This window comes from Phragmites australis, chromosome 11 (genome assembly GCF_958298935.1).
Source record: "Phragmites australis chromosome 11, lpPhrAust1.1, whole genome shotgun sequence".
Taxonomy (NCBI): Eukaryota; Viridiplantae; Streptophyta; class Magnoliopsida; order Poales; family Poaceae; genus Phragmites; species Phragmites australis.
In genome coordinates, this window is record NC_084931.1 from 3,442,800 (window position 1) to 3,583,607 (window position 140,808).

Here is a 140,808-nt window from a genome sequence, read left to right on the forward strand (position 1 = left end):
TTTCTCACAAAATATTTTATTTATACCTATAAAATCTATATAGTGTGAAATCAATTTAAACTATGAATCTAGTTATATAATTTGTATATATTAAATATTTTTATAATTTGATTACATGTTAGTTAAACTACATAAAGTTTAACTTTTTTAAAAAATATATGTCTATTATTTTTGAACGGATGAAGTAGATGTTAGCAACACATTATATCAAATACGCTACCAATTTTATACTATGTGGCCACGAAATTGAAACGGTTCACACAACCCCATGAATATTCAATTGTGATAGACAACTCGCCAGCTAGTTTTCTTACCTTTCCCTGCGGCAACGCCTATGGTTCTAACCTCATGTTAAACCTTAGCAAATTCAGCACGGTCTGAGCTCGAAGCCCCGCCGAAAAAGCCTACTCAGAGAGGCCCAATTATGCTTTATTAGGCGAGCGGCACGACCTAAGCTCGGACCAAAATAATCGGGCCTGATAGCTGATCATGGGAGGTCCTAGGCGTAGATTTTTGATCTGAAAATAATTAGGCTTTTTACGAGGCAATCTACCTCATGTCATATATTATCGTCAACGGTGTTATCAGCCTTACTTAGCTCAAGACTCTACTCGTCCCTCAACGTGTAGGATATCTAACCATGTAAAGAATTTAAGTCTAGGCTTGATTAATCAAAGAGAAATTAAAGTAGTCTTAGAAAGTCTATTAGCTTGAAACAATTTTTTATTTTCTCAAAGAAGAGACACAAATCTCTATAAAAAATTGAACAAAAACTTACGATAACCAAGTTTGAGGCTAGGATTCTACCAAATACTCTCATGAGGATTAAACCCTAGATATTCACGTATATGGGAAAACTTGATCATGTCAACACGATTGGCTAAACTAGCTTGAACAACGATTAGTCAGTCATCGAGCCTGTTAGCCAAGACCCAAACCAAAAAAAAAAAATCCTTAACAATGTTCACTTAAACGACCACCCTAAAGGACAATTGATCACATCCCAACCCGTTTGTCGGTCTACAATATATTTGGAAATTCGGGTTAGTTTGCCACGTGTCTAGATGTGTCACTAGCATCAGAAAACAAAAAAATCCCATATAGGGAGAATGAGATCAGTCACCAACTACAATTGCCCATATATGCAGATTTAACCGGAGTAATTGCCCACTCCTTCAACAACTGCCACCCCTTCGTGAATAAGCTGAGGAGCTATAGGTTAGACGACTGAAAAAAGAAACGTTTTAGTCGATGATTCTATCGGATCTTCATTGGATAGATGCAGTTCTTGTTCCTTTCATACATTTGCGCATTGTTTTTCTTCTTCACCGTGTCACTCATTCCCCCATGCCGCCCGTCACCTCTCGTCTCCGACAGCTCTTCCATTATCAGATATACGCACACCACTGTGATAAACAATATAATCCATTTTCCGCTCCCCATCGATGGCATCACCCACCGTCCTCCACTACCTGCGGCCCACGGCGTTCCCACCGCTCCACCCACCACATGCCTCAGCCATCGGGTCAACATGTCTCTTAACCTCCCTCTAAGCTCTGCATTTATGGAAACCTCACAGTCCTAACACCTAAATTCCAAACCCTAATATTATCATTGATTCTTTATCGACTGTAAGAAGTTCCATTTTTGGTCGACCGATGAAAAGGAAATCTAATAATCTAAAGACCAATCAGCGGTGCCAAAGAAAAAGATAGAAAGCATCCTAACACGAAAGCATCCTAACACAAAAGCCTCAGCATCCTACAGATTTAGGCCACTTGTAAACTAGCTTTATTTGATAGATAGCATCTTTGTTCTCGAGGAATCGACTCGACGCACTAGTCCTCCCTCTTACATTGTAACATTATGATTATACTGACAGACGTAGTGTTGCTACTCTACTAAACAAATCATTTGAGCATTCATACCTGTTTGTTTATCTCATCATAAAATTTGATTACGCGAATCATAAAAAAGTGTTTGTTTATCTCATATAATTAATTTCATACTGTTGACTGTACTCTATTTCTATTGATTAATTAATTCTTTAACATTATTTTTGTTCGTATATGAAATACTCGATATTGCTTTACAAACTCAAATTGTCATGGATGCTATCATATTTTCAGTCATATTAGATGGGACAGACTAGGTCATGTCCAATGCTGTCTAGAAGATATGCTCGTATGCATATAGAGTGTAAGATGCTTGATTATGTGACATGTTAAACTTTCGAAACACACCTTAAATCTACACGTCCTTGAGGTAAAAACAAAAAGGGGGAAACTAACTGGAGTACTTTAAAATAAAAGTAAAGAATGAAGAAAATTCGAACCTGTAAATATTATAAGTCTCATTGAACAAGAGCACAAGAGGGCTATTGAAATGAACCGTTCTTCGGTACTAAACCAAATTCTTCCAAATATTATCAATCACAAGAGTAAGCTGTAAAGACAGAAAGAGAGAGAAAGAGTGATGCTATTTTTCATATGCCAAAAAACAGAGATTCCTTTAGGCGACGAATAGTAGCTATCCGATATCGATCCAACATCTAGAGCTTCATCTTCTACATCTGGTCATCTTCCTCCTCTGCGTGTTAAGCCTCGCCTCGCCTGCCTCGCCCGCATTCGACCATCTCTAGCGGTGATGCCACTAGATCTGCTTCTGCAGTCCCCACTGCGCTAACCTGGGGTATCGAGACACCCCTGACCCACTGGTCGTCTCCCACCGCCCGCCCCCGTACTCGCCTCCTCCGCTGAACCGGTCTACTTTCCGAGGCATCCCTTTAAACCCGGAAAGTATATCGGCGACCCTGAAAACCATCTCTCCGAACCTTTAACCTTACCGGCCATCGTCATCTAATTACCGCTCTTAAATTTCAAGCACCTGAAATATAGAAAAGAGTAGAGAAAAAAGCCAGAAATTTTAAATACTCTATAACGCATTGTTGCAAAGAGCGCAAACAAACAAAAAGAATCGAAGTTCTTTTTTCATGTTCTCGAAATGTGTTGAAACAAGCACCAAAAAGAGTGAAACCAAAAGGGTTGTAAAGTAACAAAACTAAATGCTCTCGTTGAGAGTCGAACTCAAGACCTCCCGCTTACTAAACGGGTGCTCTAACCAACTGAGCTACGAGAGCTACTGTGATGGAAATAAGATTTACTTAATTAATTTAAAACTAACTTGTTCCTTTTAAGCCCAGCCATGCCCGTGTACGGCTGCTGCGAGAACCCAAAATGGACGCCACCGTCATCGCCATCGCCAGCGACGGAGACGACCGCCGCCGCCCCCTCCTCGCCCCCGCCGAAGAGATCCATCCTTATCCCGAATCCCCTCCCCCACAGCATCCACCTCCGTTGGAGGGGACGGCGGCGGCGCAGTTCGAGAAGCAGCGAAAACCACAGCGGTTGGCCTCGCTGGACGTGTTCCGCGGCTTCACCGTCGCCGTGAGTGGAAACCCTATCCGGCTCACTTTACTGCTTCGCTCGGCCGCCCCCGTATTCAGGCGTGTACTCTGATTGCGTTCGCTGTGCGCAGATGATGATACTGGTGGACGACGCGGGCGGGGCGTGGCCGGGGATCAACCACGCGCCGTGGTTCGGGGTGACGGTGGCGGACTTCGTCATGCCCGCCTTCCTCTTCATCATCGGCGTCTCCGCTGCCCTCGTCTTCAAGGTGTACTGAAATGAAGTGCTTACCGTAGTTGTTCGTTAGCTGCCCTCTTGGTGTTTATCATTATCAAACTATGCAACAAGCAAGGCTGTGGAGACTGGAGAATGAGGAAAGTTTCCTGCTGCCGTGTGTTGATGCCACTATATGGGTCTGGGGAATTGATGAACTATCCAATTCACTCAAATCGAATGGAAGTTTAAGAGGATTTGTGGATCTACACGATTGCCAAGGCCAATTAATTCTTGAAACCCTCTGTGATGAACTCAACTGCATACGGTCAACACTTTAGTTGCTAAGAACAAAAACCGCTCTTTGTATCTGTTGTGCTCTGCCCCTCAGATTACAGTTTATTTGTATATCTTCCTTTGGATGGTTGGTGCTCTTTGCGCAATTTAACCGATGCCAACTTTTCTTATAGAATAACCTCTGACAGTTGTAGATGGTGGACTGCAGAAAATGCCAAACAAGACCGAAGCAACTAAGAAGGCTGCAGTTAGGGCTTGCAAGCTTTTCATCTTGGGTGTGATTTTGCAAGGTTATACTTATCCCTTGTTCTTTGCCAACTAACCCTCATTAGCGCATTTTTTGTCATTTCTTTTAGGTTGGAGTTTATCCTTATTATGTTTTTTTTACTTGTAGGAGGATACATTCATGGACGACACAAATTAACATATGGTGTCGATTTGGATCATATTCGATGGCTAGGTGTGTTGCAGGTAATATAAAGCACACATTTTTTTTTAATCTAAGTTGTGTATTTCTGTAGATGAGAGATTAGACTGTAGATGAGGGAGACTTAGAATATTAAAGGAGACTAGATTAATTCTTCTTGCTTGCTTGATTTCCAAGGGGTGTCGGCTGCTCTTGATATATAGAGCCTAGTCGTACAATTCCATAACCTATTCCAACTCTAAATCTATCTCCTATTTGAATACAATTCTTTTATTCCTTTCCTAAATAGAACTGAATCTAATTCGTTCCAATCTTAACTAATTCGGACTCCCTAACTTATCTCAATCTGGACTTGCCTTCTAATTATAGTTTATTTTCTTCCTAATTTATCTAATACTTAATTCTCGCCCATAACATCTCTCCCTTCCTTCGGAGACAACTCGTCCTCGAGCTGTAGGGTGGCGTCCTAACAGCCCCCACATCGACAAAAGGTGTATCCCACACCGTCATCCGTGTGGATGCTAGTAGGAAGGCTGCAAATGGTGTGGCGGCATCGCGGTGGTCGTTTATGATCTGAGAAGAACAACCAGCTTGGCTGCAGACCTTAACTTGCTGTTGTTGTTGTTGGAACATCTCATCGAAGAGATGGTGGGTGGCTTGGTGTCGAGGGTGGTGTCTGTGCTTGAAGCAGCAGCAGCATGCATGACGTGGATGGCGATGATGATAACCACTAGTGGCGATGCGGTAGCAACGTTGGTGTTGTTGTCTCCATTCGGGCATAGCGTCGAACACTTGGCGGGCAGGTCTATGCTGACGATGTTCGCTGTGCTCGACGCAGTCGCAGCAGAGGTGTCACCCGTGATCGGCACATCTTTCACGCCCATGAGCTTCTTGAGTGCCGTCATGCCTTCCATCAGCCCTGTCACTGCGCGCGTTACGTTGGTCAACGCGTCTTCATGTCATTGAAACCCTCCTGAAAGTCCTTGTGCAGCAGATCTTCCTGTGCAGCGAGCAACCCCTTGAACTGCTCTTGTCCAGCACCAGAGGACATGGTCTCTGATACCAATTTTTTTTATCCTAAGATCATAACGAGGATAAACATTTGTCGGGAGGATAGCCGGGCGGCGTCAGCTGCTAGAGATGAGAGATTAGACTATAGATGAGGGTGACTTAGAATATTGGAGGAGACTAGATTAATTCTTCCTGCTTGCTTGATTTGCAAGAGGTATTGGCTACTCTTGATATATAGAACCCAGCTGTACAATTCCATAACCTATTCCGACTCTAACTCTATCTCCTATTCGAATACAACTCTTTTATTCCTTTCCTAAACCGAACTGAATCTAATTCTTTCCAATCTTAAACTAATCCGGACTCCCTAACTTATCTCAATCTAGACTTGACTTCTAATTCTAATTTATTTTCTTCCTAATTTATCTGATACTAAACTCTCACCCGTAACAATTTCATTTCTTTTCTACTTACAAAATGTTTAAATATCTTATTGTTATTATGTTTCTTGCAGAGGATAACTATTGGATACTTTCTAGCAGCAATTTCAGAGATTTGGCTTGTCAACAAAAAATCGGTGGATTCAGCTGTTTCATTTGTGAAGAAATACTTCATGGAGTGGTTAGTCAATATTACTTTGAAAAAGTTTTTTCTGTGATCTTAAAATTCTTCACAAATCATTATTAAGCATTTTGGAAGTATGTACTAGAACTTCCATCCTATTTCTACACTCTGGTTATATCCCCTGGTTCAGTAAAGTGAGCTCTGCCTCTACATAATCTTTTCTGTGATATAGAACAACCTGTTAGTTGCCTGTTCCGAATGCTGTTTTCTTTAGTTGATTAGTTCCTTTATTTGTGTAAGCTTTGAAAATTCTGGCCCTTTTTGTTTGTCATGTCCATTTAACTGCTAGAGGTGTTAAGATAAGTTTTTGCTGTATAGCCACAACCTATAAAAACTTTGTATTTTGGGTGTACTCCATATGATATTAGTTGAGCAGATAACTCAGAATTGTTGTAAACACAAAAATAAACTAATACCAGTACTGATGTTTGTTTATCTTTTGAAGGATCATGGCCATAATGATTGCAGTACTGTATGTTGCCTTGATGTTTGGCCTTTATGTTTCAAATTGGGAATTTGAAGTTCAAACTAGTAATTCAACTGTTTCATCTCCAAGCAACAAAGTTGAAATTAAGATGGTAAGAAGAGATCCTCCCAGTTAGTTTAATTACCTATTCTATTTGAAAACATTGTGTTGTATGCTGCTCTGAAATCATCTCATGTGATATAGTATTATCTGCTTTTGATATAAAATTGTCAAGGCTTTTAAAACACATGATGACTCTATATGTGGTGATATGTTTTCTTTTTAAAAGGGCTGGCTAACCTTTTTTTTGGCCGGGGTGGGAGTGGGGGGGGGGGGGGGGAGTCGAGCCTGGGCGGGTAGCCTCCTCACCGGGAGGACTTACCAACAGAGATGAGCTCGGTTCGCGTTATGCGGTGATATGTTTGAAAAGATGAAACTTACTCAAGCTGCTGCAATGCAGTTATCACTTGTTGGTATATTTTCCACTGAGTATGCTATGACACCATTTGGGTTGACTGATTAATTGTCTCTCTCTGTGCTTATATTTTCAAAGCAAGTTGTTAAGCTTGGCATCATTTTAAGTTTCTAACTTACGCATCCACCATCTTGTTCTTATTGTTTTCTTATTAGAATTTTCCTTTAAAATCTGTTTTTAGGCAATGAAATCCTGGACCTAGGCCGATACCACTTCCTGGTGAAGGCGGCAAAAAAACCTGGGTCAAGAGTTCCCTATCATGGGGAACCAGAAATTCAACTTTGAACTAAAAAAATTAAATGCAAATTAAGGAAATAAGGGCTGGTTTTCTAAATGCCAGTTCCAACCAGCATTTCTTGAACAGCCAGTTACTGGTGGGATTTGAAACCCTAATAAAGAAAAATGTTTTTTAATTCATCCAGTAGCTGCAAGCTTCCATTTATTTTTACTATCAAAGTACTAATCATCATATCTGCTCTGTTGCACTTGTTTTGTTAATTTGCAGATCCAATGTGGAGTTAGTGGTAGTTTTGAACCACCTTGCAATGCAGTTGGCTTCATAGACCGAGTATTGCTCGGTGAAAATCACCTTTACAAGAACCCAGTGTATAAAAGGACTAAGGTCTTGATTCATGAAATGGACTGCTGTTCCCATTTGTTCTTCACTTGAATATCATATAGTTAGTCAAATTTGGTAATTCTGATATCCTAACAATCAGATTGCTTTGTTTATTTCACCCCATAGGAATGCAGTATTAATTCTCCTGATTACGGACCGCTTCCTCCAAATGCACCAGATTGGTGTCTGGCTCCATTTGATCCTGAGGGTTTGTTAAGGTAGTTATATATACCTTTTGTTATCATCAATTGATCCATAAAAGAAGTGCAGCCTACTCTAAAAAATATTTACAACCTATTTAAACCAGATTCAGTCCATTGCCCATCCAACGTTAACCAAATCTCAACTTCTCTATAGATGATCATTCACATCTCTTGCAGGCAAATCAGAACGTAACATCCCTTTTTGTTTTTACAGTACACTGATGGCTGCAGTGACTTGCTTTGTTGGTTTGCATTTTGGACATGTTTTAATTCATTGCAAGGTATACTACTTGAAATGCAGTACTTTTCGAACCATATGCTTATCTGTAGGAACCCCTGAGTATCGAACAAAATGGAACTGTAAAACAAAATGACATTTCCAGACTGACATGCTTCTGCTGCAGATTCATTCACAGCGAATGCTATTATGGCTACTAGCTTCAATGGTGTTGACAGTCTCTGGATTTTTACTGCAATTATTAGGTGGTTATGCATTTTGCAATAACTTGTCATGCAGAAGTTCATGATTTGGATAATTCCTTCCATTTCTGGGTCTGACACGTGTATATGTTGGTTCAAGGCATGCCTTTCAGCAAGCCTTTGTATACAGTGAGCTATATGCTATTAACTGGTGGAGTATCTGGATTTCTGCTGTTGATGCTATACTACATAGTAAGTTTTCTATGGTTTAGTTCCCGCATCACGTTTCTTTGTTGTATTGTGAATGCTCAATCATTTAGATACTGTACCGCAGAATAGCAGTATTCTTTTGATACTACTTTTTTTATAAGAAAAAAATCCTTATTTCCTTATTAATATTGCTTTACTTATGTTAGTATGTACAAAGTCTATGTATTCTCTTCTAACAAACTAGATTATCACAAAAGCAGTGCTTGGTATTACCGAGTGAATTCAGATGCCTTGTTATTATAAAGCCTATGTTTCATGCAGGTTGATGTTGTTCATATTAAGAAGCCATTTATTCTCTTCCAGTGGATGGGCATGAATGCACTTATAGTCTATGTTCTGGCTGCTTGTGAGCTGTTCCCTACGCTTATTCAAGGGTTTTATTGGCGGTCACCTGAGAACAACCTGGTAAATGTCTTCTGTAATGCCACATTTGTGATATATTCTCATGTTATACTAAATAGTTACACATAACCAGTTTTAGTAAGAACGATATTTGTTTCTCAAGACCTGATTATATGGAAAACTTATTTTGCTTCAGGTGGATATGACTGAATTGCTGCTCCAGACCATCTTCCATTCGAAACGTTGGGGCACCTTGGTATTCGTCCTACTGGAGATCATCTTTTGGTGCTTGGCCGCTGGCTTCCTCCACATGAAAGGCATATACTTGAAATTGTAGAACCAATCATCAGCGTCCTGTGATGCCACCTTTCCTTGTAAATATTGGTGTAGCATTTCCACAACCTGTTCATAATACTGGCAAGTAACTGAAGTAAGTACCCCACCATGTCTGGTGCCAACACAAGGATTCTGTGACTAAATAAGTGTGATGTACTGTTGTCGATTTTAGGAGGTTGGCCCCATGATCTCTTCTGCCTCCAAACAACAACTTCCTGCTAGAAGTCGGAAGCCATGTCGTTGTTCTATTTTTCTTGTACCAAAAATTGTGAAGCAGCCTACCGTTGCTGGATACACCTGTTGTTTCTTGTGTGAGATGAGATCAATGGAATCTTATTATTGTGGCATCATCTTACTCTCTCCAATTCCTTACAACTCAGTGAACCAAAGATGGTTGCTGCTGTGATTGGTGACATTTGGTTTCCCTGCAATCAGACCGCCGATTTGCTTGTACTCCGATTGTTCAACAAAGTCCATTATACCATTTGGATTTTTCCTGCTTTTACTCTGATTGTTTGACAGAGTACATTACCCCATTTGGATTTTCCTTTTAGAGTATGCAGGTCCGTTCTCTACTTAATCCGATATAGGCTTTTCTTATACGACAAATCAAGAACAAACAACAAGATGTACATCTGTAAGCTCGCTTTGTTCGCTTAATGTCACATCCATATCAAAAGAAATAGAGAAAGGCTGATACATTTTTCAAAATCAATGGGATGCATATAAGCCTATAACATGATAAGAGATGCCACCGCTCCAACATACCATCCCTAAACAGAGAGGTAAAAATTGTATTGTGTGCAGCTGGTGATTGGTTCAGTCCAGCAAACGCATGGAAGATTCAGACCTCAACCTCTACTGTTGTCGCTTTTGGCCGTTGCCTGCTTCCTCGGTGGCCACATTACAATAACAACTATAGCTTTAAAAATGACAAAGGTGACAATATATATATATATATGGTACTCCCGGAGTATGTACTCTCATATATGTATCTCATCATATATGGAGTATCTCATGTGATAAATAGTATGTATATAGAGTATGTGAGTATATAAGATCATTCAAGTGGTATGAATAGTTTTTTAATGATTTGCATATATTTTTTTGAGTGTATTACATTTTATGTACAAATATGAAGGTATTATAAAAATCTAATAAAATTGATGTACTTCTTTTCTATTTTTTATATAATTCACATTAGAGTATCTTAGAATGAGTATATAAGTATACTCACAGTGACAAAGGAGTATATCCAGTTTATTTATGTGATATATCATAGTAGGGAGTATGTACTCTCAGGAGTACAGACTAGTTTTCCTGTATCTCTCTCTCTATATACACACACTATATGTATATTCTGCAGGTATGCTCACTGTAGTTCATGTATGCGTACATCCCACAAGTTGTAACTCACAGTGTTTCGGGTTGTAACTGGGGGATGTACGCAGTACGAATAACAAGTTGTAACTCACAGTGTTAGTTTCTTATATTGCAATTATGTATTTATGGATGTGAAGTTGTAACTGATCTACCTAACAAGTTGTAACTCACAGTGTTTCGAGTTGCAACTGGGGGATGTGCGCAGTGCGAATAACAAGTTGTAACTCACAGTATTAGCTTCTCGTGTTGCAATTATGCATTTCTAGATGTGAAGTTGTAACTGGTCTACCTAACAAGTTGTAACTCATAGTGTTTCGGGTTGTAACTGGGGGATGTGCGCAGTGCGAATAACAAGTTGTAACTCACAGTGTTAGCTTCTCGTGTTGCAATTATGCATTTCTGGACGTGAAGTTGTAACTGGTCTACCTAATAAGTTATAACTCACAGTGTTTCGGGTTGTAACTGGGGGATGTGCGCAGTGCGAATAGCAACTGCGTATAGGCGCACAATAGCCTCGCCGTATATATATATATATATGTGTGTGTGTGTGTGTGTGTGTGTGTGTGTGTGTGTGTGTGTGTGTGTGTGTGTGTGTGTGTGTGTGTGTGTGTGTGTGTGTGTGTGTGTGTGTGTGTGTGTGTGTGTGTGTTCTACTGATTAGATATGGATCAACCTTAAAATTGAATCGATAGCTCTAACCTAAATATTGTTTGTAGTTACAATTATAACAAAATTCACATCTTAATAGATAATGTTGGCGCCAAGTTCATATAATTGCTAGGAAGGAAAATATTGATGTTCATCGAACATTGTAATCATATCTAACTTCTGTTAAGTTATAAAACTTCATTATTTGTTGTTTGTTCCGCAAGTTGCAAGTGATGGGCACCATATGTAGGGTCTATTTATGGTTGTTGTCATGTGTTGTGTTGTGCAATACAATCTAGTTACTTAGATGAATATTTGCCTGTTCTAATGTGATTTTTTGATGTTACAAAACAAAACAAAAAAATATGCTTCCAACTAAATTTTTTACCTAAATTAGAAATAAATAAGCACTTTTAAAAACTCATTGTGATGTCAAACGGAGCCTTATATGATTGGTTTTTTGTTGCATCATTGCCACATTGCAACATCCCAACATATCTTTTGGGTTGTACTCTAAAAAATGTCTTTTGCATAAACATTTTTGTTTTATAGATACTTCCTTAAAATATCAAACTTTAGATGATTTTGTTTTAACCTTGTAAAATGTGAGTATTCTAAATTAACCTTAGTAAAATTCCATTATTTAAAAACAAATATTTGAAATACCAGATTATTGTAGTTTTTGTGGTGATATAAGACTTTGGAAAAGCAGGAAAATCTATTACTCCTATTTACATCAAACGGTTGGAAAATTATGAGCACATCTTCTATAGGTTGTTGTTGTATGTTTCTCTATTAGAAGTTAGTTAACATTAGGACATATTGTGGTAAGTGTAAAATTGTTTTTTAGTGCGTAAATGGAATTTAGTATGGAGCTTATTTTGAAATAGGAGAATACAAGTTGTACGAATATAGTGGTGCCTAAACAACAAATAAGAAAAAGAAAAAAAAGGTATGCTTTTGACGCATCAAGCTATTTCTCAGTTTAGTTTCCATCTCTCACCTCCAAAATGAGATACAATCCATTCCTCAACCCTTAAAATCGGTGCAATATACGTCCAAGGTTTTTTTTTTATTGGTTGCATCTGGTTTTGGAGTTAAAGGACCAAAATTAAATTATGTGAAAAGTTGAGGGACTATAAATAGAGACTTACAAAAAGAAAAAAGTCCATTTTGGGCCCTCAACTCCTGTGAAAGTCTAATTTCTACCATACACTACAAAACCGTCTAACTTTGGCCCCAACTGTGAAATTCGGTTCAATTTGTACCACAAGCCCGTTTGTGGTGGTATTTGGGTGACATGGCGGCGGTTTTGAGCCACAAGAGCATGGCGTGGAAATTTTTGTTACCTTCTTCTCTCTCTTACCACCAGCCCAACCTGTCATCCCCAACCTCTTTGTCTCTTACCACCCGCCGCAAGGGAGAAGGATGCAAGCAGAGAGAGAAGTTGGAGGATGAAGAAGAGAGGACTATGGTTGACAGGTGGGACCCATTGTTTGTTTTAATTTAATTTTTGCTTTTGTCTAGTGGGTTGATGTGATACCCTAGGATTTTAGACCTCTCTAGAGCATGCTAATGGTCGTTCATACGGTGCTGTGAACACACTGGATGTGCTGCAATGCTAGCATTCGTCTAGTCTAGTCTGTGTTTGTGTTCATTGTGCTACCGGTAGTCGAGAGCTTGCTGTAGCTCATTAGACAGGAAGCCTGAGACCTTTCTGACTCTCAGCTCATTGCTCATGTCATCGATACATACACGCATTCATTCATACATGTACAAATATAGGTCATTTACATTTCTCCAAATACAATAATTATACAAGGTCTTTGATCATTACATGTTTTGCATTTACATGTGTTTCTCATACATACATAGGTCTTTGATCATTACATGTTTTGCATTTACATGTGTTGTCATACATACATACATACATACATACATACATACATACATACATGCATTCATAGATACATATAGAATTACAGAAGGAGTGTTATTTCTGACTGAAGGATCATTTTTATGTGGGAGGCTAAGCATGGTAAATTCCAAGCCAAACAATTTGTTAAATTCCCTATGGCCATTTATTTGTGTTGGGATCGTAATCGCAACACAATAAATATTACTAGTAATAGTGAGTGTGATAATTGTTCATCTCTTGTTATTATATCAGACATGTGGGGTATTTATAGCCATACCTCAACCACCCAATCATCAATATATTTGTGCCCCTTATTCACATAAATATTTCTTTTAACACTAAATAATATCCTAGGATATTCCTGGGATATTACAATCATTGCACACCTACGGTGCCCTATGCAATATAATCCCGACATGTGCCCTGAAGAGGCCCACATCGAGCCCTCCTTTTGGGGCTACTGGCAAGCTCACTTTGGTCATCTTCTGGCCAGGTTCTAGTTGACCCGCAGGCTCCTTCTCGGACGAGCCTTCTCTCTATTATTGAAGGTCTTTGTGTCACCTCCCTTCGTCCTTAGGGCTTCGTTGTACCCTTCGTCCTTCGGGCTGCGTCGCACCCCTTTGTCCTTCGGTCATCGCATCCGGGCTTTGTCGTTTGGACTTTGCTACCGCTTCCTCCCTTCGGTCCTCGCATTCGAGCTTCGCCCTCTGGGCTTCGTTGTACATCCTTGAACCTAAACCCTGTAGATCATAAAGGGAAATATCTCTACCTTGATATTAGCCTTGCCACTTTGCCTTTGGGATTGACTGTTATGCACGAGGTCAACGAACGGGGCCAATGTGATACCATTCCCCCAACAATTTGTGACTATTATTTTTAGCATGTTTGTTTCAACTTTAGATTGTAAGAGATAGCTTTTGGATCATGAATTGTGAAAAGTTGAGGGTTGTTTGGCTACCTGGATTGTGAGAGGGTTGAATGATAGCTTATGTTTTACAATGTCTACAATGCCTTAGCTTTTGTGGTACATATTTCTCATGTTTATTCCTTTGTAACTATTTTAGAAATATGAATCTGCAGGATAAAATAGCAAATAAAACATAATTCACACCGCATTATTTTTTAACCATCAAGTAGCAACTGATACATCAATCATACAAATTATTTTAGTCCATAAATTAGGAAATGTTACATCATTCATATCCTCGCATGAGCAATCTAGTTTCTCATAGCAAACAAAACATCACCAAGGTTATCGCGAATGGTATGCATGTGTCCATCTTCATTTCTTAATCCATTGCCACCACTTCCATGAGATAAAGATCCTTTGATTGTTGGAATGTAGTTTTCATTTTGATCACACATCTTAAAGTCTTGATCACTAATAGCACTATCTTGAATGAAGTTATGAAGAGCCATGCATGCAATTATTATTTTTGTTTGCTTAACCATAGGATAACTTGGTAAATCCAATAATTTTCTCCACTTCATCTTTAAAACACCAAATGATTGCTCGATCACATTGCAGAGAGATGAAATGATTATAATTTTCTTTGTTACCACTAGGTGATGGGCCTTGCCAAAACTCCTTTAACTGGTATTTCTCCCCTTTGTATGGAGCTAGATGACCTGGTCGATTAGGATAGCCCGAGTCAACAAGATAATATTTTCCTAACAAATAACATCCAACATGAGGCATATAGTTTTTACTATGTCATAAATGAGATGATAACAAGACGATATACATCCATACATTGTGGAGGATGTGGAAAATTGTTGCCATATTTAAGTAAAGCATCATTGAACACCCTCATGTCATGTACCGAGCCGAGCCATCCAACAACAATGAAAGTGAACCTCATGTCAAAGTCACATACGACCAACACATTTTGAGTCGAATATCCATAGCATCCCACATGTGCAACCAAATTTGTCGAAGGCGCAATAACAAGTATATGTGCACTACCTATTGCGCCTATGCAGTTATTGTAATGTGGCTCAAAATGAGGATCTTGAATCCTAGCATGCACCGTCTTGAACTCTGGGTCCCTAGGTTTGATAATATCCACTCAAGGAGATTGACACTATCCAACACATGAAGGAATTTCCTACTAATTGTTTCAATTGACCTCTCGAACCGGTTTGCAACTTGGATAAATGACTGTGAAGCCCTAATAGTCCATAAAAATATGCCTAAACATTCAATAGAACTTGTACATCTTATTGACTTCAAGCCATAATTTGACACCAACAAATCATGTAGCCTATCAAAAAGGAGTCTACTCATCCTAAACATGTTATAGCAATCTCTAGGATCATTCAGCAATCTGAGAAAATAGATTCCGTCTTCTCATATTTGTTTAAGAATGTATCATCATAGTACATACCAAAAGTACTTACTATTCCTCCATATTGTTTGAGCACATCCAATTGAATATGTGCTAGCTCTATATTTCATCATCTCCATCACTTTTAATAGAACTCATCTACAAACAAATGCAAAGATAGGTTACACACTAATATGTAGGTTTATGAAGAAATAATTTAGCAAACATATAAGGTCCAAACAAATATTATATAACAGTAGCTAGGTTCATGAAACAGACAAGGTTCAAACAAATATTACATAACAGTCACTAAGTTCATTGAACAAACAAGGTTCAAACAAATACTCCTAATGTTTATTCTCCTCACATCACCTCTTCAACCAATTGAGCCTTGTTTCATTTGAGGATAAAGTATTGAATACATCATGGTGTTCAGCTTTGACAAAAAGCTTGCTAGCCATGAAATGCTCCTCACTTCCTTCTGTTGGCCCAGACTCCACCGCCAAACTCATCACTTGCTTAATGGATTCGGACCTCATTTCACCCTGTAGCACCTTGTTGGTAACAACACTAGAGGATTGCATATTATCCCATATACCTTTCATTATCTTAACCGTAGTCTTCAGGCTACTAGAACTATTTGAAAGTGCATCTAAACCCCCTAAGTGGATTTTGATGGTTGATGACAAACGATTAAGGGATTTGTATGTTCAATGAGTATTTGAATAGGTAAAAGTCTCAATGATGAAAGTTAAACAACACTGGCGATCTCCAAAAATAAAGAAAGAAGACGACACTTGGTTACTTCTATTATTATAGCATTTTATCTTTGAATTGAGTATAGGAATGACATACTATTAAGAGGAATGCAACGTTGAAGGCTTTGCTATGAACTTAGTGCTCAAAGTTAATCCTTAAATGAGAGACACATTTCATGTACACGGATACTTGGGTTTAAAAGTTTTGTTGATATCGGAAGTTCTGATAGGTTATATCGGAAGTTCCGATCTCAGTCGAAATGTTCGATGTGTTTAAATTTCTAGCGCTCGGGAAGTTTTTGTTTGAATGGGAAGTTCCAATGCTTTAGGTCGGAAGTTCTGATGTGAGTCGGAATGTCTGGTGTGTTTAAATTTCTAGCTCTCGGGAAGTTTTCATTTGAATCGAAAATTTGATGCTTTAGGTCGGAAATTCCGATGTGAGTCGGAATGTCCAGAATTTTCTCAAACCTTAAGTTCTCAACTTGGTTTACCATTTCACAAATCGGAAGTTTTGATGTGTTAGATCGGAAGTTCCGATATGTGTATATCTCCAAACTTGGTTTGAGTAGAGCAAGTCAATGTTTTTTTTTTTTGCACTGATCGGAAGTTTCGACCATAAAATCGAAAGTTCCGATGTGGGGCGAGCGAAAAAGTGTATAACGGTTAGTTTTTTAGGGGTACCCTATAAATATTCCCCCTCTCTTTCTCTTTGGGTTGCTAATGCTTTGGCAGAAAAGAGCCTCTCTAGAGCCCCAAAGTTCACCTCTCCTCTCCCATGCTTTGTGCTAAATATTGAGAAAGGGATTTGAGTCATAGATCTAGTGAAAGTGAATTGTTTTCATCTTTGATCACTAGGAATTATCTCCAAGCATTCTTCGTGTGCATTTGTTACTCTTGGAGATTGATCTCCGAGCATTCTTCGAATTGTCACGCTCTCTGTCATGAGCATGCTCCTATCCATTTGTATCGGTTGTAGAGTCATGAATGTAGGATGATTGGTATGGTTTTGTTGGTCATGGTTGTCGATGGCCATTGTTTACATGAGATGATTCCTTTTATATTTACGTTCATGTTGTTTATAGGTTTAAAAATGTTTATTTGGTTAACTATAGATGCTCACACATATGTCTTTAGGTTGCTTATGCATATGAATTTACTTAACCATGTGGCATTTTCTTACTAATAGCTTAATACATAATCCTTAGAGTCAGGCTATTTATATGTGTCCTATATGGATTAAGTCTTGCGAATACTTTCATACCCACGCTGCTTTTTCAGGTACTTCTAGTGAGGAGGAGCTCATTTTTGCCTACTTCACACCCGCTGATGTTGGTGGTGGATTTGAGTAGGCAACTACTCTTGAGTGATGAAGCTTTTGGGGTGAGGCCTAAGGGTATGCTGCTCCACTCTTCTTTTGTTGTCTATAGTTTTGTTTTCGTTGCGTAGTTGATCTAATCTTTTATGTAAATTGTTGTAAATGGTTGAATGTTTAAGAACTTGTAATCTAGTGTTAATTACTCGCTCTTTCTTAAGCTTTGTTGTGATGTCATATGTTGGAAAGGTATGTGTTACGATCTTAAGCACAAAACATATACCGGGACTATCGGGATGTTATTCCGATTAATCATTGAGGTTGTGATTAACCAAATGATCCTCATGATGATTAATTGGAATACTATTTGGACGGTTCCTCACACTCCCCCTCCCTCTTCTCTTTGGGTTGCTGATGCTTTGACAGAAAAGAACCTCTCTAGAGCCCTCAAGTTCACTTCTCCTCTCCCTTTCTTTGTGCTACATCTTTAGAAAGGGATTTGAGTGAGAAATCTAGTGAAAGTGAATTGTTTTCATCTTTGAGCACTAGGATTCAACTCCAAGCATTCTTCGTGCGTATTTGTTACTCTTGGATATTGAGGTCTTCTAGATAGCTAGGAGTCACTCACGAGCCACCGATTCACTTATGGTGCGCTGTGAGAAGTTTGTGAAGGTCGGATTACACCTCCATAAGGGAAGTAATACCAAGTGGAGTCGGAGTGCTTTGTGCAACCTCACGAGGAAAAGGGTTGAAAGAGACCCAGCTCAAGTGCGATCGAGCCTCTCAACGGAAACGTAGGATTCCCTCAATGATCCAAACTTTGGGAATAAATTCATTACGTCTCCCCGCTTTGGTTATTTCTCTCCTCTTATGTGATCTCGAGCAATTCGTTTAATATATTGAGTTAGACTTTGTGCTTGGTAGTTTTACTTCAAATTGAATAACATCTTATCCTATTGTGTCTTGCATTTCATAGTTTAATTCATCGTTGTTCGTAGATTTAGCATCGTTTGAAATCCAAGCAAACTGGAAGTTCCGATCATGAATATAACAAGTTACGGCATGGTCAGAACATTCGATATTTGTTTCCGTTGTGCTGTTCTATTTTATTATTTGAAAAGGCACCTATTCACCCCCTCTAAGCCGTATCTCGATCCTTCACTATTGTTAGTACCACATTGCTTCAATGGATTAGCAACATTTCTAGTGTTGGTGCTACCTTGAGGGCTTGCAACTGCCAATTCTTCGACATCAACTGCATTGTTTGTGTTCCCTCCTACTCCTTCATCAGGAACACAAGAAGAGGAACCATCCACTGCACTATCCTCAAACGTCCTCTCAAGCACCGAGAGACACTTATGAGGTCCATTCTAAAGCTTCCTCCATTCTCCATGATTATGAAAACCAAAGAAGATAATATTAGGTATATAAAAGTGAGTACCTTTGTGTTCTCTTTCCACCAGCTGTCACTTGAGTCCACCGTTCCTTTATTACTATCTCATCCAAGTCTAGTAGCTTTATTGATGGTTAGCCAGAAAGTATACAAACCCTCCAAAGAATCCCATCGACTTTTAAATTGTGTTTTTGAGTGATGATTCCCTGTCCTAGCAAAGAACTTATCATGCAAGTTCTTATATGCTTTGTTTGATAGTACACCAATAGGCCTATTCCCATTATTTATTTCTTACACATAAATTTCTCAAAAGGCCCTGGTGTGATAGGAATCTCAATTTGCCTTATCCCAAACAAAGTCCTCATTTATTTGTCACAAACAATTATGTAACCAGTAAGAATGCAGCAATTGACAGGTATTATGTAACTAGTAAACAAGCTATAACCATTTAATGATGGCTAAAAAGGAACTAAAACTCTCAAGATCACAGGACAGAAGACTTCCCAAATCAACATGAACAGTTGGAGTTGAGATGATCCAAAAAGACATTAATAACTTTAACATTATACAGAGACTCTTGCATCCAGGAGTCTAGTGTAGGCAAATTGACGCTATGCTATAAAGGAGTGAATGGAGTGACAATGAGGGGCATTGTAGACAGAAAAAATCAAGCTATGTAAACAACTTGAAGAAATGGACAAAATAAGACATACAAACACCTAGTTTAGGGGCACACAACTGACAACACACACACACGCTAGATTCACTCAATTCTGACAGCAGTCATGGTTGAACTAGCCAACCATCTTAGGCAGGCATGAGATAGCAACTCAACTGCAATTGGGATTTTGGAGGTGCCAGCCACACAGGTGCAGGTCCGGGAGCTTGCTCCATAACCTGACATTTCATTCATAGTCCCAACAGTTCATCGCTACCAAATCCCAATCGGAAGGAGACAAGCTAGGCAAGTAACCACGACCACTAAACGTGAACCAAATGATGTCAGGTGCGCTGCCATCACCGTGTTTGCAGCAAAGTCAAATCTGAAGAAGGGGATCTGGTAATAGGTCGATCGATTCACCAAACCTGAGCTAGTCTGCAGCTAAAGGTAAATCAGATCATGGAAAAATCCAAAGCAATCAGAACATTGTAGAACAAGATCCGACGATGGGTGGGGATGAGGGGCCATGGATGCAGACCGTAGAGACAGGAGACAGAACGAGGTGATGAGAGAGAGGAAGTTGGAATGGAGTGTACCGGGGAAGGGTAAGCTGGCGATGAGAAGCACGACTATGTCAGCTGCTTGGGTACCTGGGTTCCTTTCGAGGGTGGTCGTCGGAGCCAGAGGCCTCCTATCTTTTGGTCATGATCGCGGGGAAGGAAAGTGAATGAAGGTGGTTCAGTGGCAATTATGGGTAATTTCTATCAACTTTGATGTTTAGGTTCATTTGTCAATCCTACACAATCCAACAGAAGCTAGGGGAACCGAATTGTGGATCGTGGCACAATATGGTCTCAGATCGTGGATTACAAAATCAAGCTGTTTATTTCAGCTTTTGGCTTTCGCTACCAAAATCCAAAAGCAAAAGCGGAAACAAACATGACCTAAATGATAATGGTATTTTAGGAAATCACCAAGAATCCAATAAATAAGCCAAAAATCTAAAATTCAACCTTTGACTTTTCCAAACCTTTAGAAAAGTCCCTAAAATTCTAGAAATGGCAAAACTGAGCCATAGATGCCACGCCAACCACACTAAGGATTTCATTGCAAAACCACAATCTTTGCAAAGGGTCCAAAATACAAAAGCCGCATTTTCAATACAAGAATAATTCATGGATTAATTATTAGCCTCATACCTAGCCTCCATCCCCCAATACAAGAATGCACCACCAAAATTACCAATTTACCCTCATGGACACCTAACCGGTTTATATGTCAAAACCACAATCACCGCAACAATGCCAAGTGACACATAGCAAGCTTAGATGTCATCACCTCCAAAATTACCATATGCAAGTTAGGGAAAATGCAAAATAGAATCTAAATCATGTAGTATAAATAGGCAAGGGGAGGTCATCTTGAAACCCTAATGCCATTTCGGTCAAGGGGGTCAAGGGTGAGCTCATCCCTTCACCAAGATATTTATTTTTCTAAAGCTAGGGAAAATGTTGTTGTCTCTTTGTTTGTAGGGTTCACTAAAGGTATTCTTTTCCTAGATTAGAAAAGTTGGATAGAGTGGATGTTGGACATTCTTAAGAGATAGTAATTTTTTTTAAAGTTGTATTAACACTAGACCGACTTTTAAAAGTTGGTAATGAAAAAGAAAAGTCGTTTCTAGCTAGATGCTTGGATAGTTACTTGTCCTCTTAGTGTAAAAATTTTCAGACTATACAGAGTTTGCTATCAACAGGCCACGGTTTCTGAAGTTTCAGGAGCAAATGCAGTTGATCTAAGTTTTAGAAGAACCTTTGGCCCACAGGAAAATGTAGATTGCACGAGCTTCTTAGTCTGTTCGACTCAGTCCATCTTAATAATGCGGATGATTTTGTTTGGTGGGCTTTAGAAAAATCGGGAAATTTCTCGTCTTCTTCTCTTTATAACCACATAATTTGTTCAGGAGTTAGAGATTTACGTATGTCACGTTAGATATTTAGAATGCTAGTTTACCTTTGAAAATTAAAAATTTCCTTTGGTTACTTTATGGAGATTGAATCTGTCGGTGAATCAGGAACCAGGGGTCCCCGAATTCCGAGGCTAGACTAGCAATCCGCCACGTGGCGCCCTCCCGCGGGAGTCATCTCCGCGAGGTAAAAAAGACTAAGTCCCGGGAGAAGGCGCTCGGGGCCACGATCAGTGGCCCCCGGGTACCTAGGTTCCCCGATGATCTGCGAAGACCAAGTGACCGGGAAGAGAGTGCTCGGGGTCATGAACAGTGGCCCCCGAGCACCCAAGTCCCCCAGCAACTAGAAAAGTCGAATACCGGGAAGGATGTGCTCGGGGCTGCGAACAGTGGCCCCGAGCACCCCGAGTACCCCGAGGACCCAAGGAATGTAGTTTCGGGAGAGAGTGCTCGGGGAGGTAAACAGTGACCCCCGAGCACTCGGTTCTCCGAGGACCAAGAGAGAGCGTTTTCTGGGAGAGAGTGCCCGGGGAGGTGAACAGTGACCCCCGAGCACTCGGTTCCCCGATGGCCCAAGAAGCCCTTCGTCAGTGGCCCCCACTGGGGTCCAGCGATGAGGTGTCAGCCAGTGAAAGGTCCGATACCGCATTTAAGAGCACGCGTGGCCTGTCACCTCCAACTGCTCCCGCCACGCTCGGTGTCAGTCCCTGCCATATTCTAGCAGAAGGGCGTGGAGAAATTTAATGCACGGGTCCCATCCCGCATCATCCGGTGCGCCTCGGGATAGCATCACGAGGCCCGAGGCGTTCCGTCTGCCGCCCTGCTGTGGCAGGCGAACAAGACCGGGCGGGCACGCCGGGCCGCTCTGTGGCTGCCCGGTGGGCCCTCTTCACGACGTCCGTTGCCAGCGCCATCATGACGACTGAAGACCGGGCGCGGGGCACGTTTTCAACCCCCGTCACTTCGCGCAGAGGCCATGATGACTGCCTTTTCATTTATGGCGTCTTGAAACTCGTGCCCTCCCTTTCAGGGTACGCCACCGCCGACGAGTATTTAAGGAGCCGGCGGGCACGGACAAAGATAGGCAAAAGAGAAGCAGAGGCAGATTGAGTCTGAGTTGATACAGAGGAACGCCCGAACTCTCAGACGCTTGCTTAGAGACTGAAGAACATCTTCGTACAAGCATAGAAGCTAAGACCGTCCAAGAACAAGGAGCTCGAAGCTCTAGGATAGACAAACATTCTTGTAACCAGCACATTCCCGAGAGACATTCTCAGGGCATTTATAGCATCCACACAGGAGTAGGGTGTTACGCGCAGTGCGGCCCGAACCTGTCTAAAATCCCTCCAGTGCATTTACTCATTTCTGCATTAGATCATTCCACCCCACCTGCCATCGCATTTACATCCATTTATTTCTCCAGAAAATATATTCAGAATCATCCATCCGGCCGAATCTCTAAAAAGGGTCCCTCAAGATCCCCGTGATAGGAGTTAACCCTCCAACAGAATCCAATCCGAAGATCAATTACAAAAGAAGTGGCCAGGCAGTGAATGGTGCAAGTTCTGTGGATTAGTGGAAACTATCGATCATATCATGTTTGTCTGTCCCATTGCCAGATTCATCTAGTGTATGCTTACAGATGTTTTTAGTTGGTCGCTTCTACCTACTAATATACAAAACTTTACTGAGGTTATCTTAGAAAGAGGAGGGCATAACTCCAGTAGATAGATTTTTTTACTAGGCATTACAGTTTGGACAATTTAGCTTACTAGGAACGATTTTGTTTTCAAGAATTTGTTGTAGCTTTCCCGCAAGCGATGGCTTACAGGATGGTGTCCTTCACGTAGAGGTGGAGGTTGTTGGCAAAGAGGATGAACATCTTCAAGTGGAGGAGATGACATCCAAGATAAAGAATCAACTGCTTTTGTACTCGCCTTGTAATGCTTCCAGTTTTTCGGCTGCCATCGGTTAAAATGATCTAGCTATGTGTAATAGGCATAATCTATAGTGAGTTTATTAGGTCCTATGCAAAACTTTAGTCTGGTATGGACGATGGTTTAGAGTTAGATTTTAGTAGAGTTATAGGAAAGTGTTATGCGAGACACGTTTTGTGAACGTATATATGGTTTTGTTTGGTACAGTTGAAATATGTTTTTTGCTATGTAAAAAACTGTTAATTTTTATAAGAAATTTTTAAGTTCTCACCAGACCAGCTTTTCAAAGAACAACTCTCAACTAGTTTATTAGCATTTAGTTTATTTCATCAAAAGTCAGTTTTTCATCTTTTCAAAAACCAACAATAAAATAACATATTTGTTTCAGTTTATAGCTTCTGAGAAATAGAAGCTAGCAATAAGATATGCCAAACATAACCATAGATATACATTGCTTTGATCTATAAAAAGTAGCTTTAAAATTAGCCGGACCCAGGTAAGTTTTATCGTTCGATGTTATGGTAGTAGTAGAATCCATCAACAAACATTAGTAACAAAGAATTGACAAGGGTAGAGTAGATGTATGTCACGCGGCGTGAGTTTGAAGTGAACTTTTGATGTTAGAATCTAACACCATGTCATATTATGGCTAATTTGCAAATTTTAAATTGAAGAGAACATGTGGCAAATAGTATAGCGAAATCAGTTCGAGGGTGAATCAGGAGTCGGAGCTCTAGCAAACGGGGCATAAGTGCATGTTTGATTCATATCTAAAACTTATCACGATTTGTCACATCTAAAGTTAGTCATATTTGATCAGCTTAGAATATGTTTGGTTCGTAATTATAATTATGGTAAAATTCTATATCTGTTGCTATAGTCTTACACGTAAGTGAGTTAAAAAAGTGTGACAAGATTATCTTAGACATTCCAAAATGTAACGAAGATTTTAATCAACTAATCTTAAATAGATGTGATAAAAAATTATAATAAATGATAACAAGATCAGTATATGTACCAAATATACCCTGAGGTCTCGTTCCGTTAGTGGGAAATGAAAGATGAGATAAGAAAATAGGAGGTGGAATAGATTTAAACCCATATTTAAATAAAGTGAATGAGATATGCAGTGGATAGAGAATGGGATATCAACAGCTCATATCCCACCAATTTAAATCCGATAGGGAGGGTGGGTTACGGGTGGGAAATAACCCCACACCTTTGGTACACGACTATATCCCAATCCCTGACCATATAGATAAAAAAAAATTAAAACATATTTCCCATCTTAAATCCACTGCTTCTTATACATGTACATTTTTCTATCCCATTCAAGTAACTATCCAAACGCCACGTGAGAGTTCAGGCTCATTGGCTTACAAAACTAACCGGCTCGCGAGCCGATTCAGCTTAACAAGCCGAGCAGCTATCGGCAAGATAGAATTTCTTCTCCTGTGCTGCCACTTTCCTTCCACTCTCTACAAATGGCGGGCGGCAGCGGCGAGGCGTCAATGTCGCCGCCGTTCTCCGGCGGCGGCGGGAAGCGCGGGAGGGACCCGGATGAGGACGTGTACGTGGACAACCTCCACTCCCATAAGCGGTACCTCAGCGAGGTCGGTCGCCCACGCCCTTCTCTGTGTTCGTTCTTGATTCGGGTGTTTTTTTGGGTCCGAATCGGGCGGCAAGGAGTCTCCTTTGTGCGATTCCGGGTTGTTTCATGTGTAATTTGATCTCTGTAGGGCGGTATCTCGGTCTCGTTGCGTTGGTCCGTCTCGGTTTGGTGGTTAATTCCTCGAATTGGAGGGTTCATTGGTCAGATTTCGTGGGATCTCGGGCTGTTTCTTTGGGTTTAGAGCTCAATTTTTTGTTGTTCATGCCTGTTTCTTTGTTAATCTTCTATTTTCCTTCGTTTTGTGCTTCTTGGGCCCGAATTCTTGAGCGGTATTAGAACCTAGTTTTGGCCTGAATTGTGTATTGCTCCCTTATTCTTCTCATCCTACTCTGTAAAATGGGTGCTGCTTCGTTCTCCAATTCCTGGGGACTCCTGGGTGATTTGGTGGCTCCAGAGCTGCATTTTTCGGGTGTTAATTGTTCTTTATCCATCTTCTCCTCTCCAATCAGAACTGAACAATTTATTCCATTGTTTTTACTGTCTTGTCATTTCTTCCCTGTTTATCGTTCCTTAATCAGCTAATTGTTGCAGATAATGGCGTCCAGCCTGAATGGATTATCTGTTGGAGATTCACTGCCCGACAACATCATGGAGTCCCCTGCGAGATCAGAGACTGCTTCTTGCGTCAGGTTTTTGTGCACCGATTTCATATGCATTCCTTAGGACACATTATCTATAGATGTTCATGTATGCGTATTCCATCTTGTATTGTCGAAAAGTGGGTTTTAAAAGTGCAAGATGGGAAGACAATATAAGCTTTACTGCCATTCACCCAAATTAGTGGTTAATAGTCTAATGTGTGAAAGGAGTTGAACAATGTTGGTGTTCCATTTAATTTGAGATATAGCATAATCCATCTTCCCCTGGAAAACATGATCCTTCTTTCTTAACTAATTCCATACCACACATTTGTAAACTTGTAGGCACCCCAATTTCCCCGTTGTCCCATTTTTTTTCTTTGGAGAAAGCCTGTTCAACAATTAGGAATTTATGTAACAGGAAATATTAGTGCCAGTTAGAAAATCAGGCTTTTGTTTTGAATACAATTACCAAAGAACAAAGTTTGTTGTCAGATGAAGGCTATAGTGCACTTGCTACTAAATTAAGAATACTCGCCGTTGCAGCAGGGATGCTATTGTCAGGTTTAATTGTCATTTCCATCCCATTTCTGCCTCTTAATTAACTGAAACTTTATGTTTACAATGTAGCCCAAAGCACAACTACAATGTAATAATTTTTAGTTACATGAATAGTTTAATTTTTCATAATCCTTACTAACTTCATGCTGATTTCCATGCAATGATGAAGCGAGTAGGTATAGTTTTGCACTATACACGGTTACAGGCAGTCTTTCGTAGTTTCGTCTCTATGCTCAGTGAGCATTTTAGAGATTCTGGAGATATTCTGATCTCACACATGATTGCTTCAATGGTTACACCCACATGTAAGCAATAATAAGTCGCTGGCATGTTCCAGAACATGTCGAGCTAACATGATATATAACTAAGATTATTACTCAAAGGGCATGTGTGGCTATGAATGTTGATGTCCACAGCACCTCGGTAGTTGGTTAACCATGTGGGAACTGTGGTCAGGGAGCACTTAACATGCAATTGGAAGCATCATCTTGTTTGTGGTGGGCTTTATTTCAGTTGATTCAGTACTTCTACTTCTCAGCAATCACAATTGTACCGCACTTACGGTAATGCATTTCATAATGAATGCTCTTACTTGACTCCTTTCAGGGATGAGATATTATCCCAATACTCACCAATGTCAGAAGACTCGGATGACTACCGGTGCTATGACACTCAATTAAACTCCAACGTGAGTCAAGCCGATCCAATGGTCAGTCCTTCGACTAGTCCAATGTCATCTCCTCACCGTCAGCAGAAACCACAATCTGCTTTGTTACCTTCAAACCCATTCCCTCTCCCCAGCTGCTCCCTCTCATCAGTGGTCTGCTCTCATGCTCGCCGTGGCTCTGACAATGAAGGACGGTTCCCATCCTCGCCGAATGACATGTGCCATGGGGCAGACCTGAGGCGAACAGCACTACTGAGGTCGGTGCAAATGAGGGTGCAGGGACCCCACGCGTACGACCTGACATATGGCAGCAGACACGAACAAGAACATGCACATGATCATGAGGAACATCTAGAGGGTTTGGAAAGGGCAGAAGGGCAGTCTCCTTGCAGGAAATCAATGGATGATGAAGACAGCTACCAGAGGCCTGACCGCGATTTCGGTCGACCAGAGCATGATGAGATAGATTACATCGACCACTGCACATTGGATTATTGTCCAAGTGATCCAAAGTTTAAGCAAGATGATAAGAACCAATGTAAATTTGACACCAGTATGGATAAGAATAGATAGTACAGGGAACGCACTATGCCATTTTCATGTTAATAATTGGGGATTCTAACGCTGCTTATTCTTGTTGTAATCTTGATTGCTGTTTGATCTATTGTTCTCTGTAGTTTGAGCATCTGCGTTCAGAATATTGACATTGTAATATTTGAGTGAAACTAACCTTTGGAATGTTGCCATGCCATCTGATCCTCTCTGCTCGGCCTCAAAATGGTATTTATTGGTACATTGCTCCCTAGCATAATATCACGACGTGCTGGGTTTGTTTTTTTAATCACAGTGGTATATTATGCAGCTCGAGTGCTGAAGGCTTGTCTAGAAGGCAGGAATTTTGCCCTCATAGTAAACAGTTCGATTATTGCGGGAATCAGTAGGAAAAAAATGTGTTTCGAGTGGGTCTGAAGTACACAGTTAGGCGTAGTTGATATCAGGATTGTATACCTTGTGAATTAGTACAATGAGTTAATGATATATAGTTTTAATGATATATAGTTTAACACCAACCGGGATGGGGAATACAGAATGACACTATCAGACACGGTAAACCTCTCGTGTTGCAAGCAAGTAGCGTGACCAATCAAAGTAAGATAACAAGATTGAGTCTTAAACAATAATTGGAGCAAAATAACCCAAAGAAGCTGAATAACCAACTTATTGGATTAAGAAAAAAGTACGTTGTCATCTAGGGATGGACACATAAACATCTTCTGTTTTCGTATGTAAACTGAGTACCAAGTCAATCCCTGTAACCAGAAATGTAAATAACAGAGAAAAGGGATCGCCGTGCAGCTGGTTACAAGTTTCAACACAAAAACCCATCAACTAGTTCTGCCACCACTATACTTTCACTACCACCTCTCACTGATATCATCCCTTTTCTTTTGTTATCCTTCCGTGGCAAGTGGGGTGGTTGCGCTGTCAATGGCAGGTCGGGGCCTGTGGGTCGTCATCACCTTCAAGAAGAGAATGTCGAAAGAATGTTCTTCTTGATGATGAATTCATCAGCTTTGGAAGGACTGATCGACTGTGATATGATGAAATATCGAAATTAGTTTCTAGACTAAGTAATATGATTTATGAATTAAATGGGGTGTGGAACTTTTATTACCCACCTTCTCCAACATGCGTTGCAGCCTCTCAGTTTCCTTCTTAGTATAGTCAGAGCCCTTGTCTATAATCTTCTTCGCAGCGGTCACATAGATCTTTCCATGCCTGGTTTGGGAGCAAAAGAGTTACTACTCATATTTCGACAATGTTATTACAGACATAAATCTGAGAACAGTTGAGTAGCTTATAAACATAGTGACCGTAGAGGTGCAAGTTAGTACTTAGCAGCAGAACCACTGAGCTTAGCAACATCCTCTTCCATTTTAGAGAGGACTTCCTTCCGCTTGTCATCTGCAGCATTGAGGAACTCCTTCACAAGAGGATTCAAGCTTGCCACAATCCCAGCCTACAGAAGCAATGAACATAATGTAGCAGATTATGTATTCATCCAACTTAATTCCAAAGTGCATTTGCTTATGTTTGACCAACCTCTGAACTTAGTTGACCCTTTGAATCCCGGCTGGTGCCACACTTCTCATTGATGAACTTCACAAAGTCATCCAAGTCCCGTCCACCATCATAATCTTCACCAGCTTTGTTTCCCTTAGGGAAGAACTTCAATGTAGGGAAACCAGAAACACCGTACCTGAAAATGTGCACATATTATTTAAATTTCTCCTGTGATTATAGGAAAAACAACATGCATAAACAAAACTTATCAGAAATTTAGATACAGTTTCTGCTAGTTCTAACAGTCCGTCAAGGTACAAGAGCACCACTTCCATGTTTCCTCGTGAAAACAATATAGTATTCCAACATAAGATATTTACTGTTCCATGTTTCCTCAGGGAAACAACATACCATCACAATATAAGATGCAATGACATTAAACTAAAGAGAGGACGCTAATGTATATGGCAACCACTGAAATAGACAGTTCAGAAACCATACTTCTCAGCCAAGTCAGTGTGCTTGTCAGCATCAAGATTGGCAATCACAACACCCTCGTCCTGCTTGAAAACTGAAGCCAGCTTCTCATATACCTAAAAGAAGTACAAAGTTTGTGTTTAGTCCAGCAAAATATGAAGATCCACTGCAAAAATTTGGAAACTTTCAAGCTAATGGCATCTACTAACTGGAGCAAGATGCTTGCAGTGACCACACCTGTAAAAGAAGGGTATTCAATGGAATTAAATTTCATTGAAATAGTGTGATGGAAAGGATTTAGGTGGACAGTAAGTTGATCATAATAACCTACCATGGGGCATAGAACTCAACAAGGACATCTTTGGTTTCATCAAGGACAATTGAGTCAAAGGTCTCTGCAGTCAGGACCACGACACTTGAAGGAACTGCTGCTATCTTTACATTGGTACCTGAAAGATGTATATTAGTTGTTAATCATCAATCCTTCAACAAGTAGTACTGGATAGGACTTCAATCAAAATAAAGATGCGAACATATGCATAAAATAGCCACACAATTAACTAAAGGAACTTTTCCATCATAATAAGGTGCTTATCGAAGATTAAAGTGATAAATTTCCCCCAAAAAAAAAAGATTATGAATGTTACAAACAGCATCCATAAGTTAAAAAAGGCCAAAGGATGGCAGTAAATAGCACAGGTTGTTAATTTCAGTTGATGTTTATTGCTTGAAGTTTAGTGTTCCTGTGGTAAAAAACTCGTAAAATATTCTAGATGATCTGTTTCATAGCCCACTGATTTGGTACAAGCAAGAAGGCAAGGTTGAAAAATGTTCTTAGCAACAGGCGTTAAAGCCTACCTGCTTCAGTATTAACAAATTCTGCAAGGGCTTCCATGGTTCGCTGACCTTCATAACTGCGCAAGAGTAGATTTAAAATTAATTTGTTGCAGTAAAGAAATTCTGGCCAAGTAACAACAAAGAAGTATGTATTCTCACTTCTTTGGCTCCAAAGAACCTTTGGGAAACCATTGAATTGTAGGGTACCCAGAAACTCCATACTTGCTGCACAAACTCTTGTGCTCATCGCAGTCAACCTAGATAGTAGATAGAGAACAACAGAGTCAATTCGCCACGCAAACAAATGTGATTAGAGGTTCAAGACAAATCTCCATAACATAGAAAATTGTGGGATGTAAATGAAGAGAATTGTTTCCATGTAAACATTCAAGCAGGGTGATACATACCAAAATTCAGAAAGAAAAGATATGTACCTTTGCAATTAATACTGATTTAGCCTTCTTGAAACTTGCAGCAAGTTTTTCATACTCGGGGGCAAGCTTCTTGCAGTGGCCGCACCTAAAGAAACAGAAGAAGATGATTAGAAAAAAAGAACCAGACAATAAGCTCATTAAGAAAACAAATGTTCACAGGAAATTTTGCAGATATATGAGTAAAAGCAAAAGTAGACGAGATTTGAAGTAAAAATTCTACAAAGGCTGGCATATATTTTCCTATGCTTCAAACAATTATTACTTATTTGTATCGCTCAATCTGGTTGGCAACACTCTCACTTGCTGGAAGCTTTCCTCAACAAATTGAATTCACACAATGAAATCCCTACAAGAACCACTCAAGTAGAACAAAACTAAAATTTATCTTGAATCCTGACTTATATAGCATAAAAGGCATTTAGATGTTCCGTACGATGCATCATACTCATCAGATTACTTAACCGTTTTAGATCACCTTCAAGTGTATTCTTTACTCACTAATGCAATGAACATCCAAATATTCATTACTTCATGAACGACCAGCTAGGCAGCCACTAAGATCACCCAAACGTAAGATTGACCTTTTTCTTTATACAATCAAGTAGCATGCAAAGAAGCTAAATCAAGACATGTTACAGTCCTAGAAAAAAAGCAGCCAAACAACACAAAACTGTAAATCTACATGACCCAAAGGAAAGATCCAAACTTCCTCAGTGCAACACGGGCTCATATCTACTAGCCAACGTTTGTGATCCCAGTTTGCAAGAACTACTGCTAGTCTGCTACTAAGCTAAGAGATTCAAAGACAAGCATCAAAAGGATCCAGAATTTCCTACTCCACAGTCCACACGGGGACCAAGCAGCAGCAGATCCTTGTGGCGGCTACGGCTAGAGATCCAGACTTCCTAGCACAGCGGCAACCCGATCCGCATCTGCCTCTGACCGACCTCCCTAGAGCATCGAGACTGTTGAATTCCCCAGTTGGCACGGATTTAAGAACGAGTACCGCTATTCGCTGATCCAGCGGACCGACCATGACACATCCCATGAGAAAGATCCCAGCGTTGCGGCTGCCGACTCGAACCAACAACGGATCCAAGCCATGGAAACGCATCGTAACCACACACGCGCGCGCGCGCGCGCACACAGAGAGAGAGAGGAGTGGCGAACCATGGTGCGTAGAACTCGACGAGTGCGGCGCGGTCCTGTCCGACCTCCTTCTCGAAGGTGGACTCCGTCAGGGCCACGACCTCGTCGCCGTCGGCAGCGGCCGGGGAGACGACCGCGGCGAGGAGGAGGAGGAGGCCGAGGATTTTGCGGGAGATCTGAGGGGGCGCCATGTGATGCGACTTTGCGAGCTCGAGCGAAAGAACGAGGAGTGAAGCTGATTAAGTAGGAGAAATTTCAGTATTTGCCACCCAATTCGCGTGCCTCTCTGAAATTGCCATCCAATTCACGTGCCTTTCAGAATATAACACCGGACACGCGAATTTCTTCAGAATACGACATCCGCGCCAACACCTTTAGCGCGGAGGTGCCCTTTTCGCAATTTCGTACCATTATGCCCCTAAGTACTGTTCATTGTCAGCGCCAATACCGTTGGCACGGAGGTTTAGCAGTCCAGCGCTAGCAATACAGAGTCCTAGTGGGTCAACGCCAATGCCGTTGGCGCGGAGGTTTAGCAGTCCAGCGCCAGCAATACAGAGTCCTAGTGGGTCCGCGCCAATGCCGTTGGCGCGGAGGTTTAGCAGTCCAGCGCCAGCAATACAGAGAGTATGCTGCTGGTGCTAGGAGTAGTGGGTCAGCGCCAAAGACTTTGGCGCGTAAAGTACATTTCTCCACGCCATAGTATTTGGCGCTGACAATGAACAGTACTTAGGGGCATAATGGTACGAAATTGCGAAAAGGGCACCTCCGCGTCAAAGGTGTTGGCGCGGATGTCGTATTCTGAAGAAATTCGCGTGTCCGGTGTTATATTCTGAAAGGCACGCGAATTGGATGGCAATTCCAGAGGCACGCGAATTGGGTGGCAAATACTGAAATTTCTCATTAAGTAGTGGCCGTGGGTTGAAATTTAAAAAGGAACAAACTGTGGGGCGGATGAAAGTATGAAACGAATCCTGGGAATTTTTTTTTTCTTAGCAGAGGGGTCCGATTCTACGCCAGCATCACAAATCCAATAAAACTCAAGCTGCCAAATCTCACAAATATAAAAATATAGTTCAAATCAAGGACTTCCATCTCGTTTTAAAAACTGTTTTCATTCACTGTGAAAAGACCAAAATTCGTAAAATTTCATTGAAATTGCAGTCATTTTTTGTTATTACTCTGTAGGCCCTACGTGTTAGTGAAAGAAAATTCTGAAATTAGATATTTTATTTTCCTCTAAAATTGTGTAATTTTGCTAAAATTTTAATCCATGGTTCAAATAGAACAAATTATAGGTTTTTACTGAATAGAGTTTTCTTTTTCAATGTTGTTTCCATTAAAATTGACATCACATAATAACACTACATCCATAGTATCACAAAATCATCACTGACATGTTGAAGTCACCGTCACACCCGCCCGGTTAATGTGACAAGCCAATCAGGATAACCACAATGTAAAAAAAATGAGTCCATATAATATCATAAAGTCATCCATAACTATCTAAAAACAATATATATAGCAGTCTATAGCAAGAGCTACCCATATATATAGGTAGCCCATATAAAATAAAATATTATTATTCTCTCTTGAATTATGTATTTTCTTCTCTAATTTTTTAATACAATATAGACCTCATCTCATTTACTCTTTAACATAACTACTATCACCTACAGTGGATCCTACTCATACGGATCACTTGTCCATATATATTGATGTTATCCGCATTCATTTATTATTGATGTTGTTAAAATTGTTTGAACAGTGACAGGCTCGGTTCATACTAGCATAGGATAGCAGAGTGTTTATGGAGCCAAAAAGAAATCAAACGAAGCGGTTGGTGGCAAAATATGAAGGAAAAAAATAATATAGAAACGCTAGAGGGAGGGCTTGAACCTCCGACCTTGTGGTTAACAGCCACACGCTCTAACCAACTGAGCTACTCCAGCTTCGTGCTAGCTTGCTTAGTAGCCCTATTTATCCCTAAAAATAATTGATAACTACATAAATGATTATTTGAATACAACACAAGAAATCACATGAATTCATGTTAGAATTCCTCCTAAATCACTACAGAACAAAGTTGTTCCACAAGAATTTCATATGATTTGTAGGAGCACAATTCTTTGTTCCAAAGGGCTTCATAAGAAAATTTCACAGAGTCCAAATTCCTTGAAATTCCTCTATTTTTCCTTTGTTCCAAACATACCATATTTACTTTCAATAAAGAAAATGCTAGATATCATGATACACCACAGCTCAAAGACACCGCACTATAGGAGAAGTGCAATAAAAAATGGAGAAATATGATAATTTTCGACCCATTTCAAACAATGGACTCTAGCCAATCTTGCCACCCTATAAACAAAATATGATAATTTTTTACACGGACTAAATGCATCATCGTACGACTTGTTGGCTGACATGGGTGTGCCATGAAGGAACATTACATGCTTACACATACCACTGAAGGAATATCTTGCGCAAAAGTACTATCCCTACCTGACTTTTAAGTCATGTTTTGAACACAAGAAGTTCATAGGGAAGGGCATATAACCCGTGGAAATGAAGCTTTCCACGTTTCAAATGGGCCTTACCATCCATTTAGTTCTTGCAATTGAGCCAAGAATCCTAAAATTGGAATTGAACGCAATTCAATTCGGGCGTTTGGTTTCATGTCCCTGTGAAAATGAATTGGCGCCCCAATTCCATGTAATTTCAAATTTATAGCCGCGAGCAGTTTTCACCTGATTAAAATCGGAAGTAGTTTTCTTCTTCCTCGCCACACGATTTACCATTCCACAGTCCACACAGCTGGAGCGTGCGATACATGGCAATTCCGTTGACCGCGCCACCACGTCAACTCCTCGGTCCCACCCCTCGCTGACGTGTACCCCGCCGCCGTGCGCCCTGACCACGCGAGTCATGTCCACGTGGACCCACCCCATTCGCTGGAACACCCAACATCCTGCGTCCCATTGGTCCACGTCACGCGCTCCGCGTCCCATTGGTCCACGTCAAGCACTCCACGTCCCCACGCGCGCTTCTCCCCCGAAGGGGCACCCGATTCCTTCTAGAAAGTTTTAAACCGCGGAGAGGCCACCGAGGAAGGCGACTCGCCGGCGAGGAGGAGGGAGACGACGAAAGCATCGCCGGACGCCTGTCTCTCGGAGTGTGAGGAGAGAGAGGGGCGCGGGGCGTCTCTCGAGGAGGCGGGTGCGGAATGGCGGCGCAGGGGAGGGGAGGGGCGGCGCGGCTCGCCGCCGCCTTCCTCGTCCTGCTGCATCTCGCGGCGGCGACTGCCGGGTACGGTTTGGGTTCGGATCAGCCGTCGATTCTCGCGGGGTTTCCATCGAGATCTCAATCCTTTTAATTCGGAGGCCGCCCGATTTGGCGTTAAAATGCACACTTTTGTTTGATGACCTGATCCATTTGTCCGGAATTTACGGTCGCTTCTAATGATTACTTTCGTCCATTATGTGTCCTGATCGTATCGGGGCTGAGATCTGTGTGCTCGATTCCGTTCTGTTGGATCAATAACACAATTGGGTTTGGCTGAGATTTTGTTGGTGGCGATGTAGGAAGAGCTACTACGACGTGCTGCAGGTGCCCAAGGGCGCGTCGGAGGATCAGATCAAGAGGTCCTACCGCAAGCTCGCGCTCAAGTACCATCCCGACAAGAACCCTAACAACGAGGAGGCCAACAAGCGCTTCGCCGAGATCAATAACGGTACTGGTCGCCTATTACTATTCGGAATGAATAGTCTATAGATGAGCTGAATTGACTGACTGGGCTGGAAATTGGTGTTCTTGGAGGTGGTTTGTCGCTGATATTTGACAGAGGTGCTGTCTTGCAGCGTACGAGGTGTTGACGGATCAGGAGAAGAGGAAGATCTATGACCGGTACGGCGAGGAGGGGCTGAAGCAGTTCCAAGGCGGGAGAGGCGGCGGTGGCGGGATGAACATTCAGGACATCTTTAGCAGGTGAGGCAAACGCTATCTAGCATCCACTGTTTTGTCGGCTCAATCTTGGCATGTCGAGGAGATAGTAAGGCTCTGAGATAGTTAAGTTAAGACCAACGTATGCAAGCTATTACAAATTCACAATTTATAGGATAGTATGTGGGTTTAGAGAGAATGTGGAAAAATAAGAAAGTACAATGTTTGACTGTTTAACTAGGTGGCAACGATGCGTAATATGCCACTGTTCGCTACTGAAATATCAGCAAAATGCTTGCGTCATCCCCTAGGTTGGTGTGTAGGCTAACATAGGTATCATATTGCATGGATCTCTAGCGTACAGATTATACTGAAATTTTGAACATACCAGGTGCTTTTGTAGGATGAAATTCCAAATATAGGGAGTAATCTGGTTCATATGCTGCCTATACAAAACAGACTTCATGCACTTGAGTTAACTGGCAAAACGGCAGTTCACATTTGAGTTGGAATTTTCCCTGACATGCCTAATTGTCCAAAGAGTATGACACAATCAGGAATTCTATTAAGATTTCGCAGTATCTGTGATAGGCTGCTAGCACACCTTGGTGACACTGTTATCAACAAATGAACACTAGGCTGTTCATCATTTCAATGGATCACGAGTAATATTTGGGAAGACTGGGTGTGTTGGAGAAACAACTGTCTTTCCTGCACATGAACACATGCAGTTGAACTACTGTCCTAACAAGCAACAAACGTCATGTCTAATCCAATATAACTGCATAAGTATTCTCTCAGGTCATAAAGAAGTGTCATCTTGGACATCAACATAGTCCCCCAAATATGATTATGCCCACTATTTCTTTTTAATGTATGTATAAAGATAGCAAACAACAACAACAAAGCCTTTAGCCCCAAGCAAGTTAGTGTGTGCTACAAGATAGCAAAAATATGAAACAATAACAAAGCCTTTAGTCCCAAGCAAGTTAGCGTAGGCTAAAAGATAGCAAAAATATAATGCTTTCAAATTTTCAATTAATAGGAAAAATATACCGATGGTCAAAGTTTAGATGGTTGGACTGCAGCAATCCAACATGACACTTTTTTTTTGGCTGGAGGAGTATAGACACCGTTTTGAAGTCATGGCCAGAAATAACTTGGTTTGATGCCTTTTTGCTGATCAATATTCTTTCTCATATTAGCTTTCACTAGATGCACCTCAATCATCAATCCTTATAATTTCTTTGTTTTCTCCGCATCCCAAATCATTTGCACGTTAGTCTTTCAGTTGTAGTGTTCATTTTGCTGATTTTCCCCAAACTTCTTCAGCTTTTTTGGTGGTGGTGGTGGTGGTGGAATGGAAGAGGAAGAGCAGATCCTAAAAGGTGACGAGGTGATTGTTGAACTCGATGCTTCACTAGAGGACCTGTACATGGGTGGTTCCTTAAAGGTAACATGGTTTCTCTAGCTGGGCGACAGGAAAAGTACGGCTAAATGTTCACCTTGCTTTTGTGTTATTTCTTATCGTGCCAGAATGCCAAATCATGCTTTCAAAAATGTTCCTTCTAAATATTATGCCTGGTATTTGCTAGTAGTCTGTACTATGTTGTGCATAAGGAAAAGTGTATAATTTACTTTGCTATTTTCATGTGTGTGATAGGTTTGGAGAGAGAAAAATGTCATAAAGCCAGCACCAGGAAAAAGGAGTTGCAACTGTAGAAATGAAGTTTACCATCGACAAATTGGTCCAGGAATGTATCAACAGATGACCGAACAGGTATATTTCTAGTTGCACTGTGCATGTTTTGGTTTTTTAATCCATTTATGATTTTGCTATAATGAGAGTGTTTGTTAATTTTTAAGGTCTGCGACCAATGTCCTAATGTGAAGTATGTACGAGAAGGTGATTTTTTGACTGTTGATATCGAGAAGGGAATGCAAGATGGACAGGTATAAAGCAAGTGTTTTATCTGCCTTCCAGTTCTTAACCATGCATGTCACCATATTGCTGTATGTGTCATTTATTCCATATTTTATCAATATTAGCTAGATTATATTTACTGTAGCTTGTGCGAATTTTAAGTACATAGCACATGTTGTCTACATCTAATAATTTACTCAATTAAAATGCTCCACTAAATATCTAGAACAATAAGTTGAAGGTAACCATTTCGTCATGATCACTTGCTTACAATTTGTCAAAAATGGGGATTATTCAGACAAACTGGCTGCTTTATTGCTTGCTAGTGCCGACCAGTGTTGTTTGTGGCCTGCTAAGGTTTGAGTTGCTAGCAGTTCTTGGAACCTTGAACTTATGTAGAATTAGAATGAATTTGTTTCTACAACCTCTGTTGTATGTTTGAGTTACCTAAAAGAGAGTCCTGTGGAAAATATGCAATTAGCGTTACTGATTTGTGACACTACAATGGGCACATACGTGCCTGTTCCTCGCTAAGAGGAAATTTGAAGGTTATCATCAGAATATTTCTTGTAAAGTTTACTGTTGAGACCATTTTTGTTATGTTCTGCCCGAACTGTATATTTCTAAGCACTGGATTCATCAAGGTGTCAGTCTTTATGGGCTGTTGAGTTTATGCTTGCCTGTTTAAGCCTAATGTTCACAGCAATAAGTTGCCACTTTGCAAGAAACATTTAGAAAATCTTTAAGTGGTTTGTTATCAAGATGAATCCGTTACTATCTATAGCCTGTTGGTTCTACTGTACTTTCATTTTTGATTTGGCAGCACCATCTGATTTTTGCAGGAGGTTCTATTTTTTGAGGAAGGCGAGCCTAAGATTGATGGGGAACCTGGTGATTTGAAGGTTTGTTTTGTCCCTATGTCTAGTTGGTTTTAATTTACTATGAGGGTACCACCATATTTACTAATTGTTTCCTTCAATAAAATTAACCTTATGAGCAGTTTAGGATCCGAACAGCACCACACGAACGCTTCAGAAGAGAAGGCAATGACCTGCACACAACAGTTACAATATCCCTGGTACTGCCCCTCTCTTCTCTTGTTCCTGTTCTACATATCGGCAGGAAAAGCTTGGTCATCTCACATGGACCAATTTTTTTTTTCTGACTGATGACTGGATGAGTTCAATCCAAGCCATGTCCGATATCACCATTTGTACTTCTGAAAATGCATAATCCTCTGAACCCAACTTCAGCAAGCCATCCAATAATAGTATAGTTTTCCCTGCAAGACGCATTGTCAGTTTCGCTCTATATGCCCTCTAATCACTTTTTGCTGTTGCAGCTGCAAGCTCTGGTTGGTTTCGAGAAGACCGTCAAGCATCTCGACAACCATCTGGTGGAAATTGGCACCAAGGTAAGTCACAGCCACCCAGCAACAAGATTTTTGTCATCAACAAGTCAGCTCAATTGTATCGGAAATTTGCAGGGTGTCACTAAACCAAAAGAGATCAGGAAGTTCAAAGGTGAAGGCATGCCACTGTACCAAAGCAACAAGAAGGGCGACCTGTACGTAACGTTCGAGGTGTTGTTCCCAAAGACCCTAACTGACGACCAGAAGGCTAAGCTGAAGGATGTTCTTGCGTAGACCTAACTGAAGGATGTTCTGTGCTACAGAGAGTTGTCTGAGGCGGTGCCTCGAGTAAATTCTCCAACTAGCTTGCATAGAAAGGAGCAGCAGTTGCATTTCTGGGTGTCATTTTGCATTGCTGCTCAGTTTTTTTCCCCTCTTTTTTGTCATGTCCTTAACAGCTCAGTGTAGTTGTAGAAAGTGGAACGAACTGTCCCAGAATATTTGTACTTTTGGAACTTAGAATACATTGATTACAGAATTGTAGTAGCTTGTACTGCCGACTCATAACTGTATTTACAGATTACAAAACAGCTTCGGTTGTTTGTTCTATGTGCACAGCAGTAGATTTCAAACTTCGCAAATCTGAAGCAAATTAAGACCTGCAAATAAGGTTTAGATCCATTCAGAAACTCCTGTAGATTTAGATGGGAATTAAAACTTTTGCGACCAACAAACATCTGCTCTAGTGTAGGAATCAAGATTTCATTCCCCGCTTTAATGACAGGCAGTCGATGTTCTATTGCTTCGTGAAAACATTTCACGTTTACCAACCCAGCCAGAATCCATTACATTGCCAGAAATGAAAGCATATGATTGCATTCCTAAATTGCTACCCAGAACCGGTAGTTCCTCCAGGCGTAGATACTGAGAGGGCCACGGCAGACGCCCCACAAACTAGGTTCACTAAAAGCTGCTACGTCATCATTAAGGAAAGCGGATCACAATATGGAGTACTACCGAAACTATCAGCGTCACAGAACATGGAACCAACCCATCGCCACCAAAGATGGTAGCTAAAAGACTGGAACAGCACAGACCAGGAGAAGTGGCTTTCAACATTTACATAGCACACAAACTAACAAAAAAAAAAGGGCGGCAAACTGTGAGGTTGCAAATAACTGCATGACCCACTCCGATGGGATCGAGACGAGCAGGCGGCATGGAATTGATGACTACCAGGAAGCTACAGTGCATCTTTGGATAATCCGCAGGGCCTGCAATTTAGGAAACTTTTTCAATCGCGAGAAATCACCGTAAATATGATCACATCATGGAATATATGGCCCATCACTAAAATCATCATATCAACTGCTTTTGATATATGGCCCATCACCATATCAACTGCTTTTGATCGTGCAAAATCTTCAAGAATTTGCAACATGTTATCAGTACTTAAAGAGAACCTAGCTCTCTCCAAGAAAAGGGAACCTTAGAAGTGAGAACTTGCTATTTGCAGGAAAATAAACAACAATACGGTTAAACATTCTCAGGGTTTAGCTGTAATTCTCTGATTATCAGAGAGATTGCAAATCATTTATAATAATCGAAGTGTTCAACAAGGCCACCTACAAGTCATCTGTTCGGCTAGGTTTCAATAGCTGCCCAATTAATATGATTGTGCATCAAATTATTTTGACATCAATAGTGTCCAATGCTGAGAGACTAAGACATCACCTTGGTATTTACACCACTAACTTAGAATCAAGTGCAGCCGCAACGGTTGCCTCTCCAGGGTCCTGCTTTGGAACATATTGCTCAGTTTCATACAAAGTAAAAAATCCTGAAATTGTGCACCAAGCTTACCTCCATTCCCCATTTGATGTAGTCTGGTGATTCACAAGCCTTGTACTCGTCAACTAGGCTCTCTATTATCTCTCGAGATTCATCAAATTCAGAGAGATCATTGTCCTGCATGAAGAGGTCAAAGCGATCAGCATGTTGCACAAAAGAATGGAAACGTTGCCACAAAAGGTTATACATAGTCTACTCTCTAAAAAGATTATACACAGTACTGGCATTTCATCCAAGAAAATCACATGGCCAACGAATATCTAAGGCAAAGTAATGTTGGTACAGTATATAGTTTGTTATACATAAACTGCTAGATTAGTGTTTCAGTTGCTTGGTGTCAGACATGCTTCTGAACTTGACAAAGGGAACAACAATTGCAGGGCATAAACTACCAGCAGACTTAAGTTAACAGTTAAACATATGTATAAATCTCAAACGTCAGATAACTCAACACTACTTCGAAACTAGCAAATTTAAAATTGGCAGAAATGTGTTCTTACCGCAAACATTGGGAACTTCCTGTAGTTGTCAAGAAAAGCTTGCTTTTTCCTTAGCTTTTCATATTGTCCCAGGCATTTGCTGAACAAGTGGCGAATACTAGTATGATTCGCTAACATCAAACCACTAACCTGTAGCACAGCCTTAGTTATTTGGAGAAAAGAAACTGTGAGAGAGGGAGGGATAGAAGAAGAGAGATCATTTTTACCCTGTGAGTTGTTTGAACATATGGGGATTTTCTTGACAAGGCAACCTGTTGCAGTTGAAATGCTGATTAATTAAAATGCCAGAAAATCAAGCTAAAATTATTCTAGTCGTGTGATAACCTGAATGCTTGCAGGTGCCCAATCTATGAAGTTAACAAGCTTCCTTTCGCGTATCCTTTGCAGGCTCTCATGGACCTAAATCCACACAAAGACCAGATATAAGCACGGAATGAACAAAAAATTCCACAAGATTCGAAAGGATTAAAAAAATCCTAAGCCAAAAAGATCATTTCGCTCCAGCTAAAAGTTATTAACAAATATGATGTAGCAATGCTAGTGTGTATAACAAGCCATTTACAAAATGGAGTGTGAGTTCATGTTATTTTTCAGCCAATACAGACTACATAAAAGCGTTTAAGGAGGAAGGTGGATACACCTGTGCTTATTGTTTAGCATGTTGACCAAACGACACATGTGAGATCATTTCATATGTTTCACGCAACTTGCTATATCAATATAGACAGAGACTGTCATAAATGCATGGAGTAATATTTCGATGTTTTATTGTGAATTCTTGATTTGGGATTTGACCAACTTACTTACCAAAATATAAGTGTGACTCCTGAGTATGCTTCAGTATTTGAGAAGCCTTATTTCATTATTCAATTTGACCTAGATAAAACCACATTGCACTACAAAATTCATTTGACAACTATGTACCTGTGTAGGGTCGACCTCTCCTTGAATGATATTAAGTATGGAAATGTATTTAGCCTGGCTGGCTTCCTTTGTTCGGGCATATGATGACACCATTATATTCTTTGTCTGCAATATACCATAGGTAAAGGTTCAAACTTCATAAAGACAAGAGAGTTAAGCACCCATCCGAGCGAGATAAGTAATACCTGCAGAAGTCTTCTCATAACATCCAGTACCGTCGTTTTGCGTATCATATTAACCTGCCACAGAGCAGATAATTAAATCAAGAACTGAATTGTTTAGCAATTGTCAACCAAAACAAACACCAACACAACTAGATTCCCAAGTTCTTTTGTTGCAACTAATGTCCCAAATTACAATCAACCAAAAGTAACTACAAAATCAGTAAAAGGCTATAAATGTGACATCAAACATGCCACATGAACCAATATAACTGAGGAAGTGGTCATCAAATTACCTGGCGTTCAACGGTCAATGGAGTATAACCTGTCATTAGAAAATGACACCTTGGAGTAGGGATCAAGGAGGCAAGAAGGCCAACCAGATCATTGTTCATATATCCAGGATACCTCAAAGTAGTTGTGCTAGCTGACATAACCGTGGAGACCAAAGAGTTTGTTTGCGCAAAAGTAGGATTTGATAAATGAAGACGCTCTACTGCAATCCTATTAAGAGCCGTATTGTCAAGAACAACCACACAATCAGCATTCAGTGTCAGCCGCTTCAGAGTTAAAAGTGAGTTGTAAGGTTGGACAACAACATCACTTGTTTCCATCTGATTTGGAAAAACACTATATGTCTGCACAAGCTTTTTGCTGTACCGATCATTTAGTGTCTCCAACAGATAAGAACCCATACCTGAATAAACAAGGACAATAGGGACCAAATTAGACAAGTGATAGCAGAGTAACCATGTCAACTTTTTATGATTACAAGGCACATAACTCATATGATAGGCACAATGAAAAACTTTGATTACAGTACGCAAGCATTTACATAGAAGTGAGTGTGAATCAAAATGCAAAGAAAGAAAATCAAAATATGAGAGCCAGTTAAACAACCTGAACCAGTTCCACCAGCGATAGAGTGACAAAGAACGAAACCCTCAAGGCTATCGCTTCCATCTGCTTCTCTATCGACCATGTCCATGATATCATCAACAACTTGTTCACCCTATGAGAATATTAAAAAGCATTTAAGTATTTATTTGTGAAACACGAAAGGGTGCAATTAGCCTAATGAAAAGTTGACATAAAAGTCTACAAAGCCTACAATTTTAGTTCATCCACTGAAAAACCTTTAGTAACTCTACCTGATGGTACCCGCTAGCCCAGTTGTTTCCAGCACCACCACCATGCTCAGCGACAAATACATTCTCATGGTTGTACAGGTTCCTGTACTCGCTGTTTTGTATTCCATTGATCACTCTCGGCTCTAGATCCACCAAAAGAGCCCTGGGTATGTAGTGCTGGTCATCGGCCTGGTAAAAGAAGACGTCCTTCCTGTCACCACCCTGCAGACAAACTTTAGAAATTAGAGCTGGCTCTTTGTTTGACCCAGCCACCAACATATCCTAGATTGGAAACGTCAGATATTGCATCCATTTTAGACGGTAATAGAAGTGTTGTGGTGGAAGCTTTTACAAGATGCACATTTAGGTTGCAGGTGCACTTGACAGTATAATGAAGCACATGATAAAAGGGTAGAATACGGATCTAACTATTTATTCAATTTCTCGTATGCAGTCCTCGTTTACTTCAATGGAATCAAACACTATACATCTGTGGGCATCACATCCCTGTCCAATATAAAGCCACTTAAAAACTAAACCCTGAAAGATTATCACGTTCTGTTCATGAACCACACAAACTAATCGAGAAATAAGAACTTGTTTACACTTTAAGTCAAGCTAAATCCAGAGCTAAACAGCCAAGCGCAATTGAATTCGGCCAAATTCACTCTTAGATTTCTCCGCAAAGAAAAAACACTCTTAGATTCAGGATGGCCTATTAAATCATACTAATACGAACCCTACAGCGGAGGCCCCGAGATCAGCCACCTGGCCTCAACTCAGAAACCCTGAGTCCTAATAAATCCCGCGCCATGCTCACGAACAGCACAGATCAGACCACCCGCGGAGCTGACCCCGAACAGCCTCCCGCAGGAATGGCCGTCGCCCGAAATACCACAGCCAGCGCGCGAGGACCATTCGAACTCGAACGGATCAAGCAGGCAGAGAGAGGGGGAGAGGGGCGGGCGACCTGGGTGGCGAAGTCCTCGAGGAGGCCGTCCTTGCCGATGCCGTGCTCGAGGCAGAGCTGCTTCCAGAACTCCATCCCGATCTGGTTCCCGCATTGCCCCACCTGGATCGTTATGATCTCGCGCGGCATCTTCCTCGCCCCTCCTCCGGCGGCGGCGGCGGCGGCGGCACAGCTAGGGAGGGAGCTCGGCCGGCAGAGGCGGCGTCCTAGGGTTTTGGGTTTGCTTGGTTTGGACGCGAGTGCAGACCAACCGCTAGCGAGTGTGGTGGGGGTGGGAGCGGGGAGGGGAGGAGAGGGGAACGGAGGGGAGGGGAGGCAACTGACGAGGCGCGAGACGGAGGGGAAGCGGATATGTATGGAAGAGCCGGAGATTTTGGAGCAAGGGAATTGGCGCAATTTTCGAAATTTCAGGGGTTTTAGGGCAAGTATATTGGTACATGTCAGCAGTTTTATAGATCGATTTATGTAATGTCATGTAGGATTTTTTTTTACTGATTTGGAAGAGAGAGAAAAAGGAGAGAAGTTGTTTCCTAAGGCAACCGCCAACCGGCTCGCAAACGGAAATTTCGCTCAATGAGGTGGTCGCTGGAGCGTTGTACGTCCTATCGTTGCCGTGAAAGCCGATTTTATCGAAAAAAAGAACCGGAACACAAAGAATAAGTTAAGATAAAATAGGATTTATAGAAGATCACATCTCTTATTTGATTCATACATAGATTAAGGAATATTAAATTACTATAAGATAACTAAAAAGACAAACTATTGTATGTATTGTTTGTTAAAACATCCTAAGATTACGTATGAGTGTATAAAACGGGCTATTAGACAACACCAATATACTTGCCCTTACGGGAACCCAAGCTAAAGGGAAAAAAGTGCACTCCTGCTATACATACTTAGATTCACTGAGACCCAGTTTGGAAGCTTTGTAATCTTTTCTATTTGTAAATGGTTACCAACTGCATTTTTCTTACAAGAAAAGACATTTACTATCTTTGAAATATCACGAAATAATATATTCACTGGTGGGATCGTGAGATCAGCTGCAGTCTTCTTTGGATGGAGATCGGACGGATGTCATTCACTGTTTTCACCGATTTGATAGTTTGCACCAAAAATTTCCTCATAAAATATTTAGGTAAATGATGAAATTCTTTGTCAATGGTTGAGCTGCAAAGGTAGAAAAAATACACAAAAACAAACAAGGACTCATTTTCCATGCACAAGTAGAAAAGAACACACAAATATCAGTACTGTTACAGACATCTCTCAATCACATGACAAGTTCCAAATGTTTCGAGTTGAAAACTACAAGAAATCAGCTAGAAGGACTGCCCTCGCTCTCGCCGTCAGGCAACCTAAGCGCTAAAGACTCGACGAAGGCAGGGATCAGAGGCCCGATGCTTTGAATAATATTTGCTACCTCCTCTACAGAACACTTGAACCTCTCCCTCACCACTAATGTGTCGAGATTGGGGTTATAGCTCTTGAGAAGACCAAGCATTTTCTCGCCGCTAATGGAAGTCGACTGGTGCGTGCGGTCAAGGGTCTAATCCCTCTGCTTCTGAAGCGCTGTAACCGCAGTGTCCCGATCAGTTTCTGCTTTCTTCAAAGCACCCCTGAGTTCTTTAGCGATGTATCCTTCTTCTTTATAATTTTTATTGCCTCATCGACAACCTCGAGTTTGATCTTCAAGTTGGCTTCGAGGGCTAGGAGAGCAAATGAAAACAATTCAGCATCGGTGGTTTAATGTTTGAATGATAACACTAATGATCTACAGTTAAACTAATCATTGATCCTCTATTGGCTAGCGGCAAGCACGACATCCTTCTCCTCGAGGGCCCTCTGACAATCAGTATGGTTGATTGTCAAATACTGAGCTTTGGCGACTGCTACTTGGGCGCTTGCAGCCTTGATGTGAGCTTCTATCATTGCCCAAGGGTCAATAGTTGGTGCAGTTGAAAGGATCGAATGGCCCAAGAGGGGGGTGAATTGGGCGCTAATTAAAACTTCTACCGCTTAAACAAATAAACACTTTAGCCTAGATAAAAGAGAATGTGACTACGTGATTTAAACTAGGATAAGGCAACTAAACAAGCAAGATAACCAAGAGAGAGAACTTTAAAGAAGGACTCGCAATAGCAAAGATACTCAAAGTAAAATACGGGAAAGTAAATAGTTGGAGAAGAGAACACCGATTTTTTCCCGAGGTTTCAAGAAGTTGACACTTCCCCCCTAGTCCTCGTTGGAGCATCCACTAAGAATGTAGCTCCCCCTTGAGTCACCAAGACTCAAGTGCTCCCTCTTGATAACCTATTCTCCATCTCCAGATTGGCGGGCATCAAACCAAGTACATCATCTCTTCCCGGGGCTCCCACAAGTCCTCCAATAGCTCACCGAGAAAACCTTCGATCACCAAGACCGTCTAGGTGTTGCCAACCACCAAGAGTAATAAACCTCAAGCTTCACTTGACAAAGACCAAGCCTAGACAACAGCTAGATGCACACTTGTTACTCTTCAAGCACTTAAAGAAGTCCCTAATCTTCAACTAAGAACTTAGAATTAACACAAGTGCTCTCTCTTACTTCTAAATAACACATCAAGTGTATGAGCTGCTACAGGGTCGCAAGAGATGCTGAGAGGTCCAAATGAGTGGGTATTTATAGGCTAATGATCAAGAATTAGTTGTTGCCTAACAACCTAGAATTTTTCTTAACGCCGGAAGTTCCGGTGTGAATAACTCACTTCACATCGGAATATCCGGTGCTAATACCCCTGACAAAATAGCCGTTAACTGTTCCATTAGCCGTTAAAGCTCCGGGGTTTAATCCGGACTTACGCCGGATTATCCGGCGCATGGAAACGGGCCAGATGATAGTTTGCAACCTCTCTGTATAAATTCATCCGGTGAATACTCTTTTCTACGCCGGACCATCCGGCGTGTAGACTTAATCCGAGACTTCACTGCGAATATTTCTCCGGTGATCTCACCACTCGAACGCCGGACTATCTGGCGTGGTCTTCAATAAATTTTCAAGTCAGAACTCTTAGAAAATTGCTCCGGTGAGATCACTCTTTCTACAGAGGATCATCCGGTGAGTTAAATTTTCGCTGAATTTATCTAATTCAAAGCCGTCTTGAGTTCTAACTACTTGGATACTGAACCAAAAGCTTTTATGGCCAACCTAGCAATAGAAAGTCACAAGTGTGCATCAACTATGTCTAGACTCACCTAAGTCAAGCTACAACTCTTAACCCCTCTTTATAGTACGGTCAAAAGACTAAAAAGAAATAGAACCTATACTACTCTAAGTGTCCTTCATCTCCTTGTGACACTTAGAACTAGAAGATCCTTATCCTTCATGTACCGGTCCTTTGATCGTCCATATAAGCTCTTTAAAGGGCAAGAGTATCAAGACATCATTGTCAATTATGTTTTTCTTTTTCTTTTATACTGTTCAAAGCGCATACGTTAGTCACGATGATACGGTTGTCATTAATCACCGAAACTCTTACCTCTTACCTAGGGGCCTAGATGCTACAGCAGTCACCAGGGCCTTGGCGACGTTGAGCTTCAAGCTTGGTTCAGGTGCATTCACGGGAGGTTGACCTACTCGAGAAGGTGAAGGCGGTGCAACAGAGGAAGCTGGAGCCAACTGACCGGCCAAACCACTTGTCGTTTGTTCCTTCGATTCCTTCATATGTGGCGACTTGCAATCGACATGTTCAAGAATGGAAAGGAAAGCCGCAAGTCAAGACAAATACTCGAGTCAAACCTTTTGGCGACCGAAATGATCAAAAGGATTTTCTACTTCTTCCTCTTGATTGACATTTTCTTCTTCATCATACCGCCAGCTTGGATCGGTTGTGATGAAGGGATCTCCTGGGGGCCCGATGAAGCCAGAGTAATCATTGCCTGCAAAGAAACCCGTCCACAATGATTCATCATCATTCTGGACTTACTAAACGAGTGCTCAGAAGAATGACCAACATAAGGAGGGCAACTTGATACGAGTTACCTCTCATACCAAGTCATCAGGTGCGGCAGTTACTCGAGGAGGCGATTAAGAAGGAGCTCCAGTTGTTTCCGGTAAAAAGGCTACCCACACAGACCGGATGTTAATTGGTTAGTGTTCGATAACTGGAGTAGCAACTAGATAAGTGATCACCTGATAACTCGATGTCAGTACCAACTTATTTCTTCTTAGAGTGTGCTTGAAGGGTGGTAGATCAAATGGCGAGGACGATCTCCTAGATCGAGGAGACCCTTCGACTTCTCGATTGGTCGACACTTTTCCCTTGTCCTTAACTTCTTCTGCAACAATGTTGGTTGCGGGATGAAGGCCTTGCTTATCACTAGCGCCGAAGGAAAAGGTATCCTCGAGAACAAGGACCCTGGTTGTGGGGATGTTGATTTCTTGGTGAAGACTGGAACCTAAAATCATGAAGACAAATCATGTCAAACAAGTAATGATCAGTACCACTTCTTCAATCATAAAGATTCTCACTGGTGGTCAAGGATTTATGAGGAAATAGGGATGAATAGAGCATGTTGCGCCTCTTCAGCAAATAGCTTTCTCAATCGAGCAGCAGTATCTTGTAGAGACAAGGCTGAAAATAAAGAAAAAAGAGTCACTCAAAAGAGCTCGACTACAACAACAGAAGCAACAAAATGCTATATAAATCTTACATCCGACCGCATCTCGGAAACTATAATCATCTCCAGCATAGTCCCAGACAAAATGATCATGCGCTTTCAAAGGACTCAACCTCCGACTAATGAAGTCTTTGGCTACATACCACCCGGTTAAACCACTCTACCTAAGTTCATTGATCCTCTTGATGTAATGGGTAGTGTGGTCGGACTCGCGATGCTTCTTCGACTGGGGTAGGGGTGGATGCCCTTATAGACTAAGGGAGAATTGACTGGGTCGGATTGGAGACGTAAAATCAATATTTTTTTTCAATCTTTCTGCCAGGAGGAGGTTAGCAAAACTGGGATATAGAAATTCTTTATTCCATTCCGCAGTTAGAAACCACAGCCTCCGACATATTTGTTCTCAGTATTCCTTTTCAATGGTAAAAATACTGTAACAAATTCAAGCTCAGCACGATATCAAGGAAGGCTTCACAAAGGTGGACGAATACGCTAAGCATGGTAATCGAATTGGGATTCAGGTGATGGAGCTCTATTTGGTAACAATCGAGTATGATGAGAAGAAACTTGTAATGGGAACATTAAAACCACATTGGAAAAAAGGTTCAAACACCATAATCTCATGATCAATTGACAAGAGGGGAATTGCTCACCCAATGCCAGCCTCCAGTTGGCCAACTCTTGAGGAGGAACGATTCCTTCAGCTTCAAGTTCCTGAAGCTTCGATCGTCGAGATTGACCAAACATCTGTCAGGAGCCTCATTTCGTCCAATTGCTTGGGAGAGGTGTCAACTGCCTTCGCGTCAGACTTTTTCTCAAGCGAAGAAGGAGAAGTGGTGTTCGCAGAGGAATTGGAAGCTATGGAGTTAAGTTTCTGTGCGGCAGCACACGCTTGGATGAAGAAAGATGAAAGCTTGTGAGGGAAGACTGATGGCAAGAGGATGAAAAAATGGTTACAATCTAGGTTTGTACAGATAAATAGCCATAGCTTACTGTCTCTTTGGTAACCACCCCCTTCACTATGGCTCCTCATTTGGCATGAAAAGTGGAGTGATGGCATTGTGCAAATCTTTGTATGCCCATCCACGCGCATTAAATGCGTCTACACCCAACGGTTCAAATTTTGAAGTTTTTCCTTTTTTAACTCTACTTAGAGTTAGGTATCGATAAGTAGAATTTCCAAGCATTTTTTGAGTCTCAAGTGCGAACAACGGTAGGACGCTCAACCGAACTGTGTTTCCATTCAACGCTTGGAACGAGACATTTTCTAGCTCAATTCTTTTGACTGCAAGCTTGATTCACCTTACTCGACCAATCACAGACTTGGTAGTACTCGAGTGGACGCTTGTGGAAACCTTTCCTTCTGAACAGAGTTAGATGGCTACTGTCAAATATCTAACTATAGGATATATGCGCATAATGAGTACACTGTATACGGACAAGGTACACCATACACATGCTTAACAACTCCAGATATTACGGACCCAAATCTACAGGACCCAATACACTTAAAGATTTGGAGGATATATACTAGGAAGGTCTCAATCGTGTTAAGTGACTCAAGTACGACTAGCATCCAGATTGGATTCATTTGCTTTGCCTGTTTGACAAGACGAAGGACTCTCTATCAACTACGATCGGGACTAAGGTGATACTAGAACCCCTTTATAAAGTGGGGATTCTAACCTCTGAAAAAAAGACTTTGGAACCACGAGATAATTTACACCTACGCAACTCGATGCAAGCAAGATCAAGACCCTAGCAATCGGAGATACTCGACGACTTCAAACTTAGATTAGTCTAGATTCAACCCCCCATTGTAATAGATCTAGTCACATTGCACATACTCAAGACAATCAATATACAGCAACATCCACACATTATGTAAGGTATTACTCTAACCGTAAACCCAAACCTGTATACATCGTGTGTTTTATTTCCTACTCAATCCCTGATCTCAAAAATACCACAATTTAACTACGAACATATTATCAGTACTAATCTTCGACACATTTCATCTAGGATAAGCTTGGTATTAGAATGCATGGCGCCTCATTTTCACTGGAATCGAATGAAGCGGTCGTGATTAGCGGATGGATCCAACGGCGCCACCTAGTCCCACGAGATGTGCCTCATCTACCACCGCAAGGGGCTCTGCATGCCGCTTGTGCTCCAGGAGCTCGTCAAGCGCCGCAGCCTGCCCGGCATCTCCCCCGAGGTCGATTCCTCCGTCGAGGTTCCATCTCCTTCTCACAGGTCTCCAATCTCCCCACCGAGCACACCGCCCAGTCGAGCTTGATGGCATAGATGAAATTTCCTGTTTTTTCAAACAAGCTGAGCTAGTCTCGGCACTTACAGCTTACAGGACAACCAACAAAGAACGAAGGCAACAGGGACCACCCCACTCGCAAAAGACCCCAACATAAATTTGAACTGCAAAATATGTGGAAGGATTTCTGATGCTGATGAACTTCCTCTCCTCAAATTTGTAGGCCTCAAGAGGTTAGCTTAGCTACAACACCCCCTCATTGATCTACAGTTGCCCAGTCTCATTTCTGGGAAGAGAACAGGCTCGTGATGAAACTGAGGACCTTCAGGAGCGGTTGGGGTGGCTGGTTCGGCTTGCTGTCCTGCACTCCTCTAGGCTGCAACTGGTTCATTTACAGAATGAGAAACACCTGAATTAACCTGTTATGAAACAGAGAGCATCGCTTGCAGTTGTTCAGATTCGAGGACAGGGAATTCGGATTAACTGGTTCATTTGCAGACATGAAGGCATTGGTGTATTATTACCTTGGCTGATTTGAAGAGTTCATCCAGGACCTCGGACAAGGTTGGGTGTGCGTGAACAGCAAACTTGATGTCCTGCACAGGGGAAAATGATTATGTGTTGGTTCAAGCTAACTGGCTAGCTATATGATGCTGGTTAATATATATTCTGAGTTGATAGGATAAACTGCCAGGTATACTCACTTGCACACAAGTTCCTAGGGCGATGGCATTGGATGCCTCATGGATGAGGTCAGCAGCATGCAAACCCAAAATGTGAACCCCAAGAATTTCACCTGTGTCACGCCGGTAAATCAACTGCAGAGAGGAGCATACATTGTCAAATTCAGTTAACACGCAAAATTGTGGAACCCAAGTGCAATTTTAGGAGGAAACAAAAAAGAATGGCACAGGAACACAGAATTACCTTAGCAAGCCCATCTGCTCCATTTTCTGCCAAAGCTTTTGTGTTAGCCTTAAAGCTGGTCTTAACAACATTTATTTCAAATCCTTCTTTGTCAGCCTTTTCTCTGGCTTGTGGCTGCAAAAGTTTCAAAAACATTGTGTCAAGAAAATCTTAAAATTTGATCCATTTTCATCTTCTGAGAAACAGCGATCGAATATCAATTGCAGTAAAATTAGCAAACTAGTTCCATTAAGCAAGCAATGTACAAATATTCAGCTCATGAATCTCGTGCTTTATGTGCCGCAAGGCTGCATGGGCCGGCCATGCTGGCCTGCATACATAGGTATTCCAACAATAAGAACCTTGACTTACCTCTGTCAGCCCAACCATACTAATCTCTGGATGAGTGAAACAAGCAGCCGGGATGCTTAAATGATTTAGCACGTGGTCCCTTCCAGAGATTTGCTCAACAACTACATTTGAATAGGAATTCAACATCATACAACTATAGCAATAAGGTTGCTTCGAGCAACAACAGAAGAACATGAATCGAAAATTCCCTAGTACCTGAGATTCCTTGTGCACTGGCAGCATGGGCAAGCATGAGTTTACCATTGGCATCTCCAATACAATATAAATCCGGTACCTGTATAGCATTGCAAGTCAAATTCACAAAGAAGCCTTGGAGAGATACTTGTTCTCCATAAAGTTAGTATCGCAATTAATTTTGCAGCATACCACATTGCCATCTGCATCCATGACTTGCATCCGTTCATCAACAGGTACAAAACCACGTTGTGTGACAACATTGATCTGAAGTGAAGGTAAATAAGCTTTGTTGATCTTATATTCACAATATAGCAAATAGAATCAACTTCCAGGTACCCACATTTTCCAAGCCAAGTCCTTTGGTGAATGGCGCTCTTCCTGTGGCTATAAGGGCTGCATCCACCTAAACACACAAATTTCCAATATCCACTGTAAGCCATTCTAGCTAGCTTACAATTAATCGAATAACAAATTGGAAAGCTAGCTAAAATGTGTACAGGGTGCACTGCAATCAGAACAACACTGCACTGACTTATCACGCTGTTGTTTCTAATGACTCTTTGTAAGCACATATTTACCAAGTGTAAAACATTTAAGTGGAACCTTAATAGGTTCTGTACGTATTATTGGTACCAAAATATTTGAACAACTTGATTATAATGCTAAGTAACAGGCATAACTGTTACAACATTCGGTTCTGAACCAAGTACTTGGTAGGTATGGGGCCTATAAGAAGCATTCATTCAGTTAAGCCATGCAGCTCAGGACAACAGAGGTCACAAAAGAGTATGTGTTGTACCATAGAAAAGAGATGGCTGGCAAAACTACAGTTGTGAAATCATCTAGAAGAACAAAACAAAGGAGCCGAAGATATTAGAAATGTAACTTACCTCGAGGGTTTCTTTGTGCTCCTTTGTCTTTGCATCAATTAGCTCAATGAGCACAGGTTTTCCATCCTTTGCTGGAGTAATCTGGAGACAGATGCATAGACCATTCAACATACAGATTATTCAACTATGTCAAAAGAGTCCACTATACTGAAAAAGCTAGAGTGGAAAGTGAAATTAACCTTGCTTGCAAAAACACCAGTGTGATAGTCAATTTTCCGGGGATTGATAAGAACTCTCTGGGCTAATTTTGCAATTTCAGGATCAAAACCAGGCATCAGCTGGTCAAGAGCTTCAACAAAAGTAACCTGCCCAGATGTAAATTCAGGTCACACTTTACCTGACACCAACCAAATTCAATAGATAACAGTAGGTGATATGTTAGATCCTAGAGTTCCAGTTAATTTAATTCCTTGAGCATTTACTTAAGTATAAAATGGTAGAATAATCATATTTTTCATCACAGCCAAATAATTAGAGAAGCTAATATGCAAACCACGGAATCAGATAGCATAACAGCAGATATTAAAGAACACGAACACGCTGGGCACCTTTCATAATTTTTCTGGTGCTGTGACCTGTGGGGCCATGGTTCTAGAAGGAAAATGTGACCTAGCAAATATCTTCATGTCCCCAAATACACTTAGAGCAAGAACTTCTCATGTACCTCACTTCCTAGAGCTGTGTATACATCACTGAACTCAAGTCCAATGTAACCACTTCCAACAATAGCGATCCAGTCTGGAACTGACTCCAGTTTTAGTGCATGATCACTGGTAAATACAGTTTTCCCTGCATAAAACCACCCAGCAAACTTTTGTGAGAACAAACAGTACAAGGAGAGTACAACAAGAAATGACAACCAATACACTGCGCTTGCAACAAAGAATGCACCTGATTGTGCCATCACTAATGTGATAATTGAGTTTCTCTAGGCTTGCTTGTGATGTAAAAAAGATAGTACCAGTGACTATTGAAAGGTCACAACTCACAACAACCACATATCTTCCGACATGTACTCATGATATTTCTTAGTTGAACAACTGGAAAATCTCTAGAAACAGGCATATCCATATCGATATTAAAAAAATAGCACCTTATGCTTGCATTTATTGTCCCTGGTGATTCCAGATTCAACCTAATAAATGAATGTGGCGGGATTCAGTGCTACAATGAATATAACATTTGATAGTGATGACAGACAAAATGGCTAGACTTGAACTAAACTAACTGACAAGCAAAACAGCATTGTATGTAACTCTGAGAGAGGAATGCTTGCATCAATATTAGTTGCCAGAAAATTCTGAAGCATAGTAGTGCCTAAAAGTCACAAGGTCATCGCACTACACTTTATGAGAATATCTATCATATGACTGTTTCCCTTCTCAGTATGGATACTGAAGTTAACAGAACTGAAATTTTCAAAATTGATCTAATGGCAATCTCCAGCATGCACTGTTAATTTCTAAAGAAATCAGGGCTTTCAAATAGAACTCAAATAGAAGCATGATCCATCCAAAGAAACACGAGAAGTAGTTACCATCAATTTCAATGCCTTTGGGAACAAAAGGAACTGACCCAGTGGCAATTATGATGTTCCTAGCAGTGATTTCTTTATCTGGAAAACCAACTTTTCCATATCGTACCTTTTGCTTTCCCTGATCAGGTCATCAATGGAAACAAGTATGTTACTACACATATATTGTATAACTATAAAGAGCTCATTCCTGTGTCTGCAGATATCTTAGCACGCATATTTTCTATGAAGGACATAATTGCTTTCATACACTTTACCCGAAATATTAAGGTTGTTACATTTCTGATCAGAGCAAGCAGTCTAATTTTATTGGATACCTAACTAGTGCTCAATGATCTGTGATTTCCCTTAAGTACATGCACATTAAGCAAAAAGCGGCATAATTGAGAAAACCAAATGCAGGAACAAACACAATTCTTAACAGTTTGAGAGCCATTTATAGGATATGCGGCTAAATGTTCAGCATGAATAATTGCACCAAGTGTTGTCTGGGTTGTACAACAACAGCATAGTTTTAGATAGAAACACATGCAAGTCCAAATTATGAACCTAATTTCTTGTCAAAAGAACATGAATGTAATCTCATGTGCATAACTTTTGGTTCCACACCAATCAAGTTAAGGATAATAGATGGCTTACCACAATTGTGCCAACACCTGTCAGTATGTCCACTCCCAGAGCATTCATTGAGTTAGTCAAGTTGCTTCGGATTTTGGAGGCAAGATTGTTTGCATGATCGGCAACAGCTTGTCTGTCATATCCTGGAGATGAAACCTATTACAAGCAAGCATGCCCAGCAATTCAGCATTAAGCAGGACAAAAGAAATGACATGTCCAAATAAAAACTATTAATGTCCACAGGTAATGGTTGAAATCGTCCATGCCTTCTAAGGACAAGTGGGTTCCTTGATTCAAATGTTGAATTTTGGAAAAAGCTCATCTAATGAAGAGTGGCATAAAAAAACTCAACCAACCTAGGAGGAACTAGGTGGCATTATAAATAAGAAGAAATAGGCACCCAAATTCGCATCAAAGATGACTTGAACCTGGGTGGTCTAGGTGTACATCCACACCCTCAACCAATTGAGCTAGGCCCAGTTCCTAAGAGAGGCATAAAGATAAAGCAAATTCAAAGGCCACCATAGAGTTAATCTATACAAGTAATTCAACAGTTGTTGTTAAGTTTTTACGTTTCTGGAGGTAATAGTGACCAGACAACCTGGATCTTGCACTATATTTCTTCCTTTGTCTAGTATATCTTTTGTTAACCTCTTCAAAAGGACCTCTAAATGCTTGCGAGTAATTCAGCATTTGTTGTTAAGTTTTTACATTTCTGGAGGTAAATAGTGACCAGACAACCTGGATCTTGCACTATATTTCTTCCCTTTGTCTAGTATATACCTTTTATTGGCCTATTCAAAAGGACCCCTAAAAGCACCTAGAAAGATTGAACTCCTAAAGAAGAAATTAGAATGGACAAATCAATAATAGTACCAATTGAGACTAATATGTATGCAGTTAGTTTTTAGAATGGATAAAAGGACTCCTAAAAGCACCAAAGTAAAGCTTTTCGTCAATCTTACACCATACATATCAACCAGTTTGAACCATCAAATAAAAAACTAGCGTACATTAACTCATCTGATCATATTACCTGTAGACCCAAAGACTTCATATGATGTTCATCGTGAAGCTCCCGCATCCGACCACTGACAGCAAGGAGTGCTTTCGATGGGACACAACCTCTGTTTACACAAGTCCCACCCACAACATCACCCTCAATAATGGCAGTTTTCAAACCCTGCACAAGTAGCAGAGTGAAAATTTCAAATATAGCAGCAGTGGCAATAGCAGCAATGGAGAATTAGCAGCTCTTTCAGAATTCTTCTGTGCTTCTATATGACAGAAAAAAATGGGCATAAAAAAAGGAGTATACTGTTGGTCTTGGATCTATCACTGAATATACAGTGGCACCAAGTGCACCTAGAGTCAGCTGGTGCAGCAAACAAATTTGGAATGGTTTAGGGGAAAAGGCGTAGGTTGCAAATTACTTGCCCCATGAGCCGCCACCAAAATTAACGAATACTTCAAGTAACTGCTAACAAGAAAGAGTTTACGCCTGTACACGCCTGGGACTTCACCACCCTACGCCAAAAAGTTAACAGATCATGGCGGCACTTCATCACCTCTCAGTTCTAAAATCTTCAGCAAATGCATGAACAGTTGTCAGTTGATTCAAGCAAGTTTCCAACTCCAGCACCAAACTGCCAGTAGCGGACTCACGTTTTACCATTTGTGATCAGCACTAACGCAGCTAATCGCAAACCGACTTCGCAGCTCCATTATACCGAGGCTACTCGTTACTAGCTTACTAGCCACCCGCATCCCAAGTTCTCAAGAGATCACGACTCACGAGAACACAGTGCGGATGCTACATCGAATAGTATTACATAAACCGCTCTGACCTCCTCGACGGCGTGCAGCGCGGCGCCGTGCCCCCCGACGCCCGCGCCGATGATGACGAGGTCGTAGTCGAACCCGCCGCTCCCCGCCACCGCGCCATTCGACGCCGCCGCTGCCCTCGCCACCGCCCGCCTCGCTGGCTCCTGCGAGATCCGCAGCGAGGGGCACGCGAGGGCCTCGCCCCGGAGCCAGCAGACCCGGATCCTGCCGGGCCGCCGCGCCGCCCCGGATCTGGCACCACTGCCGCCGGTGGTGATCACCGAGGCGGACATGGGCACGGCCGCGGTGGACTGCATCGCAACGGAATGCGAAAAGAGGCTTAGGGTCTGCGCGGCGAGGGAGGCGTGTAGGTCGAGGATGAGGGAAGCGTGGGCGGAGGCGGTGAGGAGGGGTTTGTGCGAGAGCGGCGGAGAATTCGAAGTGGGCGGAGGGAAGGAGAAGCAGACGCTGCGGGGATGGGGCCCACACGTCAGTGTTAGAAACTGCATACACGCGTGCGGGTGGCGGGGAGGGTGATGATGGGCGCCAGGTGAGCAGAAAACGAGGTTGACGTGGCCATCCTGCCTATTAAATTCACCGAGTACTCATTTCTCCGTTTTTAAATTTTCAGATAAAACATATCATTTAGAGTTAGAAAACCTATATAGAGGAAAATAATTTTAAATTGTGAACTTGGTGATATAATTTTTATATACTAGATATTCTTATAATTTGATTAAATATTAGTTAAAATATATAAAATTTAACTTTCTTATAAAAAAATGTGTTTACTATTTCTGAACGGAGGGAGTAAGTATAAGTGATATGCACGCACATCACACTTCTGTTCACACACATGAGTGCATCTTAGTACGCGTATAAACAAGATTAAAAGTATAACCTCGCGTAGAAGAGATATGCGCTTTGACCACTAAACGTATGTAACAAAAATGGTCCTATTAGATTATGATTGTGATTTTGGTGATTAATGATAATATAGTCAATAGGACTAATATGTTTGTCAAGTATATGTTTTAGCATATCTTATTGATGCAATACATAAAGAAGTCACCGAAGTCGAGATAAAGTTTGACTGAATTGGAAAAAGTCACAGAGAATTTGTTCACTGGAATGTCCAGTGCAGAAGGGTTGTACACGACAGAGCATTGTGCCCAGAGACTGATAGCCTCACCGGATAGTCCGGTGAATATGACATGAGACCATTGGAGTGTTTCTGACAAGAGAGAAGTTTGAGGACTTCACCAGATAGTCCGGTGATCTGTACTAGGTAACATCGGAGTATTTCCTGCAGAGAAGAATACAAGTGCAGAAAACTGAAGATCAATCCACCGGATGACCCAGTGCTTGGTTTGTTCACACCGTATTATAGCACCGTAATATTTTTTGCAAAGGCGACTGCAAGTGTTGAAGAATGAAGAAACCTACTGAAAGGTCTGGTGCTCTAAAGATCAATGCACCGGAGCATTTCTTGTAGAGAATAAGTGGTGCTATCTAGCTTAAGTTAACCCAATAGAAGGTCTGGTGATAGAGTTGAAGATCTCACCTGACTATCCGGTGTTCACAGGGACTTAAATGGAGTTCCAACGACTAATTTCTAAGGTTGTACTCACCGGATGATCCGAGGTTAGTACTATTGTTATCATCAGATCATCTGATGTTAACATCTTTTTTGAGCCGTTGTGAAAACGGTTAGTTGACAGGTTTAAGACTATAAATATTCTTTCACTCAGTCATTTGAAGGTGTGGCATATGCTGGAGTCCAGAAAAACACATAGACACTTGAGAAGACATCCAAACCATCAAAGTGCTTAAAGTGATCATCCAAAGTAATTAAGCACAAAATTAATGAGTGATTAGTGCTTATAGGTCTGGAAATAGTGATATCTGCCTAGAGAGTGGATCAAGGAGTGATCCTAACTTATACCAAGTGATACGTCAGCGTCTTGGAGTCTTGGTGACTCACCGACAACTTGAGTCGAAGTTACTCAAGCTTGTTGAACATTCAACTTGGTGTGCAGCGGCGCCATGACACGTGTGCAGAGACACGGAGATCCTTGTCTTAATAGCCCAAGCTCTGAAATGATCACAACGGTAAGTTACTGGAAGAGAGGCTAGTGGTGAGACTTTGTCTTGGTGACTTAAAAGTTGTGACCGTGTGACGACCGAAAGCATATTCTTGTTAGAGCTCCAACATAGATTAGAGGTGACGTTTATGCTATCGATACTACAAGATAAAAAACCCTTGTGTCGAGTTTGCTCTTTATATTTTATTTACATTTCTGTATTTACATGCATGCAATCTACTTTTGTATATTTATCTTTTTTAGAGTAGTTTGATAGGATTGTCTATAAGTTGTAAAACTCTTTTGAGCGGTAGAATAGACACAATAGATAAATCTAAAACATATTTAGATAGAATTTGATATATGTTTCTCTTGTGAAGCTTTTAGAGCTAATTAGAATAGCTTTTAAGTGTCCTAATTCACCCTTTCTCTTAGGACATCATTGATCCTTACAACGTATCCACATATGCTACTATTCCTTTCGAGATTCGATTAAAAAAATACAAGCACTTGTACTGAGTCTAAAACTTGAACTCAGATAGATAAATTCCATCATAAGATTTCTAACCAATTGACCTACGCTCAATTCACGAGTACTCATCATTTCTTCGTGTTAGATTGACACAAGACAATCTCTATCTCCATTTATCAAAGCTCAAAGGGGTTAAGACCCGATTTATCATGCATCAATTTCTTCGTGTGGACTATGATTATCCCGTTCAGTGGAACTGTTTTTTAGCAATTTAGGGTATGTTTAATTTTATGGATGAGTTTCTGTTGAGCCACGTCATATATATAGAATGAGAAAAAGCATCATGAACAGAGTTATTTTATTAAAAAGAATAGTATTTAGTTGGTTATATCTGTTTGAACAGGTTGAACTAAGTTTATGTTAGGTCTACCAAATCTGATACTACATGAGCGTATGTATGCATTGAGATTATTATTGGTTGCTCGTATAAAGATGATTTTGTAACACTAGTAAATGAGCTTGTCTGCATAAGTAGATGCAGGAGCTTGCATCCGTTAGGCTGCAGAGTGAAGCTCGAATCGAGTTTCACTCCTAAATCAGACTGAAGACGTATATTTGCATCCGACTGGGCAGTCTAGAACATTGGGCGTGACAAGCAAACACGCTTATCCTTAAGACCATACACATCCACTCGACTAGGCTGGGGCAAATTTGGACAACCTTTGGTTCCCCGGATCTTTCCCATCCTAGCTTGGTGGATACTTAGAATCTCGAAAAGAAAGATATTTAGTTGTCAGCATCCACTGTTACAGTGTGGGCCGATAGGTTCAAATATATAGCATCATCTTAGCCTAGAAGTAAAGCTCGATTCGAGATTCACTCCACAGACTCAGCTACATCTGCTCATACAGGTAGATCCACTTATCAGTGTCATAAAACTATTTTTCATGCGAGTAACCAATAATAATATCATCTCTTGTATATGTTCATGCAGCTTCATATTCAGTCAATCAAACAAAAACTCAGTTTAACATATCTAGATTGATATAATCAACCAAATACTTTTCTTTTCAACAAATCTGACTCCGTCCAACCTGCTTATATGATGCAGCTCTACAAAATCTTTCGTGGGGGAACCAATACACCCTTAAATGTTGTGGCTAACCGATTTTCTTTTAATCTAGGTTGCAAACCAAAGATATTTGTGGGTTTAAATTTATACAATAATTGTGCGAGGAACAAAAGTTGTATAGCGAAATTTATCTTAACATGATTTCGCTTCTCAAACTAACTACACAAAATTTTGTGTTTACTTATTTACAATAGCTTATACATAATTAGGTTACAACACAACAACGGTAAATTGACCCTAAACAAATCCACGGTAAACGGAATTTAGCAATGGGACCCAAGCATGCCTCCGTCAAAGTATACTTCTGACACAACAATCATGAAAAAAAAGTTTGTTGCATGCCAATTATAGTAAATTAATTTGCTACAGGTGTTATTTCTTTTCCTTAACTTTTTGTAGAACTGTATTATAGAGAACTCTATGCATTTTTTTTTGCTAAAGAAGATGTTGAGATGTCTCTCTACATGCTAATCACGGATAGTTTGCTAGTTTTAAAGTTTATCCATTTAAATTAGAGCCAACTGTGGACAAGCCTAGTGGTATGCTGTATGGAAATGTTTGTATCGCTGTCACTTTGTGATGATTATGATTTATGAATGACGGTATCTAAAGTGGAAACCGAAAACCTTTTCAGTTTATATAGAGTAAATCCCATAAATTTATAGATAATTTGATAAAACTATCATAAAATTACAGATTTATGGAATTGTATTACAAACTACAATTTTTGTGCAAAACTACAACTACATATTTAAAGAGTTGTAATGCAAAACTATATATTTCAAAAATGTATCGTAAAACTACATATTTAGTGTGCCAAGTATTATAAAACTATAGATTCCACATGGCTAAAATATGCAGTTTTACGATATATTGACACGCTACACACTAAATATGTAATTTTATGATACACTTTTTAAATATGTTGTTTTATGATATATTGCCATATTAAATCTGTAGATTTGAGATACAACTTCTTAAGTTGTATTTACGAAATTTACTCAAATTTATAACAAATTGCATTTTTTTTAAGATAGACTGAATTTGAACTTCAAGATCTTTTCATAGCTAGAGTAAATTGATAATTGCTGCTTCAATTTTGTTTTCAAAAAGTTCATGTTAACAGTGGCCGGTGGGCGTGCTTCATCGTTGTAATCGAAGAAAAGGAAAAATATTGCACGAGGAATCAGAGTGCTAGTGCGATACTGCTGTTTCCTTGTGTACTCAAGTCGTGTAAACGAAGCAAAGGTTCCAGTCACGCACTCACGCCCGTAAATATCCCAAGCTACCGGGCCCATCGTTTTCCTTCTCATTTCCCCATTTTTTGGCTAGCGAAAAGCATAGGAAAAACTCAGGGAGCAAAAGGGGAAGCGCGAAGCCGAAAGCCGCGAAGCGAGAGGGAGCGCGAGCGAGCTCGCGAGCTCTTCAATGGTGGTTAGGGTTTCTACGCCCGCCTCCCCACGCTTCTAGCCGCCGCCCGGCTCCAGAAGATGTCGATTTCACCCTGGAAGCCCGGGGGGTTGCCTGTGATGGAGGAGCAGGCCCGCCGGAGCGGCGCGGACCCGGGCGTGGCGGTGCACGCGATGATGCAGGTGAGCTCCCCCGCTTGTCCGGCTCCGGTAGAAGCTTCTGGAAGCTTTGGTGGTAAGCGAGGCCTGTCAATCCACTTGCCGCTTTTTCTAGGCCTGCCCCGCGCTTTCTTCGTTTAGCGGTTTGTGCGCGCGCTCTCGTGGAAGTTTCCGTTTGATGCGCAGTTCGAGGCCCCGGAAAGTTCTAGAAGTCCGCGTGCCCTGGGTTGTATGGTTGCTGCTGCGGTACCGGGAATTTTGATGTTTCGTTCAATGTTCGGGACGGGAAGAGCGGTTGGCGTATGGTTTGAGGATTTCCGATTGCATTGTGTGGTGCAGAGCGACTAGCTCGGGAGGTAGAGGAGAAGGTTTCATTAGGTTTTGTGCGAACTTGCTTTGACAAGCTATGATCCCTTGCTAATCAGCATGTCCAGATGAGAGTTAGCAACTCTGTTATTGGAGTACTAGAGTTATTTTCACTTGCTCCACTGCATTTATGTAATTGCAGTCAGTTCCCTCATGCAGATTCCACAGAGAGTTTGGAAATAGGCTTGGCCAATAGTAATGTGCAGAACATTTTAGTTCCATTTCGAACTTCAGAAATTTTGTTGATTGTAAAACAAGGATTCACACAATCCTATTGCTTCTGTCAAAATGTTCGCCTGATGGTACTAACAATGCACCTTTTTTTAATACTCTGTTTTAGGATAGAAGACCTTGAGCTTCTTGCCTCAGGGACCATGTGATGTAGATCTGCTTGTTGTTGAATTACCAGCTTTTGCTAATTTGTATTTATCAATAGCAATAGATCACTAAACAGGTTAGAATAAGGAATTCAGACCAACCTGCTGCCACTGCAAGAAGATTGTGTTGATCCGTTGTTTACTGTGTTACTGCATGCTAATTGTCTCAGTTATATGTGCCACAAACCTATGGAAAACCTCGTTTCAGCTAAAAATCACCAGTAGCTGAGGTGTTGCTAACCGTCAAGTGTAAATTTGTAATTTCTTATCTCTACATTTATATTTCTTCTTACCCTTTTCTATTTGGTAGGAGGTAGTTAATTATAGTAGTATCCAAAGGTCTTGAGAATATGACTGTGCTATATATGTTTCCAGATGATTGCTCGATCATTCCCTGTCAGTTGCGGGTTCTCGAGAAACTCCATAGACTTCTTAGTATTGCTATCTATGTTATCCTTCACCTCATATAAGGGAGATAATTTACTTCATCACTCTTGCGCAAGATGCTTTGCTTTTAACTACTTACTGCATCTGTGCATTTTGTGATGTTTTGAAACAATTGTTCCAGCGTGTCAAAGTGTACCGTTTAACCGATGATGGGAAGTGGGATGATCAGGGAACCGGCCATGTAACCATTGACTGTATTGAGGTATGGGCTGACTATTCTTGGGTGCTCCTGTCAACTCGTATCTCCTCTCGTGACCCTTCTGTAAAATGAGAACTGCAACGGTATTTGTTAAATTTAGTCTCTGTTGATACTCTAATTTTAATTTCTACAATCATGTGATGATGTAAAAATTGCTTTCTCACACATGTAATTGGATTTGATTTCTCCTTTGATAACCTCTTTTTTCCCATTTGACTGATATATTCAGATTCTGCTAGGGTCTTTATGGCATGGTCATCATTCTTTATTTTTTTTATTTGGCCCAAATATATCGAAATTAATTACTTTTGCTTTATGTATTTTATTTATGGGCCATCGTATTTGCTCCATGGAAGCTTATACTGTTACATGCAGGCATGATTTCAAATGCTTCTCATGCCATTCCTGTGATGGGGTTTGGTTTGTGTATTGTTCTTTGTGTTAGCTATTAGAAAAATGAAAAGAACTTTATGAAGAAAAAAGTAAGAGATGAAGCAAATTGTTCTTTATGTTAGCCATTACAAAAATGAAAAGAACTTTACGAAGAAAAAAGTAAGAGATGAATCCATGTGCTGGGATGATTGTGCACAATTGATAACTAGTCATAGCACATGGTACCACGATTTTTTTTGTTTTGTTTTGTGTGGCACTATTTTTTACTCCCTGAGATTGTCATTTGGTGTTTACCTTTTCAATCTGTGTCTGACTTAGGGGTCAAAAGAAATTGCTCTGACTGTTGTGGATGAAAAGGATAATGACACACTACTGCTTCACAACATTACTTCGGATGATATCTACAGGAAACAAGAAGGTAAACTGGTGTGCTATCCTTTTTAGAGTGGCCATTTTTTCATTGTCCTAATACAACTATTTAACTCATTTTTTGTTGGTAGCAACAATCATCTCGTGGAAGGATCCTGAAAAAGCACTAGATTTAGCGCTGAGCTTTCAAGAAGCTGAAGGATGCTCATACATATGGTGATTCAGTGATGAATGAATGTTGTTATTGCCATGCCCCTTCGTCTGCTTATTCATGCCTTTACATTATAATAACTTTATGCAGGCAGAGCATGCGTACCATACAGCAAAACCTACAATCTAACGTCCTTGGCTGTAAGTTTGCATATATATATATTTCTCTCGTCGCTCTAGTGTGCTCTTTTAATTACTTTGCCATGTCCTGCAGCTCAAGGCAGCCCATGTCCAGCATCTGAGTCCCTAGAAGCTTCTAGAGGTTCACTTTCTCATGGTAGGACAGGTAGGTAACTACTTATTCCTGCCTGTCCCTGCATGCCGGTGTACACGAATGCTCTGTACTTGTAAATTTTGGATCAAAGTAATATTTACAATTGTCTGGTTATGTTAGAGTGTGGCATCATTTGAAGTTGAGCATATACCCTCTCTGCTGCATCATTTGGATTTAGTAATGATTTCTAGGACCTGGTTTTGCCATTGCGATTTAACAATCCAGATTAGTTTGCTTAGTTTTTTATTAATTTGTTTAATCGTATTTATTAAATTGTTTGATGGTGTTGATCACATCAAGAACAATGCCCATATGTTCAAATCTGAAAATTTCAACTCTTATATTCACTTTTGATCCGCTGACAACTGACGCTTACGGTTCTCAAATTCTTATACACACACACACTATTAATCTATTCTGCAGGTATGCTCACTGTAGTTCATATCTGCGCACACCCCCAGTTACATCCAAAAAATAGTAGAGTTACAATCCGCGAGACAGGGAGTCACAACCAAACGTAAAAAAAAAATTGAGTTGCAATTGCGTTATAGATGAACGTAACTCCTAACGAATTCCTTGCCTAATGATGTACAACCTAAGGAACACAATTGTAATCGTAGTACAATCTAAAACGTAACTCTGGTCCTTATATATGTATATTAATTGTAACTGATTGTAACTCGTTAGCTTCTCGTGTTGCAATTATGTACTTCTGGACGCACGGGTGTAATTAGTCTACCCAGCGGATTGTAATTGACAGTTTTTTGAGTTGTAATTGGGGGTGCACATAGTGGTAAACTATAGCGCGTCTAGTCGTAAACTATAGTGCTCTGTTTGGCATTGTGATGGCTTTTCAAAAGCATTTACTTGTTCCCAATTTTTTATCCAGTTGTTAGTTGTTGAACGTATCTTTTCTTGATTTGTAACAGAAAAAATCCTGCTAGTACTTCCATTCCCCTAACTAACTAGATTCCGCAGCCCACCACAGGATAACACAACACCACAACTATTAGGGTAAACACCATCGGGAGGATAGCTAGGCGACATCGGCTGCTAGGGGATGGATTAGACTATAGATTGGGGAGACTTAGAACTATAAGAAAGACATAGGAGAAGGGGACTGGGAACTAAATTGATTTCTCTTGCTTGATTGATTCCTTAATCACGGCTTGCTAGCTGGCCTACAAAGTCCTAATTCAAATCCAACTCTAACTTATCTCTGACTCTTATATGATTTAAACTAACATATCTCTAATCTCATCTCTATTTGAATTTGATTCAACTAACAAACCAATCTAACTAATCTTATCTCTAACCAATATGATCTTGCGTTACTGTATCTTGGCGCTACAGTACTACACGTGAACAGTATTTCGAGCGCCTAACAACAACCACAAACTGGACCATAGTATTATATTACATTTATATAAAATGTAATCGCACCATTCTCATCTTTGTTCCTTAAGTCTGTGGTTGTCTGGTGTATACAGATTTGGTAGCAATGTCATGATCAATAATCACTTTACCTGCAGATGAGTCCTTAGTTTCTGTTAATGATGAATTGAAGGATCTTCCTCCTCTTGAGTTGTCCAGTCTTCCTTCGATTTTAAAGGTGTGAGTCGTCATCATTTCTGTTTTCATGTAAATTCATGTAATTTCTTACTTATGGGGGGCATGTTTGGATAGGGGGACTTGGGTTAAAATCCCTAGGATCTAGTTCAAATTTGAACTAATCCCAAAAGTTTGTAGAGCAACATCCTCTTCCAAAAACACTTAGTGTTTTCATGATGCTGAATCTCAATATATCTTTTTGGTTGCCACAGGAGTAAGTTTGAGCATAATGTTTTCACTCGACTGTTGTGCTGCATTAATGATTGCTACATTTAGAGAATTTGGTGTCAACTGATCCTGTGGCTGAAGGTCAACCTCCTCATTAATCTGAACACAATCCCGCCACTTTTCTTTCATCTTTTTTCCCCTTCATTTTTGAGGGAAGAGTTGGGTGGACAAAATGGAGTTTTTACCCTTTTGTTTTTGTTTAGGTGGGGGATTGGGTGACTAACAATATTTCGCTTAAACATCATATATCTTGCAAGTAGATATTCGGGGCTCTAGTGTGGAAAACTTTGGAAATTGGGAGAGTCTTCATATAATTTCAAGAGTCATCTTGGTCAATATGCCTGGACAGTTATTTTTCTTTGTTGAATGAATTATAATACATTTTACATTACATATTGATTGTTGAAATGTTGTTAACCAAATGCCCAGACTGTATTGGAGTGCGGAATGAAGGATCAGATGCGTGTCGCAGAGTTAATATCAGAAGATGTAAGCCATGAATTCATTTCTATGGTGGCATGGTGTTCTATTCTGCATATTTATCTCCCTGCAAATAGGTGTATATAACGTCTCCAATAGTGTATAACGCAAGCTTTGAGTGTTTTTTTAGCAGATTGCAGTAAGCATCGATATACTGGTGGAACATGCTTGGGTATACTTGCAAGAATATGATGTTAACCTATAAATTTTGCAGTAAATAACATTTTATTTTAGGAGTTAGGACTACCAAGTGTTATGCTTGTATCACCTTGGTGTAAGGACTCAATGTAGAAGATGAATTGATTATGCAATGAACTGATCTAATGAAATCCTGAAATGTATTCTCATTGAAGTGCCATTACATGTTATATGTCATAGCAGCCCTTACCGGACACCTTTTTTCTTTTTCTTTTTTTGACTGGTGGGAGTAGCAATAAATGAAATACTTTACCTCTTTCTCAAAGAGGAATTGTTAATGAGAATATGAAATAACTTCAGCACATTGCAGTTTATCAAAATAAGTTACTGGACTGTTATACTATTGTATTAGGTTCTGGTCAGTTTTCCTTGAGCAGTTGATAATGGCCATATAAAAAGTATACATGGAGCTTACTACCTAGATAGTTACAGATAGTGAGCACACGCTTGGATTTGTGAGCTTTGATGTATTTATATGATAGATTGAAAAGTTTGAAATTTAGAGCCGTGATATATTTTGTATGCATACCTTGGTGTTTTGAACTTTTGTATTTTTTCCTCCAATATGTGCAGCATGAATTTTTCCCCAAACTAAAGAACCTTTTCAGAATGTGCGAGGGTTTAAGAAGCATGGATGGTCTCCACATGATCTTCAGACTAGTCAAGGGAATCAGTATGTAAATACCTATCAAGCATGATCATAGTTTATTTTAGATTGCTATTTACATATTTCTCGTTTTGCAGTATTGTTGAACAATTCTGCAATATTTCACAAGATTTTCTCTGATGATTTTATCCTTGACATAATAGGGGCTCTTGAGTGTAAGCACTGTACATCTCATTTGAACTCTACCTCTGTAACTTTACGAAATTGTTCTATGTCATTTTAGCTGAAATTTCGACACTGACATACCTGTAGAATTGCATACATTGTTCTTTATTATTGATTTCTAATGCGAGCAGATGATCCGGAGGTTCGCAATGTGCAGAGTCATCGTGCTTTCCTGCAGGAGCATGTAGTTTTCAAGGAGGTAATGGAGTACTTATGCATATTAGCTTGGTTGAGATATAATTCTTATTTATGTGAAGCTTTGTTTCTTGCATAGGCCATACCCATTAGAAATGCTTCTGTGGTCTCAAAGATTCATCAAACATACAGAATAGGCTATATAAAGGTCAGTGATACCCTGCACCGCTTCGCCCCTCCCTACTTTGAGTGTTCATTTGTTTTCTGGCCATTTTTTGTGCTCAACCATTTCAACTGGAGTGCTTGCTACTTACAGGATGTTATATTACCGAGAGTATTGGATGATGCTACTATGGCAAGCCTTAACGCAATTATTCGTGCGAACAACTCTGTTGTTAGTGTTTCAACACTTCTAAGTTCAACATGCTTTAAATCAAAATTTCTTTTGTCATTTTGAATTATATAATCCTTCTGTAGGTTGTGTGTTTACTAAATGATGATGCTTCTTTTATCCAAGATCTGTTTGCTAAGATGAGATCTTCAAATATCTCTGCTGAATCAAAAAGCAAACTGGTGAGACTACAATTTCGCTCTATTGTCTCCCCCCACCCCCACTATATTTAGACATCCTCTTCTCCTCTATCAGATTCTGGAATTATTTGTAAGTCATTATAATAATTTATTTAGCACATTATAATATTTAATTTTCAGAAGAGATATCCATCTGCCATTGTTGAACTTCTGCGAAAGGAAAAAGTTTATCATTGCAAATTGCTTCCAAGCATGAGCACTAGGAGGGAACCAGAAAAACTTAACAAAAATTGATTGGTGCCCAGGGGTCCTGCTGTCCCCATTAGCGAAGATACGATTAATCACATGTTGCGATGAATCATGAGTTCAGTAAACCTGCATAAATTCAATTTCAGACTCATCTTTAATATCGAGATTAAAAAAAAAGTGGTACTGCTAGTATATGATGAGCAATGCCAGATTTACTGTTTGTCTATTTCGTATCTTGACATCTTGGATGAATTTGACATTGAATTTTTGCAGGTTTACTGACTTTATGTGTACTGCATACATGACTTTTTTACGAACTTTTGAAACATTGCAACACTGAATTTGCTAACGGGGACACATGAACCCCTGGATACAAAATCCGCACTCTGTTGGTTCATCCAGTATTGATGCAAGACTATCATGGCTTAGAATTTGACCCATGCTAAACATTAGCTCTCATCATTTGAGAGGCGATAGGATTTTGGTCTATGAGTCGCATAGACATGAATGTGGTTATTATGTACTTTGTAGGATGCATATTGTTGCCTCTTTGGGTCACTTTATTTCTTTTATGGGAACAGTAAGGGAGAGCCCTACTGAATATGTATTAATAAAGTAGAAACTGTATGGACCAAATTTCTATAAAGATGCACAGTTTCAAGGGAATTAGCAGGATGAACCTAACACTTATCTGAAATAAAATTAGCAAGGAAGAGAAAGAAGGGTAAAAATAATCCTTTACATTGGTATTGTTAGGAATATAGAGTTCTTATCCATTACGTATATGTTAGGTTAGTAGAGTCCTTATCCTGTACTTCTCATGTACTCTATATATTGCCCGTAGGGGCTACTATTGAATACAAGTTGTTATTCCTAATATGGAATTAGAGTTACGGTTTTCTTCCTCCAGGGTGCGGCAACTCGCCCTTAATTTTTTTGTCCTGTTTAGATCTACCGGTCTCTCTCTTCTCATCGCGGTTGGTCTGATTCCTGGCCGGATCTGGCTCCACCTCTCCCGTCGGTTTTCCTCTGGCTGCTTCGCCTTCTGCCGTAGCTTTCTCTGTCCTGTGCCTGCTGGTGGTGGTGCACTGCCGATAGCTGGCTTCCCTGTGCCCGCTGGACGCCCACGACCACCGGCTTCCTCGACGCATCTGCTCCACGTCCCGTGCTCGCGCTACCAAACTTCCACGCTCCCACGCTCGCTGGCACTGCCGGCCTCCTGTGTGCCTATGCCCGCTCCCCGTCCGATCTGTGACGTCCTCTGGCCTCGCCTCGGCATGTCGCCTGCCTTCTCCGTGGTTGCCGACTGCTCCGTCTCCGCTGGCCAACTCCGTCGTCGCCGACGGCCTTCCGCGCCCACCGGGTCCGACATCGAGGAGAAGCTCAAGCGCCTTGTCTCTCAGCTCGGCAAGTTGTGCGAGGTGTTTGACGCCCTCAAGAACCAGATTGTCGACCTCGTCTCCACCGCGCATCCCACACAATCCGTCAGGAGGTCCCTGCTCCATAAGCACGATAGTATCCGGAATTGCCTGAGGCAGTTGTATGCCAAGGACATCACTACTAATGACAAGCAGGAGCTTGATGAGGCTCTTTAGAGGGAGGTTTTGATGGGATGCTGCGGTGCTGGCGCAAGAGGAGTTTCTTGGGCCACACATGGGCCGATCCAGTTTGATGAGCTTCATTTAGGCCTGGTTGTGGTATTTGGGCTGTTGATCTCCTGCTGCACGTCCTGCTACTGCACACTTTGGTACTACTTCCACTGCTGCTATTGTGCTAGTCGTTGTGTGGTGCTACTGGTGTGATATGCTTGTATTATTGGTGCATCACTATGTAGCTTATGTCTCCACTGTTGCCTGCTAGTGGCTTAGTCTCATATTAGAGTATTTGCAATTTCATTGCATCCACATCCAAGTCCGCTTGTCTTTCTTTGAGTTTGTCTATGCCTTGCGAGTCCACATATTCCTTCGTCACTTATTCGATTTCTTTTCCGTCATTATTGATGCAACTTAGCCATCTAAATATTTTCGTAGCTTTAGTGACAATTTCATTTGTTGTCTCGCTACTTGTCATTGCTTTGTTCATAATTCTTGATCTAGGACGTTCTTGTGTCATCTAGGTCTTTTCGTAGCCGTAGTGACAACTTCCTTGTCGTCTTGCTACTTATCGTTGCTTTGTTACGATTCTTGATCAAGGGCATTCTTTTGTTGTCATCATCACCAGTCATGTGCTTCGTTTAGCACTTCTTTGGCTTGATTCAACATGATTACAAGACTCCACTCTACGACGACTGTGAAGAGGCTGTTTTTTTTTTCTCTTGAACGCGCAAGAGAGCTATGTGTCATTTCATTAAAGAAGAAGAGAGAAACAAAATACAAAGAGCACAGTACAAAACACCACCCAACCCACACCCACACGAGGAAAGAACATATGTGCCATGACAAATACGGAAGAAAATGACCAACTAAATGAACTGAGGACCCCCTGAAAACTACCCAGCTAGCAAATACCAAAGGTCTCGAGCCCTGGCAGCGATCCAAAGTGAGCTCTCATCAGCCACCGTGCGCACCACCAAGCTCACACTCGGAGTTTCACCATTGAAGACATAGTCGTTGCGATGTTTCCACAACTCCCAAGCCACCAGAATTATGAGTGAATTAAGGCCTTTTCTGAATTGCTTGTCGACCTTCTGGCTTGCACAGTACCACCAAGTGGAGAAAAAAGCTGTGTCCAGCTGTGGAGCAATACAACACAAACTTTAGGAGGATTGTGAACCATACCTCTCTTGCAAAAGCGCAGGAGATCAGAATGTGCCGAATGGTTTCATCAGCTTGATCGCAAAGAGGACACAAGGCCAGCTGTGGCAGACCTCGCTTCGCAAGCCGATCTGCTGTCCAGCACCTATTGAGAATTGCGAGCTATAAGAAAAATTTGCACCGTAGAGGCGCCCAAGTCTTCCAAATGCGTTTCCAAGGGACGAACTTAATGGACCCGACAAAGAGAGCATTATAAGCTGATTTACTTGTGTAGACACCTCACTTTGACAATTTCCAATAATGATGATCTTGTACCCCTTGCTGTAACATGACACCTTCCAATAAATCCCAAAGGTGAATGTATTCAGTAATTACTGTGGTGGTGAGGGCTCCTTTGATATCCGCCACCCACCGGCGACCCTCCAAAGCTTGACTCACTGTCCTTTGATTAAGTGCTCGTCGGGGAACAAGTAAAATGAGATTAGGAGCCACTTCCGAAATTGTACTGCCCTGCAGGCACCTTCCAGTCCAAAATTTTGTATCCCTTCCATCGCCAACTACAGTCACCTTGGCCATGTTGAATAGAGCCACCTATTTCAAATGCAACGCGTATGCAATAGTAGAGTCCTTATCCGTTACGTATATGTTAGGTTAGTAGAGTCTTTATCCATCACGTATATGTTAGGTTAGTAGAGTCCTTATCCTGTACTCCTCATGTACTCTATATATTGCCCCCAGGGGCTACTATTAAATACAAGTTGCTATTCCTGATAGGTATAATCTAGCATTTGTGATATGTTTTTGGGGGCTGTGCATGCATGTGCAAATGTTTATTATGGTTATGCTGTCTACATTGACAACATCTTGTTCTTTGTAGGTCCTGTTTTTGCATGAGTTTTGCACTCTCAGTAAAAGTTTGCAGGCTGTTCAACAATTACGGCTGTCTAGGTTAGTATTTTGATAACATACTTTTTTCTTTACCCTTATGATTTTTCTTTCTTCGTTTGGTGGGAATTATACTTTATATGCTGGTGTCCCGCTTCATTTCACTCCCTTGTGCAGATTGGTTTTCACTTATTATTATACAGTTTTTTCTTCTCAGGTGAAGTTTGTTGCCATATTCTGTAAGTGGAAGTGTGGAACATGTGAACAGTTTGGAGTAGCTATTATTTTTTCCTTTGTCAATCAGATCGGTTGTTACCTGTTGATAGTATCATTGAAGACATTTCCATTACTTGCCCTGCAGGTCTCTTGAGGCTTGAAATTCAAAATTTCCCTATATTTTATGTATCTAGTGTTCCCTTTAGATCGCGCTCGATTTATTCTGGTCATGACATTTTGAGGTTTGGTTTGCTCATGTGTGATCAATTTTGCGGTATCACATTTTCTCATTTCCTTTGACATGTTATCCTTTCATAGTGATGGTTCTGAGAGGTTAGACAATGCTGCCAAGTTGGGGGAATGTTTCGTTTTGTATGTTGCTTAGTTTGCTAATGAATTAATTTGCAAGCACTCTTTGCTCTTCATTTGATTGTAAGTTATGTTTATGATGGGGTAGGCATGGTCTAATAACAAAGCCATTTCCAGGACTAAGCGAAAGGCAGGATCAGTATTTCATCTATTTCAGTCATGACTGCAGGAGGCTATATGTCGCGGCCTCTTGCATTTTCCATAAGAAGACAATTTTATTCGGAAAGACAGGAAAAGTAGGCTATTACTTTGGAAATTGCACAAAAATCATGTGTAGCCAACCCACTTTTATTTCGAGTATACAGAAACATAAGTTCATAAATGGATATATAACATTTGCGAATCAAATAAGGAACTGTTTGATGCTGTAGGGTTCTACTGTCCATTTTTCATGCTACTCCTGTGGCACAAATTTGCCCTTCAGTTGCATTATGGCATGCCTACACCGTTCTTTGAATTGTATTCAATGTCTGCTAGCCATATTGTGTTCACGAGGGGAACTCATTTACCTCTAATTAGTGTTGTTCTCATTACTTTATGTCGTTTAATGTGTCATTGACCTGTTCAAACTCAGAATGCGGGCAACTTTTCAATTACACAGCATTTAAGTACGATTTCTTTTAATTTGGATTGTCAGAAACTCTGTTCTAGCAGTTTAACCATAATTTTTCTCTCTTGTTTAGGGATCTTGTTAGTGAAGGTGTGTTTGACATCATTTCTGATGTGTTACAGAGTCGGGATAAAGTACTCGTCCCAGCTGGGTAACCTATGAAGCAGTGAATGAATTCATTATTCTTCTTTGGTTAATCCTATTTATTTTGTCCCTCTAACTGCACTATTTGTTTTGGCAAATGCAGGACAAGCATCCTTATGCATTTTCTTAATCAGGATCCTAACTTAGTTAGAACATATATTGCTCGTCATGAAGAAACTTTTCAAGAAGGCAGTTCTCTTCTCAAGATTCTGGTAAGTCACACCCTTTGTTTTTTTAAGTCTCCTTAATAGCATTTGCATGTGTGTTTGGTCCAACTAGCGGGTTACATTTCTTAGAAGACATCCGTTCTTACGGATGTTTGCACATTTTGGTAGTTATATTCGGTCCGGTTATCATTTTTTTTTGCTATCTTAATTTTTGTTGGGCCATGTGGAGTGTGAATTATGGGCCTCCTTTCCTGTTTGTTGCAGACATTGTAAAAAACTTCATGGTTTGACAGTTGACACGGTGATGTACATCTGAATCAGTTTACAATAGTCTCATGCAAGGTTTATTTTAGTGGTAGTCATGACTAGAAGCTATGTGTTTACCCCATGTTGCTTCTGTTATGTTTCTCGGTAGTTGAACTATTGATTTATGAATTTAAGTTACCAATGTTTGAGGTATTTTTCTAAACTGCAGGCATTGTTCTGTTACTTTTCCAAATAATGTTTAGTAACATTGACATTTGTCATCACTGCCTCATCTAGCATAGTTACTCATGGTTCCTCAAATTCAGGTTCAAGGCGTAATTGACTCTGGTGAGGAAATGCACTGTCAGTATTGTGAAATTCTAAGGAATCTGATGGATTCTTGTGTTGCGGATACATCTACCAAATGTGTAAGATGCATTATCTTATACATAAACGTTTGTTGTTCTTTTGATGTAAACTGTAATGACTGGACGATAAGTTTTTTTGGACTAAGGACATTAGGCACCCATAGGATAACGAAAATCGTCTAGAATAACAAAATAGTATATTTACCATATTTCTGCTTCTGTAATTTCTGATGGCTAGTTTTTTATCCTCATTTTGATTTGCTTTTGGATGTACATAAGCAGCATGGTTTTGTGATCACTTCAAAATATTGAAGTTTGGACTGCTGGTGTTCAATAAGATTGAATTGGTGTGAAGATCTTCTTTTTCTTCTGTTGCAGAAAGAAGCTGTTATTCAGGCTTTTTATGACAAACATCTTCATAAATTGATTGATGTAATTGCATCGTCTTCCCCTCCAAAGGGCATTACCGGATCAGCATCTGGTTCAGTTGGTGTTGGCACAATGGTCGAAGAGCATTCTGCTAAGCCTGAAATATTGTTGAACATTTGTGAGCTTTTATGCTTCTGTGTACTTCATCACCCCTACAAGATGAAGTAATGCTCCATCCAAATATTCTCTTTTCCCTGTTTTCTTATACAATTGTTCTGTTTGAGTTTTCATGTTACCATCTTTTGTTCCTTTGCTAAAAGGCAGCCCTCAATCTTGCAGGCTCAACTTTTTTACAAGCAATTCAATGGAGAAAATCCTTACTTTAACCCGTCGGAGAGAGAAGATTTTGGTTGTGGCAGCTGTCCGATTTATGAGGACTGTTATTGGCAGAAAGGTAAGAAAATTACTTTGCTCCATGAAGGAGGTAGCATTGCAACATTGAAGGTTCAGTTACATTATCTGGAAATATATAACAAAATTGATTTTTTTTGGTCTTCAGCTGCACTTTAAACTGATTGGTCCTTCTTGACCACATATTTTCGGAAACATATAGGCATATTGCTGCAGGTTTGTATGTAGACGCGGTCATACAAAATTTCCATGATGTCATTGGATGAGGGATGGACAGATCAGATTTGGATTTAGGCTTACATGGCTGATAGCTTTTTCGAATAAAATTTATCTACGAGGGTTCCCACCTTCTAAAGACCATCCAAATTTGATCCATCTATTCTTCATCCCACAATCCCCATGCAACTTAATTGCACTTTGAGATAGGTTTGCACAGGGCATTCAGAAAGCACAAAAAGCACGCACCTAGGCACTCAGGCGCAGCACCTTAGCTGAGGTGCGTGCCTTTGGGCTCAAGGCACAAGGTGGCATGGCTTATGAGTGCACGCCTTGCAGCCAAACCGTGGCCATCTCTTACATTTATTGCAACGCAACCAAACTTCGTCCATCACCTGAAAATGCCAAATGCATGGGAGGGAGGGGAGCTCTGCTTTGAGGAGTTGGGAGGAGGGAATGCGGAGACTTCTGTAGTATAGGGTTAGCAGTGTGAAATAGGGAGAGAGCAAGGGAGACAGGGAGAGAGATGAAGGGGGAGCTTGACTTGGTGAGGAACATATTCTGGGACAGAGGAGTGAGGGATGGGCTTGGCTTAGGGTTATAGGACTTAAGGGACGATAAGTGAGAAGGATGGAGATTTGGGTTGGCAATTGTACCTTAATACTCCCGCCATCACTAAATTTTGGTCGCTTTCGACTTTCACATTCTTCAATGCAATATTTAACCATTGGGTTTTATAAGCATCTAGTAAAAATAATGAAAAGTACATATAACTAAGTATATTCTAAGATGAATCCAGTGACATTATTTTCATGTGTTCAATTATATACTCATGTATTGCGAACCGAGCAATAATTCGGTTGGTAGAGCCTCTAGTTGAAAGGACACCCACTCGGGTGCCTGCAGATTGAGTGAGTACCTCCCTAAAGGGTTCGATACTCATGTATTGCGAACCGAGCAATAATTCGGTTGGTAGAGCCTCTAGTTGAAAGGACACCCACTCGGGTGCCTGCAGATTGAGTGAGTACCTCCCTAAAGGGTTCGATACTCCCCTCTCTTAAGACAAAGCCAGGGGATGTCTTCTGGTCGAGTTTTTTTATACTCATATATTATAGACCAAAGTTTTTTTTTGATGAACTACAGTAGGGGAGACCCCAATTGTTCTGTATATTAGTATATGAAAATGTTTGTGTACAAGAGTAAAAGTACAACTCAACTCAACTAATCATTATCTTCGAGCCATCTTAAAAATGAACGATGATCTGAATTTTGGAAAAATTTGCCATTTCGCTTTTTCCATATTTTCCATGCTGCCATTAGGAAGATCTCCATGAGAAAAAAAGATAGAGTAGAATCACCTTTTGCCTGAGCAATCATTTGGAAGAAGCTGAGTGAGTGGCCCCATTGTATGTTGAAATAAATCCAGCATCGTCTGTTGTATGGACAATCAAATAATTGATGAAATGCTGTTTCTTCGGCATGCCCATTACAGAGAATGCAGTTGTAATTATTGTTGTTGACCAGGAAACCTTTCCCCGTAGATGTTTCAAGAAGTAACTGTCCATAAACAACAGCAGACAGAGTTTCAAAAGTTTCACCGCATGGATCCTGCAGTGACCTATATTCAATGACAGGGGTAGCGCCGTATATAGAATATACTCATCCTCATGCTAGGGAAATAATCATGTCACGTCTTGGCGCCTAGCGTTTCTATGGCACACACCTTTTTTGCACTTATCTCCTCAGGTGGCTTAAGGATGTTGCACCTGATGTGCGGCTTTTGCCTTGGGTTTCGCTGAATATGTCCCCTACTTAAAAATGGTTTCTGAAATTGTATCTTGTTATATGTTTTGCATATGGCGCACACCTCATCACTAACTGTAGAGCGTCTTGGAGGCAAAGGTGGACCATGGCTTCCCCTTCTCAATTGAAATTGAAATTACTATAAGTTGATATTAATCAAGTGTGAGATCGATACGTTTCCTCCTGCAAAGATCGGAAGCACAATTACTTGGATTAGCTCTCTCTTGCAAACTTACAGACCTCCACCACTGCCTATCACCAATTCAGCACAGAGTGTGCAAACACACACCAAAAAGAAAAGAAGACAATAAAGCAGCTTCACAAACATAGGAAATCAGAGGTGGTGATTGAACGAGAGCGCACGACAGAGAGAGAGTGAGAGGGAGTGCTTGGTTTTGTGTAAATCGAAAGTACTGAGTCTACATTCTGTCATCATATTTATATACATGAGTACGAGGTACATGATGGTGCAACGAACAAACCAACAAGATAAGCTTGGTAAGTTAGAGATACAACAACCGACCTTATCCTATCTAGCTGGAGGTGTCAAGCACGGAGACGGGGCTGGCCTTGCGACCCAAGAATCATGTTTGTTTACAGTGATTACTGTTTCTGCTACTTGTCTTTTAGTGAAGACAAGTTTGTTTTAATGGTATCCAATATGAGAATTCAGCCTTGAGCAGCAGTTACCATGGCTGGGAATCAATGAATCATACATGCTGTTTTGTGACAAAATAAACTGTGTTTTACACCTGTAACACAAATTATTAGTAAACTGTCATGCCTGCCAGGTGGTCAGCAAGCATATTCTAATTGCAATGTAATTAATTTACCATTTCGTTTTATATTTGAACTTGAGTTGACAAAATCGGCTGTGTTCTGTAGGATGAGTTTCTTATTAGCCATATTATCAAGTTCAACTTGTTGAAACCAATTATTGAGGCATTTGTTGAAAATGGCGATAGATACAACGTGCTACACTCGGGGATCCTTGAACTGTTGGAATACATAAGAAAGGTATGTACTGGAGCTATTTGCTTATCTGGCAATTACGATTCAGTGTGCTCTGTCATTTGATGCGTTTTTGTGTACAGGAAAATCTTGAGTTCCTTATTGAATATGTTGCTGAGTCCTTTTGGGACCAACTTGTGAGGTTCGAACATTTGGGGAGCATTCAGGCCTTCAAACTTAAGTATCAACAGGTTGAGAACTGAAACCTTCTCTCTTCTTGCATTACATTGTCACTGTCAACCACTTTAGAAGTTTACAAAGCTATTTGAAGGATGATGATAATTATTTTCTTTTCCTTAATAGAAACCCTTTTGTATCCTCAATTGTGGCTTAGTATACTATGCACTACAGGGTTGGGCAATGATTGTTTGTTCATGTTACTGTTAGATCATGGGGAGTGCTGAAACAAATCAAAGTACTAGTGTGGTTGACATGAGGAATAAGGCAGAAGAAAGAGGTGTTGATAAGGAAGAGGAAGATTATTTTAATAAAGACAGGTTTGTCCGTTTATTTTCCTCATTTGCTGCCTATTTTATGCTAGTGGGTCCAATGGAGTTCCGAATTCCATTGTTAACTAACATGAAATTTCTATTTTTTTTACTAAAGCGAAGGAGAAGATTCTGATACTCAGGCAAAGTGTGCACAGAAGCAATCTATCCCATCGAGGTATCTCTATCTTCTGCAACTGGAGATGCATGTCCAGCTCACTCTTGTATCTAAGATTTATTTGCTAGCTTTTGCTCGTTTACATTGATGATAACTTGTCAAGTGTTCCTTTCACTGGACTCATTTGCCCGGTATCTCGCTGATATTTTGGCTTTTCAGGCTTAAATCTGGTGGGCTTGTGGATTATAATGACGGTGATGATGATAAATATTTCAATCCACCTCCCAAAAAGCTTGTCAAAGCTGATGACGATGATGAGGTCCTAAATATGCCCATGGTGAGGAGCAGTCCAGAGGATGGCAGACATACAGATGGGAAGGCTTGCAAGAAGCCAAAGCTAGAAGTTAGAGTTAGCTGTGCCAAGATTGTTGCTGCAGTTAATGTGACAGGTAGACCTGATTTGGAAGATAAGGTCCCCCTCTTGCCTTCGTCAAGCATGAAAAGTTCTGAAGGCAATGACGGTTTAGGGGTTGGAAGCCCAGGCTCTCAGAATCAACATGCCCCAGAAAATTTGGATTCTGTGCATCAAACTAGAGAGAGCTGCAACGACGCTGCAGGGAGTTTGTCTCCCAAGATGGCTGTAACTACAACAAAATCAACTGATTCAGAGTCTTATTCAGTGTGATGAAGCTTTTCTTTTCTTTCACAATTGGCTTCAACCCTACTGTCGTTCCTTACGATGAAAAGGAGTGGCATCACATTCTGCTTTGGAGAAGGCTGAATCCATAATGTCCAAATTTCCAGCCCGCAAGCATGATCGGAGTTGAGATAGTTTTGGCCACAGTTGTACATCTTGACTGCGACTTTGGTTCACTTGTGAACATATACCACTTTTGCAACTGGAAGAATCAGAAGTGGAGAATGAACTTTTGGTGCGGCATTATAGAAAGAAAGGTCTTACTATTTTTGTTGACTTAGCCTAGTAAGACCAATGTAGACTCTCACAGGGCACAGGGGCACAAAATTGGTGCCCTCTGGCCGAATCTTTCTCTGGAATGATTGACTAAGCTGGTGCTCTTGTAAAACAGCTTGGAAAGATTAGTTTTGACCTTGCTAGCGTCGTGGCAGCCTGTGCCGTCATACCAAAATCCCACAGGCACTGTAATTTGTTGATGCGTGGATCTGGCACGGGCAAATCCAACTGGTGATACAAGTTTAGCTTCCCATCTCGCAATACGGTGGCGCGTAGTTTCTTTTGCAGTACTGTCACCGCACCTTCCATGGTCGGAAATCGTAAATCGTAGGGTTTTTTTTCTGCTTCGTATGTTTGCGCAATGTTTTCTTCTGTGATGTGATACTGGACTGGTCTCTGCGCCTTCCATGGTCAGATTGTCTCCGTGTTTTGGCGTCGACGAAAGCTGCCTTCGGCAATGCTCCAACATCGAATCATGTCACGCATAGAGTAAGAGTGACAGGGCATGGATAACTCTGCAAGTCTGGAATTATTGCTAGAACTAGGCACCATCACTTGTTACATTGTCCCAAGTTACGACGATTATTATTACTGATCTCAAGGTCAAGAGGCGCCTCGCCGTCGCCGTCCGGGGGCGGCGTGACGGGATCAGAGGTGGTTGAAGATGAGGCCGCCGTGAGCGGCGAAGAAGGGCGCGAAGACGAGGGACTCCACGGCCATGAGCTTGATGAGGATGTTTAGGGACGGGCCGGAGGTGTCCTTGAGCGGGTCGCCGATGGTGTCGCCGATCACCGCCGCCTTGTGCGCCTCCGACCCCTTGGGGCCCAGCGACCTCGCCTCCTCCGACGCTCCGGCCTGCACGAAACAAGCAAACCATCCAGGGCCTGGACTCGGGGCTCCGAACAGACTGAAAATGGCGCTCGACTGGACGCAGAGATGATACCTCGATGTACTTCTTTGCGTTGTCCCATGCACCGCCGCTGTTGGAAGCAGAAATGGCAACCTGGACGCCGGAGACGAGTGCGCCGGCAAGTAGCCCGGCTAGCGTCTCGACCCCGAAGAGCGTGCCGGTGACGAGCGGGCTGAGCATGACGAGCGCGCCGGGCGCCATCATCTTCTTGAGTGAGGCGTCGGTGGAGATCCTGACGCAGGTGGCGTAGTCCGGCGCCACGCGGCCCTCGGCGAGGCCCGGGATGGTGTCGAACTGCCGCCTCACCTCCTCCACCATCCGCAGCGCTGCGCTGCCCACGCTCCGCATCGTCATCGCCGAGAACCAGTAGGGGAGCATGCCCCCCACGAGAAGCCCCACGAACACGCGCGGGCTCAGCACGTCCACCGTCGTGATCCCGGCGCGGCTCACGTAGGCCCCGAACAGCGCCAGCGACACCAGCGCCGCCGACCCGATGGCGAACCCCTTGCCGATGGCGGCCGTGGTGTTGCCCGCGGCGTCGAGCGCGTCGGTCCTCTCGCGGACCTGGCGAGGCATGCCGGCCATCTCGGCGATGCCGCCGGCGTTGTCGCTGATGGGTCCGTAGGCGTCGATGGCGAGGCCTGTGGCGATGGTGCTCAGCATCCCGAGCGCGGCCAGCGCAATGCCGTACATGGCCGCCAGCCGGAAGCCGGCGTAGATGGCCGCCGCGATGGCCAGGATGGGCACGATCACCGACTTGTACCCCACCGCCAGCCCGAAGATCACGTTCGTCGCCGCGCCGGTCCGGCACGACCGCGCCACCGCCTGCACCGGACTGTAAGCGTTGCTCGTGAAGTACTCAGTGACGTAGCCGATGACAAGGCCAGCCCACAGACCGGCCGACACGCAGATGAACAGGTGCCTGCATTTGCAAATTTCAATGAAGTATAAATTTATGAAGAATTTGTCTATACACGTTTGCTCGTTTGTAGGAAATTTCAAAAAATTCTACACATATCCTAAATCCTAATTTGGCACACGTACCAGTTCTTGACGAGCTTCTTGTTGCCGAAGTCGAAGAGGGTGAACCTGGCCGGCAGGGCCAGGATGGTGACGACAGCGATGCCGCCGGTCATGAGCACGGTGGAGATGAGGATCTGCCGCTTGAGCGCCGGCCCGACCTCGTCGATGCCCTTTACTTGGGCGACGTCGGTGGCGATGAGCGTGGTGACCGCGCACACGACGATGCCCACGGCGCTGATGAGCAGCGGGTACATCATCGCCGCGAAGTTGTGCTCCGTCCCGAACGACGAGATGGACGCCACGAACAGCGCCGCGCACGACGACTCCGCGTATGACCCGAACAGGTCGGACCCCATCCCGGCGATGTCGCCAACGTTGTCCCCCACATTGTCGGCGATCACCTTCGTCACACATATGATACGTGTGTAAGATATAGAAACCTCACAGATTAGTAACTACGATTTCACTGACAGTGATGGATCCAGAATTATAGATAAGGGTAGTCCAACTTAATATAATTTAACATGTCAATCGTGTTATGGTACTGGAGTTATAGTAAAATTCAAATACTGGTGCAAATCTTTGGGTAATCCATAGCCCACCGTGCCACCCAGCTAGATATGCCACTGTAATTTATCCCAGCCTCCACAATTTTGTTAAGTGTGTTAAGTAGCTCCAATTCTCAAGTGTGTGCTCATATAGTTATATGATGGTATCAGCATGTATTCTTCTGGTGCGAGCGATCAGTAACATCTTTATTTAATTTGGAAGACAATCTAGACTCTGGATTGGTGCACCATCATAGCCTGCTCTTGGCGACTATCTGACTATCTTACGATCTTTTTCCCTTTTCGCTGTTTTGGTTGTCTTTTTTTTCTCTTTCTTTGGGCCGAGTGAATCTAGGATATGCAGAAACTAGAATTAAACTTATATATATATATATATATATATATATATGATATAATGATAAAATTAATATAGCTCTCTTTATAAAAAAAAAACTCTAGTGTGTTTGAGTGTAGCTAGAACTTTGAGTCGTATTTTTTGGGCCGACCCAAACACGACATAGTCAGGTCTAGCCGAAGCACGACATGACTGAGTATAGATGGGTCGAGCCGAGCTAGCACGATTCATGAGCTATGCTAGGTTTTGATATGAGGCCGGATAAACGGTTCAGCCTAACACGAAAAATGAGTCATGCTTGAACAAACCTTGGCACGAAAAAGGCCTGAGGACGACGCTGCAGAGTGAGAGAAACAACATTGAACACACACAGAGCACGAGAACACAGATCTCATCTCATCTCACCTGCGCTCATCTCTCTCACCTGCTCTCATCTCTCTCATCGATGGCTCCCTGCTCCTCTCATCTCTCTCACACCGAACACACACAGATCTCATCTGCTCTCTCTCTCATCTCTCTCACACCGAACACACACAACACGAAAGCACAGAGCAGCAGCCGCATCTTCGGGACAGATCAGTCGGCGTGGAGCCGCTTGCATCGATTTCTTCTTTGGTGTTTTTTTCCATGCTTGCATCGATTTCTTCTTTGATGCTTTTTTCCGCACTGTGCAGAGCTCGCCCCCACGGTGCCGCTGGATGTGGGTAGGTCCTGGGCACGCCGGTCAAAGAAGAAGGCTCATGGGCCCGCGAGATCCGCCGCAACGGTTGTGATTTCGAGGATGCCACGGCCGCAGCCGGCAGGGAGAGGGAGAGGGCGCACACGTGCCGGTCCCGTGCCAGCCGGTCGGGCCGTGCTTGGGCCTCGTCGGAGGCGAGTCGTGCCAGCCCGGAGGGCCCGAAGCCCGAAGGGGTAAACAAAGGGAAAAAATATATGAAGTGAACGATGATCGATTGCTTTTAGATACGTGCTAGGCATTGATTTTGTCTATGCTATGCTTCCGTAATTTTAAGCGAGTGTTAAGTAGTTAAGTACCGTGTACCCGTATGTATGTGAGTGTGCGGCCATTTCCATTCCAATCTCTGGAGTAGGGATGGCAATGAATAAGGATTACTCGTGTGCTCACGGATAAGAAATTCGACAGGTACGAGTTTAGGTTTCAACGTTTGTCCGCAGGTACGGGTACGGGTTTGATCATAAACCTGATAGACAAAAGTTCACGAGTAAGAAAAATACATACCTATATCCGTAAATCTGCTCCAATCATCTTAGCTGTGGATCCAAGTTATTATTAGGTATATAAACCCGTTCTAATTACTCATAAATCCGCTCTAATTACTCACAACCCTGCTCTAATTATTCTAGCAGGCGGGTATACGGGTGCACCTGCGGGTATGAGATATCCGTGGGTGATAGGCACGGGTAACGGGCGTGGCACGGGTTTAGTAGTGTACTCACGGTTACGGGTTCTGGACATCGTCTACCCCTCCAGAGTGAATGGTGAACAAATGCTTTGAGATACGTGCGGGACATCAATTTGGACCTTGCATGCAGAGAGCGTGACAGTGACGTACGTACCGCGGGGTTGCGTGGATCGTCCTCGGGGATGTTGCGCTCGACCTTGCCGACGAGGTCCGCGCCGACGTCCGCGGCCTTGGTGTAGATGCCGCCGCCGACGCGGCTGAAGAGGGCGACCGAGGATCCGCCGAGGCCGTAGCCGGTGATGGACTCGTAGAGCCCGCGCCAGTCGTCGCCGTAGTAGAGTCCGAAGAGGTTGACGGTGGCGTAGAGCACGAGCAGCGCGCTGGAGGCGAGGAGGAACCCCATGGCGGCGCCGGATCGGAACGCGACGGCAAAGGCGTGCCCCACGCCGCGGCGCGCCTCGAGCGCCGTGCGCGCGTTTGCGAACGTCGCCACGCGCATGCCGAGGTACCCGGACAGCACGGAGGTGAGCGCGCCGAGCAGGAACGCCACCGCGCTGAACGCAGCGTTCGCCACCGCGGGGCGGCACTCCCGCGCCGGGTCGTACGCGCACGGCTCCGGCCGCGCGCTGAACCGCCGCACCGAGCCCAGGAACAGGAAGATCACCCCCGCGAACGCAGCCGTGAACACGGCGAGGTACTTGTACTCCGTGAGCAGGAACGACGTCGCGCCGATGGAGATGGCCCGCTGGATCTCGGCGCACCGGGCCTCCACTCCCCGGTAGTCGACGCTGTCCTCCTCGTCATCCTCGCTTCCTCTTTCCCCACCCTTGCCTCCGGCAGCGCCGCCGTCGCCGGCGTGCGAAGGGACGGGGACCCTGGCCACCACGTACCATTGGAGCACCGCGAACGCGATGCCGATCAACGCTGCCACCGGGATGAGCGCCTCAACCGCCGCGGTGCCGAGGACAGCCATCGTTGCACGAGTCAAGCTCTCAAGCTTTGCACTTGAGCTCCAAAGGAGGGAACGGGTGATTCTTGGGATGATGATGTGATGAACAAACTAAGCTCTTGTATAAAAGAAGTGGTGGCGAGCATTTGTGATCACACACCTCACTTTCACTCTTATTACAACCTAGTTCTCGGGGTAGGGTATTTGGAGGGTGAGTATGGTAATATCCATACTTCCGTGGGTTCCAATGAAAATTGGTCATGTTTGGGAGCCTCTGCCATGTTCAACTCGACCGATTGTTGAACGCTGTTAACAGCTGGGTATTTTGGGGCCACACTGTACAGTTCATGTTCCTTGGCGTGTTAACATTTTTGTTGTTGATGCAACTTATTTTGTCATTGCCTCTTGCTTTTCCAAAAGTAGGCAAAGGTGACTCCGAAACACCGTGGTCTAGAATTGTCCGTTGTGAGTTCAAACAGTTATGCTTGACGCCAGTGACGGACACAACAAAGCCATGAGGGGGGAGGGGGGGGGGACTAATCTTCCTCATCCTCCTCCACCTTATTTTCATCTTCTTCTACTTCTCTTGCAAAAATGGAGGGGGGCTTAGCGGCTATAAAGGAGTGGCAGCTGGTAGGAGGGTTTGAGCTCCTCTCCATGAAGATCTGCGTTGTTTGATGCAATGAAAGATGCATGAACGTGGGCTCCGCCATAAAACCCTAGGTGAGCGAGGATGAGGTCATGAGAGAAAAGGTGCTGGCATCTCGAAAGAAGCCCCGAATGCGACAAAAAAACCTCACCTAAATGCATTGTGAGGATTAGGTTTTCTTTCATCAGACGGCTCGCAGTTTGTACCTTTAATAATTCATCCACGTTTTTTCACCTTTTATAACAGAAACACGGTGGACTACTTGTTTATGTGCTATTTCTTTTTTCAAAAACTTCTAAATTTCATGAGTTTTTCCATTAGTTCATGTATATTTGTAACATATTTGAGTTTCTTAAGCTGATGATGACTCCTCTCTACTCGTCATGCTATCGTTGAGATACACCTCCCAATTTCTTTAAAAGTAGCTAACAGAAATAAAATAGAACCGTTTATAATTTACTATCATTAATTTTACCGGCACACAATTCCATATATGATGCACAAACATGAGTTTTCTAGTTACTTTTTGGATGAGTGAGGAAGATGCATAAGGGAAAATGCGGACATGTCGGGGTCAATACTTGAGATGTCTTGGAACCTTTTCCTATTCGCTCTATCTCTAGCTTGTTACAAAGTTACAAACTAGTCCTTAGGTAACCTAGTTAGAAGGTGAGTATCACAATATCCGCATTTCCACGGGTCCAAACGAGAAATGAGTCGTGTTTTGTGTGTAGAGTGCATGCTGCTTGGCCTGTTAAGAATTTTTGTTGTCTATGCAACTTATTTTGTCACTGCCTCCTTCCTTTTCCAAAGTAAACAAAAGTGGCAATAAAATATTGCAGTTTAGAGTTTTCTACTGCAAGTTCAAACTAACATATCTGACGCAATCACATATGATGCATGACCATGAGCTGTCTCGTTAAGCCTTGGACGGCCAGGGGATGCGATCATGAGGAACGGACGATCTCTCTAAAGATGCCCCAAATGCGACAAAAAAAAAAAAAATCCTCACTCACACTCATTCTAAGTCTTATACCTCGCACGATTCATCCACATTTATTTTTAAGGATATTTCCTTATACCGCCGTGAACTTCGCCGAATATGAATATATCATCGATTGTGTCAATGATATGCGGATTTGAGATCCATATACCATAGATGTAGGTAATGACATATCTAGTACGATAATATTTACGAGTGGTAGGGTTTTAGATTTAGGGCACGATAATATCTAGGATGATAATGTTTACTAGTGGCATGTAAAGATTTATCTCTTTATTTTTCACTTTTAATAAAAACAACACGTACGGATGATTACTTGTTTAATTGCTATTTTTTTCCTTAAATATCTTTGCCCTTAATTTTGTTGAAAATTTGAATCTTTAACCATTGACCCTTCTCTCCTCTTGTCACGCTGATCTAGTCGGTAAATCTCCTATTCATCATAAGTAGCAAAAAGCAGCTACGAACACATAGCAGTCTAGAATCCATTGGCAATTTAACCCATATGGTGCATGAACATGAGTTATCTCCTTAACTTTTGCATAAGCAAGGATGATACTGATAAGGAAAAGTGTTGACTTGTTGATAAAATAACTTCCAATGAATATCTTAGACAATCTTACGCTACGTGAAAAAGTATATTAGTGACGGGTGATAATTGTTGTTGGAGGAACATAGACAATCTTACGCTACGTGAAAAAGTATATTAGTGACGGGTGATAATTGTTGTTGGAGGAACATAGACCAGCATAAGGATAATGGTTGAAGATTGCTATTAAAGTTCCCTCCAGAGCCTTCGGTCTCCGGACCCTCAATAGGAGGCCCGACTTTCAGAGGCTGCAGGCCCCTTTGGACCGCCTCTCCGGTACATACGTGGCCTTCCCAAAGCTCGAAGCTACAGCAAGTCCCTCCAAAGCCTTCGGCTTTCGGACTCTCAGCAAGAGGCCTGGTTCCCAGAGGCTGCGGACCCCTTTGGGCCACCTCTCCGGTGCTTGTGCAGCCTTCAAAAGCCTAAAGATGCAGCAGGTCTCTGGAGATAAAATCAAGGAAGAAAGGACACCCCTTGCAACCGACTGACACGAGGTGACAAACGATTAATGCCGTGCAAGTGGTGCTTATCCTGACACCCCAATGCGATGAAAGTCGTCCTGACACCCCCGATAGAGCAGCGTCGGACCACAATTGGCGATCGGCTCACCCCTCAGGGCAGTCAACACAATAATTAGCATGATAGATATTTATCTTCTATGTAGGGTAAAAAATAGTTATCTGGGATAAGACCCAATAATTCGGTCAGGTCCTAAATATTTATACATCATGATAACTTGTACACTAAGCTACGTACCACCGTATAAATAGGGGGTCACGGTCATCTGAGCAGGGACGGGTCACAAGGAGAATGTTCAACACAACACAAAGGGCAATACATAGGACACAGAGGTGCACAGACACAAAGTCATACTGTGATACTCCCCCTACACCGATTCATTTTTCTACTATTAATATATTTGTATATATTTATGGTGTTCCTTACTCTCAAACTTTGTCTCTAAACTTGCGTCTCCTCCTTAGAAGAAACTCTCGCCGTACTTGTTGGGGCAAGACGTATCTTGCTCCAACAGCGTGACGTCTGTAGGGACTCAAACACAGAAGTGCTAAAGAGAGGTAGGAATAAAAAAAAACCACCAAAGCGCTAGCTCTAGTCGTCATATCCACCGTTGCAACCATGCAACTATATGCCTGGCTATCTTAGCCATGCACACCGCATGCACCCTCCAGCCCTGCTGCTGTATGGGACGGCGTTCTTCCGGCCTTGACCAACCCAGAACCTTGGGTCGGTACAAAAACTCTAGACGGCGTGGAGGCCTTCCAACCTCTGCATGGTGAAGACCTCGCCGCACCAGGAGAGGTCGCGGCCGAGGCCGCAGCCAAGCAGGTCGCTTTCCAGTAGTTCTGGGCGGTCGAACCTAGGGGTGTTCCCACCTGAGCTTGGTCCCAAAGTATCTCATTCGACAGCACCCAGGATGCCCCGGTCAAGCCAACATCTTCGGAGAATTTGTCCACCCAGCGTCCTCCTCGGGCCCCTCAAGGGCGAAAGAGGGTTCCGAGGAGGCGCAGAGCTCCATAGTGCGCAGACCCTGCCAGCGCCCCCAACACAGCCCTCGTGACTCCAACTGCCCGTAGGGAACCCCAAGTCCACCTCGTCTAGGGAGGCATAGTCGGAGCCACTCCGGCTCCGAAAGCCGGTTCACCGGATGGCCTCGACGATCTCCCTAAAGGAAAGGAGGCCCTAGGGAAACCGCGGGCTCCATGGCACGTGACCCCCGGCAGTGACCTCAACGTCAACCACAAGCTCCTATACCTGCACGGACTGGGGTGCGGTCACAACACCGACGACCGTCGAACCCTCATGACCTTCCGGGAGGAATACCTCAGAAGACAAGCAGGATACATGACCGCAGAGGGAATCGGCGAAGGACGACACAAGGGTCAGAAGCCTGGGAAAAGCTCTCGGGCAAATCCCTGGCCCTCCGACCCCGCTCCGTCGCCACCAACTCCGCCACAGACGGTGCAATATACCAGCGATGAGGACTGAGTCGGAGAACACTGTCGCTAAGCTCCAGACGAATTACCTCTGGAGCCCGACAACAGCTAAGGGCCAAGGGGTCGAGGACCACCCCCCCCAACTAGCCTTCAGCTTCGCCTCTGACACATCATCGCCAGGCTCCGGATGGATTACCTCCTGAGCTGGGCAATGACTAAGGGCCGAGGGGGTCGAGGACCACCTCTCCCGAGTAGCCTTCGGCTTCGCCTCCGACACACCGTCTCCAGGCTCTAGACAGATTGCCTCTAGAGCCGGGCAACGGCTAAGGGCCACGAGGGTTGAGGACCACATCTCCCGACTAGCCTTCAGCTTTGCCTCTGACACGCTGTCTCCATGCTCTGAATGGATTACCTCTGGAGCCGGGCAACAGCTAAGGGCCGTGGGGGTCGAGGACCACCTATCCCGACTAGCCTTCGGTTTCACCTCTGACACGCCGTCGCTAGGCTCCAGACGGATTACCTCCGGAGTTGGTCAGTGGCTAAGGGTCGAGGGGGTCGAGGACCACCTCTCCCGGCCTAGCCATAAGATTCGAGGCCTTCAAGTCTCATAATAGAGGCCTTATTATGGCAAAGGTACACCTACTATTACCTACCGATAGTTTACCTAGTTGGTCTATCTTCCATACAGTAAGATCAACACAAGTTGGAGGTCTCCAACTTTACTGCTAGAAGTTTTTATAACAGATAGCCACTAAGTAGAAATGGTAAATCTAGATTATGTCCATGTTTAGCAGTAAGCAGTAGAACTTAAGTTACATCTTCATTTGGCATGAGTTATGAATAGTCGTCTGACCTAATTATGTCTTATACTACAATTAGCTGCTTATTGCCAACAGTAGACTGCAAAACTTAACTAGTACATAACCATGCAAATGCCTACACTCCTGCAAACACAGCATGCCTAAGTCACCTGGAAGGCAAGACTGCCTATGTGTCATGGAAGGTATTGTGTAGCCTCGGCAGTGTAGTTGCCACATATCAAGGGACTTCCTTGATAGACAGTGTTGTGGTGCCACCCGAAGGACTTCTTTGGGAGGCGTGACGAGCCCACGTACCGCAGACGCAACATTCATAGATCACCTGTAAGGCAAGATTGTCTAGGTTTCTTGGAAGGTATCACGTAGTCTCGGTAGACGTGAGGCTCACACACCTACAGCTGCCCCGCATGCCTAGGTCACCCAAAAGGTAGATTTTGCTAAGGTGTTCCTGGAGGCATTGCATAGCCTCGATAGTGTCGAAGCCACGCCCCGAGGGATATTCTCGGTGGCGGAGATACAATGCTCTAAGGAATGCTGTCGCAAGGAATCCTTGTTGCACGACATGCCTACACACCGCGGGCACATCAAGCCTAGGTTTTCTGGAAGGCGTTGCATAGCCTCGATAGTGTGTAGATGCCGGTTACCAAGGGACTTCCTTGGTAATGTAGTTGCGGCGCCCCCGAAGGATTTCTTCGGGAGGCGTGACATGCCCGCACACCTGTAAGCATTGCTTGCCTAAACCTAAGGTCACTTGAAAATGTTTTCTGGAGGGTAGGCTTTGCCCTGGCAGGCAGTGGAGCCCACACACCTGTAGTAGTGCAGCATACCTAGGTCACCTAAAAGGCAGATTATGCCAAGATGTCCTGGGAGGTATTGCATAGCCTAGGTAGTGTGGACGCCGCATATCAAGGGATGACCTTGATGTGAGGATGCGGTGCTCTGAGGAATGCTGTCGCAAAAAATCCTCGTTGCACGACATGCTTATACACCGTGAGCGCAGCATGCCTAGGTCACCGCGAAGGTACAAGCTTAGGTTTTCTGGTAGGTATTGCATAGCTTCGGTCGTATAAATGCCACACACCAGGGCACACCCTTGGTGGACAGTGTTGCGGTGCACCCGGGGCATTTTCTCGGGAGCACGACAAGCCTACACACCACGAGCATAGTATGCCTAGGTCACTTAGAAGGCAAGACTGCCTATATTTTTTGGAAGGTATTGCGTAGCTCTGATAGTGCGTAGGGCCTTCGGCATTAATACATGCCGAAGGGGAAACAAAACCTTCGTAAAAAATGGAGTGTCTTCCAAAACCTCCGCTAGACGGAGAGTCTTCCACAAAACCTCCGATAAAAATGGAGAGACTTACAAATCCTCCGATGAAAACGAAGAGTCCTACAAAACCTCTAAGAAAAATGGAGAGACTTACAGAACCTTCGGCAAAAATGGAGAGTCATATAAAACCTCCAGTAAAAAATGGGGAGTCCTACAAAACCTCCGGAAAAAAATAGAGAGTCTTACAAAACCTTCGATAAAAATAGAGAGACTTCCAAAAACCTCCACGAGACGAAGCATCTTACAAAATCTCCGCCAAAACAGAGAGACTTTCAAAACCTCCGGCAAAACGGAGAGTCCTACAAAACCTCTGCCAAAATGGAGAGACTTTCAAAACTTCCACAAGACGGAGAGTCTTACAAAACCTCCGCTAAAACGGAGAGACTTCCAAAACCTCCGCAAGACAGAGAGTCTTACAAAACCTCCACAAGACGAAGAGCCTTGCAAAAACCTCCACAAGACGGAGAGTCTTTAAAAACCCCCCTAATGGGGATGTCTTCCAAAAACCTCCGCCAGACACAGAGGTTCTAAAAAACCTATCAGATAAAATCCCCCAACATCTTGAAGGAAAACGCCTCCGTGCCAAGGGGTGCGAAACCCACTAGCCTCCGAGAGGCACAGCCAACAGACAAAAGGAGTATAAATCCCCCTCCCCGCAGGAAGAGGTATGGCCCACGTGACTCAAACACGTATGGTAAAAGGTAAAATCATTACCCTACAGTCTCATCTAAGACACGATTCATATGTCATTTATGAAGACTATGCTAATATTAAGTAAAAGCCCACTCTGTGTGGCATGGAAAATAGTATAAAATCCCCAACTGTTCATTGCAGAGGAAGCAGCTTTCGGCACGCCGTCGCCAGGCTCCGGATGGATTACCTCTGGAGCCGGGCAACAGCTAAGGGCCGAGGTGGTCGAGGACCACCTATCCCATCTAGCCTTCGGCCTCGCCTTCGACACGCCGTCGCTAGGTTCCGGATGGATTACCTCCGGAGTAGGGCAGTGACTAAGTGCCGAGGTGGTCGAGGATCACCTCTCTGTCTAGCCTTTGGCTTCGCCTACGACACACCGTCGCAAGGCTCTGGATGGATTACTTCCGAAGCCAGGCAGCGGGGCCGAGGGGGTCGAAGACCACCTCTCCTGTCTAGCCTTTGGCTTCCCTCCGACACATTGTTGCCAGGCTCCTGACGGATTACGTCTGGAGCCGGGCAGCGGCTAAGGGCCGACGGGGTCGAGGACCATCTCTCCCGTCTAGCCTTCGGCTTTGCCTCCGACACGCTGTCGCCAGGCTCCGGACGGATTACCTCTGGAGCCGGGCAGCGGATGAGGGCCGAGGGGGTCGAGGACCGCCTCTCCTGTCTAGCCTTCGCCTTCATCTCTGATACACCATCGCCAGGCTCCGGACGGATTACCTCCGAAGCCGGACAACAGCTAAGGGCCGAGGTGGTCAAGGACCACCTCTCCTGTCTAGCCTTCGACTTCGCCTCTGACACGCCGTTGCCAGGCTCCGGATGGATTACCTCCGGAGACGGGTAGTGGCTAAGGGCAGAGGGGGTCGAGGACCACCTCTCCTGTGTAGCCCTTGGCTTCGCCTCCGACACGCCGCCGCTAGGCTCCGGGCGGATTACCTCCGGAGCCGGGCAGTGGCTGAGGGCTGACGAGGTCGAGGACCACCTCTCCCATCTAGCCTTCGGCCTCGCCTCCGACACGCCGTCGCCAGGCTTTGGATGGGTTGCCTTCGGAGCCGGGCAATGGCTAAGAACCCGAAGGGTCACGGACAATCTTCAGAGCTTATCCCCAAAGGTTCCAGATGGAGTTCGCCGTGTCAAAAATTTGGAACAAATTTGGAAGAAGGCCCTACCAACACCGAATCCGAGGAGTACGCGATGGCCGAGAATGACAAGGTCCCCACTGCTTCACCCGGCCCTCCTTAGTTACCCTACATGTCTACCGCTACCAGATTTCCGAGGCCACCTCTCCCCAGGAAGGAACGAAGCCGGCCATGATCTATGCGAAGTCTCGGTACCTCGGTCATCCAAAAAACCAGCCATTGACTACAAAGGGGACGAAGAAGCGCGGCACGAAGGCACGAAGGCACACAGACATGCGATCACATGTTCGAAGGATCCCCTTACACTTCGGCCCAAAAAGAGATACAATCGCCCCCAAAGATCCAAATTATATTATTAACAACTCGTGCATCCGGAGGATGCGTACAAAGAAGCAACAGTACAAAAGGCCGCTACGGAGGAGATAGACCCTGAAAGAGTAAACCAGGTGGAGAAAGAGTACAAGGTGGCAAAAGGCAACTATGACCCGCAGTAGAGGCATAGTCGAACGGCAAGACAGGGATGTCCCACGGCTTCCAGAAGCTCCCTCGAAGGCCGCCTTCACCTCCTACGGTCCTGGCAAGGGCCGCACATGGAGCGGCGTATGCACCTCATCTGTGGCCTGCCGTCGCAGAAGCTAATGCAGTAGTCGGCCCCCCGATCTGTCGAAAGACGAAGAAGAAGCCGAAGGAGCCATCGTCAGGGCCTCCTCCCCCTTCTTCCCATCCTCCTCCCTCATCGCCGAAGCCACCGACTTCTCCGCAGATGCCTGCTCTTCCTCATCGCTCTCCCTCCGCAGGAGTTCCCCGTCGAAAATATTGATGATCTCGACAGGCGCGATCTCCTGAACCAGGGGTTGAGCAGGAGCGGCAAGCAGCTGTCCACCCCTCAGGGATGGAAGCAAGATGGCCACCAGCACCACCGCCGGCAGCCGAGACGGCCCAGCCCTAGTAGAAGCAGTCGAGATCATCGACATCTCCGAAGAGGATAAGGAGGAAGAATATACCATATTCAAAGTTAAGGTTAAGTGCTCGCTCGTGGGGCAGTGGTAAATCCAGTCGGATGACCTCACCTTTATATCGAGGCCAAGCAGCCACGTACGCCCAGGAGATGAAGCGGAACCAACGTGGCATCGCTCCATGGCGTCCCCCATTATTCACTAGGGCCCCGTGGCCATATCTCGGTCATTCCACCGACACGTGGCAACATCCCACGACAACGTCTCGTTTTCTCGCACGAACGTCCCATCACATTAATGAACTAGACTCCTTTCGACGCATGCCAAGGGCGTGGGCACAAGACCCTAAACGAACCCACCCATTATCCAGTAAAATTGCGCCAGTGACACATCCCTTCCTACCGTCCTCAAACAGGCAAACGTAGGGAGTCCCACGATCCCACATGCATACGGTTATCTTCCATTAACTTCGAAGCAGTTGTGTAGCGATTAATAAAATATCTGCAAGTCCCATGCATAAGACCTTCTACAACTCCAACAAGTGGGAGGGACCTCATACCCCTCATGACCCAGTTGTAGACCTCAGCAAGATTAGTTGTCATTATCCCATACCTTATCCCACCATTATCGTACATCAAAACCCATTTTTCTTTTAGCTCATTTTGTATCCAATGTGAAAAGTTCTTGATAGCTGACCCTGACCTCCTTACTATCTGAGGAGTATCTGTTGGGAGAGGTCCAAGAGTAATTGGTTCATCACCTGTGGTTGCTAGCTCAGTTGTCTGCTTTATGGTTAGTTCATCTAGTCTTGCCCATAGGGTATTGAACTTTCTCTGCTGGTTCTGACTGCACAATTTCTTGAAAAGCTTCATCAAGTCCTTGTTTTTGAATTGTTTGTAAAAGTTTGCATCCATATACCGCATGCACCACCTGCTCTTCAAGTCGAGCCACTTTGCTTTAACACACTATCGAACACTCCCATATTGCATATCAAGCAAAGCCTGTAACAACCTCTCATGTCTATCATGAATTAAACAAACATCTGGCCGGTCTACAACGATAGCATGCTTTACCCGCTCAAGAAATCAATACCAGCTATCCCCGTTCTCACTCTCCATGAAGGCATATCCAAGTGGCAGGACTTGGTTGTTCCTATTGACCCCAATTGCAGACAATATCTGTTCTTTATACTTCCCAGTGCAGAACGTCCTGTCCAGGTAAATGATGGGTCAACAGTGCCTAAATGCTTTGATGGTTGCCGCAAATACAAAGAAAGCACGCTGCAATACTCGTTTTCCGCTATACTTCACATCAGTAGAGGGGTAATGCTTGATGTCATAGTAACTTTCAGAGTTTCTTGCACATATTATGGCTAATTGACGCGGTAGATTGTGATATGAATCTTCATATGTCCCAAACCTCATCTCAATAGCCTTCTGTTTCGCCCTCCATGCCTTCACGTAGTTTATTGTATACTAGAATCTTTGCTCAATAGCACGGATTATTGATCGTGGCTCATACTTTAGGTTGTCCACAATCTCCCCATACATAACATTGGCAACAAAAGCAGATGACAGGTACCAGTAGGAGAACTCTATTTACTCAATGTGATAATTATGCTCCCTGACTATTCAGCACTGCTAGTAGTTAACCCACTTCCCCCTGAATGCGTGCACCTGCCAAGGACAATCAGGCATCAAACACTTCATGTCGTACTCCCTTTTATTCGACTTCACAACCATGAACTGCCTCCGAAGAGACAACGACCAAAATTTAACTGCATCAATAGCAAACTCCTTAGTAGGGTATATAGCACCCTGAGACACCCCGTTCTCATGATACTCCCATGGTTTCCGATTAACCTCACTAACCACTAGCTTCGAAAATTCCTGATTCCTCCACTTTGCAGGAACATGAGCATTTAACTCCTCGTCGGATGAATCCTCATCGGCAACGGCTTCCTCCAGCTCTTGATCCTCCATCTCCATCTCTTCAATTATGCTAGGGATGTGCTCCCCCTCATCTGCTACACCCCTCGGTTGCATCTCACACATATCCCCAACATCTTGTTTGTCCTTGATATTTACTACGTCTGATTTATCTACCACTGTCTAACTTGTTCTCGCTACTGCTTCTGCAGAGTTTATCTCTATTGGATCCTTCTGGTACGTCTCAGCTAACAAAAACAGAGGGAGCCCACGGTCACATGATATATCTACATACTGTCTACAAGTAGATATCGTATTGATTGGGACGAGCTCGCCAAAGTAGCCCTGATTAGCACAGCTCTCAGCTTAAGATCATGTTGCTGGGGATCCAGTTGAAAATAACGTATTAGCCACTTGCACACGCCCACTATAGTCATCTCATTGGCTCTACTAAATCCCTTAATGACATGCTGAAACCAAGAGATATCTACAACGCTAGGATCATAACTAATTTGACCTTCACCATAATATATCTGAAAATATAATTTATCTGCTATCCCTGAAAACATCCGAAAATATATCCAATGTTAAGACCGAAAAACTATATTTCTGATTATCAAAACTATAACAAAATCACCGACATCGATTATCGCCTAACAATAGATTTCTTTAATATTGCCCATAAGCAAACCTAATTAAACTAATTAATCATCCGTCTACTTAATAAATTTTTTAATTACATATAATTATTACTTACATCATTATTTTGTACAATCTAGATATTCGAAACTATCATACTATAAATACTACTATATATCTAATGGCTATCCTACAACGTTGTAATTAATATTTACAATATACTACAAAATACAATATTTTCTACATTTCTAAATCTTAGGTCATATCTAATATAGCTATTGTTATACCGCTAAACCTAAATCTAGTGGTACTTTACTTACTAATAAAAACATGAGTATAAAAAAATTAACGGAGAACACGCTTCAAAATTCGCAGATCGAAAATAGTAAAGCTTCGCCACACTGCTTTCCTCTCTTACTCTCCTCCTCCTTTCTCTTTTTTTAGAATAAAATAAGAATTTTTCCTCATTGTTGAGGTTTATATAGAGAAGAGAAGGGAGCGGAGCCAGCTCACTAACCACCCCTGAGAGATCGACAAGAGACCTAACCGTCCTCTCAGGATGGTAGGATGGCGGGCGTGGGGATCCTCCCTACCCGCCTTTAAGAGGGTGGTTAGCCCCATCCACTCTTTCAGAGGGCGGTAAGAGTAGCCATCCTTACCGTCATCTGAAATTGCTATAGCTTTTTCATAGAACGGTACGTCTATTTTTAAAAATATTACCGCGAAGTCTATTTATTTAAATATTTAATAAAAATATAAAAATAAAAAAAACTCGCTGGGACTCAAGACTAACCCCCTCCTCTCCCCTACTCACCCAACCCACTCTGGTCTTCCTCGATTTCTCCTCCCGGCGACTCCGCCGCCGCCGGTGGCCTCGACCGCCGCCTCGCGCTGAGTGGAGATCTATCCGGACTTCTTGGATCAATTGATTCCTCTGTTGGTAAGGAAGCCCTAACCTAGCTTTCTTGGACGGATTGTTCATTTTGCTCTGCGCTGTCTTTTCTCCGTGGTGAGCGCTCAAGTCCAAATCTTTCGTCTCCTCCAATCCGTCCTGTTTGTTGCTCTGCGTGGTGGGAGAGTGCTAATAGCAGTCGGTTTCTTTCAAGAAGTTTTTGCGACGTCTACTGAATGGTCTCTTGTTTGGTGGTGTTCTGTAGCTCAAGCCCCCTGACCCTGAGGCAGTGATGAAAACATCTCTTTTCAGAAGCAAGAACTGTCCAAAAGTTCCGGATTGACCCAGGCTCTATACATTATACGCCCACGCTTAGATCCTCCTAGGACTAGCTTTCGTGTTCTTACACAACTATAATTGAAAATTTGAAATGATGGCATAATTGTGCTGCTTGTTTACTCGATCGGTTCGTTCGGGTGTTATATTGCTTTGTACATTATTGCTGTCAGTGGATGAAATGTCTTGTATATGTTTCAGTGATAGCGCTTGGTTATGGCCCTAGAGTGCGATTCTTTATACTCCACGTATTATTGTAGAAGGCGTGTCGGTAGAGCCGGTTGATGCGAATGTTGGAAAATCCTCCGCTGCTAGTTGGGGTCAGGGCAGCCATCCATTATCCTTTGTCTGCTGTTCTGCTGTTCTGCTGCCCCTTTTGGAACACTACAATATATTCTAATTTATTTTGCAGCAATATAGTTCTGTTTCAAATGCGAAACATGTCAAATCAGAAGTATGGTGCAAGGCAACAATAATTGTAATTAGAGGATTGATAGGTTCCAGAATTGTTGTGATTCCAAAAGTTAGTTTCTGTAAGCTGTCCATAGGAGAAGAGCTTTAATCTTTGGACTATAAACCTAAGCAGGAATAGAATGCCTTTCTTATCTCTTCTTCACAATCTCTGGCATCAAATCCTTGTAATGATGGCAGCGCATGAGCCCCCAACTGGCTGGACAAGGGCAAGCATGCTCCACCTACATCTTGAGTATCTCCCAAAATCCACTATCAAAGTCTGTGCTCCATAATTATGTTGTGAAATACAAATGATAGTTAACATTGTTTTATTCTTTAAGTGTTTGTTCTCTATTCGTTTTATCTGTGACTGAGTGAGAACAGTGCATGTACAGCTATATGTCTTTCATTTAAATAATGAATGCAGTTTTACTGTGAAATGCATTAATGAGCATGCATCTTTTATTCCAGCTGAATGTTATTGAGCCACTAAAGGTTGATATCTTGCATAAATTGGACTTTTGGCAGGTAATCAGCCATGGTTTTTCTTGAGACAGAGATGTCATGGAATGTGCTGATCTCACCTAGCGAGTTGAGTCCCAAGGGTCTCCTGCTCCGCAAGTCTATCATTGTTCGTCTTCTGGAGGACGTAACAAACAGGAAGGCTTCCAAGGAGCATGGCTACTACATTGCCGTCAATCAGCTGAAGGCAATATCTGAAGGGAAAGTGCGTGAGCTTACTGGAGACATTCTGTTCCCAGTCACATTCACTTGCATCGCACAAAAGCCTATGAAGGGTGAGATCATGGTTGGCTACGTGGATAGAATCCTGAAGCACGGCGTGTTCCTCAAATCTGGACCAGTCGAAAGCATCTTTCTGTCCGAGAAGTCAATGAGTGACTACAAGTACATTGGTGGGGAGAACCCAATGTTCATGAACGACCACTCGAAGCTGGAGAAGGACACTGCTGTGCGTTTCAAGGTCATGGGATTCCGCTGGATGGAAGCTGATCGCCAGTTCCAGCTCCTTGCTACGCTGGCTGGTGACTTTCTCGGGCCACTGTAAACTGCTTCGACAGGTTAAATGCGGTTCCGCTGTACATTGCTCGTTAGATGGATGGATGGGTCTGAAATGTGTTGGACTCAACTTGCAGTGAATAGTTTATGGCTGATGTATTTCTGCTGATGCCAGTGACATTTGGCTCCACGTTTAACATGTCACTATGGTGTGATGAACTATGTTTTCCATGGCTGTGCACCTTTCTACTTGTTTGCAAGTACATGTTTCATGGTGTTCTTTGATTTGGTTAGTGTTGAATTTGCATCATAGATTTGCATGACGTGGTTGTTTCCCTTTTCTGGTCATTGGGAAGATTGTATTCCTCTCTTTGATGTGGTTTTCCGATTGTTATCTTCCCTCCAGTCGTTATAAATATTTTTGCTGCGCCTGTCTAAATGCATTCTGGAGTTCACAAGAATCACAACTGGATCATTGTGATCTTCATATTCAGGCGGCTTGAAAATTGAAAAACATGAAATCACCACAGGATGCATGAACACATTCTTACAGGGCAGATGATGTGTTAAATGTTACATCTGCATATCTGCATGAAGAATCAGTAGTTCAGGACTCATAAGAGCATCTTCAAGCTTGTATTTCCTTCCTAGGCGAACATCAAATATCCGTGAAAAGGCTTCTTTTGCTGAGCATGCTCTTGTATCTTGCTTGAAGCATACACTGCTAAGATATTCAGTGTGAAAAACAGATCATGTTCCAGTTGCAAGCGTAAGACACCGGCATCCGATAGCTGAGCTGCCGACCAGGCTACAGAGGCTTTGAAGAACAATAACAGCATCTATTTATTGAAACGCTCAAAGCAGTATAAACATCACTCATACAGCAAACAAAGATATGGTGGAGCGAGCCTGGAAATAAGTAGAGCATTACATGTCCTTCAACAAGTCATTTATCTATTATTACAATAAAACTGCATGGTTCAATATGTTTCAGCTAGCTGATAGTAGCATATGTTCTTCAAAGGTAAATCCCCTGCTGTTACAATAACACATGAAGGTCTTTTGACGATGAGATCAGCCGTTGCTGCTAGCTGACTTGACGACCGTGACAGGGCAGGTTGCGTTGTTCACAACATAGTCGCTGACGCTTCCCAGGAGCACCCTGCAGGCAGATATCAAAAGATCAGCACTGGTGTGGGTAAAGATAACATGCTCACAAGAACAGTTTGGGAACAGCTTGGTGCAACCTCTTGAGCTTGCCAAGGCCCCTGCTTCCTATGACCAAGCAGCTCATGGGGATGTCATTGATAGCTTGGCATAGCTTCTCACGAGGATCACCCCACAGGACTTTCACAACCACCATAACCTGTTTGTCAAAAGAAAGTCAAAACCTGGTGGAGCAAATATTAAGAAAATGGCAGATAATACAATGAAGGCTTGGAGTGATCACCTCCTTCTCCTTGGCTACAGTGTTGAGGAGGTCCAATGTTTCAGCATCAGGCTTCGCCCCATATTTCTTCGCAATAGTAAGGTCAGAGAATTCCGAGAGAGGAATCAACGCTGTCATATTTAACAAATCAAAGCAATGAGGATATTAAGTAGTCAGCCAATCCCATTGCCAAAAGGAAAAACAAAGATGGACTAGGGCCTAGTTCTGCAAGTAAAAACACAGCATGTTTCACAAATAGTGAGCCAAAATTGTCAGGTATGTCACTAATGGTCAAGTCACTCCATGAACATAAACAACTAACCACATTATATATGTTGCTGTATTCATAATGTTCAATGCACAGTTTGCAACATTTATGACATCTATCTCCATGCTACGGAACATCAACGGAGGTATATTATGGCATATGAAGGTTAATTCTCTAGGCTACTGAAACCGTCACTGGAGCTTAAACAGGAATAATTAGCAAGCAAGAAGTAAAGATTCTGAATTTCAATTTCCATTATCGGAAGACATAAAGTTGCTGGAACAACTAACTTATTCTTGCATCATCTCTTAAAGAAATTGCAATGTCCAATGGGAGCCTAATTCCCAAAGAACAGCGAAGTGAATGACCCTGACCCATCAGCAATCACAAATGCTTATAACAACAGACTACCACCCAAAAGTTCAGATGAGCAATTGGTTAATTTAACTATCAATTTGACTGCACAAATGTCATCGATTAAATCCGCCACATGCAGCGGTAGTCAATGCACAATTCACTGATGGCTAGTTAGAGAGAAAAACAAGTAAATCGATGAAGAAATCGGTGCCAACTTGTTAGACACGATCCGTCCTAGACTCCTAGACACAGCAGTTTCCCCACTATCTTTCAGCTTCCCCCCTTTTATCCCAATTCCGCTTCTCTCCCCAGAGAATTTCGAGTCCTAACCCCATATCTGAAATGAGTCTCCTACTTTCTCTAGGAGTCTAGGACGGATTGTGTCTAACAAGTTGGCGCCGATTCCTTCATTGATTTACTTGTTTTTCTCTCTAACTAGCCATCAGTGAATTGCACATTGACTACCGCTGCATGCGGCGGATTTAATCAATGACATTTGTGCAGTCAAATTGATAGTTAAATTAACCAATTGCCATCTGGACTTTTGGGTGGTAGTCTGCTGTTATAAGCATTTGTAATTGCTGGTCATTCACTTCGCTGTTCTTTGGGAATTAGGCTCCCATTAAACATTGCAATTTCTTTAGAGATGATGCAAGAATAAGTTAGTTGTTTCCAGCAACTTTATATCTTCTGATAATGGAAATTGAAATTCAGAATCTTTACTTCTTGCTTGCTAATTATTTCTCTGAGAAACACAAGAAAGACAGTGGCTGTCAGCCTGTCGCAGCAAACCAGGTCCAAGAAGCGACAAGGCACAGGCAGCGAGCAGAGTGACCGGCAAGACGGTACTCCAACCACTCATCTTGCGCAAGCCATGGCAGGGATCGTCGAACAGCATGCAATCTTACTATTTGCGGGTTAGAAGTTACTTGCGTAAATCGATCGAAGTGTTTGGGGGCAGCGAGAAAAGATCAAGAACAGCAAGCAAGCAAGGGGAGTAGGAGAATCGAGATGGAGACGGCAGCAAGCACGTACGGGAGCCGGTGGATTCCCAGAGGATGGCCTCGCTCTGCTCGTAGTCGGGTTCCTTGAGCACGTGCAGCAGCAGGAGCTGGTCGCCGGCGCGCAGCAGGTTGGCCGCCGCCCACCGCAGCGCCGCCCGGCTCCCCTCCGAGAAGTCCATCGCCAGCCCCACCCACCTCTCTCCCTCAACGCCCGCCATGCTCCTCTCCTCCTCCCTCTCCTGCAAGTTCTTAGACTTCTTGGATGGTGGTGGTGGTCTGCTGGAGATGGTGGTGGCTACGTGAGAGGCGGTGATGCTGGGCTGTCGGCACTAACTTGATGCCTCAAGGACAAGTGCCAGGGATGTGATCGCATCCATCCACATGGGGCTTTGTGGCAAATGACAATGATGCATGCAGCATTGTTTCGAATTTTTTAATAATATTCTCTTATTAAAAAATTATAAAAATATAATTTAAAATTATAAAATTACAGATAGAGGTGCCAATCCGTATTTGATTGCTGACGAGCCACCTATTAGTAATTAGAGTGCCAACATTCTATTTGGTATACTACCGACACACCAAGAGCCGATAAGACTCGTTGGCAATCTATGTACCAATAGGTCCTGCCCATCAGAGTGCAACTTGTCGCACTCCATGTGCCAATAGGTTTTGTCGGTTTTGGTGTGTCGATAAGCTCTCACCCGCCTGTGATGCCAAATGGGACATTAACACTTCGATCGCAGATAGTTGGCTAGTCGGTAATTGGAGTATCGACCAGCACCTATATATGCAATTTTTTCTATTTTGTTTTTTTTTCAATTTTTAATAAAATATTATTATATAAAAGATTCCCCTTTGTTCCGGTCTTGTACGATTCCGTTTTGGGTTTGGTTCTTGCCTTATCTACTCAACCATTAATGCAGATACAGCATTTTGTTGTGGTCTGTCAATGGTTGTCATCTCTGATGATCTTTTTACTGGCATACAATTAGACAAAAAGAAATTGAAATCCTTTTAAAGGTCAACTGCATTATATTATACCATTCGCGGAGTAGTTGCTGAAACCTTTTACATGTCCTCTGCAATTTGCAGAGTCTACGGAAAACGACGGTTAACCAATTTGAAAATGCAAATCATCGCGCAAGTTGTTTGACTTGTATTTAGAACGAAGAAAAATCAGTTCGTGAAGTTGTTTAGCGCGTACTGTATTCAGAAGGACAGAAAGGAGAGCGGAGATGTTTGCAGCACCACGGCACTACCAAGGCAGACACCAGTCCACAACGCCATGTCTCTAGAATCCTAGAACGACAGCCAGCCAATCAGCCATGGACCCATGACAGGGAATCAGGGATAGCTCAAAGTATTTGATTCCTCACCTAATGATCACCAAATTGACCCAATGGAAAATCAGATGGTGATAAAAACATGCCCTACTATTTTTCTTCTTCTTCTGGATGGTACAAAAGCAGCTGGAGTATTTCACAAGGCAAGCACCAAAATTAGCTACAGCAGCATCTGGGATCAAATCATTCTACTTCCTATTGTTGTTCACTCATTTCATAGGCTTGAAAGGGCTGGATAGCCCTTCACAGGCCCTACTAATGACATGGCTTCTTGTAATGCCTCCAGCAGATGCTCTGGATGATCCTCGATACGCACATGACCAAACTGCGCCGGTATCTTGCGTAGAGTTCGTCCAACAATCTGCGATGTAGCAGGAAGAGCTATGAGAAAAGCATCATATGTGGCAACATATACAAGCGCAAGTGACTATGCTAACCATGAGTTTCAGTTTGAACCGAGTCAATTGCAAAACAGATCCATAAATAGAAAAGTAGAGGTCAAATTATCAACAAGTCATTGCTTGAAAACCATGGAAGTAACTAATTGCTGATTGTTTGTATATCCATGACAGAATCCATTCTTTATTCATGCTAGTAGGTATTGCGGAAAGCGGCAACGTGCATCCAATGATGTAGAGACCAGGATATGTTTTATTCCATTATGCATTATCTAAAAAATGCTAGCAAGTATTTTCTGATTCCTATAAAAAGGGCAAAACGCAATGTCATTAGTTCAAACCTTGCGAGCGTACCCGCCATAAGCTATCCCTCCGATAAAAGCTTGCTGAGAACTGGTCATTTCAGAGGCTGCTGTCCCTGAATTTCCTATTAGATAAAGAGGTCTTTCAGAAGGGCATTTTTTCTTCTCAGGAGAGAAGCATCATTTGAATCGAAGTATATTTCTTTCTGGTAGAAAATTCAGAAGCAACTGGAGCTATATATCTAGTGATCATAGCTGTAGTAAGTATTTTTTTGAACAAACAATTGAACAAGAAAAGGAATGTAAGGAACAAATTACCAGGAAAAGTCGTAGGGTGGAAAAGGCCAGCCTTCTTTAAGGAATCTATAGTGTATGAGTTGGTGCCGCCGGCCAACTGATAGAAACCTTCAAAACCATAGTACCAGCAAATACATCGAAAATATAAGGATAATAAAGCCACAAAAGGCAACAATATTCCAATGGTTGCTTCGTTTACCACGAGGTCTATCTGATATTGAAGCCATATGAACAGCAAAAGAAACTGCTTCCCTTGTTGCACCTCTACCAATGTCGCCACTCATAGGCCGGCCGTCTAACTGATCATACCAAAAATACTAATTTAAATAAGCCCATAATAAAAGCATGGAATGTTTAGAGGATTACCAGCAGTAGCATAATCATATTCATGACTAGGGTCCTACCAGGCTACCACATCAAGAGGATTGGAAAAGTGATGATAGCATTTACAGCATCTAACAATATAGAAGATCCACAACTCCATATAAAAACGCGTATAGTTTGAATGAAGCACGTATCGCAAGGAACATATAAGTTTTTTAAAATAGATAATGAACTAGCTATATCTGACAATATACAAACATTTGGAAAGTAGCAACTGGATAATACGTTCTGTTGGAAATAACCTGCCAAAGATTATACCCTTGAAGATGGGATTCCATTATTGTGTATATCGCATTCATGAAATCAACTGTTGATTTGCCAATATCAGGCAGGCTAACCTGAAAGGTGTGGTCTTTCACATCAATCATGGTGGGAAAACAAAGGAAATCCTTCTTAATAAAAGGGAACATGGTGACATTTTCAGCATTTATATGCATCACGAAACCAAGAGCGAAACTTACTGCTACCAGCTTCACATTATTGATAGACTCACTCAAGCTGTTCCAGAGGGTATTGAACATGTCAGTTCCCCTACAGTGGTGGAAATATATCAGATAAAGTGCCCTCTAAGTAATGGTGAAAAGGCAAACATCACTCAATCTACGTGATCTCCAGGGAAAGGGAAACATACTTTCCAGTGGTATGTATCTCTATTGCATCAACATCATTCCTTTTCAACAGTTCAGCAGTTGTAGTAGGATCTCGAACATAGGACACAGCTCCTGAAATGGTTTCAAGCAAAGCTTGCAGCTTCTATAAGATACACAAAGGTGCAGGAGGGATCAGATTTAACATACTGTGAAGTTACATATGCATGTCGTGAAGGCTATTTGCAAAAAAAGGTATTGCTAGCCTACTCTGATTATGACAAAAGAGCAAGAATGGAAGAAAGAAGAAAGACAGTGCTCACTTATTCTGTCATAAGGGCAAACTGGCAAGCATCGGCCGCATCCGTAGCACCGCTCTGTAATTACACCACTCTACGCAAGGCAGAGCTTATGTCATAAAAAAATGAAGCTCATGAAGTGAATTAACAGAAGCATAAGAAAATAACCAAACTAATTGATACCTCAAGTTTACCACGTAAGGGATCAGATTGAGAGTGCTCTTCTCCAACCATGATACTCTCTAGTGATATTGCATCAGCAGGACAAACTTTCTCACATGGCCTCGAGCAATCCGGTGGGCAATCCTCAGGATCAAATTCTAGAGGACAAACAAGTTTCCTTAGATGTGAAAAGGTTCAGTAGTTAACAGGTCCATCCTAAGCACGGGGCAAATACTGCTAGTGAAAGCAGGAAACTAATTGCAATTCTCAAATGATAATAATCAAAACAAGGCAATAATTTTGAAGTGAAACGAATGATAATTTAATAAGTTTAACTAGAAAGTATAATTGATAATATTATAAACAGCATGTTCTTACCAGCTTTACGGAAATGAAGATCTCTGCAATCATCATTAACACTAACCATCACCCATGGCCTTTGAACTTCTGGTACAATTGAGGCCGCTACATCAATTCCCTCATTCACTGCACCAACCACAGATGCATCTGCTGCACAATCGATGCAATCCACTGTATGCACAAAATTGTCCATGTTTCGTAAGTGTATACCTTCAATTTTTGTATGGTATATTGGTGAAATTACTGTAGGAGTGCAGAGTAAATATAACTGTTTTACCTAATAGAAATATGTTTCCATCACAAACATTTGTTCTTTGTCTAACCATTCTATGAATTCAGCCTTTCTCAGTGCATTTCATATAAACATTGTGTGAACCACTTGGCTGAACTATTCACTAATTTTACTTCCATGAAGCCTTGAAGTCGTCATGCATTTACAGAAGTTCCTCCAGTCACTTCATCAGAAGATAATATGCATACGTTTAGCTTATCATGTACTTCTCTTCCATTTTGGTGTGTAATTTGTGCTGTATTCCTATCTTGACCATCTTTCACAAAAAGGGGAAAAAAGGAATAAATGCGCAGCTGGAGATACCAAACAGTCATCTAATCGCAAGAGTGTTGTATTGATCAATCACCCCCTCCCCCCCCCCCCCAATAATAATAATAATAATAAGAAATAAAAGTTTGTCCTTGTGTTCCATTATGTCAGATTTTTGTGTCCGTTTGTTCAATAAAATGTTAAACTACACGTAATTCAAAGGTCAATTCTTGAATGACTGAAGAAAAGAACATGTAACATACTATTCACATTGTTAGATGTTGATCCAAAATGCTACATATACACACCAAAGGATTGTTTTCAGTTCAATCAACAAGTGTACCTCCAGCAAGCGTGTACACAAGGGAGAGATTCCTGACATCTGCAGCATCCTGCATAGGCAAAGCGCATGCAAGTAACATGAGAATCACACCGCACGCAGTCAGAAATTCTTCTCTAGTCGACATACACATCACCGCCACTGCTACTCTCATTGCACTAACACTTCAAATTAGTGTCCCCTGAAGACACCAACTAAACCAACGCAATCAGCCTCCATTGGTTAAAGCCAATTCACTTTTCTTTCCAAGCTAAGAACTCTGACTCATGTCATCGGTTGGAGATGAAGCACTCACTGTTCTTCAACCCCAGTTTACCCTAGCGCGCTCAGTCCTGGTCCCTGGAGCCCAACCTATCGAAGGGTGCAGCAGCCGAGTGGCGAGGGTAGGATACCTCGAAGCTGGCGCCGCAGATGAGCTTGACCCAGTCGCCGCGCCGGAGGGCCCCGACCTGCGGCGGGTGGTCGCTAACGAGGCTGCTCCGGCGGGCGGCGGATACGACGGAGGCCGCGGCCCGCACGGCGGCGCGGGAGGCGAGGAGAGGCGGCGGCGGCACCGGCACGGCAGCCATGGCTTCTCGCGCGTGCGGAGAAATATCTTCCTCACCTGGTCCGTTCCGTTTCCCTCGCGCGGCGCCTGAACAAACGGTTCAGCGGGGCTCTCAGGTCCGTCCATCACGAGATCAACGGATGCGACTGGGAGACGCAATTTTTAGACCGTTGATTTTTACGATTGGGAATTTCCTTTATCTAGATGCAGCGCAGGCCGGTCCTTTATTCTTATTACTCTAATCAACTAAAATATATCATACCAGCACAAATAAAACTTATTCAAAAAATAAATAGCTTTGTTCAACAATTTTTGACGGTTAGACTAATTCAGCATCGAGAAAAATATTCACTCAAAAAACTAGATGGACGTGTGATAAAGACGTACTCGCGAGTGTGTATATGGTATGTGTGCGCACGTAATGGTGTGTACGTTTACGCCACCTTATAATCAGAAAAAGCTTAAAGGGCAGCAATTTCAAATTAAATAGTTTGGTTCTTGCATAGTTTTTGTTAGGGTAATACTTCGTTTACAACCTTGTGATTTTATAAGGTGTAGAAATAAAATACATCGAAAGCAGTAAACCGCGAGCGTAACAATATTTAGAAGGAAAATTAGACTACATGGCAAATCCGGGGCTCAATGTTTGGAGTGGCGAATTACTAAACTTTAATTTCCACTTAGTTGCCGTAAGGCTTGGATTGGCAAAGCAGTAGATTGTGATAATATCGCTTGCATGCACAATCAATGTTAAATACCTTAGTGCTTTGCTCGGAATTATTTTTCCTAAACCAAGATTCAAATTAAAGAACATGTTATACTAAGTGTCCCGGATAACAAAATTTGCCAAACTTTTATTCGATTTGCCAAACAAACCGAGAATATATAGCTCTCGTAACTACTGCTTTTCCATAATGATTTAAAAGAATAAACAAAACACCGCGCAACACAACATAGCAACGGCAAACCAGTCCAAGCAAATTGAACAAACGCGTTTTAGCTTAAACTCGCTCAACCAGACAGACATACATGTGCGTCGAATTAAAATATCAACCGATAAACGCGTACGGGAATAACACAATTTGTGCCGGTCAATTACACTCCTATGCACACCTGATTGAGCCAAGCACATGCCAAGACCTTTGGTCTAGGGTACACTTAATTATCTCATTGTCCGGTCCATTCAAATATTAATTAATTAACCAATCTAATTACATGCCTAGCTCACTACCTAAGACTCTATATGCTTCAGCTTCATCTCAAATATAGTATTTATAGGTTAATATAAAATAGTTTAAATATTTATTTTTTATTTAGTATGTAAATAAGATGACTCGTCTAAATATCCAGTGTAATCTTAGCTCCAGCTCTATACATTTTTAGAGCTAGGGATATTCTGCTTAAGAATTTTTAGAGCTAGAATCCTACCAAATAAGCTATAACTAACATCTGATTTCTCAACTATCGTCTTATACACATGAAATGCGTTAATGATGATTAACTACTCCACACATACATCTATCTATCTCTCCAGGGGTCTTCGCAGAAATTGCCCAATTTGCACATGCTAACCACTAATCTTGCACCGCGAATCACGGTGCCGATCAACGGCGGCGTCCTGGACACGTATCAGGTGGATACGCGATTGCGGAAATATGTCGTGAGGAGGAGGGAGAACATGGCTGCAAATCAAGCCCCCAAATCATGGAGATTTACATGTGCTGTGCATTGGATTACTCTAATTAATTGGAGCGTTTGTGCCTATCATGATCAGCTCCCTACAGGGGGACATGCTGGCTCCTAACTTATATATATATATATATATATACATATATGTATATATATATATCTATATATAGTGCACCACTATACATGCATGATGCAGCAAACTTTTCTCCACACATGACGCAGGAGACTTTTCTTTGCTGCACTTTTGCTGAGGTGGCAGCTTGGCAGGGGGTGGTGGAGTATGTAGGGCCCATGACACATCACACATGCATGCCAGGAGGCAACTAGCAAGCTTGGAAATCATGCATGCATTGATCATTGATGCATGGGGGTAGAGAGGAGGATACAGGGTGTTCTGATGAGGAAAATAAAAGGGAAGTGAAGGGAGAGATGCAGAAAGACTAATGGTTGGTGGTGAGAGAGAGAGAGAGAGAGAGAGATATTTCATGTGGTGGCATGTGGCCTCGAGTTAGGAGAACATGCCCTCACCTTCAAGCAATGCATGATCTAGCTGCTGCTACTAGTTATGTTGCATGCAAGCAGCATTGATCACTACAAAAGTTTATTCTTTGCCTTTAGTCATGCCAATGCATGCTACCTAATTCCCACACATATCCCCCTTCCAGCCTAGCTCGAAGCATCTATATAAACAACCCTTGCCCCTCTCTCTCTGACGTCTTATTAGCCACTAGCATTATCTTTCTCTCTCTCTCTCTAACGTTGGATACATACATCTCTCTCTCATTATCTCATTGTTGCAGCTTGCAAGTTGCTAGCCATTGCAATTTGCAACAAAGATTCACCATGGCTGCTCACACCGGCAGCCGTTGCAACCCTTCGACGTCGACAACGAGGAGAGCGAGGCCGCTGGTGTCCTCCGCCGTGGCTCCCCGAAGGCCCTCGCCGACGAAGCCGACCAATAATGTGGCCGGGGACAGCAAGGCGAGGACCAGGCGCCGCGACATGGAAGTGAGGAGGAAGATGGAGGCGCTGAGGCGACTCGTGCCGAGTGGCGACGGCGACGGCGACGAGGTCGACGAGCTTCTCCTCCGCGCCGCCGGATACATCGCGCGGCTGCAGGCGCAGGTGACGGTGATGCAGCTCATGGTCGACGTGCTAGAGCACGCATAAGGAGGATTAAGCATTGATCAGTACTCTCCATCAGGCTTGAGAGGCACATGTATACAGTACATCTCGTTGGGAAAAAAAAAACACGTATACGTACAGGGCACACCATACACACATGATGTATACTTTTGTTATGGACTTGGGTTCATTGGTTTTCGTTCGTTGTTTGATGATTTATTTAGGGGGTCAATTTTATACATGTGGCATTCGGATTCATCCGTTTATTGTGTATGTAAATACGTGTACTACTGTGCACATACGTTACGGTTGTATACATTGTTTTTAAACGGGTTGTATACATTGTTTTTAAACGTAAAATTGGCAGGAGATCCGCCAATCTTTGTAGTAATATAGCAGGAGTCACTACTGCAGGAACATGTTTTACTGTCGGCTCTAAAATCCATTTACTAGCGATTTTAGAGCTAACAGTAGCTAACAGACAGTGATAGTTCTCGATTATTACTGTCGGTCTGGGAGACCAGTAGTGAAGTGGGTTATCACTACTAGCTGGTAGTTTGGTAGTGATATCAAAGCCTTCAGCCGGTAGTGTTTGGCCTCTCCTCTCTCTCCTCTCTTTCCTCTCTTTGTCCTCCCTTCGTCTCTGTCCTCCCTCTCTCTCCTCGATCTCTCCATCTCTCTCTCTCCCTCTCAATGTATTTGCATAGAATGAGACACATATTTAATATAAATCAATAATTAATAAAGACACCTTCATTAATTCATAGTAATTGATGTCGTTCATTAATACATAATATAATGGTATTCATTAATATTTTGTCATTTATTGAAATATAATAAGTTGCAAGCCCCTTGGGACTTTCTGCTTGTCGCATACTCTCTATTAGAAGATATGGTGTTATCTGAAGGTCTCTCACGCGTCGATGACATGATGGATTTATGAAACTCACCGTTTGGGTTGATAACATGTTCCATGAAGAACCCAACGATTTGTTCTTTAAGGGTATATATTTCTGTAGGTTTTAACGCACTTGTGCGTAGTTTGGAGTGCTGTATTTGAAGAATTGAAAGAATTAGTCCTTAAACACGTATAGAAATTAAAAAGAAGGCATCAATATGTAATTTCATACCTCAAGATGATTGAACGTGACAGCGTCTCCATCAGGGCTGAATAAAGTAAAAACATAAAACCCATAGAGATTATTGCCGGATGACTACATCATACACTTCAAGAGAAAATGATTCGTCAGTGAAATGAATTGAACCTTTTTATTTAGTAGGAAATACAATACATGAATATTCCCCGCGTTCTAGAAAATCGATTTTTACATCGTATTGCTTCCTGAATGGAAAGTAGATAACACTATTTTTTGTAGTATCTTATATATGACCTGTACGTGAATATGAATACCAATTAAACTTAGATTCAATCGACGAGAAGAAATGATTTGTCAGTGGAATGAATTGAACCTTTTTATTTAGTAGGAAATGCAAGACACGAATATTCCCTGTGTACCAGAAAATCGGTTTTTACATCGTATTGCTTTCTAAATGGAAAGTAGATAACACTCTTTTTGTAATATCTTATGTATGACCTGTACGTGAATATGAATACCAATTAAACTTAGATTCAATCAACAAGAAGATTAAATGATCGAATTTACCTATATAGCATATCGATGAGGTCTTAATAAGTCGTCTTATCTCTCTATTATGAGTCCAAGACAATGATCTTGGTCAAGTCTGGATGGATGACAATGAGAATTCAATGAAAATTGCAGGAATATATGACACCATAAAAAATTAGTACTATTATCGAGTTGCCCATAAAAGCATAACACCTTGGCACACAAACATGTACTCAAAGTTGTATAGTAAGAGTATAAATTTCTTGTGCTGGTGGTGAAGCAGCCACTTCAATATATAGTTCTCGGTGAAGTTTGGACTCTCCCTTACTAGTTTCTTATTAACAAGTTCAGGATCGATAAATCCTACTTTATTATCTAATTCTTATCTGTATGTGCGGATATCCGGTCTACGAAAGAGAGAAGTTAGACATGCAATTTTAAGGTACAAGATCATATAATGGGAATTATATACATAAGTCACTTACAGAGTCCACGCTCTTATTATAGCCACGTCGAGAGCATCTTCCTTATATAGTTCATACAAGTACAAGAATTTCACCTAGAAGAAGATGTTCCATTGAGGAAATATTCATCTTTGTATCTTACGTAAAACACCTAAAAACCCTGCCTGAACTGCTCTAAGTATCACTGATGTAATCGGTGCATTTGAGTTGTAAGGTTTCTTTCTATATCTGATTTGACCAAATATTTTTTCAACCCAAACCGCTCCCACAGTAAGCCGTGCTAGTTTCTGTACTGTTATTCTTGAATCAACCACGAAGTCTGCAATACTTGGAGCACCCTTAATGATTGAACCTGGTTTGCTCTTAGCCCACTTCTTGCTGATGCATTCATAGTCAGTTGGTGGCTTACTTGAAGCCACCCCCGATTGTTTAACTTTAGCTATATTCATAAAAAAATTCATGCTTTCTTCAGGCACAACCGGCTTCGGTTGAGGTTCTAGAGGATGGAAATGAGCCATTATATTGGTGTCCACAATCTTTTTTGTTTCCTCTGGAGTAAGTGAATAGACATCCTTGGGCTCTGTCAACTATTTAGATGGCACCAATTTTTGAGATGATGTTGTTTGCTTGGATGCTGTGGAACCTAATCGTATTTTCTGAGATGATGGTCGGCTTCTTGATGGTGCTGGCTTCTTAAGTGGTGGACTTCTTCGAGGTGATGGCTGGGGAGGTGGACTTCTTCTAGGACATGGCTGAGGAGAGGGACATCTACAAGGCAACGATGGCCCAGGGTGTAGTGGAGAGCAGAGGTTCTTGAGAGTTGTCCCTAGTGAAAATACTATGTAGACCTTCCCTCACGTGATGAATAAGTGATAATTCTCTTCTATAGTGTTCGCCCCCTCCTCTATGGGGTAGTCCACCTCATGACGGAAATTGTCAACTACCTCGTCTACTTCAACCACATCGTAGCCCTTCGGTATCGAACGTCCGTGCAAAAGGTCATGGGCGTCGCGAGGATAAGCCACGCCGAAAGCTACCTTGATGGTAATGTTCTTAGCACCAATGTGTAGTTTGCACGGTGTCTGTGCTGTGATGTGGTCCACGGGATAAGTGATGGAGTCAGTTCTCAGAACTCCCATGGACGCACAACTACTCCAACAACCACCAAGGCTGAAGCGTGCAACATTAGGAGATGCTGCTGGTCGTTCCTATTCGTTCCCAATGACGCCCTATTCACGCATGAGGGCTTGCTGTACTGCTTGTGCTATTTTCATCTTTATGTTTCCACTCATGTTGTAGCACTTGTTCAAGCATTTTCATCATCCTACCTTGTTCTGCCTCTCGTTCTTCATCTTGCTCAGAGTCTGAAGAGCTGGACATCCCATTAATGCTCTTCTGTAGCTCCCTAATTAGTGCCTCTGCCTCCCGCAGACGCTTGCATGTGTGCTGGAGCTCATCCAAAGCCTCATCCATGTCCTCGTGCAGTGTCATAGCCAGTAGCACCTGCTCACGAACCACACCACTCTCCTTGTGCGTGGTTGACTTCACCTTGATGTCCCTGCTCCCACGTTCTTGACGGGGAAAGTAGTCATAGGAGGTCCCCCTCAAGGAGCTCCTGTTGCTCTCATAGACGTGAGCCAGTGCCTGTCTTGCTGCGTCTCGGATTCCTGCTTCGAAACTTGCCTGGACTACCACTACCTTGTGGATTCCCGTGATCTCATAGTTGTCGTTGCCTTTTGGGGAACTGTAGATGCACACCTCGACAGTCCACTCCTTGCGTCTTGGACGAGGCTGATAAAGTCCGTGGTACACGTGCGCCTTGGTGTACCCTAGTCGTTGCAACATCTCCACCAGCATCATTGGCGCCTTTCCTGCTTCCAAGCCCTTAGAGTGGTACAACTTTTTGCCTTCATGCTGAGGAACGATGATAACACGGCTAGGTCCAGCTGAAGTATTAGGTGCAAAGGTGGCAAGGGCACGGGGACGAATATAGCCGTTGGTGGCCTTGCGAGCAGTCTGCCTGGTGCGGGCCATCTACAGGTTGAAAAGATGAGAGTATTAGTAAAACATTTTAAATAAAATGATAGAAAGAAGCACAAGGGTAAACAAAATTTTTGCAAATATAGTTTTTATGAATTAAACTCTTAACATGCGATCATTTCTATCTAGGCTTGCGTCATACAATCGATATGGCTCTGATACCACTTCTGTCACACCCGGTTTTAAGATCAGACTGAATGTAAACTACATGTATGCCATGATCAAGTTACATACACGTAGTGACGTCATAAGTGAGTAGCAGATGCAATATCCATTATTACAACATACTTTATTACATCAATGACCCCAAGGGTCTAAAAGCATATTACATAGCAGCGGAAAATTAAACTCAGCACGAAACCCAAACTCCACAGGAAGTCGACCGAAAAGCCGCCTGCCTAGAACTCAGCTCCACCTTCAGGAAAGTCCTCATAGTCTTCATCTTCTGAGCCGCGACATGATTATGGAGAAGAGAGCAAGCGTGAGTATATAGAATACTCAGCAAGTGTGAGAAAAACTATGATATGGGGGTCAAAAATCAAGATAGGCTTAACTCAAAAGGTTTATTGGCATAAATGCTATTTTATTTGTAAACATTTGTAAAGGCAAACTACTCCTATGTGAATAATTTCTCTAAGGCAAGCGCAAAGGTTCCCACCACCTTACTCCACAACCGAGGTTCCAACCACCTCTAAACAAAGCTAACCGGGATCACAGTTCCCACCACTGTGATCCACCAATTCCAACCCAAGACCAACCTGAAGAACCACCCGGCTAATCATGTGAGGAGTCCATGCCGCTCATGACCGTGAGCATGGCTGATATATCAGTTTTCACTCTGGAGAGGTCGTACTCTTTACCCACAAGACGTGTCCTTCTTTTTGCCCGTGTCAATCAAACACTTACACACTTTCGAGGTGTGCGGCCAGGATTCCACTGCAAAGCCTTTCCAATGCCTCTCTCAGCATGTGATGACCCGTTGAGGTTTCACCGCCATACATAAGTGGAGTACACCCTCCACCCTAGAAGCCCCCTCTTGCGCCTTACGGTTCTAGGAAGTACACCCTTCTGTCCCCGTACCACCAAGTGATCTTCATAATACTGAGAGAAAAGCGAATTACTGGGCTAGGCCCGTCGCATACCAGGCATGTGGTTGTACTGTTTTCATGGGTGGTCGCTCTACGAATCGGTCCTTAATATGGTCTGAGCAAGACCGCCATCAACCCATCAACAGGGTAATAACCAAATATCCGAAAGCTCACAATTCTGCTGGAATACATCCACAGGCCAACCAGCATGCCAACTTGCCCAGACCCTACTATCTTAGGCTAAGCACTTTTACCAAGGTTCATCAATATCAACATAATTCGAGTATACTACCCATGAGTAAGCATCACTAAGCACATTCTACCCAACATGAAAAAACCATCTACGGTTACAAGGAAGATTGAGGAAAAACTACTAAACCCTAACAATAGGATATCATGTTGATGAGCATGCAATTTGTAAATCAAAACTTTATAAAAGTAGGCGCAAAATGTTCAAGGACACTTGCCTTCTCCGATGAGTTGCTCAAAATCTCTGAAGTCTTGATCCTGGATATTCTCGAATGCTTCCGGAACAAATTCCTCTACAAGCGAGCAAACAAGCACCACTAAGAATAGACACTAAACAAATCAAACACATAAAACGAACACTGAAACAAGCTAGGGCATAAAAACAGGAAGATTTGGGCGCAAGAACCGCCCAAATCGGAGCAACGAAGCAAAAACTATGGCCAGACGAAATTCTATACGACTAAAAATGATAAAAACTATTTTCTAGAATTAAACCTAATTTTTTAAAAGGCCTAAAACATTTATTTATAATTTTGCAGAATTATTTTATAGCATAGAAATGATTTTAACAATTTTATGGTATTTATTTGCATTTTTCTGGAAATAAACTAATTTTTATATGCATAAAAACAAATTTAAAGCATTTATCCTAAGATAATTCATTTCTAAACATTATCATAATTAATCTATATTTTTTAAACCACTCTCCAAATTATAAATTTATTCTAATGTTTTTTAATAATTTTTAGACTAAAAAAACATTAAATAATCACTTACAAAATTAAAAATAGAGCTAAAAAATTTATAAATATTTATCTAAACTATTTTCTGGAATTTTTCTATTAAAGAAAACCTATTTTCAGAATATTCGGATTATCGTGAATTATTTTCTAACGGGAAAATTGAATTACTGCGCAATCGTTGACGTCATCTGCTGACTAGGCCGCTGACTGGGCTAAAAAGCGCTAACTGGGCTAGCCACGTCGGACACGAATGCATACGTGGCTGCTGACTAGGCTAGGCTGACTCGGCGCGAAATTCATTAAATCGGAGCCGTTGATCTCGGATCGGACGACTGAGATTAACCAACGCGAAGGGGTACGCTACTTCTAATCTACACCGTAGAACGATGATCCAATGGTTGAGAGGGGCGCCTACCTCTTCTTCGGCATGACGGCGACGGTGATGACGGCTCGGGGCGACGGAGGATGGCCAGAGACGGCGGAGATGGCGATGCAGTGGTCGAACGACGTCGACGAGCAGCGGAAGAGGAAGCAGAGGGTGCGGCGACTCTATTTGACTGCTTATCGGGCGTTGGAGAAGACTAGGAAGGCTCGGCGATGGCAGGGCTTCAACGGTGAGCTTCAGCGGCCTTGGGAGCTGAGAGCGAAGGTCGGAGCTTGACGGCGAACAGTCGAAGATGTCGACGCGTGGATGGAGAGCACTGACGAAGGCTTGGACCGCATCGGGAAAGCTCTGTGCGACTCGGCGATAGCGGTGGGGTAGAGGTTCGGCGACGGTGCTAGGGCTCACGGTTTGAGGAAACTCAACGAGGATTGCGAAATTGGGCGCGGTGGAGTGCGAGGATGCTCGGCCGAGGGACCAATTGAGGTTTTATGGAGAGGAGAGGGATAATTGAAACGATTGACGACATTGAAGCAGGCGGGTGGAAATTGGCCTCGATTTCCTATTCTCCAATCGATTTCCTTCGCCACAATGATCTTGCCTTGATGGAGGGTCGATGGTTTTCTTTTTGCAGCATTACTCATCAATGAATCGGTTTTGAAAGCGTGCGGACTCGCAGAAATTAGACGGGTGGGTGGCAGAGGAGGAGGAAGTGGCAGGGAAGAGGAAGCAGTTGACAGCCGAGCCCCACACAACAGAGAGAGACAGAGAGAGGGAGAGATTAAGGAGGGGAGGAGAAGATCGGGCGTCACACTCTGCTTGAGATCTCTTTTGACTCTTGTATCTGTTGACGGTGTATAGGAATCCATATTTCCATCCCATCACACCAATGCTTCGTGTGCGACCACCATGCTTCTTGTTTCCCAGGACCAAGGTGAGCTCATCCCTATCACTATCAGGCTTGAAAGAGCCTTGTGCAGACTGCGTGTGGGCTTTCGCAAGCTTTTTTTGTAAGAGTTTACTCCACTTCTTGATCTTTAGAGGTCGTAAAGTATAAGCTTTCATCAGATGAGTAAGAAGCACCCCTCCTAAGAAGGTTGATCGTTTGCTCCAGCCCTCTATCTCAGGCATGACACCTCTCTCTTGTAGTTCACCTAGCTATTATTGGCACTACTGTTCTATCCTCACGTACCCACGATTGCCCACTTTGTAGGGGTAGACGTTCTTCTTCGAGTTTGCTTTGTTCACCACACTCAACCTATGTGCTTCTTCCGATAACTTGTACTCCATAAAGGCTAGCCAATGATCTTCCAGTTGCGGTCATTTGTTGAAATCTGGTATTGTACCTTTCTGCACATAGGTTCTATTCAGTGTGCCCTTCCAATCCTTAAATGAAAGCTCCATAATCATTTGCGCCTTACGCTTAACTACATCTATATCTGTCTCTGCAAAGAACTCGAATCTCTCTATTATTTTGGGCCACAAGATGTCGTTCTTGATTGAATCAGGAACTACGTGCGGATCACCTCGTTCGCCAGTCCATAATCTGTAACTGATAGGCACGTGATCCTTAATAGCTATCCCACATACTGACTTGTATGGCCTTAGAACTCTCTTTGGTGCAGTTGGCTCCTTTGCTGATGAGACCTCCGTGATTACAAATCATCTCGTAGGAATCTTCGAGGGACCTCGGGCATGATGCCGCTCCTAGGATTGCTCGTTGTGGTGACCCTCTAGAGCATCAAGCATCCGCGCATAAGCGAAATAATTATTGAGAACCTATACGATAATATGTAGAACAAATGCATTCATCTACTTATGAATTACCTCATCACCTCCACATACGTCTGTTTGGTCTAAGTTGAGGTAGTGGCTCAGGCTACATTCTTCAATGTTTGACGGTGGTACTATATCTCCTTCTGGCACCTAGGTCGGATCAGCAGTCGGTGGTGCCATCCCTTTCTAAGAGTATTCTACATATAGAGAGCTGAGGAAGAAGGGACATAGAGATAAAGCCAACGAGGGAGGGAGAGAGGCTGTCGAAAGAGTGAGATAACAATGAAGGTGTCTTAGATAGAATACATACATATACAATATTGTAATTGAGTACATTATGATCACATATAACAAAAAAAGTCACATCTTACGTAGCAAAATATACACAAATATGCACAAAGGTACTAATAAGTGACACATTAATCTTACAAGTCATATCATATTACATAGCAAAATAATTATGATTACAACCAGAATTAGGATTACAATATCTTTACACGTGAAATTAAATTTCTAAAGGTAGTTAATTTTAGCTTGACTTGAATGACTTGACTGTTGTATACCGTAACAGCTTCATGTTTAGACCTGCATTCTTAATAACATGATCCTTTGAATCCATTAACTTGTACGTAACATTCCTCCCAATTAAAGAACACTCCACTTTATTGATCATGATGAACAACATACTATATCATAGCATTTTAAAGAATATAAAAAATGATATATTACAAACTACGATAAAAAAATATTACAGAAAAAAAAGATTAAGTGAAATGTCTCTCACACATGCACTTGGATCACTAGTTACTGACATGAGTAAAGCACGTTGCACAGGGGGTACTTGCTCGTTCCATTAAAACTCACAACACATTTATGCAGCCCCTCAAATTGATCGTGCCATGCTAAATATATTGTAAGAAAATGCTCAACTTCTCAACCAAATAGAAGCGAATATTTTAACATCACAGGTCAGTGTTTTGTTTCTTGTATGTCGACGCATCTGTTATATGCCGGAAAATTCACTTCAAGGCATTATTTTTATTAAAAAAATCTATATCTTCTACAAATCCTAAGAGTTGTTGCTATCAATAAAAGTGCACCGTACTGCTCATGGCAACTTCTCATTGAAAAACAAACAAACAAACATTCCGTCTTCTGTTTTTATGCATGCAGGGAGTACTTTTTCGTGAGAAATTGTGATGAGCATTAGGAAGATTTAGCTGTGGAGTAATTTTCAACTCAACATTATAATCCCTTTCAGGCTCAGAACAACATTGATCTTTTCCATCACACAAGGAGGAACATCAACGGTCTTCAACAAAGGTAGATTTACTACATTTTAGACACATAAATTGACTCAAATTTCTTACATGTTAAAACATGTTTGTACCAATGCTATCTCTTATTTGATGCTCATGCTCTCCTTGATAAACAGCATGAGCCAAATGCTCAGAATAATGAGCAAGATGCCTCCATTGCCTGTTTCGATGGATGAAAAGCTAGCTAGTTACATACTACCTGGCGCTCCTATGGTAAATTTCGTTTGCTTTGGCCATAGAGACGTGCCTATAATCTGCACGCTAGAGATGCGTTGATTGTTAGTTTAGCTACCGAAGTTAAGATACGGATCCAAAAATGCACTTTGGCCTTGATTAATATGTGGCTGCCTAGAATAAGGGATGTCACACTGACTAGTTCCTCACATCAAAATCATTTATAGCAACGACTTGACTTTCCACGTGGTCCTGCCATTACCAAATCATACTCGCTGCGTAGTTGGTGAGACTGAAATTGCTAGTTTGTTAACTCAATAGTATCATGTGAACGATCCTAGAATGAATACTACTTAAAAAAAAACAAATGAAGGAAACATAAAATTAATGATAAATCGTAATATGACCTATTACTTATATCAAATTATAAGTGACGGGTTACAACTTGATTCATCACTTATAAGTGGTGCAAGTTGACCCGTTACTGATATCAGATCATAAATGACGGGTCACAATTTGACCCGTCACTTATAACTGGTCTAAGGTGACCTATCACTTATAACTGATAATAAGTGACGGGTCACCTTAAACACTCATAAGTGACGGGTCATATACTCGCCACTTATGACTTGACATCAGTGACGGGTCATGTTAATGATAATAGTCATAGATACTTAGTTCATTAATATTCTTTATTCTTTTATTTATTTATTATTTTTTATCACCTTAGCAGCATTAGAATAGGAAAATATATATAATTTCTGCTTAAGTTTGATGTAAAGGGTGACAGCTATAGACACAAATGCGTGTTCCGAAAATGGTGCAGAAACTTCCGAGGACGAGAACTCAATCTTTCAAGCCGTTTTTGGCCTCAAAAAATTTGCCGAATCCAATAAGATCAGGGAGAAACGGATGTAACTTTTTCTGTAGATATCCGTAGAGTAAAAAAATTTGAAATCGGAGTTCGTATGCAAAAGTTATGCCTATTTTACCAGAGACACTCCGGAACACCTATCAAATTACGATCATTTGCATGGGATATTCATAAATTCATAAAATATCAATACAATTTTATAGTTAAATTATAACCAGTCACTATCAAATTTTATATGTAAATATTAATATAAATTTTATATGTAAAATAAAAAAATCAATTATTAGGCACTTATAATCTTCATAAGTGATGTGTCACGGTTATGACCCGTCACTTATGACCTTCTAACTGAGAAGTTAAAAAGATAAAATATCTGATGTCCATCACAAACACGCGATAGCTGAGGTGGTATCGCGCGGGAGGTGGCGGGTTCGATTCCCGCTTGACGCAAAGACAAAAAATAGTGTTGGAAAAATAAAAGTGACCCGTGGTCAGTGGTGATAGGCTTGTGTTGGGATGGTTTGGGTGAAAAATATATTTTTTAACTTTTTTCTATTAAAAAATATAAAAAACGTAAATCTGTCATAAGTGACGGTTCATAACTGTGACCCGTCATGACGCGTCACTTATGACCTTAATAAATAACGGATCAAGTTTTGACCGTCTTACCCATTACTTATGACTAGTCATCAGTGACGTGTTCGGGATGCGTCCCCTATGACGATTATGATCCGGTACTTTTGAGCGAAGACCCGCCACTTATGACTAGTCATCAGTGACATGTTCGGGGTGCGTCACCCATGACGATTATGATCCGGTACTTTTGAGCTTTTTTTCACGTAGTGCAAATCAAATAACAGAAAAGCATCAAAGTTAGGCCACATGCTTGCAAGGTAGTATCGAAACAAATTTTTGAACCAAATAGTCGTAGGAAATCTATATATACCTCGAAATAAGTCCAACACAATGAGCAGTATATCAGAAACTGATAAACATGAAGAAAACTTATGGGCCTACAATATCCTGGTGTACAGTGATAAAAAGCTAAAACTGACATCTACTGTAAATGGGGACTATAGAAAATAAGAACGCAATGCTGTCAGACATCGATGATGCAACAAAGCAGTTTACACTCAACACACACGTGTATGCTTCAAAAAACTGGTGGCCGAGCTTTAATGGAAACAACAATATTCAAATCGTAAACCATGCCAGCAATACTAAGTATGAAAACATGGGGTAAGCATAATGTAGTACTCCTAAATTAAGCATCTAACTGCATACAGAGAAGGACCAACAAATTCAGGGGGAGATCTAACTGCATTTCATTAGAGAGTCAAATATGCACTAAGTTGATGGATGTTTCTCCACGAAGATGTACATCAAATTATGCACATATATCCGAATAAAAAAAAAGAAGAGATACAACTGAAAATGGTCAAAGCCATGTGGTATGCATGAGTTCTTGCCCCCAGGTCCCCAAAAATTTATGACTAACCAAGGAAGCTTTTATCTACCAAATATAATGGTATAAAGTGACCAGAGATAGGTTGCCATCATTGATTTTGCTTCAGCTATGACGTACTGCAAGTCTGGAACATATATGGTAATGTACTTACTGGTCACAGCAAAATTAGATTCCTATCTGGCAGGCTGACTAACACTCTAATATCATTTCCAGCCCCATATTAGTACACATCTTATATGGCATAATTTACTTGGAAATATTTCAGTTTTCCACCACTATCACCTGTATGTGGATCTATGGTACAAGTGACTGGTATATCTAAAATTACGCCACAAGGACAAAGAACATATAATGAATCAGTGTAGGTGTTTTCACCACGAAGAGCAAAGGAAGCATCACTGAAGGAGGGATGAAGGAGGGGTGGGGATTTACCTTTGCCTCCGAGACGGGGATGGTGGGGCTCTAGGGATAGCGGCGTCTGGGATGGGACATCGACGTCGAGGACGGGGACGGCGACGGTGTCCTCCGGGATGGGGATGACGGGGCTCTGGGGTGACGGCATCGGGGATTGGGACGGTGGCCTCCAGGATGGGGACACTGGGGCTTTGAGGGAGGTGACATCGGGATGGGGACACCGGGGCTCTGGGGATGGCGACGTCGAGGATGGGGATGACGGCCAATCGGCGGCGGCAGGAAGGGGAAGAGAAGGGCTGGTGAAAGTTTTCGAAGTGTTGGGGTGAGGTTTAGAGGCACCGCAATATTTTTATAGGGTGATGGATTCACTGCTGGCTCAAGAGGGAACCGACAGTAAAAGTAAATTCACTACCGGATCAAGGAGTGCACCGGCAGTGAAAAGTGGCTTAACTGTCGACTCAAAGATGGAACCAGCAGTGAAGATGGCTTCACTGCTGGCTCATGAGGTCCACTAATAGTGAAACCCCTTTTAGTGCCGTCTAAAGAGGGATGTCACGTCCTAAAATCTGTAATTGTGTGTTTTAATCCTAAAACATGCAATTTCAGCTTCATGTTCCAGTTTGGGTCACTGAAGCACCTCACTTTGAATCAATGAGGTGGGAGAAGGAAAAACTAAGAGAAATAAAAGAGCTAGAAGCAAGTCTGGACTTTCCTCTAGGTAAATGGGGCCTACTTGGGTGGAAAATATCTCTCTATAGGTGGGCAACAACACTCTCTCTCCCCCTAAAAAGCTTGCCTATACGTACTACTCACCCACTCCACCAGATAAGGCTTTTTGAGGAAGCAAGTTGGAGTTGGCTGTCTCTCACTCTCTCTCTTAGGCTCCTTTTTTCCCCTTTTGGATCCCTACCTCTGGGAGCAAGATCAAGATACGTATGTGGTACTCACGTGACCACCAGCTCAAGGACTACTCGTCCATCCAATTCATTTTCAGTTTCCCCGAAGGAATTCGAGCTGGTTCTGAACTTGTTTGGTGTTCTTTGGGTGAAGCAAGGAAGCAGCAGTTTTTCCACTCTTCTCCAAGCCATTTTCCGTCATTTCCTCCTTCAACTGGCGGTCACCAATCTCAGCAAAGGACCTTGGGTGAGTCTGCTAGGCTCCCATGGCAAGTATGCTCATTTTTGGTTGGATAGATCTTGAATCTGGAACTAGGGTTGCAAAGTTCTTCAGTCTGGGAACAAATGAGGATTTATGTGGATTTGAGTTAGGAATCATGTTGCTAGACAGTTGAGCAAAGTCTAGACCCTGTACACCCTTCTAGGCATTTTTACCTTTGATTTAGAGAGACTCCCAGGTTAATTTAGCCTAATTTTTCCTTTCGTAATAGCTGCTATTCTGGAGCTGCACGAAGCTGATTTTTACTGTAGCGCCCAAGTACTGTTCACCCGAGCACCCCGGTTACTGTTCACCGAGCACCCCGGGGTACTGTTCACCCGAGCACTGTTCCCCGAACACCCACCGTTCACCCGAGCACCCGGGGTACTGTTCATCCAAGCACTCTTCACCCCGAGCACCCGAGCACGGTTCACCCCGAGCACCCGAGCACGGTTCACCCCCGAGGACTCCCGGGTACTGTTCACCAAGCACCCCCGGTTACTGTTCACCCGAGCTCCCCCCGGGTACCATTCACCCCCGGGGGTACTGTTCACCCGAGCACTCCCGGGTACTGTTTATCCCGAGTACCCCGCGAGTACTGTTCATCCCGTGCACCCCGAGCACGGTTTATCAGGCTTTCCTGATAGCTGATAGCTTGTAAAATTCGTAGTTAATTCGTACGAACTCCAAACTTTATGAGACCACTTGGAAAATTCTGGTTTGGATAGTGTGATCTGGGAAAAAATATTGTCATGTATTGTGGAGCATATTTTTCTTATATGGTCGCATTTCATACATGCTCATTACATTGCACGCGTTGCTCTCTATAGTGAACGCCGATCCGTCGATCCCGGAGGCCGTGGGCGATCGTGAGGCGTCCCACCTTTCTGATCCAGGGCAGCAAGGCAAGCATCGTTCATATTGCACCGTGTCTACTTGAAAACTTAATATGTTATCTACGCTTATGTATACATTGCATGTGTCGGGTACTGAGTTGGGTAGAACCTATGCCGATGCATTATCCCATTTCGGTCACGTGTCATGTGTTGTTCCTAGGAGCCTAGTGGTGTCATCGAGGTCTAATTTTAGTTCGCTATGCTTAGTGGTACTTAGGCTTTCCGGTAGAAGTCGATGACGGCGTCCACCGTTGTCGCGAGCCTAGGACTTATTACTTGTTTACACTTATGGTTGTGTTGATGATGAGTCGGTTTGGTGAGTGGTGAGTTGAGACGAGGTGTGGGCGGTGTTAGGGGTGTCATCTGCTCACGAGGAGTCCTCAGGCAGTTCGGGGAGGGAACCCGGACACCGTAGACCGTTTGCACCGGTTAAGCACCGATCATCGGTGTAGTCGGCTTTAGCACATACCTTACTCACCACATGCTGATATAATGGTAGGCGAGCTGATTACCTTCGCAGACGTGGTCATGTGGGCCTCGTCATAGACGGTGTGAGTCCGGTTTGAGTCCGGGCTTTTAGCGGTATTAGTTTGCTCGGGGAGTAGTTCTAATACCGCCGTGCCGAGCTATGGTTGATCCACATGGTTGGGCCTGGTTGGGAAAGGTTGTCACGGGTACCCCCTTGTGCGCATCTTAGCGGGTGGCACAAGCCGTATGGTCCCTGTGTCGTGTGGGTCCAGGAGTATCCCCTGCAGGGTGTATAATCAGTTCGAACTGCCGCGCTCTCGGTCATGAGCATCGCTATCGCTTATCTCCACCGAGCGACCATGTTTTGGTTGTAGAGTTTCGATGTGGGTTGTGGCATGGTTGGACTGGGGTGGTTTGGTCGGTATGTGGTTGGTGGTTTGGTGGGAATGGTTTGCTTTTATACACTTGTTGTTCATATATCTGTTCTGATCAGTTGGTTGGCGGGGTTTGAGTCGGTGGTTGGTTAAGTCAGTTGCTTACACCTAGAGTCTAGGTTGCTTACCGCTTAATGAACTTAAACATGTCTTAATCCTTGCTACAGCTTTAAATGCATGATCCTTGGAGTCGAGAATATATATACTCATACTGTGTAAGTCTTGCTAGTACCTTCGTACTAAGGGGTGCTGCCCTTAAGTTGTTTTCAGGTCCGCAGGTTGGCGAGGAAGAGGCGGTGTTCGGCTACTTTGTGCCTGCCGATCAGAGTGGCGGGCAGGAGTAGCACCTTCTACTCCGAACTCCGGCGCTTGTGGTATGGAGCCTAAGGGCATACGGCTCCATATTCTTTTGTTGTATAGGTTTATCTTCCGCTGCGTAGTTGTTGTTGTTCCTCTTTTGTTGTAAATTGTGGAAGCGGTTGCATGTTTAATAATGGTAATCCAGTTTAATTATTTGCTCTCTATTAAACTGTGTTGTGATATTTGAGTTGGAAGGCATGTGTTCCGATCGTAGGCACAAAACACGTGCCGGGACTACCGGAATGGTATTCTGGTTAATCGTCGAGGTTATGATTATGAATAATGATCCTCCTGATGATTAATTAGAATACTATTTGGACGGTTCCTCACAAGGGAGCAAAATTTTTTTGTGGTGCATGCACGAGCGTCGAACCCACAACCTTTGCGCCCGAGTCCGAACAAACATATCGCTAAGCTACTCAAGTGTATTCAACTAAGTTGTACTAAATAGCATATTGACATATTAAAAGGTATAATTAATAAAAATTAACATATCCTTTAATTAATACAAACTAAAGTAGTCCTTAATTAGTACATTTTACAGCACCTCCTTAATTAGAACAAATTACATCACGTCATTAATTAATACAAATTAAAGCATGTCACAAGAATTACGGGAAACCCTAGGGTACCAGGATATGGTAACTATCAATTATTCATCGTCACATTTCATGCTTCGCATACGAGGAATATGAACAACTACAAGAAATAAGACACATCCCACTTCCTTTACCTCATAATCCAGAGGAAACATCCAATATTCAGAAGTTAAAAAGTAAGTAATACACTCATATTTAATTTACTAAATTATTCATAAGTTCAGCAATTAAAAGATAGAGTTAACCAAATAACAAGTTAAAGCATAGTCATCCGCTACATTCACTTGCCTTCACCAGTGATGAAGTCGAGCACTAGCTGCGACCCGAAGCGGCACCACCTGAATAAGTGCACAAAATAGCACCAAAATGTCGCAACAATAAAATAAAAAGGATGTGATGGCTCTTACGTCCGAAAACCCCACATATAAGGTGATAACAAAAATGATGGAGAAACATCTACTGCTTGACTAGCACCACGATGGGCGAGATCCTCCTCTAGTTAGGTCGAGGACCAAAGAACCGAAGTAAAAGCCCGAGGTAAAGTATTTCGGTCAACAAAACAGTTTATCAATTGCTCCTAATCCGCTCATCCCAGCTCCATCGGAATGATATCGACAAGACCTGCGACCTTCATTTTAGGCTTATGGTTGAATTCGACACTGATTAGGCCTCAACTTCAAAATGTAATTGCTGCAGGATAAACGAATTATCTAATCACCAACATGACGATGAGATTGACCACTCTCAACTATCCACAAGCATCTAAGAACTAATTAGAATGTACCCTTCCTGTGAAAATCAACGATTGAGGACGAATTTCGACAAATCTCGGAGAAAAACCCATTCTTCTTCTTCCTTCTCCTTTCTTCTTCCTCTTCCTTCTTCTCCTCTTCTTGCTCTCCTTCCTTCTCCTTCTTCTTCTTCTTACTTCTTCTTTCTCTATCTTTCCTTTTCTTTTTCCTTTTTCTTCTTCTTTCTTCACCTTCTCTCTCTCCGTTGGCTACAGCCCCCGCCTCTGGCCTTGGCTGGTCGTCGTACACTAGCAGCGCCCACGTGATGGCCCGTGGCGTGGATGGTGGCTAGGTGTGGCGCACGATGGACGTGCACAGCTAGCGGCTGGCAGGGCGGTGCCTACGACAGCTATGTGGCTGGCGAGCTGCGGGCGATGCCAAGTAGCTAGGGTTTGAGGTAAAGGCGATCAGATGAGAAATTGGGAGGGATCAGGTTGAGGACCGATCCCGCCTGACTTATCCCTTTTTCTATTTTTTTCTACTATCCAATGGTCCAAATTTATTGGGCTTGCTATGGCTTCACCGAGTGTCTAAATGGGACGTTAGATAGCAAAATAGAATAATTTTGATGTGGTATATATGTATTCTCTAGATCATGAGCTACTCATCTATCCAATTCATTTTTATTTTCATGGAAGAATCAGGTAGTTCTTGAAGTTCTCGAGCTTTTTGGAGCAAAAATGGAGTTTTGAACAAATTTGAGCTATAGAGTTGTGTTGCTAGTTGATGAGTGAGTTCTAGGACCCTTGGACTATCCCTAACATGTTCCCTTAAGGCTTGGAGAAGATTGCAATTCGAATCGACCAAAAATCCACTCGAGAACAACTTTTCTGGACTGACCCGGATACTCCAGCCTCACCCGGATAATCCGGGTTCAGCAGAAATCGTCCGTCGAATTGTGTTCAAAATTTGTTAGGGTTTAGGGTGCAAGATAGGTTTAGAATCCTTTGGATAGGGTATATACACGTTTGTGTAGCACAGATTTATAAAATGAGTCGAATCGACCGAGGGAAAATTTGTGGAAAAACCTAAGTATGCCTAACCCGGATAATCCGGGTAAACCCAAAGACTCCGAGTAATTACGTTAATGATTAACTGAGAGCCTCTCCCGGAGCCTCACCCGGAGTGTCTGACACAGCCCGGAGGTTCCGGGTTAAGTTAGAAAAGTGGCTAACCAAACACCTTCACTGGTGAATGGCCCGGAGGCTCCGGAACCTAGATACTCCGGATTCACCTGGATACTCTGGGCCAGTCAAATATAAAGGCAGTAACCAAGCGCCTCTTCCTGAGGTTCACCCGGAGGGTTCGGACTCGGATACTCCGGACCAACCCGGATACTCCGGGTGGCTGTTATTTTTTAGATTTTCTTTAGATCGTTTAGTATTGTATTGATTCGTATGTCTTGTACTTCTAGCATGTTGTTAAGCATTGTGGCATACCTTGTTGCATTCACTCATGCTCATCATTGAATGCGCTCTTCTTTAGTGAACAAGGATCCAGAGCTGGAGACGACCGTGGTTGAAGACGACTCTAATCTTCCAGATTTCTGCGAGGGTTGCGTGGGTAATTATAGGCAGCCACCTGAGCAGCAAGGCAAGCAACTAAGCATATTGCACATTTGTTCAATTGAATGAAGTCTAAAATTGATAAATTATGCTTATGTATATTGCATGTTTAACGAGTCGGTGTTGGGTATAAGTGGGTAGATCCTATGTTGGTTACATTAGCTTTACCTTGAGATATTGCTTACCCGCATCCCTGTAGCCTTGAGAGCATGTTGTCATCTAAGTACAAATTCAACTTAAGTGCTTAGCAATGCATAGGTCAACAGTAGAAGTCGAGCGGTGGAATGTTCCATCGTTCGTGAGCTATAGGTTTAATTGTTGTTCACAATAATTTTAACCTTGATGGATCGTTGATGATGGTTGGATGAGTGGTTGAGTATGAGACGAGATGTGGACGGTGCTAGGGGTGTTATCTGCTCTGGAGGAAAGTCCTGGGGGTAGGCCAGGAGAGGATCCCGGACACCATATATCGCTTGCATCGTTTAAGCACCGATCATCGGTGTAGTCAGCTTTAGCACTTACCTTACTCACCACATGCTGATCTAATGGTAAGGCGAGTCGAATACCTTTGTAGTTGTGGTCATTTGGGGCCTGAACATCGACGGTGTGAGCGGGCAGGCTTGTAGTGGTACTAGTTTGCTCTGGGAGTAGTTCTAGTATCACCGCGCCGAACGATGCATGTTTCAAATAATCAGGGCTTATTGGGAAAGCTTGACATGAGTACCCCTTGTATGGATCTGTGTGGTCATACAAGCCGTATGGTCCTCAAGTCGTGTGGGTCCAGGAGTATCCCCTGCAGGGTGTAAAAATATTTCAAAATGCCGTGCTTTCGGTCATGAGCATGCTTTTGTCCATCTGCATCGGTCGTAGAGTTTCGCTTGTGGTTGATGGTTGGATATGTGGGAGATGGTTGAGTTAGTCTTTGTTACATGTATGTTCTTATGGTTCCAGTTATTTATGTTCAGTTGGTTATGGCAGGGTAGAATTATGTTTTGTTGGTTAAGTTAGTTGCTCACATCTATATGTCTAGATTGCTTACCGCTTATGTTTAACTTAACCATGTGGCTTTTCCTTGCTAATGGCTCAATGCATAATCCTTAGAGTCGAGCTATGTATATATGCTCTATATGGTTTAAGTCTTGCGAGTACCTTCGTACTCATGCTTATGTTTTTAGGTGCTGCTGGTGAGGAAGAGCCGGTGTTTGGCTACTTCGTTGATGCCGTTCAGGGTGGCGGACAAGAGTAGTGCATCCTACTCTCAGAGGTCATACTTTTGGGGTGGAGCCTAAGTGCATGTGGCTCCACTCTCTTTTGTTGTATAGGTTTATGTTTTCACTGCGTAGTGTTGTTGCCCTTTGATGTAAATTGTTGAAAATGGTTGCATGCTTAAGAACTTGTTATATAAATGTTAATTACTTGCTCTTTCTTAAGCTATGTTGTGATGCTAATTGTTGGAAGGCATGTGTTCCAATCTTGGGTACAAAACACGTGTCGAGACTATCGGGATGATATTCTATTTAATCATCGAGGTTATGATTATGAATGATTATCCTCATGGTGATTAATTAGAATATTATTTGGAAGGTTCCTCACAAGCTTATGGTCGAATTTGACATCGATTAGGCCTCAACTTCAAATTTTAATCACATCAGGATAAACAAATCATCTAATCACCAACTTGACGATAAGTTCAACCACTCTCAACTATCCACAAGCATCTAAAGACTAATTAGAATGTACCATTGCTGTGAATATCGACAACTGAGGGCGAATCTTGAAAAAATCTTGTAGAAAACCCCTTTCCTTTCCCTTTCTTCTTCTTCTTTCTCCTCCTTCTCTTTTCTTCTTCCCCTTACTTCTTCTTCTCTTCCTTATCCCTTTCCTTGTCCTTCTTTCTCTTTTGACGATGAGTAGTTTAGAACTACCATATCCGGATACCTTAGGATGTTTCATCATTCTCAGGACATATCTTTACCTCTAGGAAGGGAATACCTGAATGCATGGAACCCACCAGCAGATACCTAGGATATCTCGTAAACTGAGAAGTTTATCTCCAGGAAAGGGAAGGAAGGACTCTAGAGGATGTACGATGCCCCCTATATTAACGAAGCCAGGGGACCCTGCGGAGAAGATAGCGGTGCAAGTCATTAGAAGTACCAACAAAAGTTACAAGCTTGTAGAACCTCTGCATCCACCAAGCCTTCTGCAGTTAGATCTATATTAGTATCTCCCCCTGACTACATGCAAGAGTGTCATTCGACTAGGTTTAGATCTATCTAGGCTAGCAACGCACCCCCTTGTAATAGTCTCAGAGACCAATACAAGACAAACATGATGTAAAACTATTATTCTAAGGAAAGCCTGAACCTGTATAAAGCCCCCTTTGTGTGTTCTTTCATTTGTCTACTCGAAGCATCACTTACCTCTTCTACAAGTTTATAAGATTGGTGGTTCACCAATCATCGATAACTGGCACCGTTCATGTGGATCATGACCAAAGACATCGAATCTCCACCACCTGAGGTACGAAATTGTACTTTGATGTACTGCTAATGCTCAAAAGCTCAAGGGCTAGGGCAATCCTCCTCTCTCTGAGCAGAGAATGCCTACTATATGTTTGGCAGATTGACTTTCCGATTACAAACAATGTGGCCGAGTACAAAGGCTTGCTCGCCAGTCTTCGAGTAGCTCCTGCACTCGGCATCCATCGCCTCTTCATGAATTGAGATTCATAGCTGGTGGTGAAGTGAGTTGGCAAAGAGTATTAAACCTCATATAAGAGAATGGCAGCTTACCTTGTGGAAGTGAGGAAGCTAGAGAAGAAATTCTTCAGACTAGAGAAAGACAACTGCTTCGTCTATAGTCCTGCCCGACTAGCCACCTCACCATCTCTAGGACAAACCGTGATCTTTATAGAAAGACTCTCGAAGCCATCTATGAAATCAACACAAGACACAACTGAAGGAGTGATGGTCTACCAGACCTATAACCAACTCGGGGGATCGATAGGAATCAACACCCTAAAAGGAGTCACGGGGGAACTCGTAGCTCCACTCGAATACAAAGACACATTGATGGATCCAATCAGCAAGTTTCTTCAGGATTGAGTTGTTCCCAAGGATGAGGCACTATCCGAGTAGATTTCCCATAGGGCCAGGATGTATACCCCGGTCAACAGTTTCCTCTATCGTAGAGGCAACCACAGAGTGCTCATGAGGTGAATCTCTCGGAAGCAGAGCAACGAACTACTCAAGGAAATTCATGGAGAGGTGTGCGAAGCTCACGCTTCCTTCCAAACCCTGGTCGAAAATGCTTTCAAACAAAGTTTCTACTGGCCTATGGTTCTCCATGATGCGAGCGAGATGGTAACAAGATCCTTCAAGTGTCAGTTTCACAACGGATGCATCCATCTACCCGCTCAAGCTCTACAGACGATCCCCTTATCGTGGCCTTTCATGACATGAGGTCTGGATATTTTGGGATCCCTTTCTGGCAGTGCCCAGGGGCTTCAAGTTCATTTTCATCTCCTTCGATATCTCTACCAAGAAAGGATTCAAGTGCTAATACTATCAGCCAAATATCAAATTCCTTCGGAGCTACTATGACCAAGACGTCTGACAACGAACCCTCCATGTAGGGAACCTGGTTCTATGACCTATTCAAAGCTAACGTAACAGCAACAAACTATCCCCAAATTTGGAGGATCTTTACATGGTGGTCGAGTCTACTCGCCCTAGGTCTCTTAGCAATGGAGGATGGATAGGTCTTCAATAATTCTTGGAACATCGACTAATTCCAAAAGTTTTATGTGTAAGTACTAAGAGTAAGTTTACACTAGTAAATGTTCATATTTCACGTAAGGTCACTTTAATTTCTTTGTGTTATTTTTTGTCTTCCCTAAACTAAATGTCTGGTACCTATAAGATAGGTACACAGGCGGTAAGCCACAATTTAGGTACCTTTACCTATTACGTCCACCCGAAGAAGCCCAGACAAGATCACAAGGGAATTGACTTCAGGAAACAAGAGCGTCTATGACCAGAGGGGAAGTATGAGCGTTCAATTCTTTTATCTTACCCTGTCCATCTAGTTCATAATGATCGATTGACAGTTTTTATCGTATTATCTTTGACTGTATCTGAGTTTTCTTCCCAGATAGCCAGTCGGGGCTAGATGAATACAATATACCAAGAGCTATGATCTTCTGTGCTAGGGTCCTATCACATTTTATGTTCGGGATGGCTTCCAGCACATATGGGGGCAGTTGGTACAAAATCCCAGGACGAATGCACTACAGTTTCCAGACCACATCATGATCTTTTGCTAGAAAAAATATTCTTTTCACCACCATGCGAAATTTCCACCACGACGGTTCAAATTTCAAAAAACCGCCAAGCGAAGGGCCATTTATCCTCATCCTTTTTGGGACTCCGAAAAGTTGGGATGATATTCCTCGGATAACTCAGAATCCCTCATGGAGCTAGCTGGATTAGCCTAAAATCCCGACTAGATGACCCGAGGATATCCGGATGCCCGGTTAGATGTACATCCTACCAAGAGACCCAAGTTATCACTCAAAGAAATAGCCTGTCGGGATGTTTTCCTCGGATTGGGGGAGGGGGCTTAATGATGAGTAGTATAGAACTATCATATCCTCCATAGCTGGATACCCTAAGGTTTTCTATCATTATTGGGCATATCTTTATCTTTAGAAAGGGAATCCCTGCATGCATGGAAATCGCCTGTAGATACCCATGATATCTTATAAATAGGGAAGTTTATCTCCAGGAAACAGAAAGGAAGGACTCCAGAGGCCGTACGTGTAATGCCCCAAAAATCATATAAATAGGTGTTGATCAGGCGCTTTAAAGAGGATGCAAAAAGTTGACTTTTTGATGTGCCCTACGCATTCATTTCAACGTGCCCTACGCATTTGTGGTCTCCAATCGTCCATCCGAGTGATGGATTAAAAAGTCAACTTTTTGCATCCTCTTTAAAGCGCCCGATCAACACCTATTTATATGATTTTTGGGGCATTACATTCTCCCCTCCTTCAAAAGAATTCAACCCCGAACTCTACCATTCCATGACAACAAAACTTAGACCATAAAGTAAACTCGTCAGCTTCGAAGAGCTCTAGGTACTTCTTGTGCATTTGCTCCTCAAGTTCCCAAGTTGCTTCACGTTCCGACTGATTAGTCCATAGGACCTTCACATATTTGATCGTCCTCCTCCTCATGACTCATTCCGACGAGTCCAAAATATGCACTAGGCGACACTTCACAGTCAGATCCTGCTCCACTGTGATAGGCTCAAGATCAGTCTTATGCTCTGGACCGCAGATACTTCCTCAACATGGATACATGGAAGACATTATGCACACCACTCATAGAATCCGGTAACTGTAGACGATAAGCCAAACTGCCAACTTGAGCTGTGATAACAAAAGGCCCAATGTACCTCGGGCTAAGCTTCCTTGTAGTGCCAAACCGAACAACACCTTTTGTGGGTGATACTCTGAGGAGAACCTGGTCACCCACTGCAAACTCCAGCTCACGTCTCCTCACATCTGCATAACTCTTCTGTCAGCTCTAAGCAGCCAACATGTTTTGCCGTGTCTCCCACACTTTCTCGATGGTCTGTTGAACAACCTCAGGACAAAGCACATCCCTCTCACCAGGCCAATCCCAACACAGGGGAGAAACACACTTCTTGCCATACAAAGCCTCATATGGAGCCATCTCAATACTAGCATGATAACTATTATTATAAGCAAACTCCACTAAGGCAATGTGATCCTCCCAACTACCCTTCCAAGAAAGGACACAAGCACGTAGCATATCCTGCAAAGTTTAAATAGTCCACTCCGTCTGCCCATCTGTCTGAGGATGGAAAGTGGTACTCAAAGAAAGCTTAGTGCCCATAGCACTCTGAAGACTCTGCCAAAACTTCGATACAAACTTGGTATCTCGGTCTGACACAATCGACTTAGGCACACCAAGCAATCTCACCACTTCCTAGATATACAAGGGAACCAAATCCTGAGCTGAACTTGTCGTCTTCATAGGAATGGAATGCACATACTTAGTGAGCCTGTCCACGACAACCCATATGGCATCCGACCCAAGATGCAATTGAGGTAAACCAACCACAAAGTCCATAGTGATATGCTCCCATTTCCACTCGGGAACCTCCAAAGACTGAAGCAACCTTGCAAGCCTCTTATGCTGAGCCTTTACCTGCTGACATACACCACAACTGCCACATACTTGGCAATATCCACTCTCATCCTCTTCCACCAATAACTTTGCTTACGATCTCTATACATTCTAGTCTCACCAAGATGAACTGTATATGGAGTCCAATGAGCCTCTCTCAAGATATCTGTCTTCACCTCTGACTTTTGGGGCACATAGAGACGTCCCTTGAAGCGGACAACACCTTGCTCATCATTACTGAACTCTCTAGGCCTGCTCTCTACAATCCTCTTATGTACCTCCTGTAGCAAACAATTGTGATGCTGAGCCTCCCGCACATGATCAAGAATAGATGATTCAATGAGCATCTGAGTCTCCTCATGAGCAGTTCTGGTCAAACAAAAGGATACATCCGTATGATCCAAGTCTGCAACCAAAGGCATAGCAACCTTAGGAACGCCTATCCTGCTAAGAGCATCAGCCACCACATTTGCTTTTTCCGGATGATACTGAATCGTCAGATCGTAGTCCTTAATGAACTGTAACCATCTTCGTTGCCTCAAATTTGGCTCCTTCTAAGATATACTTGAGACTCTTATGATCAGTAAAGATATCACAGGACTCGCCATAGAGACAATGTCTCCATATCTTTAATGCAAAAACCACTGCAACCAACTCTAGGTCATGTGTGGGATAATTTTGTTCATGTTTCTTCAACTACTAGAAGCATAAGTGATTATCTTGCCCTCCTGCATAAGCACACAACCAAGTACAATACGGGAAGCATCTGTATACACTATGATGCACTTGCCACTCTCAGGTAAAACAAGAATAGGGGCATTAATTAACTTATCCTTTAGAGTCTAAAAACTAGCCTCACAATCATCGTCCCATACAAAAGGAACACCGTTCTTAGTAAGTCTGGTCATCGGCTTAGCAATGATAGAGAAACCATGCACAAAATGCCGATATTAACCAGCAAGTCCAAGGAAACTCTGAATCTCCATCACACTGGTTGGCCTTTGCCATTCCACCACTGAAGCTACATGCTTAGGATCAACAACAATACCATGCTGATTAATCACATGCCCAAGGAAACTCACTTCAGAAAGCCAGAAAGCACATTTCTTTAGCTTTGCATAGAACTTATTCTTACGGAGAGCATCCATAACAAGACTAAGATGATGCTCATGCCCTTCCTCGGACTTGGAGTAGATCAAAATATCATCAATGAAAACAACAACGAAATCATCCAAGTACTCATGCAGCATCCTGTTCATTGCTTCCACAAAGATAGCATGGGCATTCGTTAGTCCAAAAGACATAACAACATACCCATAATGCCCATACCTCATGATAAAAGCAGTCTTCTCAATATCCTCCTCCTTAATCCTTATTTGGTGAAACCCAGAGTTCAAATCAATCTTGAAAAACACCTTAGCACCTCTTAACTGATCAAAGAGAGCATCAATATGAGGCAAAGGATACTTATTCTTGATGGTCACCTCATTAAGAGCACGATAGTCCACACATAGCCTCTTAGTGCCATCCTTCTTCTCCACAAACAACACTGAGAAAGCCCAAGGCGACTTACTAGGTCTGAAGAAGCCCTTAGCAAGAAGATCATCTATTTCGTCAACTCCACCTGCTCCACTAGAACCATCTGATACATAGTTCTATAGATAGGTTGCATGCTAGGAACCAACTTGATCTCAAAAGCCGCATCATGCTCAGGGGGCATGCTTGGAAGTTCATCAGGAAATACATCTGGGTAGCAACACACCACTAGGATATTCTCCACTTGCAAGGCAACCTCGCAACCATTGACCACCGCCAAAAGAATGCTAGACTTCTGAGTCCAACGATCAAGAAACAACTATCACAACAAATAGAGTGTACTTCACCGCACTCCCCTGAAAGACCACCTCTTGACCCGACGGTGCCTGTAAAGAGATTGTCTTCCAGAAACAGGAGATAACAGCTCGATATTGAGACAGTCAATCCATGCCAAGAATAACATCAAAATGCTCCAAAGGAATCACCACCAGATTAGCAACAAAGGCCTCATCAGCAAGGTAGATAGCACAATCGGGGCAAATAGAAGAACTAGATATAAGACCTCTAGCAGATCTGACAACAATAGACTGACTAATCTTCTGCATAAAAAGGCTAGCACGAACCACAAAACCCTCCGAGACAAACGAGAAGCTAACGCCAGAGTCAAAAAGAGCATGTGCATCAAACGAATCAACTGAGACAATACCTATCATCACGTCTCCATGGTCTCTGCTGTCAGTAGAGGGCATAGCATGTGCCCCTGGAACTGGAGGTGTCGAAGGAGCAGTAGCCTGGGTTGGTCGAAACACCCCAAACTGAGGCATCGAAGGAGTAGTCAGTGTAGTCGAAGGTGATATCAAATACCGAGGGTATGCCGGCACGAGCAGGTACTACTGAGTGGAAGGCACCGATAAGTACTGCATAGTGGGTGGCACAAGAAGGTGTTGTTGTGTAGAGGAGGTCGCCGCCATCATCTGGATAGTGCCACTAGAACGTGAAGTTGAAGAAGAAGACATTGGCTCCCAACACACCTTCCCATTGGGATTCTTCCTACAGACCACATCCCTATGATCCAGGGCACAGATAGAGCACCTGTCGGACCACTAACACTCAACACGACGTGTGCGTCGCCACATCAAAAACACACCACCCCCATGCCAGGCTTAGGAACAGCCCGGTACTGAGGTGCGCTCCCTTAAGCACAGGACTGAGAAGACTTGCCGCGGTATGTCTGGTGACGCTGGAACTTCCCCTTCTTATGAATAGGGCCACCAGAATAGCCCTTCCTATCACTCTGATCGTGAGACTGCTCACCACCTGAAGACTTCTACAAGTCAGCAATGTACACCTACTGCATCTCCACACCCAATGCCTATTCCACTGTAGTGTGGAAGTCAACCACTGGAAAAGCACCTAACACTTGGTGGATTGAATGCTTGAGACCCTGACAAAAGTGTTTTGCCTTCTCTACCTCGTCATGTGCCACGTGTGAGACAAAGTGAACAGTATGATTGAAGCCCACTTCATACTCTGTAACAGACTTCTTATCCTGCATATAGGTATTCAGATCAATCTTCATCCTATCGAGGAAAGTCACTGGGTAGAACCTCCTCTCAAACTGCCTAACAAACTCGTGCAAAGACAGCGGGCCATGTGTAACCGTGTGAGCTGGCTGCACACCCTTCCACCAGATCTGTGCATCACCCTTCCGTAGCTGTGTCCCATAACGAACATGATCGTGAGCCAACACGTCAAAAGCCTCCATCTTGTCCTCCACATACGATAGCCAATCAGCAGCTTGAACCAGAGTACCACTGCTGTCAAAATTGTCTAGCTTTATGCCAACCCACTGTATGAGAGAAACACTACTGACAGCACCATCTGCAACAAGAGCAGTGCCAGCAGCAGCGCCAGTAGGGGCAGCGTCAGTAGGGTTTGCGCCAGCAGCAGTGGTGTTCTGCCTCAACGTCCTCAACT

At 42.6% G+C, this 140,808-nt stretch overlaps 12 protein-coding genes and 2 non-coding genes across 23 annotated transcripts; 6 read left to right on the forward strand and 8 right to left on the reverse strand.

Moving 5' to 3' along the window:
- Positions 1-3,065: 3,065 nt before the first annotated feature.
- On the reverse strand, positions 3,066-3,139 carry TRNAT-AGU (transfer RNA threonine (anticodon AGU)). Its single transcript has one exon. It is a non-coding gene; the product is annotated as a tRNA-Thr (tRNA).
- Positions 3,140-3,193: 54 nt separating this feature from the next.
- Positions 3,194-9,460, forward strand: LOC133885262 (uncharacterized). 2 transcript variants are annotated; one of them, XM_062324950.1, is made up of 13 exons: positions 3,194-3,446; positions 3,538-3,675; positions 4,126-4,207; positions 4,312-4,388; positions 5,870-5,976; positions 6,425-6,557; positions 7,426-7,542; positions 7,666-7,757; positions 7,957-8,023; positions 8,147-8,225; positions 8,323-8,414; positions 8,736-8,837; positions 8,971-9,460. In XM_062324950.1, exons 1-13 carry the CDS (start codon positions 3,237-3,239, stop codon positions 9,109-9,111), a joined length of 1,437 nt encoding a protein of 478 aa, XP_062180934.1. In that variant the 5' UTR covers positions 3,194-3,236; the 3' UTR covers positions 9,112-9,460. The 2 variants fall into 2 exon arrangements, with proteins under 2 accessions (XP_062180934.1, XP_062180933.1); XM_062324949.1 differs by having other exon boundaries at positions 3,196-3,446; positions 8,694-8,837.
- A 15,376-nt stretch (positions 9,461-24,836) lies between these two features.
- On the forward strand, positions 24,837-27,639 carry LOC133884579 (uncharacterized). The gene is made up of 3 exons (XM_062324038.1): positions 24,837-25,023; positions 25,614-25,711; positions 26,828-27,639. Exons 1-3 carry the CDS (start codon positions 24,895-24,897, stop codon positions 27,459-27,461), a joined length of 861 nt encoding a protein of 286 aa, XP_062180022.1. The 5' UTR covers positions 24,837-24,894; the 3' UTR covers positions 27,462-27,639.
- Positions 27,640-28,089: 450 nt separating this feature from the next.
- On the reverse strand, positions 28,090-32,087 carry LOC133884577 (protein disulfide isomerase-like 2-1). Its single transcript, XM_062324036.1, has 11 exons — positions 31,871-32,087; positions 30,701-30,785; positions 30,426-30,523; positions 30,288-30,343; positions 29,761-29,878; positions 29,639-29,666; positions 29,454-29,545; positions 28,992-29,148; positions 28,784-28,908; positions 28,568-28,667; positions 28,090-28,479 (listed from the first exon to the last, which is right to left on the reverse strand). Exons 1-11 carry the CDS (start codon positions 32,038-32,040, stop codon positions 28,411-28,413), a joined length of 1,098 nt encoding a protein of 365 aa, XP_062180020.1. The 5' UTR covers positions 32,041-32,087; the 3' UTR covers positions 28,090-28,410.
- Positions 32,088-33,724: 1,637 nt separating this feature from the next.
- On the reverse strand, positions 33,725-33,798 carry TRNAN-GUU (transfer RNA asparagine (anticodon GUU)). Its single transcript has one exon. It is a non-coding gene; the product is annotated as a tRNA-Asn (tRNA).
- Positions 33,799-34,920: 1,122 nt separating this feature from the next.
- On the forward strand, positions 34,921-39,670 carry LOC133884578 (dnaJ protein ERDJ3B). The gene is made up of 10 exons (XM_062324037.1): positions 34,921-35,155; positions 35,431-35,579; positions 35,707-35,833; positions 37,121-37,241; positions 37,452-37,568; positions 37,655-37,741; positions 38,555-38,614; positions 38,713-38,790; positions 39,055-39,126; positions 39,199-39,670. The coding sequence occupies exons 1-10, from the start codon at positions 35,073-35,075 to the stop codon at positions 39,355-39,357; spliced, it is 1,053 nt and encodes a 350-aa protein (XP_062180021.1). The 5' UTR covers positions 34,921-35,072; the 3' UTR covers positions 39,358-39,670.
- Positions 39,671-39,855: 185 nt separating this feature from the next.
- On the reverse strand, positions 39,856-44,999 carry LOC133884576 (tubulin gamma-2 chain-like). The gene is made up of 12 exons (XM_062324034.1): positions 44,600-44,999; positions 43,651-43,851; positions 43,400-43,511; positions 42,796-43,196; positions 42,524-42,577; positions 42,339-42,443; positions 41,739-41,813; positions 41,621-41,665; positions 41,415-41,543; positions 40,927-41,031; positions 40,798-40,859; positions 39,856-40,337 (listed from the first exon to the last, which is right to left on the reverse strand). The coding sequence occupies exons 1-11, from the start codon at positions 44,726-44,728 to the stop codon at positions 40,806-40,808; spliced, it is 1,410 nt and encodes a 469-aa protein (XP_062180018.1). The 5' UTR covers positions 44,729-44,999; the 3' UTR covers positions 39,856-40,337; positions 40,798-40,805.
- Positions 45,000-51,088: 6,089 nt separating this feature from the next.
- On the reverse strand, positions 51,089-58,337 carry LOC133885771 (dihydrolipoyl dehydrogenase 1, chloroplastic-like). 2 transcript variants are annotated; one of them, XM_062325517.1, is made up of 15 exons: positions 57,871-58,337; positions 57,060-57,206; positions 56,045-56,179; positions 55,409-55,526; positions 54,536-54,660; positions 54,051-54,176; positions 53,872-53,952; positions 53,322-53,384; positions 53,171-53,245; positions 53,000-53,078; positions 52,805-52,905; positions 52,454-52,567; positions 52,231-52,344; positions 52,051-52,122; positions 51,089-51,908 (listed from the first exon to the last, which is right to left on the reverse strand). In XM_062325517.1, the coding sequence occupies exons 1-15, from the start codon at positions 58,162-58,164 to the stop codon at positions 51,807-51,809; spliced, it is 1,746 nt and encodes a 581-aa protein (XP_062181501.1). In that variant the 5' UTR covers positions 58,165-58,337; the 3' UTR covers positions 51,089-51,806. The 2 variants fall into 2 exon arrangements, with proteins under 2 accessions (XP_062181501.1, XP_062181502.1); XM_062325518.1 differs by having other exon boundaries at positions 51,089-51,945; positions 57,871-58,336.
- A 4,497-nt stretch (positions 58,338-62,834) lies between these two features.
- Positions 62,835-81,400, forward strand: LOC133884430 (uncharacterized). Of its 6 annotated transcripts, none has more exons than XM_062323838.1 (27): positions 62,835-63,179; positions 64,415-64,495; positions 65,214-65,303; positions 65,386-65,470; positions 65,556-65,605; positions 65,679-65,750; positions 67,271-67,350; positions 68,007-68,066; positions 68,829-68,928; positions 69,000-69,077; positions 69,219-69,286; positions 69,362-69,430; positions 69,539-69,616; positions 69,700-69,795; positions 73,633-73,703; positions 73,818-73,879; positions 74,002-74,098; positions 74,909-74,986; positions 75,083-75,191; positions 75,719-75,820; positions 76,139-76,353; positions 76,469-76,583; positions 79,445-79,576; positions 79,654-79,761; positions 79,958-80,067; positions 80,177-80,236; positions 80,396-81,400. In XM_062323838.1, exons 5-27 carry the CDS (start codon positions 65,563-65,565, stop codon positions 80,859-80,861), a joined length of 2,469 nt encoding a protein of 822 aa, XP_062179822.1. In that variant the 5' UTR covers positions 62,835-63,179; positions 64,415-64,495; positions 65,214-65,303; positions 65,386-65,470; positions 65,556-65,562; the 3' UTR covers positions 80,862-81,400. The 6 variants fall into 6 exon arrangements, with proteins under 6 accessions (XP_062179822.1, XP_062179818.1, XP_062179823.1 ...); XM_062323834.1 differs by having other exon boundaries at positions 62,835-63,127; positions 65,204-65,303; XM_062323839.1 differs by having other exon boundaries at positions 62,835-63,127; positions 65,679-65,754.
- Positions 81,401-81,751: 351 nt separating this feature from the next.
- LOC133884431 (pyrophosphate-energized vacuolar membrane proton pump 1-like) lies at positions 81,752-86,382 on the reverse strand. Its single transcript, XM_062323840.1, has 4 exons — positions 85,564-86,382; positions 83,104-83,483; positions 82,093-82,981; positions 81,752-82,004 (listed from the first exon to the last, which is right to left on the reverse strand). Exons 1-4 carry the CDS (start codon positions 86,380-86,382, stop codon positions 81,798-81,800), a joined length of 2,295 nt encoding a protein of 764 aa, XP_062179824.1. The 3' UTR covers positions 81,752-81,797.
- Positions 86,383-98,839: 12,457 nt separating this feature from the next.
- LOC133883825 (DNA-directed RNA polymerase V subunit 7-like) lies at positions 98,840-100,990 on the forward strand. The gene is made up of 2 exons (XM_062323208.1): positions 98,840-98,997; positions 100,267-100,990. The coding sequence occupies exon 2, from the start codon at positions 100,277-100,279 to the stop codon at positions 100,802-100,804; it is 528 nt and encodes a 175-aa protein (XP_062179192.1). The 5' UTR covers positions 98,840-98,997; positions 100,267-100,276; the 3' UTR covers positions 100,805-100,990.
- Positions 100,991-101,573: 583 nt separating this feature from the next.
- Positions 101,574-104,181, reverse strand: LOC133885765 (universal stress protein PHOS34-like). The gene is made up of 4 exons (XM_062325510.1): positions 103,845-104,181; positions 102,206-102,315; positions 102,003-102,121; positions 101,574-101,917 (listed from the first exon to the last, which is right to left on the reverse strand). The coding sequence occupies exons 1-4, from the start codon at positions 104,029-104,031 to the stop codon at positions 101,830-101,832; spliced, it is 504 nt and encodes a 167-aa protein (XP_062181494.1). The 5' UTR covers positions 104,032-104,181; the 3' UTR covers positions 101,574-101,829.
- Positions 104,182-105,231: 1,050 nt separating this feature from the next.
- On the reverse strand, positions 105,232-109,465 carry LOC133885573 (uncharacterized). 3 transcript variants are annotated; one of them, XM_062325300.1, is made up of 12 exons: positions 109,222-109,465; positions 108,833-108,881; positions 107,967-108,119; positions 107,610-107,746; positions 107,451-107,520; positions 107,172-107,262; positions 107,002-107,071; positions 106,783-106,878; positions 106,356-106,455; positions 106,178-106,264; positions 105,912-105,984; positions 105,232-105,520 (listed from the first exon to the last, which is right to left on the reverse strand). In XM_062325300.1, exons 1-12 carry the CDS (start codon positions 109,396-109,398, stop codon positions 105,415-105,417), a joined length of 1,209 nt encoding a protein of 402 aa, XP_062181284.1. In that variant the 5' UTR covers positions 109,399-109,465; the 3' UTR covers positions 105,232-105,414. The 3 variants fall into 3 exon arrangements, with proteins under 3 accessions (XP_062181284.1, XP_062181283.1, XP_062181285.1); XM_062325299.1 differs by having other exon boundaries at positions 105,899-105,984; positions 109,222-109,462; XM_062325301.1 differs by lacking the exon at positions 106,783-106,878 and having other exon boundaries at positions 105,899-105,984; positions 109,222-109,462.
- A 2,443-nt stretch (positions 109,466-111,908) lies between these two features.
- On the forward strand, positions 111,909-112,235 carry LOC133885079 (transcription factor IBH1-like). The gene has a single exon (XM_062324713.1). It carries the CDS (start codon positions 111,909-111,911, stop codon positions 112,233-112,235), a length of 327 nt encoding a protein of 108 aa, XP_062180697.1.
- Positions 112,236-140,808: the final 28,573 nt, after the last annotated feature.

Excerpts from the sequence above, each read along its gene's own strand:
- LOC133885262 (XM_062324949.1), top strand. The coding sequence starts at position 3,237 with ATGGACGCCACCGTCATCGCCATCGCCAGCGACGGAGACGACCGCCGC. Across the intron at positions 4,389-5,869 it reads GATGGCTAGGTGTGTTGCAG|AGGATAACTATTGGATACTT; the intron begins GTAATATAAAGC and ends TGTTTCTTGCAG. Across the intron at positions 7,758-7,956 it reads GATCCTGAGGGTTTGTTAAG|TACACTGATGGCTGCAGTGA; the intron begins GTAGTTATATAT and ends TTGTTTTTACAG.
- LOC133884579 (XM_062324038.1), top strand. The coding sequence starts at position 24,895 with ATGGCGGGCGGCAGCGGCGAGGCGTCAATGTCGCCGCCGTTCTCCGGC. Across the intron at positions 25,024-25,613 it reads ATAAGCGGTACCTCAGCGAG|ATAATGGCGTCCAGCCTGAA; the intron begins GTCGGTCGCCCA and ends TAATTGTTGCAG. Across the intron at positions 25,712-26,827 it reads GAGACTGCTTCTTGCGTCAG|GGATGAGATATTATCCCAAT; the intron begins GTTTTTGTGCAC and ends GACTCCTTTCAG.
- LOC133884577 (XM_062324036.1), bottom strand. The coding sequence starts at position 32,040 with ATGGCGCCCCCTCAGATCTCCCGCAAAATCCTCGGCCTCCTCCTCCTC. Across the intron at positions 30,344-30,425 it reads GGTTCTTTGGAGCCAAAGAA|TTATGAAGGTCAGCGAACCA; the intron begins GTGAGAATACAT and ends ACTCTTGCGCAG. Across the intron at positions 28,668-28,783 it reads CTCAGTGGTTCTGCTGCTAA|GCATGGAAAGATCTATGTGA; the intron begins GTACTAACTTGC and ends CTCCCAAACCAG.
- LOC133884578 (XM_062324037.1), top strand. The coding sequence starts at position 35,073 with ATGGCGGCGCAGGGGAGGGGAGGGGCGGCGCGGCTCGCCGCCGCCTTC. Across the intron at positions 35,580-35,706 it reads CTTCGCCGAGATCAATAACG|CGTACGAGGTGTTGACGGAT; the intron begins GTACTGGTCGCC and ends GCTGTCTTGCAG. Across the intron at positions 38,791-39,054 it reads CAACAGTTACAATATCCCTG|CTGCAAGCTCTGGTTGGTTT; the intron begins GTACTGCCCCTC and ends TTGCTGTTGCAG.
- LOC133884576 (XM_062324034.1), bottom strand. The coding sequence starts at position 44,728 with ATGCCGCGCGAGATCATAACGATCCAGGTGGGGCAATGCGGGAACCAG. Across the intron at positions 41,814-42,338 it reads GAGAGGTCGACCCTACACAG|GTCCATGAGAGCCTGCAAAG; the intron begins GTACATAGTTGT and ends GTGTGGATTTAG. Across the intron at positions 41,544-41,620 it reads ATGTTCAAACAACTCACAGG|GTTAGTGGTTTGATGTTAGC; the intron begins GTAAAAATGATC and ends GCTGTGCTACAG.
- LOC133885771 (XM_062325517.1), bottom strand. The coding sequence starts at position 58,164 with ATGCAGTCCACCGCGGCCGTGCCCATGTCCGCCTCGGTGATCACCACC. Across the intron at positions 56,180-57,059 it reads TGAAGTCTTTGGGTCTACAG|GTTTCATCTCCAGGATATGA; the intron begins GTAATATGATCA and ends TGCTTGTAATAG. Across the intron at positions 52,906-52,999 it reads CAGTGCACAAGGAATCTCAG|TTGTTGAGCAAATCTCTGGA; the intron begins GTACTAGGGAAT and ends ATTCAAATGTAG.
- LOC133884430 (XM_062323834.1), top strand. The coding sequence starts at position 63,026 with ATGTCGATTTCACCCTGGAAGCCCGGGGGGTTGCCTGTGATGGAGGAG. Across the intron at positions 73,704-73,817 it reads CAACAATTACGGCTGTCTAG|ATTGGTTTTCACTTATTATT; the intron begins GTTAGTATTTTG and ends TCCCTTGTGCAG. Across the intron at positions 74,099-74,908 it reads TCTGGTCATGACATTTTGAG|GGATCTTGTTAGTGAAGGTG; the intron begins GTTTGGTTTGCT and ends TCTCTTGTTTAG.
- LOC133884431 (XM_062323840.1), bottom strand. The coding sequence starts at position 86,382 with ATGGCTGTCCTCGGCACCGCGGCGGTTGAGGCGCTCATCCCGGTGGCA. Across the intron at positions 83,484-85,563 it reads ACGATCCACGCAACCCCGCG|GTGATCGCCGACAATGTGGG; the intron begins GTACGTACGTCA and ends TGTGTGACGAAG. Across the intron at positions 82,982-83,103 it reads AAGAAGCTCGTCAAGAACTG|GCACCTGTTCATCTGCGTGT; the intron begins GTACGTGTGCCA and ends TTGCAAATGCAG.
- LOC133883825 (XM_062323208.1), top strand. The coding sequence starts at position 100,277 with ATGGTTTTTCTTGAGACAGAGATGTCATGGAATGTGCTGATCTCACCT.
- LOC133885765 (XM_062325510.1), bottom strand. The coding sequence starts at position 104,031 with ATGGCGGGCGTTGAGGGAGAGAGGTGGGTGGGGCTGGCGATGGACTTC. Across the intron at positions 102,122-102,205 it reads CTGTAGCCAAGGAGAAGGAG|GTTATGGTGGTTGTGAAAGT; the intron begins GTGATCACTCCA and ends TTTGACAAACAG. Across the intron at positions 101,918-102,002 it reads GGCCTTGGCAAGCTCAAGAG|GGTGCTCCTGGGAAGCGTCA; the intron begins GTTGCACCAAGC and ends ATCTGCCTGCAG.
- LOC133885573 (XM_062325299.1), bottom strand. The coding sequence starts at position 109,398 with ATGGCTGCCGTGCCGGTGCCGCCGCCGCCTCTCCTCGCCTCCCGCGCC. Across the intron at positions 107,747-107,966 it reads TCTTCATTTCCGTAAAGCTG|AATTTGATCCTGAGGATTGC; the intron begins GTAAGAACATGC and ends TTTGTCCTCTAG. Across the intron at positions 105,985-106,177 it reads CCACCCTACGACTTTTCCTG|GAAATTCAGGGACAGCAGCC; the intron begins GTAATTTGTTCC and ends TTTATCTAATAG.
- LOC133885079 (XM_062324713.1), top strand. The coding sequence starts at position 111,909 with ATGGCTGCTCACACCGGCAGCCGTTGCAACCCTTCGACGTCGACAACG.